The sequence below is a fragment of the Muscardinus avellanarius genome, assembly GCF_963383645.1.
Source record: "Muscardinus avellanarius genome assembly, chromosome: X".
Taxonomy (NCBI): domain Eukaryota; kingdom Metazoa; phylum Chordata; class Mammalia; order Rodentia; family Gliridae; genus Muscardinus; species Muscardinus avellanarius.
The window spans coordinates 106,190,446-106,334,624 of NC_137792.1; positions in this window are offsets into that span (position 1 = coordinate 106,190,446).

The window sequence follows — 144,179 nt, forward strand, 5'->3', positions numbered from 1 at the left end:
GAGTATTTTCTCTAGTGCTGGTTTTGAAGACATGCATTCCTTCAGTTTCTGTTTGTCATGGAAGCTTCTTATTTCTCCATCTAATTTGATAGAAAGTTTTGCTGGGTAGGAAATTTTTGGCTGGAAGTTGTTTTCTTTCAGAGTTTGGAATATGTTACTCCAAGCCCTTCTGGCTCTCATAACTTGTTTTAGGAAGTCTGGAGTGATTCTAATTGGTTTGCTTCTGATTGTCACTTGGCCCTTTGCTTTTGTTGCCTTTAAGAATCAGGATAGATTTTTTCTGAAAAATAAATAAATAAATGTATGATAGTTTCACCTAAAAAAAAAAAAAAAAAAGAAAAAATATTCTCTGGTAAGAAAGAAAGCAAAAAGAAATATTGAAATGTTATCTTTAAGTCATCAAAAGTTTGGTACCAGACAAATGAAACTGTTATGTGAGATTATCAATGTTAATATTGTATAAATTGTTATAATACTAGATGTCAACCAGTAAGCCAAGCGTGGGAAGGAGGGATGGGGAGGGAATGGGGTGGGGATCGTGGTAGGGGCTAACTGGGCGAGATGTGCATGTATGTCTACAAAAGTATTTTCTTTATACCACTATGATGTATGAATACATTGCACCAATAAAAAATAAATTAAAAAAAAAATAAAAAAAAAAAAAAGAAAAGCAAAAAAAAAAAAAAAGATTATATGATTATAGTGAACCAATAAAAATAAATTGTAAGGTAAAAAAAAAAAAAAAAAAAAAAAAAAAAAAAGATTCTCTGCTTGGCTTCCACATTGGTCATTTTGACAATTATGTGGCGTGGGGATCCTCTTCTCCGATCCTGTCTAAAGGGAGTTCTATAAGTTTCCTGGACCTGTGTATCGACCTCTTGCTCTATGTCTGGAAAATTTTCTGCTATTACTTCCTTGAAGAGATTGTTGATCCCTTTGGTTTCACTTTCTTTTCCCTCCTCTATTCCAATTATTCTTAGGTTAGCTCTCTTAAAATGGGCCCATATTTCTTCAATATCAGATTCCTGCTGTCGGATATTTTTTTCTAGATTAGAAACTATGCGTTCATTTTTGGATTGCTCATCTTCTAAGAGCGAGATTCTGTTCTCCATGTGTTCTAATCGGTTGTTTGTGCTTTGAATTGAGGCCTTTACTTCATTAATTGCATCCTTTATCTCTTTTTGGCTCTCTCTGAGTTCTTTTTGAAGCACCTCTATTATTTCTACAGTTATTTTCCTGATTTGATCTTCTAGAAATCTCTGATTTTCAGTTTTATCGGGTTCTGATGTTGTGGGGTTGTGGGCATTCATTGCTCCAGTATTATTCCTCTTTCCCATGATTTTGGAAGTTTGTGCCTTCTCTGGGTTCTTCCCTTGGGTCATTATGACTTCACTTAAGGTGTTCTGGATCTCGAGTCAGTAGTATCTCAGACCCCACTACTCCTTTACTGGGTTTTATCACAGAGTCTCTGACCCAGAGAGTCCATAGAGGCTACTTTAGACTGTGGGGGGTGCCAAGTTGCACGTTCTCCTATGGTGTGATATCTCTGCCACCGCCCCTCCCCCACTGGCTCAAGTCCCAGGGAATACAGTACTGGGATTTCTCCTCTGTGGCCCGCAATTTGACTCACTGTTCTTGAGTACGCAGATGTAGCTGTACTGGCCTCGCTGAATTCAGTGCTGCTGACGCCGGTGGCAATATGGCGCCGCTGCTATGCCCTTGGCTGTGGGGCTGGTGTTTTTCTTCTTGGTTTTGATTTCCACTCTGAATCCCTGCAGCGTGTGCTGAGCTCGGCCACTGGGAGCTTTAGATGCTCTCTGCGCAGAGAAATCCCGCCTGGCTGTTCCGCAGTGGCTCACCTCGGCTTGCTGTAGCCGTCCCGTGAATTCGCGGGTGCCGCCGGCAATATGGCGCAGCTGCCGCGTCTGCCGCATCCTCGGGTGTGAGGCCGGTTATCTCTTCTGTGGCTCTGTTCTCAGTCCGCTTTCTCTCTGGAGCCTGGTGATTTTTTGTTTCACTGGTGATGGTGTTTTCTGGCTATGAAAGGCGCTGATTTTGTGGTAATGGAGATTTGTTGTTAGCGGGGCTCCTATGCCCCGCTTTTCACACCATTTCTTAAAGGATATTTAAACACCAAAATTTAAGTATGATTAATCTCAGTACAGCCAAATTTGTAACTCAACAAATTAGCTTTATGAAAACTTACTGAATAGTACTATTTTCTTATTTCACTATGGATCAATACAAATATAACCACATATACTTTGGGATCCAGTGTTTGGAAATATCAATCTATATTATGTTATCAATAATCTTACTAATCAAGACTCAAATAATTAGCCAAGCAGGTCATTTTTCTATTTCATGCATTTCTCTTCTACTATAGCCTCTGACTTGTTTTTCACTCTTCTATCCTCAATGAAGACAAAACACTTGGCTAGCAGCATTCTTAGAGTAAATAATCAGATTCAATGGATCTTCATTTTCAGAGTATCAAGGCACTCTTATCATTTAGGATCCTGGCAGGAGACAGCAGACTCAAACTGAGAATTTGAGGTGAATTTAATAGAAAAATAGTATTTAAAGAAGATAGAAATATGGCAGTGTACCTTGGGACTATAGTAATAGGATATATATATATATGTATATATATATATATATATATATATATATATATATATATATATATATATATATACAACCTCAGCCTTGAAGAAGTAAAAGAGGGACATAATGAAGATGGCAAAATCTTTTGGCAACAAAATCTTTTCCCCCAAAAGAGTAAACAGGGAGACAAATATCCTAACTTTAGTATGCCATTACTAACTTACTTGCTTACCTATTTATTTATTTTCTGGACAGCCCATTGACCAAACCCAAATAGGAAATTCAGTCTAATAAATATGCTCAATGCCTAGATAAGAGTGGGGCATAGATATGAAAGGGGAAACTGAAGATATCCATTCTACACCCACACTAGATTTTGTTTTAATTTCTAGAAAAATCAAAGTTAGAGAAGACTTTAGTCCAGGGTTTTATCTATGGAAAAACTAATATCTATAAAAGGAAAGTCACCTTCCCAGTGTTATAAACAAACCAAGGGTAAATCCAGGGAACTCTTTTGTCTCATTTTATATATTCTATTTCACCACTTGGATCACTTTATTATTGACACACTTCTTAGCAACTACATGTCCTTTTCAAAGAAATGCACCAAAATAATACAGACACAAAAACAGATGTTAAAGGTATACTTCACTTTATGATATGGATGCTTTCCTGAAAGAGAAAATATGCACAAATCAAATATTTCTCTACTATTGAATTCTACTGAATAATTGCAGATATTACAGATATGTTTATATTAGCAATTAGCTCTTAGATACCAACTTGATAACAAAATAACAAGTGAGCATGTAATTAGTAATGTGCCAGTGTGCCATTTTAAAAGACTTCCTAATAAAAAAATAACACAATTAAAATACAAAATTCATTAATAGAAGGTTTAGACAATAATGACCTTAAACATGTTTAAAAGAGTTTAATAATTTGATAGTTTTCAATACAGAACAATTTCTAAATCACATATTTAGGATCTAAATATATGATTTCTAACATATATGAAGACCCTGGCTTCTAAGCACAACACAGACACACACACACACACACACACACACACACACACTTTCTCTCTCAGATTACATTTAAAGAATAATTAAATTCCACTTACATATTAATATTCAAAATACTACAAAAAACAATTGTCCAAGTGAAACCTAAAATGTGCTGTTAACTAAAATTTTATAAAAATGGAGCCATGTATTAGAAGATGTTTTGTATGTGCCAACCAAATCTTAAAGGTTGTCAATGACTCCCTTTCTATCCCTAGGTAAATATACCCTCTTAAAACCTTAGACATTTGCTTGTCCTTTTTAAAGGGGTTATATTCTAGGAAATATATTAATCCCTGCTATTTATCTTTTAGATAAGAATGGTTAATTATTCTTCATGTGTTTAGACAGTATTCATTGCAAAACTCCATGGTGATGCTGTCTTAGCTCACTGTATTTATGATTAAATGGATAATTCCCAGGTTAATTTGTTTTTCTCTAGGTCACACTGTACTAGAATTTTAAATAATAAGTGATTTCTCTAGTCTTCCTTCTTGCCTACTATATAAGGACATCAAGCTCCTTTATGTTTTTTTTATTATTTAATTTTTAATTATTTTATACAGCATAGTGTTGACAGATGGAGCCTGTGCCATTGATAGGGAAATGAGTTAAATCCTGGTTTAATACTTGATAGCATTTGATCTTGACATACTACTTTTAACATTTTTCTGGGCCTCAGTTTCCTAATAGCTAACAAAGGAACTAACTTATAGCATTGTTCAGTGGATTAAATGAATTAATACACATATAAGCTTTGAATACATTGCTTAGCACATAATAAATGTGTTTAGTAAACAATTGTGTGTGTGTGTGTGTGTGTGTGTGTGTGTGTGTTTGTGTGTTGTGAAACTGGGGTACTGTACCACTGAGCCAAATCTCCAGCTCCTTCCTTTCTTTTCTTTTTTTGTTTTGAGACAGTCTCACAAAAGCCACTGCTGGATAAAGAAATTTCTAATGAAGATTGCTTCATCTCATTTTATAGATTGTATTTTAAATCTTGGATCAATTTAGTTTTGATATACGACAGTAATCAAGAGATATACAGAAGCCAAGCCATATATAAGCAGACAAGATAAGAATATATCTTCACCCTTTCATGTTGTATCTTATCATTCTTAGTATCTTAATTTCTTCTGAGGTAATTATGTTTTGAATTTAAATTTTCCCCCAAAGGCTTATGTGTTCAGGGTTTGATCTCTGATGGAGCAATATTCAGTGATAGAACTTTAAGAAAATGATTGTAGCATGTGAGCTTTGACCTCATCAGTGGATTAATTCATTGATATATAAATGGTCTACTGGAGGTGGTGGAAACTGTAGGAAGTTAGGGCACAGTTGGAGGAAGTTAATCACTGGAGTTTTGCCCTTTGTGACTATATCTTGTCCCTAAACACTCACAATCCCTATTCTCTCTCTGTTTCTCTGTTTCTCTCTCTCTCTGTGTTTCTCTCTCTCTCTCTCTCTCTCTCTCTCTCTCTCTCTCTCTCTCTCTCTCTCTCCTTTCTGGCTGCCATGAGATGAACATTGCTCCTCTGCCTCATTCTCTTGCTATGCAATTCTGCCTCATCCCATCGCTTGAAGTAATGGAAGAGCCAAGTACTCATAGACTGAAACATAATAAATGATGATGAGCCAAAATAAATTATTCCTCCTTTAAGTTGTTTTTCTCAGATATTTTGGTAACAGCAACAAAATCTAACACTAGAGATTTCTGTGAAAACATGTATTTCACTGTTTTTTACAATTTAATTTTGCAAGGACTAAGAAATGACTCTATAATGACCTCGAGCACGGGACAAATACAAGTGATATTTGTCATGCTTTTTAAAATTTTTATTTATATAAAATTTTTATTGGTTCATTGTAGTCATACATTTTAATGGGATAAAAGATGGTGGAGACATACATGCACACATTACTCAATTAGCCCTTACTCAATCCCCACCCCATTTCCTCCCACTCCCTCCTTCCCATGCTTGGCTTAGTGATTGACTTTGATATGTTTGTTTAAGTACATCATATGCTTTAGAGGGTTTCCCTCTTCCCCTCCCATGACCTCAGTTAGGTCACCTTATTTGCTCATCTATATCACTTTTCTCCAGTTTGAAACATTGTTATTGTTAATCTCTTCTTGCCCACTCTTTCTTCTCTAAGTGTGAGCTATTTCTTAGAAGACTACTTTGTCCTTTACAGGCAAAACAAAATGTCTCTGGTGGGCTTATCATATCTTCCTTCAGTAATGGCTGAACCTCAGTGATGAACCAAAGTTCAAGTGAAATAGGGATCTGTGCTGTTAGAAAACTAATTACCCCTCAGTATTCATTCTCTACTTCCTCCTCTTCCTCTGCCTCCTCCTTTTCCTTTCCTGTTTTTGTACTAGGGATTGTTTTGTACCAGATAAATTCAGGCTCACAGGACATTTTTATCCTGGTCTGCTGGCCACTTAAGCAAATTTCTCCCTAGTAAACCTTTGGATATACTCTACTTCACAAGCCTGGACTACTCACCTCTGCTCAAGTTACAGAAGATAAAAATTTCTAATTTAGTTAAACCCATACTCTTTGTGGTTTAATTTTTATAATAGAAAGTTATCTACCTGACCCTAACTAATCAAATTGTTTTTATATACATGTAAATATGCTACAATAAAGCCCACCATTCAGTTTAACTGAGATGCACCAATAAAAACATTTATAGTTTTTTTCAAGCATAGAATGTCACACAGTGGTTCTTCAAAAAAAATTTTATATACATATAAATATGCTGCAATAAAACCCACCATTCAGTTTAACTGAGATGCACCAATAAAAACTTTTATAGTTTTTTTCAAGCATAGAATGTCACACAGTTGTTCTTCCTTAGTTGAAGGCATATTTCTGTTTTTCTGCTCTTCGTGCTTGTATAAATCCTATATTTCCAGGACAAAGGCAACAGTTAGTGAGGGCCAGTGACAAGGGAGGAGGGATCCTTCTTTTAAGTTCAAAATAGTGCATGTACTAATCTTACCCTGCACCATTTTTTGGAAATGGGTCAAGTGGGGATTGCACTTAAGATATTTTCTTTGCATTATAGACCTTTAAAAGATAGTCAGAGTTACATGAAAAAATGTTCAAACAAAGAAATGAGACAGGATAAAGGACATTTTACTGATGAAAAGAAGGTATCATTCCATGAGGAGAGGAATTCTTTCCTACCAGTCTTGATTTGTTTTGGTCAATTTTGGTCAATTTAGTAAGAAAAATTCAATATCATGATGATGTCCTTAAGGCCAGTTTTATAAGCAATGCAAAATTATTTAGATCTATTTCCTCAGGAAATCTTGGATTAAAAATGATCAGTGGCATAGTTACATTACAGTTCAAGAAGATTCTATGGGAGTACAAATCATACAGATTTCTAGATATTTTATTTCATATAAAAAGAAGTTGCTGTGTATTGAGTAACTACAATTTGCCAATCAGAGGTCTAGAAATCACTATTTCAATATACTGTTTTAAATAAGTATTAACCACTTGCTCAAGTGTACCCCGTTTACTTACTTGTTCATTAAAAGTATTTATTAAGTAGTCATTATATACCAAACACGTTTTAAAATGCAGCAATGAAAAAATTATAATCCCTGGTCTCATGTAACTCACATACTAAAACTGGCAGTCCAGAGTAGCAGGAAATGAGCTTATAAAGGTAGAATGGGGTCACAGATAAACAATTATTGTTACTATGTCAAAGAGACTGAATTTAATAGGTTTCACCTCATAAATAGTAACTCTTCCTCTTGACATTTTAACTAAGAAAATAGCATATTTTCTTATTCATATTTTCTCTGGAGAAAAAAGAAGTTCCCTAAACAACTGTGTACAAATAATTATTATCATATGTTTTATTTTCTAAATGACATATTTTGAACAATATTTAAAGAAACAAGGGCATTTAGCTACAGGTCAAACACTTCCTGTGTTAAGAACTGAAGCTTAATTCTCTTTAAAATGATATTTTTTATTATTATAAAGACAATATTTCTTCATTGCAGAAAAAAACATATATGTATAAAATACAAAGTAAAAATCTTTTAGAAATCTCATATTCACCCCGAAAATAATAGTATAGACTGTTATGTATAATGAAAAAAACTGTTTACTGAAATAAAATGGACATACAAAAATAAATGGACTCAAGCAGGCTATAGAGGAGCACACTTGTAATCCTAGCATTCAGGAGTCTGAGACAGGAGGATCATGGTTAGTGGACAGCCTCAGCTACTTAGTGAGGCCCTCCACAACTTAGTGAGACCCTGTTTCAAAATAATTTTAAAAATAGGGCTGAGCGGAAGGCCGGTCTCGATTAATAAGGGTCTACACTTGAACATGTGTAAAATTATGAATAAGACATGGTTAACCTGGACAACCATTGGTGTGTGTGTGTGGGGAAATGTGGGCGGGGGGGAGGGCACCAAATATAGTGTAAATGTATACTATTTATGTTCAATAAAAAAAGTGTTATATAAAAAAAAAATAGGGCTGAGCGGGATCGGAGCCGGCCATGAGGTAAGGCCGGTACTGGGGCCTCTGAGGCCAGGAGAGGAGCCTGCCAAGGGGTTAAGCTGGTGCCAGGGTTAGTGAGGCCGGGATCAGAGCCTGCCATGAGGCAAGGCTGGTGCTGGAGCCTCCAAGGCCAGGATCAGAGCCTGCAGAGGGGTTAGGCCGGTGCCGGGGCCAGAGAGGCCAGGATTTGAGCCTGGTGTGAGGCAAGGCTGGTCCTGGGGCCTCCCAGACCAGGATCCGAGCCTGCCAAGGGGTTAGGCTGGTGCCAGGGCCAGCAAGGCCAGGATTGGTGCTTGCCATGAGGTAAGGCTGGTGCTGGGGCCTCCAAGGCCGGGAACGGAGCCTGCTGTGAGGCAAGGCCAGTGCTGGGACCTCTGAGGATGGGATCAGAGCCTGCCGAAGGGTTAGGCTTGTGCCCGGGCCAGCAAGGCTGGGATCGGAGCCTGCCATGAGGCAAGGCCGGTGCTGGGGCCTCAGAGGCCAGGATTGGAGCCAGCTGAGGGGTTAGGCCAGTGTGGGGGCCAGTGAGGCCAGGATCGGGGCCTTTCATGAGGCAAGGCTGGTGCTGGAGCCAGCAAGGTTGGGATCAGAGTCCTCCGGGTGGCCAGGCCACTACTAGGGCTGTCAAGAGTGGGATCAGAACTTGAAATGCGGCATGCGAGAAATATCACAGAAAATAAAAACCAGATGCTTGCCCTAATTAGCAAAAACTAGGAGGAAAGGGGTAACAGGAGGAGGTCAAGTTGTAGAAAGGGCCCTATAGAGAAGCAATTAAGGTGACCAATCAGAGGGGATGGGATGGAGGAGGATGGAACCTCTTTAAAACTCATGAGGTACGTAAACAAAGGTATCAAAGATAATCACCAATAAAGCATGGCATTGAGGGATGGGGAGGAAATGGGATGGGGATTGGATGAGGGCTAATTGGATGATATGTCCTTGTATATCCTCTCAAGTCTTGTATTCCAATGTGATGTATGATTATAATGCACCAATAAAAGTATATTAAAAAAATAGGGTTGAGGATGTAGCTCAGAGGTTGAATGCCCCTGGGTTCCATCCCCAGACCTGCAATAAATTAATAAAAAAAGACTAATTTTTCAAAAAAAAGTCTATTCATTTTACATAGTCTCTATTTCTATATATACATATATGAAATATACATATTTTAAATCATTGATATATATATATATATGGAAAATTTTACTGAATCATTTAAAATAAACTGTAGACATCAGAACTTGTTATCCCTAAATAACTCAACATATATCTGTTAAAAAATAAGATCACTCCTTGAATAACAACAGGATAACTATCACAACTATGTACATTATTAATTTATTAAGCCAATAGGTTTTAACTATGTTTTTCATCTACTTTTAGGGAGGGTAATGAAAATGGATGTTAATGAGATGAGGGTGAAATAAAATATGTAAGCGACATGACTTAGAGTCAAATGTTCAAATGTTCTACTATGAATTAAATAAATTATCCAAAGCCAAATTGCAACCTCCACATGTATTGTGCATTTCTTTGCCTCCGTGCAGTGAACTGGGAAGAGGATGCATAGCAATATTACATGAGAAAGAAAAGACCAGGTTCTAGAATTAAGATTAACTCAAAACACCACATTCCACATCTATACTTTTCCACATTAAACCTTCATTCTACAGAAAACCAGATGAAATAAAGAATATCCAATTCTTAAAATGCTGAGAAAAAATATACCCAGATAAATTGGGACAGAAATTAAGGATTTAATCACACTGTATTTTAGCAAATATATTTTGACTGGGCTTCCCACTTTGAATATATGAACAAGTTAAATAAATATTTCAGTAGGTGTGCAAACATTCTACAGCATATTATTAATTATATTTCTATATTAATTATATATTAATTAATAGTGTATATTTAATTATGTATTACTATTATCCTACAGATAATAGTTATTGAATAATGGAAGACATCAAACACTAGGTGTTAAAAATTTACATGCAATGAGAATTAAGATTTCAGACCTAATTAAAGGACCAAAGCAACATTATAGCAAAAGAAAAACTAGGACTAGCCCCCTTCTCCCAAAGACTTCAGAAAACAGTAGTTTTAAATAATTAGAGTAATTATAAAATAAAAGGCACAATAATTAACAAAATTAGAGAAAGGATAATAATGCAAAAGGCTTAAAAATAAACCACTGTACAGAAAATCGCTGTTCTTATGTAAAACACACAACAAATGGAAATGAGAAAAAAACCAAAGACATAAGAAGGGTGGAAATGAGAAAAAAGCAAAGACATAATAGAAGGGTTTCCTAAAGTGAAGAAATTATCACATAGCCCCCAAATGATGCTATATTCCAGAAAAAGTGAGATAGTCTTAAATTCAATTCATACTCTGATAATTTTTTCCAATTTCAGGACAAAATATAGTTTCTGAAGAAAATCATCACGTATATTAATATTTTGAAGTAGTCCTGCTTTTTTCTTCTAATAGTTTCATAATTGCAAGTCTCAATATAGATCATTGATTCATTTTGAGGTAACTGGTGAGATGTAGAGGTATAGTTTATTTCATCCTCATGAAGATATATGGTTTTCAATAAACTTTTGTTAAAGAGATTGTCTTTTTTTCAGTTCACGGTTTTAGCACTTTGGTTGAGGACCATTTGGATATAATTTCATAGATTTTTTTCTGGATTCTGGATTCTGTTCCCTTGCTCTCGTTGTCTGTCTGTGGTGTGTGTGTATGTGTGTGTGTGAGTGGTACTGGGGATTGAATTCAAGGACCTTCTACCTCTGAGCTACATCTCCAGGTCTATTTTTACCTCTTTATTTTGAAACAGGTTCTCATTTTTTTAATGCTAGAACCATATTGTTTCTGTTCTTATAGCTTCATAGTTTATTTGAAGTAAGGAATTGTGATACCTACACTTTGTCCTTTCTTTTTTCTGTTTTACATTAAGCCTTTGTTTTTAAAATAGTACACTTTCTTCCATCTCCCACATAGTAATCAAATCCATACTCAAGTTATCTTTTTGTGGCTTTATGAAATGTAATCATGAATGGAAGTGGAACAAGTTCATAATGAGATTACAAATCATCACATTTTATCTGAATCATATTATTGTAATCCTTTTACCTATACACTTTTATGGTTTCATTTGACAGATATTCTCACAATAAAGTAGCCATTGAAGCTGAAAAAATAACATAATGAAAAAATCTACTGTGGTAAAAGCATAATCCGGTGACATAGTTTTTTATCATCATTTTTAAGTATCATGTTTTGTACCAAATTTTACTTTTATAATTTAATATGATAGTCAGTACAATAGGCTGTCTTCACCAGTATCACCAAAAACATGAGTAGTTAATTGTACTATGATGCTATGACTTTATATTGCACTATGATTTTATGATAGCTGCAACATCACACAGTGATCAGAATTTTAAAACTTAATAAATATTTTAGTTTGTTGTGAACTGAATGTATCCTCATCAAATTTTTATTTTTAAGTCCTATTGATGATATGATGGTATTTGAAAGTAGGGCCATGAAAAATCATGCAGGTGATGCTCTCAGGAATGGGATTAATGCTATTTTTTTAATAATTTCATTAGTGTAGTGAAACTATGCATTATAGTCAGGTTGAACATGATTCAAAAGTACTTGCACATAGTTCTTGGTTTGTTTTGCTCTATATTCAACCCCACTGCCCCTTCCTCCATCCTGTACATATTAGCAAAATTGATAGCAATAACTTCACATATTGCTAAGTAATTATTTGAACTATTTCTTTCCTCAACCCTACTATTTGCCATCCCATCTCCCTCTCTCAACACCCTTCCACTATTCTACTGGTCTATCTTCACATATATTTAATCTCTTATATTTTCTATTTTCTTTCTTATAAAAAGGGGCATGAGATAAATGATATATTTTTTCATCATAGAAAGTTGCAGCAAGAAGACACCTTCAACTTGGACTTCCCATTCTCTGGGACTATAAGAAATATTGTCATGTGCCACATTACCAAAAGGCTTATAGAACTGATCTACAAATTCGACAAAGTGTCTGGATACAAAATCAATCTTAAAACATCAGAAGCTTTCCTGTATGCTAATCATAAATGCATTAAAAAGAAATCCAGAAAACACTTTTCCACTCAGGATATCTCATACAAATATAAAATACTTAGGAATAAATCTAACCAAAGAGTTAAAAGACATCTACAAGGAAAATTATAAAACACTGAATAAAGAAATTGAAGAAGACCTTAGAAGATGGAAAAATGTTCCATGCTTTTGGATATGCAGAATAAATTTCAAAATGGCCATTCTTCCAAAAATTATCTAAAGATATAATGCAATATCCATTAAATCACTAAGGTTATTCTCACAGACATAGAGAAATTAGTATGAAAATTAAATATTCAATAAAACCAGAATAGACAAAGTAGTTCTCAGCAACAAGAACCATGCAGGAGACAATACAATACCTAACTTCAAACTATACTTCAAATCCAAGTAATAAAAAACATGGTATTGGCACAAAAACAGACATATAGAACAATGAAGCAGGATAGAAGAGTCAGAAACAAATCCACACACTTCCAACTAATTGATTTTTGACAAAGGGACTAAAAACATACACTGTAAAAAAGAAAAAATATAGCCTTTTCAACAAATATTGTTGGCAAAACTGGTAAGCCATATGCAGAAATTGAAAATAAACTCCACTTTCACACCCTGCACAAGAGTCAATTCAATGGATCAAAGACTTGGAAATCAGACCAAAGACCTTGCAGCTTCTTTAAGAGAGCATTGGTCCAACACATTTACACATAGGCACAGGTAAAAACTTTTCCAACAAGACTGAAGTCAAATAATTAAAAGAAGGATCAATTTGTGGGACTGCATTAAAATGAAGAGCTTCTGTGCAGCAAAGAAGCAATCACGAGCTTCAACAGAAAGCTGACAGAATGGGATAAAATTTTTGCCAACTACTCCAGTAGAGAGAGGACCATATAGGATATACAGAGGATTGAAGAAACTCACTGCTAAGACAATACTCCAATCAAAAAATGGACAAATGAACTAAAAGGCACTTCACAAAAGAAAAAAAAATATAATTGCTGATAAATGTATGAAAATGTTCATCACCATTAGCAATTAGAGAGTACAAATCAAAACTATCCTGAGATTTCACCTAACTCTAATTAGAATGACAATCATTAAAAATGCAAACAACAACAAATGCTGGCAAGGGTGTGAAGAAGTGGGAACTCTAATGTTGCTGGTGAAATTACAAATTAGTGCAACCACATTGGAAAACACTATAGAAGGTTCTGTGAAGAATGGGAATGAATGTACCATATAATCCAGAAATACCACTTCTGGGTATCTACTCAAAAGAATGGAAACCACACTATGAAACTAATGCATCATATCTATGTTCATAACCAAACAATTTACAATTTCCAAACTATGGAACCAGCCAAGATGTTCATCAAGCATTGGATAGATTACAAAATGATGGAAAATGTACATAATGGAATTTTACTCAGCAATAAAGAATAACAAAATTATGTCATGTGCAGGGAAATGGATGGAACTGAAGAACATTATGCTAAATGAGATTGGTCAGTCACAAAAAGTAAAAACAATCTAGGGAGAAAAAAAGCAAGATAGAAAATACATCACAGGAGGAACTCTAGACACAGAAGGAGAAACATTGTATGAGCAAATAAGGTAATGTGAGACTTATGAAAGGGAGGAAGAGGGAAATTACCTAATGAAAATGATACACATTCACAAACATATGAAAGTCAATTACTAAGCCAAACATGAGAAGGGGGGGATTGAGGTGAGAAATGTGTATGGTCTAAATGAGTGATGTGTGCATATGCCTCTACCTTCTTGTAACCCATTAAGATGTATGATTACAATGCACCAATGAAAAAAATAAAAAAAATGCCAATTTCAATGTTGTGAGGTTTTATGACCCAGATTTTCTTCTAAAAGTTTATAGTCTTAAGATTTATATTTAGGTCTTTTATCTATTTTGAGTTAATATTTGTATATGGGATTAGGTAAGGGTCCAATTTTATTCTTTTTCATGTAAATATTATTTTTCAACAATATTTAGTTAAAAGATTATTATTTCCTCCACCAAATGTTCGTGGAAACCTTGTCAATAATAACTTGACAATATATGGAAGAATTTAGCTCTAGGCTTTTATTTAACTCCAATGGTTTATATATCTGCCTTTAGAACAGTACTACACTGTTTCAATTATTGTAGCTTTATATGGTTTGAAATCAGAAAATATATATCTTCTTGCTTTGTTCTTTTACGAGATTATTTTGGGTATCTAGAGTCCATATTCCATATTAGGAGAGATTTTTTTCTGAAAAATAAATATATAAATATATGATAGTTTCACCTAAAAAAAAGAAAAAAATATTCTCTGGTAAGAAAGAAAGCAAAAAGAAATATTGAAATGTTATCTTTAAGTTATCAAAAGCTTGGTATCAGACAAATGAAACTGTTATGTGAGATTATCATTTTTAATTTTGGATAAATTGCTATAATACTAGATGTCAACCACTAAGCCAAGCATGGGAAGGAGGGATGGGGAGGAAATGGGGTGGGGATCGGGTGGGGGCTAACTGGGCAATGTGTGCATGTATGTCTACAAAGTGTTTTTTTTTTTTGTATCCCACTATGATGTATGAATACAGTGCACCAATAAAATAAAAAAAATTGAAAAATTTTAAAAAAAGAAAAAAGAAAAATTATCTTTTGCCAAGTGTGGTGACTCACTTCTGTAATTCCAGTAACTAGGAGGTTGATACAGAAGAATCACAGGTTTGAAGACAGCCCCAGCAGACTCTCAACAACTTAAGGAGGCTGTTTTACAGAACACACAAAAAAAATAAATAAAACATGGTCTGGGGTTTCAGTGAAGGGTAGAATGTCCCTGGGTCCAATGCCCAGTACCACAAAACAAAAAAATTAAAAATATGTGAATTACTTTAATAACAATAATGAAATAACTTTTTCCTAGAAAAATATAAATTAAAATAATTATCTCCAGACAATGTGGTATATTTATGTACAACAAATATGGAAACAATGAGAATGTTAAAAGTTGCTTTCTTCTCAAAAAGCATTAATTCCAGATGTTTATGTAGAATACTTACAAATGATGAAAATACTTAACTAAAATTTTAGCTAATAAAAAGCAGTAGCATTAGTGATAATGCCAAAAAAGTTTCTATAGAGGTATACCTATTAAAATAATAACTTATCAGAGAGAAAATATGCCCATTTTAATTAATACAATAAAAGCATTTTATAAAATCTAACACTCATTACTGAATTGTGGTTATTTGTCTTTTTCTTATCAAATACTGAGACACATGGGTATTTTTCTAAGATGATAAAGGTCTTCTTCAACCAAAGGCAGGATTCTACCTAAGGCTGACAGATATGATTATTTTTAATTAAAGTCAATAAAACTAATAAGAACCCATAGTAATATATTTCTTATTATTTTGTAAATTTTGGCCAATTATATTTGATAAAGGGAAAAATTAGGGGTAATTATAAAAGAGGATGAATCAAAATTATACTTAATTGTAAATTACATGGCTAAATATTTACAGAATCTATTAAGCTACTGAAGAAAGAATGCAAAAGAGAAATGTTATTCAGTTACAAAGATAATATATAAACTTACTTTTTAAACTTTTATTTCTAATCAAAACATAGTAATTACACATAATTATGATATATAATGTGATATTTCAATTTATATGTATATTACATAATGATCAAATCAGAGTTAATAGACTATCCATCATTTTAAACACATAAATATTTCTTGTGAGAATATTCAGAATCCTTTTTCATTCATATTGAAATATATGATGAATTATTTTTAACTATATTTAACCTACTATGCAATAAAACACCAAAACCAGAAGCACTTGCTTTGTGGCCAAAATATGGTCTTTTTTAAAATCTTGCCTGGTACATTTAATAATATTCTTTTTTTAAAAAGTTTTTATTGGTTCATTGTAGTCATACATCTTAATGGGATAAAAGACTTGTGGAGACATACATACACATATCATTCAATTAGCCCTTACCCGATCCTCACCCCATTCCCTCCCCATTCCTTCTTCCCATGCTTGGCTTAGTGATTGACTTTGATATGTTTGTTTAAGTACATCACGTACTTTAGAGAGTTTTCCTTTTCCCCCTACCATCCCCTCAAATAGGTCACCTTGCTTGCTCCTCTAAAGGATCTTCTTCTTCATCTAGAGTTCATCCTGTTACCCATTTCTCCCTAGCTTTTGCATATTAGATAAAGCATTCAATTTCTTCTTTTTTGTGACTGACTAATCTCACGTAGCATAATGTCCTCCAGTTCCAACCATTTCCCTGTAAACCACATGTGTTTTTCATTATGGCTGAGTAAAATTTCATTGTGTATGTATCCCATAGTTTTGTAATCCATTCATCTGTTGATGGACATCTTGGCTAGTTCCATATTTTGGCTATGGTGAATTGTACAGCTATGAACAAAGATATGCATTCATTAGTTTGGTTTCCTTTCTTTTGGGTAGATACCCAGAAGTGGTGTTGGTGGATCAAATGATAGATTTGTTCCCATTCTTCTGAGGATCCTCCATACTGTTTTCCAAAGTGGTTGCACTAATTTGCAATCCCACCAACAGTGTTGTAGAGTTTTTACTTCTCCACATTCTCTCCAGCATTTACTGTTGTTTGTGTTTTGAATAAAACATTCTAGTTGGAGTTAGGTGAAATCTCAGGATAGTTTTGATTTTCATCTCTCAGATTGTCAGTGATGTTGAGCATTTTTTATGCATTTATTGGACATCTGGAATTTTTCCTTCATGAAGTGTCTGTTTAATTCACTTGCCCATTTTTTGATTGGGTTATTTGTTTTCTTAGTGATGAGTTTCTTGAGTTCTCTATATATTCTATATTTTAGTCCTCTACTGGAGTAGTTGGCAAAAATCGTCCATTCTGCTGGATCTCAGTTGAGGTTCTTGACAGTTTCCTTTGCTGTACAAAAGTTCTTCAGTTTCATGCAATCCCTTGAATTGATTTGCCTTTTAGTTTGTTGTGCCTTTGGGGTCTTGTTGAGAAAGTTTTTATCTGTGCCTATGTGTTGCAGTGTTGTACCTACTCCCTCTTCAATGAGCCTCAAGGTCTCTGGTATAATTTCCAAGTTTTTGATCCAACTTGAATTAACTCTTGTGCAAGGTGAGAAAGTGGGATTTGTCTTCATTTTTCTGCCTCTGGTTAACCAGTTTTGCCAACGCCATTTGTTGAACAGGCTATCTTTTTTTCCAGTGTATATTTTTGGCCTCTTGGTAAAAAATCAATTGACTGTAAGTGTGTGGATTTATTTCTGGGTCTTCTATTCTGCTTCATTGGTCTATGTATCTGTTTTTGTACCGGTACCATGCTGTTTTTATTACTATGGCTTTGTAGTATTGTTTAAAGTCAGGAATTGTGATTCCTCCTCCATTGTTTTTGTTGCTGAGAACTACATTGGCTATTCTGGTTTTTGCTTTGTTCCAAATGAACCTAACGACTAATTTTCTATGTCTGTGAGGAAGGATCTTGGTAATTTAATGGGCACTGCATTGAATTTGTAGATCACTTTTGGAAGTATGGCCTTTTTGATATTTATTCAGCCTATCCATGAACACAGAAGATCTTTCCATCTTCTAAGATATTCTGCGATTTATTTTTTCAATGTTTTATAATTTTGTTTGCAGAGGTCTTTTACCTCCTTGGTTGAATTTATTCCTAAGTATTTTTGTGAGAAATATTGAGTGGAAGTGTTTTCTGAATTTCTTTTTCAATGGATTACAGTTGGTGTACAGAAAAGCTTCTGATTTTTTTAAGGTTGAGGTCTATTTTGAAAATACTTCCTTGAGCAGATGAGAAGAAAGTGTATTCACCTGTTGGGCAGACTATTCTGAATATGTCTATTAGGTTCATTTTGTTTATAGTGTTCTTTAGATTTGAAACATTGTTACTGATCTTTTGTCTGGAAGATCAATGCAGTATTGTGAGAAGAGTGTATAAATATTCCAATATTACTGTGTTGGGGTCTATATGTGTCTGAATATCCTGAAGAGTTTGTTTTGTAAAAGGGGATGCACTCATGCTCGTGGAATATATGTTTAGTATCATTATAGATTATTGTTAGATTGTTCCTTTTATCAGTAATAAATGACTTTCTTTGTCTCCTCTCGTATATTGGTTCTCTATATTGTTGAATATATCTATTATTTTCTGGTCAGTTTTGGATGAACTGTCTTCTAATAATGAGACTACATTTTCCATGTATTCTAGTCGGCCAGTGATAATTTCTGTTGAGATCTTTAATTCAATTACTAGTACCTTCATTTTGCTCAGGGCATCTTCTTATATTTTAGTGCCTCAATTCTTCAGTTCTTTTTTATTCTGTATACTCCCTCTAAAGTCTTTTTATCCTGTACAATCTTTCTAAAGATCATATTGAAAATCAAAATTCTAAATTATTCTTGCATTTTCTACAAATCTGTATTAGTGGAGTTAGTGAAGTTTATTGTTTCCTAATTGATATTTATTATCATATTTTCAGGATTGTTTGCTTTGTATCTCTATTTTGTTGGCATTCTTTTTCTCTTTTGTTAAGGATGTCAAACTCTATTAATTATCCTATTAAGATAAGTCATGTACTTGGGGTATATATTTGTCTCAACAAATCTGTTTCATAATCAGAGTTTTAAGTTTATTCTCTACAACCTTATTTATAGGATATAATACTTAGGCAGTGCAGGCAAGCAGCAGCTTCTGATTATCTTATGGCCTCTATGCTCTCTGAGTGGTTCCTACCTCATCAGTGCCAGAGAAGAAACCATTTCAAACTTGCAACCTAGTTTGATGAGCTTTAATACTCCAGAGACACCAATGCTGGTCTACTAGTTGTGCTCACTTGAATCTCTATGGACTACTATCTTCTGGAAAATCTCAGTTTTAAGAGTGAAAGAAAGTGCAATGTTCAGGATACACTAAACAGAAAAAATATAGTATCTATATAAAATCTGCTGTTTCAGTCAATGTTTATGTCACTATGACTAAAACACTTCACAAGCAAAACTTAGAGAAAAAAAACATTTTATTAGATCATGGTTTTAAAGGTTTCAAGTGTTTCAGTCCATGTCTGGCTGTTTCTAAGGACAAAACTGCTGAGTGTCAGAGGTTGAGGGCATGGGGAAGGAAAAGTCACTCTCACTCAGAGTCCATCTAATGAATTGTACTGGTGTAAATGACTAGCAATTTAAAAGAAAGTAACCAGGAATTTTTTTCATTCTTGTATCTCCCTCAAAAAATTCACTGATAAATCACAAATAAAATATCATAAAATTTTGAAGAATAAACATGCAATAATGTATAAGAATATATTTAAAAACTGAATGACTCATTGCTAAATAATCAATGACCTAAAGCAAAAATTATTAGGAAAAACAGAAAGTAGTTTAAGATGAATACAAACAAAGTGAAGGTCACCAAAATTCAAGGGATGCAAATAGAAGAGTGCTTACAAAGAAATTTACAGTTGTTAATACTTATGCCAAAAAGCAGAATGGAATCAAAACAATAACTAAAACATTCAAATAAATAAATTGGTAAAAGTTGAGTTAAGTATACCTAAAGCAAAAATAGATGGAGTTATAAAGATAGGGATGGAAATAAATGAAAAAGAGAGCAAAAAAAAAAAAACTTAGAGAAAATTAATAAAACCAAACACTACTTCTTTGACAATATCAATAAAATTGGCATTCAGCTTAAATAAACAAAAAAAGGTAAGAAAAGTCAAAGGCTGAAATATACAATGAAAAAAGTTAAATCACTACTGACCTTACAGAAATGAAAGGCTTATGGGAAACCACAATGAATGACTATATACCAGCAAATCATATAATTTTAATAAAATGGATAGATTTCTAAAAATATATAATCAAAATTTATAAAAATAGAATATTTGAATATAATTTATAATAAGAAAATGAATGGGAAAATTTTCATTTCCTACAAAGAAAACTCAGACCCAATATCTTGATCATTGAATTCTAAGAAACATTTAAATTTTAAAAATCTAATATCCCAAAATTCTTTTCCAAAACAGGATGAGGAATCAATACCACATTGATTCTATGAGCCTACAAAATAATATGAGAAGGAAAGAATGCTATAGATCAATATCACTTATGAACATGGCTGCAAAATGCTGAACTAAATATTAAAAACTGAAATCAAGCAATATTTGAAAATTAATAAAAAGGCTATGATCAAGTGAAATTTATCTCAGGAACTCAAGGTTAGTTTAACAGATGAAAATCAATTAATTTAATGCATCATATTAACAGAATAATGTAAAGAACTATGTGATTTCAACAGTTATAAAAAGCAGTTGTTAAAATCTTACACATTTTTCTGAAAATAATACGACAAACCAGGAATTAAAAAAATTGCCATCCCGATAAAGTACATTTATGAAACAACCACAACTAACAATATAGTTAACAGTGAAAAGCTGAATATAATCTCCTCAAGATCAAAAACAAGAAAAGGATGTATACTCTCATCATTATTACTCAACATTGTACTGAATGTTTTACCCAACACTATAAATGTCTTTGGCTCAGGAAGCTTCATTTTGTTAAAACATCAATATTTCTAAAGTTGATCTATTGATCCAACACAATTTCAATTAAAACATTACAATGGAGAGAGGCTTCTCATTTTCTTCAGCAAGAAATATGGTATAGAAAAGATAAGCCTCCACAGAAGACATGAATTGATTGACCAAAATGTGGTTTATAGGGAAAACTAGAGAGAGATGCTGACTGTGAATCTTTAGGAATAATATTCTAATTGAATCCTCAAGAATTTGAGAAAGGCAAAAGAAATCCAGGGCTCAAATTGCTCTGAGAAACTATGAAAAGAAGCAGTAAATATGATGGTAGAGAATGTAAGAAGTCATTTCTTTATCAGAGGTAGCCTGAACCCAATATTGCACCTTGTTCCTCACCCTTATTCATATCTTAGGGTCTCAAAGATAAAGGAATTGGGGCTTATTAATGGAATCCTCTTTGGGTTCTATATCACCAATATTCAAGTTTCTCCAGAAATCAGTACTTTCAGACATGATATCAGAAATAATTCAGATTTATTTCAATGAACACTTCAACAAACACTAACAAAACATAAACACTTGAATGCCTACTAAGTTTCAGAGTATGTGCCTTTCCAAGAAATCCACAGCCTAATGATAGGAAGAATAATCACCAAATTTCACCACATAGCAGTAAATTGAATGATCATGTTGGAACAGCATGTCACAGAAGCATAAAGGAGAAGCAAACATTCAACTGTAAGAAACAGAGTTTCATAGGATATCAAGTTGGACAGAAAGAGAAAACATGAAGTCCATTTCTTTTTCTGTATAGATCTGAAAAGGGATGCTGAGAATAGTGAAAGGACTTCTAGAAGGTCATAGATGAAGCAAATGGCAGAACTGGACTTCTGGTTGGTTAATTAGCCCTCTGCCATTCTGTACAGATAATGATTTTTGCTTACTTCAAGATGATTTCTTCTGCTTATAAATTATCTCAGGGCTCAGTCCTAAAAAAAATCCTGTAGGAGAAGTTGGTGATGAATTTGTGCAGGGTAGAAGGCCTGTCTGTTAATCCAGATAAATGGAATAGATCTTCATGTGTGCACTCTCTTATGATACATTTGACATGAACGGGTCCCACACAGAAATATTCCATTAATATTTGCAGCAGCAGTACCAGGTGTTCCAGTTTTATAATCCCAGTTGGTAGAATTCTGTTTCATCCTAAGAGGTTCTCCTTTCTCTCTTCAACTTCAACAGTTTTAATTTGTAATACTCTCAAGGCAGATCAAGAGCTGGCAAATTTCTCTAATCTATTTCCACTTAAATGTTTCATATTCCTGTTAGGTGGCCATTCAACTCCTTCTTGCCACCTCCAGTAACAGGAAACCCACTCTCTTCAGAATAAATCTGTTAGAAAACATTATCTTGTGCCAAGTAAACAGATGTGTGCTTCCCTAAAGTTTCTGCCCTTGGACATTCTAATTTGTTTCTTTTCCTTTTGAGAGATTAGAAAAAGTTATGTCATCTTGAGTTTTCACTTCTCCAGGTTAAACAGGTTCACAATTCAATTGCTTAATTGTACTACTTGGAACCTAGATTCTAGCCATCTCCTTGGTTATGATAATCTGGATTCATTTTGCTTGGGTTAAAGAATAGATTTTGGGAAAATATACTCAGTTATATATTGCTAGTGAGAATGTTAATTGGCAGATATTTCAGATAGGGTAATTTGGGAATATCCACAAATATTTTAAGTATGTTTATAGTATGACTCAGAAATTCAACTTTTCAAATTTTATTCTATAAAACTCTAGCATTCATGAATAGAAATGTAGATAGGTTGATGAAGATGTTTTTGCTTATCAGAGGAAATAAGTATGAAAGTTTAAGTGCCTACAAAAAGAGCATTGATCTAAAAATTTGCCATAATCATACTATGAAATAAAATATTATCACTGATATGATGGAAGTAGATCTATGTAATAATATGGAAGGATGCCCAACATACATTAAGTGAAAATCATGTGTATGGTATGATTTCACTTTGTAAAAAAATGTGGGTATATTTATGTGAAAACAAGTTTTATAGACACAAGGAACATCTGGAATAATATAAACTAAATTACCTCTAAGAAGTGAACGTGGAGGTAATTTCATTTTTTAATTTTTTCCAAATTTCCACATTGGTTGGAGGAGGGCCAAGATGGTGGCGGCAGCAACAGCCAGCATCGGGGAGTGGCAGGTAAATTCATATTAATCTGCCCTGAACTTTTGAGGAAATCTCCCTGAAATTAGACTGTACCTGCCCCACATACTCAGGCACTCTGGACAACATACTATGTGGTGTATATACACACAATGGAATTTTACTCAGTCATAAAAATATTTGCAGGAAAATGGATGGAAGTAAAATATAATATTCTAAGTGAGATACGCCAGTCTCAAGAACTGAATAGTTGTATGTTTTCTCTTGTATATGGAAACTACATAGAACTTGGGAAACAGGTAACAATGAATAGAAGATCAGCGACTCCAGTGAAGTGATGGAGAAGATTTAGGAGAGGGAGGTGAAAGGATAGAAACATAAAGAATGTAACAGTTGAAATAATGCTCCATATGTATATAAAATTACCAGTTTCAATCTCAAATATATCTATGGGGAGGGAGAAAGAAGAGTGAGACCCAGAAGGAAGTACTCCAAGAGTTCTATGCTTGCATATGTTCCTATCACTTACAGTATGATGTATAATGACAGTGCACTAAGTAAAAGTAAAAAAGTAATAAAAATTAAAAGGATTCTGAAGAAACCAAGTTGACTCATCCTCTCTACTTTGGAAAAATGCATAAGAATCACCACTGGAGCCTCTATACAGAGACAAGAGAGAGTTTTCCCAGAGCCAGACTACCTGGGTTTAAATTCAAGCTTTGAAATTTAGGATCAGCGTTTAAATGCAAGATTATATATATGCATTGTAGTCATACATCACAATGGAATACAAAACTTGTAAGGATATACAAGCACACATCATCCAATTAGCCTTTATCCAATCTCCATCCCATTCCCTCCTCCTCCCTCGATCCCATGCTTGATTGGTGATTAACTTTGATACATTTGTTTACATACATCATGAGTTTTACAGAGAATCCATCCTCTCCCATCCCATCCCCTCTGATTGGTTACCTTAATTGCTCCTTTATAGGGAACTTTCTTCAACTAGATCTCCTCCTATTACCTATTTCTTCCTAGTTTTTGCATATTAGAAAAAGCATCTGGTTTTTTATTTTCTGTGACATTTCTCTGTGTATGCTGCATAGCAAGTTCCGTTCCCACTCTTGATGGCCCCAGCACTGCCCTGGACATCCGGCAGACCCTGAAGCCGGCCTTGCTGGCTCCAGCACTGGCCTTGCAACATGGCAGGCCCCGATCCCAGCCTTGCTGACCCCAGCAACAGCCTCACCCCTCAGCAGGCTCCGATTTGGGCCTCAGAGGACCCAGCACCGGCCTTGCCTCAGGGCAGGCTCCGATCCCAGCCTTGCTGGCCTCGGCACAGGCCTAACCCCTCAGCAGGCTCGGATTCTGGCCTCGGAAGCCCAAGCATTGGCCTTGCCTCATGGATGGCTCCGATCCCGGCCTAGCTGGCCCCAGCACCAGCCTAACCCCTCTTCAGGATCTGATCCCAGCCTCACTGGCCCTGGCACCAGCCTCACCCCTTGGCAGATTGTGATCCCAGCTTTGAAGGCCCCAGCACCAGCTTTGCCTCATGGCAGGCTCTGATCCCATCCTAGCTGGCCCCGGCACAAACCTACCCCCTCGGCAGGCTCCAATCCAGGCCTCGGAGGCACCAGCATCGGCCTAGCTTCACAGCAGGTTCCAATCCTTGCCTCACTGTTCCCGACCCAGGCCTAACCCCTCGGCAGGCTCTGATCCAGGCCTCAGAGGCCCCAGCACCGGCCTTGCCTCACACCAGGCTCTGATCCCAGCCTCACCCCTCAGCAGTTTGTGATCCTGCCCTCGGAGGCCCCAGCACTGGCCTAGCCTCATGGTAGGCTCCAATCCTGGCCTAGCTGGCCCCAGCACTGGCCTGACCCCTTGCCAGTCTCCAATCCCGGCCTCGGCAGCCCCAGCACCTGCCTTGCCTCATGGCAGGCTCTGATACTGGCCTATGTGGCCCTGGTATTAGCCTTACCCCTCATTAGTCCCGACCTCGGAGGCCCCAGAAACAGACTTGCCTCATGGCACAGCATGTTGTCCCAAGTTGCCAAGCATGCATGGTGGTAGCATTCTGTCTCTGGGGTTATTTCTTCAAAAGATCCAGGTGTGTTGCATCAGATCTCTGCCTCTCCTACATACTGGCTGCTGCCATTGCTGCTGCCTCCACCGTCTCAATTATTTCCCAAATTCTTTTCCCACACTGCATGTTGTGCAGTATTCCTGAACATGGGCTACAGTAGCATTCCACCTTTGGGTCATTTCTTCAGAAGATCAGGGTGGGTTGGATCAGGTCTCTGCCTCTCCCAAATACAAGCCTTTACTGCCACCACAGCCGTAGCTGCCAACACCAACTTTCTCCTAGGTCTCCACTGAAGCTCCCTCCTTACAGATGATGTCCAGGATTCTTAAACATGTAAGGAAAAAGCAGTCCCCTTTTGCGGGGAATTTTTCCATAAGTTGCAAGTTAGTTGGATATGTTTTGTCTGCTTCTGCAGAATCCTGGCTGCCGCCACAGCCATCTTAACCCCTCTCCAATGATTTTTTTTCTTTTTGTTTTTTGAATAAGAGAAGGCAGTACATTGGTTTGAAGAGGTTGTGGAATCAGGCACTCAGTAGCAATGAATTTTTCTCCCTTACAAGAGCGGAGTCCCACAGCCTCACCACGCAGAGCAGGATCTGCTGTTCTGAGTACATCATGGCCTGGCGCAGCACAGCAGCACTAAGTTCCTCTATACCTGTGGTTGGGCCTCCTGCCCAGCTCCAGGCATCCCAGGGAGCGGGCCGGGCCACCCGTCCCCAGCCCAGGACCAGGCCTTCCTAGGAGCAGCCCGGGCCACCTGCCTAAATGCAAGGTTTGAAATTTAGTATCACATGACCTTGCTGAAGATACTTAATGTCTTTATACCTTAGTTTCTTCCTTTGTGAAATGAGGATAAATAGAGTCTTTGCCTCACAGAGTTGTTCTAAAAATTGAATAGCTTAATACATAAAGCACTTAAATGGTGACTGGCACATAATAAAAAATAATAAATATTATTATAATCATAACTATTATTGTCTTATAATAAGTTATGTCTTCTCAATTGCCAAAAATTTGCAATACCCATCACCTTTAACTTCTTTTCCCTCACTCTTCACGATAGCTCTAAATTGTGATTAAATCAAGCTTTATGTTATTTTCATTTCTATATACAGAAAGGGTTGGATAATATTTCATTTGGTTCAACTTAATACATTAACAATATTTTACAAATCTCTTCATTGTCTTCCTATATTAAATGATTAAATTTGGGCTTTTATAGCACTTAATCTGTCACCCTAACCCCAGATTCTCTTCTTACACTAATCTGTCTTATAGACTTAATTTTGCTGCAGTCATCACTCTAAACCTACTAATCATTCATCTTGTTCACAGACAATCGATGGCCTCCTGTTGATCATAAGAGCAGTCGTCATCTTAGATGTAAAATGATACACATAATGGCTAATGATCACATGTATAGTACCCCTCAGGGATATATTCAGATTTTGGAATACCTCATTTTACATTCTACAGGAAAATGAAGCACATCCACTACAAAGTTTTTGATGTATTATTCATAGAAGCATTTTAGAAGGCTGTGACTGATGAAATAAAACATTTAAATTAACTTGACTATTTTACCTGATGCCAAAAGATTTTACCTGATAAAATTAAATCTTTTAAAATAATTTCTAGAAATCATATTATTTTTAATAAGAAATAAAATTTATGGAAATAATCTGCCATCTCTGAATAACTTTTTTAGGATTGGAACTGAAATGTCCCTTTAACTGGTTTGAAACCATTGATCAAGTCAACCATGACTGGACACTAGCCCCAACAAGGTATTGTGGTTTTGAATTATTTTTCTCCAGTTAAACTGACCCTGAAATTTATAAAATCACTTTTGTGTTAATAATAAGGTGCAATACATATATTCATTGAGCACTTGCTATGTAATAGGAACTATGCTCTTTTTTTAATATTGTTCTTTTTGTTTTTTGATACTGGGGATTGGATTCATGTTTACTTTATAGTTGAGATACACCCATAAGCCCTATTTTATTTTTTATTTATTTATTTTTTTTGCAGGTCTGGGGATGGATTCCAGGGGCATTCAACCTCCAAGCTACACCACCTGCCCTTTTTATTCTTTATTTTGAAACAGGGTCTCACTAAGTTGTAGAGGGCCTCACTAAGTAGTGTCTGAGTCTGTCCGCAAACCACAATCTCTGGTCTTAGCCTCCCAAATGCTGGGATTACAAACACGCACCACCATGCCCAGCTCTTTTTTATTTTGAAAAACATTTTTATAAGTTACTAAAGACCTTACTAAATTGTTGAGGCTGGATTTGAACCTGTGAGCTTCCGGTCTCACCCTTCCAAGTACTGGGATAACATATATGCACCAATATACCCATTTTATCCTCACCTACTTTTTAATATGAAATGTACACAGTATAAGATGATGAAGAATACATGTATAAATAACTTCAAAGTTACAGTTTATTAAACCCATGACTTCCAAGTTCTTAGAATCATGGTCACCCATTCTAGAATGAATCAGATATGAGACTAAGAAATTTTTTAAAGTGAGGATTTTATATAACTCTCACTAAAGTACCTTTCAATTCCATATAACCTCTCCTACTCAAGAATGCACATAAATATCAAGATAGTAAATATGGTATTATTATAAGATTACCATGAGTGCACTTGATTTTCTTTTTAGGTAAATCATTTGCAAACATTGGTACTTTAATTCTTATGGGTAACAGATTACTTTTGACACATTCATGGGTTGTAACATTGGATCTGGTCTTCTGAATAAAGCCCAGTGTTTTTGGCTGGCTTTCAGGAAAGGCTGTGATCTGGCGCTGATCTTTTATAATTACCTTCCCATATGCAATGTTTGAAGCAAGTGGATCTCTTCAGTTCCTCTTAGTTATACCACACTGCAGTACCTTCTCTTCATATCTAGGACTAGTATCACAGCCAGAATTCAATATTAGAGAAGCAGTCTAGCTCCATAGTCCAAGCATTTAACCACTTCACTCTACTGCTTTTCTTATACAGTTCCTTCATTAGAACCCTTGCCGTCTGTGTGGGAATTAGGCAGAAGGACTCTTTTCTGTGCATTTGTTTTCTTTATAGAAACTTGCATGTAGTAGGTCTATCCCATTAATGTATTAATTCTAACCCTAGGTTGTTGGTATGGTAAAAGGTAAGCGGCATTTTAAAATAAGTATATTAAAAGTTTATAGAAGCTACATTAAAATTGTACCAATGTGTTTTTATATCAGACTGTGTGGCAAACAAAACACCTACTGGAGATAAGAATGCAAAATATATTCTGTGATTCTTGTAATCTAAATCACTATCAGCTATGCAAAATCAATTCAGTTTATTGCTTTACAAAGATTACAGATGTCTTCTAGTAATGCTAAAGGTAAAAGCTCTAAAAGTGCAAGACAAATTACAAAGACACTACAGTAGAATTTTACATTTTCACATATAGTATGTTTTATCTCTTCAATTTACTAGTTATTTGACTTTGAGTGAGTAGAGTGTATAAGTGTGCTCTCCTCATTGGTAACATAGGGATATACTTTCCAAATGGTGGTTTAAAAAACAAAGTTTCACAAGATATATAATGTATTTAAGATAGTGCTTGTGATCTCTTAAGTTCCACAAACAAATTTGTTCTCACCCATTTCTATTTTTTTCACTAAAATAATAAATTCCTTGGATAAATTAGAGAGCATTATAGTACATACTGTGATTTTAAGGTTCTGGCCAGTGGCTTTGGAAATCAACATATATAGAATATATGTTGATGATGACAAAATCAACATACATAGAATATTAAGCAGGAATATAGTGCATTAATTTTTCCTGAAATCTAGAAGTTATCACTGTCTATATCCTGTCAGTAACTTCTCACACCAAAAAGAGCACTAAGTCATGTCTATCTTATAAGTATCTCAAATACACTCCCTCATTTGTAACCCTCACCCTTTGTTTTTAACTACATTTCAAGCTACTCTCTTCACCATTGCCAGAGTGAGCCTTCTAAAGTGCAGATTTCAACATGGCATGTTCTGGTTTAAAGCCTTCAGTGTTCCAGTGTTCCTCATCATGTATATGGCACAGTAAAGTAAAAAATAATTAACATGATTTTCTGGTCAGTTACTGTTAACTATGTGATACCTACCTTCCTATCAGGCAATATGTTCATAGTCTTATCTCTTGCTATTAGCCACATACAAACTCTATGCTTCAGTAAAATTGAACTACTTGAAATTCTAATCCCAATCTTCTCTCTTCTCTTCTCTTCTCTTCTCTTCTCTTCTCTTCTCTTCTCTTCTCTTCTCTTCCTTCTCTCTCTCTCTCTCTCTCTCTCTCTCTCTCTCTCTCTCTCTCTTTCTCCATGCTCCAAATTCACTATAGTGGCCATAAAGACTCTACATTTTACTTCTCCAAACACTAGTTTCCTTGCTATTTCTTTGACATGCCAAATACACTCTGACTTCAATGTCTTTTTCCTTGCTGTCATGTCCGCCTGAATTGATTTTCCTCCACATATGTACAAAAATTCTTCTATTTCCTTCGCAACTCTGTTGAAATGTCACCATAATTTTATCTGTAATAAACCCCACTGAATCACTCTTTGTTCTTTACTCTTTATCATCTTGCTCACTTACTTTTTTTATACTACCTGAGATACATTTGTATATATGTTTATGTATGCTTTGCCTAGAATATTTGTTTTATGAGAAAAGATATTTCATCTGTTTTGATTTTTATGACAAAATTAATGCCAACATGGTGCTTGTCATAGTGTATATAACTCAATAAATATGGGTTAAATTAATAAATTAATACTCTTCCTTCTGTTCAAAAAGTTTTCTCTCTTAAAATGGACCTCATAAAAATGAGAATATAAACCAGTAGAGAGTAGTGGAAGGGAATTGCACTATGGAGGAGGACATACATATACAGTAAAGGAAAAAAAACAAATAATATTATGTGAATATATACATGTACCATTATAAATCTCACTATCATGGGAAATTTCAATGAACTAATAAAATTGTTAAAAAGGCAAAGATGGCGATGGAGAAAAGTGGGGCTTATGAGCCCCGCTAACAACCAATCTCTTTTACCACAAAATCAGCAGCACCTTTCATAGCCAGAAAACACCATCAGCAGAGAAACAAAAAATGTAATTAAAAGGTACAGAGAAAAAGAGGGCTGGAAAAATGAGACACCAGAAAGAAAGCATACCACAGTCCTGCGGCCAGAGCCGTGGCGCGGGCGCCATCTTCCCTTGCAGCACCAGGCCCCAGAGAGGAGGGGGACTCAGAACGGAGCTCAGAGCCACAGAGGAGATATGCCAGCCTCACAGCCGAGGATGCGGCAGCAGCGAGCTCGCCAGATGGCACCAGGCGAAAGGCACTCAACAGTCCACCAGGCTCCAGAGAGGAGTGGCAGACAGCGAGGGGAGGCGAGGCGCTGCAGAACAGCCGGGAGGAATTCGGCAGATTTTTCGGCGCAGGGAGCATCTAAAACACACCCTGCAGGGACTCAGCGCGGAAATCAAAACCAGAGAAGAAATACGCCAGCCACACAGCCGAGGGCATGGCAGCGGTGCCATATTGCCACCGGTGGCAGCAGCAGCGAATTCACCGAGTCCACTATAGCTCCATCTGCACACTCAACAACAGTGAGTCAAATTGTGGCCCCTAGAGGAGAAATCCCAGTACTGACTCCCAGGGTCTTGACCTAGTGGGGGAGTGGCGGTGGCAGAGATATCACACCATAGGAGAATGTCCAACTTGGCACCCCCCATGGTCTAAAGCAGCCTTGTTTGACTCCCTGGGTCTGACACTCTGCGATACAACCCGGTAAAGGAGTAGTGGTGAGTGAGATACCACAGACTCGAGATCCAGAGCACCTTAAGTGAAGTCGTAGTGAAGAACCCAGTCGTAGTGGGAAGAACCCAGAGAAGGCAAAAACTTCCAAAATCATGGGAAAGAGAAATAACAATGGAGCAGTTAATGCCCACAACCCCACAACATCAGAACCTGATAAAAGAGAAATTTAGAGATTTCTAGAAAATCAAATCTGGAAAATAACTGCAGAAATAATAGAGGTGTTTCGAATAGAATTCAGAGAGGGCCAAAAAGAGATAAAGGATGCAATTAATGAAGTAAAGGCCTCAATTCAAAGTATAAACAACTGATTAGACCACATGGAGAATAGAATCCTGCTCATAGAAGATGATCACTCCAAAAATGAACACATAGTTTCTAATTTAGAAAAAAAAATCCGACAGCAGGAATCTACATTGAAGAAATATGGGCCCATTTTAAGAGAGCTAACCTAAGAATAATTGGAATAGAGGAGGGAAAAGAAGGTGAAACCAAAGGGATCAACAATCTCTTTAAGGAAGCAATAGCAGAAAAGTTTCCAAACATAGAGCAAGAGGTCGATACACAGGTCCAGGAAACTTATAAAACTCCCTTTAGACAGGATTAAAGAAGAGAATCCCCACGCCACATAATTGTCAAAATGACCAATGTGGAAGCCAAGCAGAGAATCTTAAAGGCAACAAAAACAAAGGGCCAAGTGACATTCACAAGCAAACCAATTAGAATCATTCCAGACTTCCCAAACCAAGTCATGAGAGCCAGAAGGGCTTGGAGTAACATATTCCAAACTCTGAAAGAAAACAACTTCCAGCCAAAAATTTCCTACCCAACAAAACTTTCTATCAAATTAGTGGGGAAATAAGGGGAATATATCTAAACATGTCTTTCAATTGTAAAAATATCAAAACCATAATCTGTATTTTTATTGGTGTATTTTTGTCATGCATCTTTTTTTTTTTTTTTTTTTTTTGGTGATACTGGGGATGGAACCCTTCTGCCTCCAGGCTACACTCCCAGACCTATTTTTATATATTTATTTGGAAACAGGGTCTCTTAAGTCAGCGAGGCTGGCTTTGAACCAATGCGATCCTCCTGTCTCCACCTCCCAAGCTAGGGGATTACAAGCATATACCACCACGCCCGGTATTGTCATACATCTTAATGGAGTACAAGATGGTTGAAGCATACATGCATATGTCACTCAATATGTCTTCCCCAATTCCCTCAGGTAAAGCTGAGAGGCACATAGCCCATAAACATAAGAGCACTGGAAAAAAAAAAAGACCTAAATATAGGATAATGAAACACCTCTCTCTTTCTCCTTTACAAATAAAAAATAACACAATAATCTTAACACAGAATGAACTGAAAATGAAATAAACTTGATTTGTTTATACATAAAGCTTTAGAAATAGCTTCTATTTGGGAACTAGTGGGTGGGTTTGGGGTACTAGTTTTTGTTGAGGAGTGAATGGGTCAGAGAGAAATACCATCCGATAACCTGAAGATGGCCTAAGAAAATGGAGCATGGTAGATGAACTCTAGGAACAGTATCCTCTAGGGTACAATTTAAACATCTTCCTTCTCCATACTATAATTCCCTTCCAGAATGTTTGTAAATCAGTACAGTCTGGTGCTGCCTGCACATTGTGGGAAAATGGAGGAGCCTGTATCTACTCTGAGGGAAAGGGATGCAGAAAGAACAATAGTCAACCAGTTAAGTGGAGATGAGAAGAAACCTTGAAAAGAAAGGCGGAGAGAAAGCTAGGGTTATAGGTGAAAACAAACATTGAGGAAAGATATATGGCAAAAGCAAGCACTGATTATGGAATCTCAAAAGTGACAGGAAGAATAGTCAGTAACCATGGGGTTTCTTCTACCATACTAAAGTCACCTATTGTTTGAGCAACCAGGGCCATTCTGTGATCAAGCCATTCTTGGCTATAGTCTGGATTCCACCTCTTTCCTGATGCCATCTCTTCATTGGGCCTGCCAATTTCCTTTTTTTGTTTCATCTAGCCTTGCTGGTGGCAGAGACGGGGAGTTTCTGGAGTTATCAGCCCTCATCGTCATTCCTGTCTTCCCTTCCTCCAAGGAAGCTGAGGTAGGGAAGGAGGGGAGTTGCAGGTTGGAACAGCACGCTACCCGTAGGCCATGGTGAGGGACAGGGGGCCTTTGATCAGCTCCCCGTTACTGAGCTGTTTTTCCTCTTGTTTCTTTTCACTTTAGTTTTCTTTTTTTGGTATTTAAAATTTATTTATTTATTTACCCACTTGGTCTCCACTGAGCAGACATGGTTAGCTATCTAAAGGTCACTAGGATGGAACCATTTGGCCAGAGCCCAAAGTTTCAGCTTTGCCAGGGACATGCTGTTCTACTGTACCTCAGCACTGTCAAAAACACCCAATCCAAGTACATTTTACTTCACTTTCCTTCTCCCATTTTTTTCTTCTTTCCCAAATCTTTTTATCTACTCTAATTGTATGTTTCCTCACTTTCCTTCTTCGGTTCTGTGCAGCCTCAGGATTCTTTCCTGTGCTTTTCCCCCCATGCTTCACCATCTGTTTAAGCGACCTGCAATACTCCCCATGGTCAGTGGTACAACTCAGTGCCAAGTGGTCTGGACACACAACAGGTACAAAAGAGAGTGAAGGGTTATTTTCATCTCCAAATTGGAAGTAAGTTTAGACTACTGGTGAGATCACAGTAAAATGCTGAGCTGTGAGAGGATCTGGAAGGAAGGTATTGGGGGGACACTTTTCAGAAGGTGTCTTACTGGGAAAAGACTGTAGAATGTAGAATGTCAAAATGTCACATGTAGAATGTCAAAGAGCAAAATAAAAACCTGTATTTCTTGTGGCAAGAAAGACTGAGCTTGGAATTCAGAGAGGCTTGGGCACAGCCTGATTTAACATAATTTTCAACAGGACCCTGTTAACCTTCCTATCCTCAATCCCTTTTCTTAGTTTGGTCCAATATCTACCATCGCTTTGACCATCTCTACTACTGCCACCAAGTTAATGGTTTTATTTCCTCTTTACTTTCTCATAACTCTCCCATCAGGCCTCTTATTGAACCACTCCCAGCTCCCTTGGGGCTACCTCTGAATCATTCTCTTGGCATTCTAGTTTATTGCTATTCTTCTTTAGGAAATTTATTAGGTGGCATAAAACTGAAGGTAAGATAGGCCATGCTAAATTCAAACACATAAGTCCACATTCCAACTTCCAGAAGTAGAAAATCTTCTGTCCATATCCTCCCATTGGCATCAAAGCTTATTTCTAGGATCTTGTCTCTATCTTAATCCAGAATGTCTCCATTCTGTGGTGCTGACTATATCCTAAACCAAGGCTCCACTGAGAAACAAGGAAGGCTAATCAGACAGATTAAGAACTGTTTCTGACAGATGCAATGGCAAACACCTGTAATCTTAGTACTTGGGAGGCTAAGACAGAAATATTACAGGTTTGAGACCAACCTCAGAAATTTAGTGAGGCCCTCAACAATTTATTTAGACTCTGTTTCAAAATTTAAAAAATGAAATAAGGCTGGAAATGTAGCTCAAAGGTAGAACGCCCCTCGGTTCAATACTCAGCTCATAAAAATAAAACTGTTTCTTTTGAACCATCAAGGTGTTGTACTCCCCAAATCCCAGCTACTCAGGAGGCTGAGTCAAGAGTACTCCAAGTTTGAGGCCAGACTGGGAAACTTAGCATGACCCCACTGAAAATTAAAAATAAAAACCCTACATGTGTAGATTAGTAGTAGAGGACCTCTATGTTCAATCACCATTACCAAAAGTAAAAACAAAACAAAACAAACAAACAAAGAAAGAGAATTGTGTCTTCTAGAGACAATTAAACTGTAGGTGATAGAAGAAGAAAAATCTCTGAAGAAAAAAGATAAGGATTTTATGTTCATTTTAATGAAAATATGGAGGTATCAAAAAGGCAAGATGATGGCTATAAACCAGATAACACCAAAAGCTTTCTAATAAGATGAACTTTTAAATAGCAACACGGGTAACTGAAAATGTATGGTATTCTTTTCAAGCAACTAATAAAAACAGGATATTCTGTCTATTATCAATAAATAAATAATACTGTATTTTGTGGAGTTCTACAATTATTTCCGCTCTCTAAATTTAGAAGACTTTGGTATATAGTCCAGAGTAATTTGCACCACAACTTAAGCCATGGTTTATGGAGAAGAGCTGAATAAACAAAAAAGGTTTACTATGGAAAAGATAAGACTTATATATGTCTGCCTTTTAATATATGATAAAATGACTGAATATTCTTTATGGCCATTAAGTACATATCTGGGAGCAGTAAGGTGGACTCTGAGAGAGAGAGAGAGAGAGAGAGAGAGAGAGAGAGAGAGAGAGAGAGAGAGAGAGAAAGGATAGTGAGTGAAGGTATTTTTGCGACTGGGCAAAATCTTTATGTGTCCCCACCTTCCTTAAACATTTTTGGAAGATGAAGGAATATATAACATGGAGACTGAGATGCTGTGTAGTGTGAAGGGTTTAGAAGACTAAAGAAAGGATTTCTATAGTGACAACATAGGAGATTTGAGATCAGGATCAAGTGTATCACTGCCCATGTCAAACATAACATAGTCTTTGAAATCACACCCACTGGATCCTCCCTACTCCAGAATCTTGTTGACCTTTTCACCTCCTCCCTAAGCCCTTCATAATCATTGGAATGGCATCAAATTAATTCCACCAACTAATGCATGTTCAGTTTTCTGAAGTCCTATATTCCACTTTAGATAGTATAAGAGGGACCTTAAATGAAACTTCCAACCCTGAAATTCTGAAAAATCTCCTTAATGTTTACATTCACATATTGAAGCACTCCTACTAGCTCTCCTCTCTTCTTTACATCTTAGTTGTCTATGCCAAACCCTGCCCCTCCCCTGGGAGGCAGTGTTGTGTAATCAAATAGTAGAAGCTTTGGATCTGATCAAAAAGAGATTGAAATTACAACTCAACTCCTCACTGCTCATGAAAACTTAATAAACGATTTCACTTCTGGGAATCTTAGTTTTTGGATTTGTAAAATGGAATAATACCATTCATGATAGGTCTGTTGTGAAGTCTAAATGACAGTGCTTGAGAACTAAGTATTACCCAGTAATTATTTTACAAGTTTAATTGCCTCCAATTCTTCCTCTAGGATTCTGCTCTAGTCCCTTACCTCAAGTTGGGAATTTCCTTAGTATTTGTGTCTATATAAACATATCACAATTTGGATCTCTGTATGATTGTGTGATTATCTATTCTGAAGAAACTTCATGTCATTCTAGATACAACATGACTTTGTATTTTTTTTTTTTTTTGCACGACTGGGGATAGAACCCAGGGGCATTCTACCTTTGAGCTACACCCCCAGCCCTGTTTTGTATTCTTTATTTTGAAACAGGGTCTCACTGAATGGCAAAAGGCCTCACTAAGTAGCTGAGGCTGTCTACGAACTGTGATCCTCCTGTTTCAGCTTCCCAAATGCTGGGATTACAAGCATGCACCACCACGCCTCACTCATGACTTCATATTTGACAGTATCAAGGACAATTGTAAGCATGAATGCAGGTGAGGTGTACAGGAGGAACTATTTAAAGATTTGCTGGTGATCAACATTAAATAAATAGGGCCCTGCAACAAACAACAGCATACTGATCTCAACAGCTAGAAATCTTAGGAGGAAGCAGGTAGAAGAGGCAAGAAAAAAGAGTCTCTTTAGGAATGAGACATCTAACAGAACTTGGAGACAGACACCATTCAGAATTATTCTGATCCTGAGCCTGCCAAGGAGGGAGGCTGGTGCCGGGGTTAGCAAGGCAGGGATCAGAGCCTGCTGTGAGGCAAGGCTGGTGCTTTGGCCTCCGAGGCCGGGATCGGAGCCTGCCAAGCGGTGAGGCCAGTGTTGGGGTCAGCGAGGCTGGGATCAGAGCCGCTGTGAGGCAGGACTGTTGCTGTGGCCTTGGAGGCAGAGATTGGAGCCTGCAGAGGGGTGAGGCAAGTGTTGGGGCCAGCAAGGCCAGGATCAGAGCCTGTCATGAGGCAGGACTGTTGCCGGGGCCTTGGAGGCAGAGATCGAGCCTACCGAGGGGTGTGGTTGGTGCTGGGGCCAGGAAGGCTGGGATCGGAGTCTGCTATGAGGCAAGGCCACTGCCAGGGCCTCGGAGTCTGGGGTCAGAGCCTGCCGTGGGGGAGGCAGGTGCTGAGGCCTTGTGGGCTGAGATTGGAGTCTGCCATGTGGCGAGGCTGGTACTGGGGTCAGCAAGGCTTGGATTGGTGCCTGCCATTTGGTAGGCCATAGCTGGAGCCACCGAGGCTAAAAAAGGAGCCAGACAAGGCCAGTCCTGGGGCCCCCATTTCTGGGATTGGAGCCTGCCACGAGACAAGGCTGGTACTGGAGCCAGCAAGGCCAGGAGCAGAGTCTACCGGGTGACCAGGCTGGTGTAGGGGCCTTCAAGAGTGGGATTGGAACTTGCATAGCGGCATACACAAAGAAATATCATAGAAAATGAAAAAAATTGGATGCTCTCCTTAATATGCAAAACTAGGAAGAAATGGGTAATAGGAGGAAATATAATGGGAGAAGGGGCCCTATGGAAGAGCAATTAAGGTGACCAATCAGAGGGGATGGAATGGGGGAAGATGGAATCTCTTTAAAGCACAAGATGTACGTAAATAATATATCAATATTAAACACTAAATCAAGCATGGTATTGAGGGAGGGGGAGGGAGTGGATAAAGGTGGATTGGATGATGTGTATTTGGATATCCTAACAAGTCTTGTATTCCTTTGTGACATTTGACTACAATGTACTAATAAAATATATTTTAAAAAAAGAATTATTCTGATCCATATATGGTCTTAAGACCATACAGAGAAAATTAATCAGATGAAAGGCAGGACCTTCACCTCAAAATACATAACAAATTCAAATGATAGAACAACACTCACAACAGAGATTGACAGAGAAAAACTGCAATAACTCCTACACTTGGGTACAGAATAAAACAACTACTAAATTATAGGACAGACATGAATGACCAATAATTAAACATATAAATATCAGCAAAACATAGCAGTTTTCATTCAGGATGAAAGAACAGGAATGATCTAGCTGCCCATAAAGATAGTTTTGTCACTCAGGAATGCATTTATATAAGCATAATGCTCAAAGTAAGGAAGGTAATAATTTTACATTGAAAGAAATTCTAAATATCACAATTTAAGATGATCAATGATAATTTGAAGGGTGTTGAAAGGGAACAAATAGAGCGATAAAGGTACTAGAAATCATAACGTTCTAGAAATCAAAATATGAGGAATATATTTAAGAAGGAGAATTACTTAGGCTGGAAAAGAAGAGTTACTAGCAAAAACACACTCTTAAAATATATTGAAGACAGTCACATGAAAGAGGTATTATCCTGCCACAGGCAGGTTCAGAGGATAAAATAGATCATAATGGACAAGAAGGACACTCAATGTCAATCTAAATAACAAATTGTCCCAGAAGATGATATGTTCTGCTACCAAATTTAAAAAAGATGTTAAAGATCTCTCATCATTAAGAAAATGCTATGGAGCTTCTCCCTTAGACAGGAGGATGGGTATGGTCAACTTCATTTAAAACTTCTGAGATCAGACAATAATCAATCCATTGTGACTTCTAGATCTCCTAAACAAAGTAGAATTTCTCCATGAGGATGAATGAACAGTATTAGCACCTTGTATAATTAACTGAATATAGACAATATTTGGATATAGGGCCATCTTGAAACCTGAATGAAATAAATATAGAAAAATCTACTCAATTATAATGTACAAAGTTTGCCTTCATATAATGTATACTCATAATGCAGATTGGCAATGTGAAAATAAAGGTAATGTAAATCATATGTACAATTTTTAGTATTCTAGTATCAACAGTTTAAGTAATAAAAAGAAATAAAATAAACTTATTTAATAATGTATTTTAACTTAATACATCAAAATATTCTATTTTAGTATGTAATCAATATTTTAGAAGAATAAGTTATTTTATGATTTTTATCATACTCTGTTCTCAAACACATTTTATTTCAAAACAATCATATTTTATGTTATCAGTAGCAATATATGGCTAGTGGCTACTTTATTAAATACCAGAGAACTTCAAAACGTCTCAGAGCAACAATAAAAATTATATGAATTCATCTAGAAAGAAGTGTTAGAGTCTCAAAGGAAATTTACAAACATTATATTCTTATGTGTAAAACAAAATTTCTTGCTTGACAATCTTGTTCATCTGGTTTCTCCTGGTGACCTTTTATTAAATCAATGCTTTCCAATCTTTGCAGAATATATATATATATATATATATATATATATATATATATATATATATATATTATCCTCCAATGTTTAATGTTTTCTTTTCTACCTTTTCTTTTTACCTTAATCAACTTCTTTATAAATTTTTCATCATGATCCAATTAATTGTTTTCATGAATCACTAATGCCTTCAATAGCAACTGGTAATACATTAAACGTTGAGAAAAAAAGCAGATATTTACAGGCCACAACATTAAAAGATTAATCAGGAATATTTCTGTCTCAAGGTTCGAGATGTGCTTAGAAATTTGGTTCACAGCAGCTATTCAATAAATGATAGCTTTATTGACTCCTCACTAAGCTAGAAGCTCCTTTGTAAGTGTCTATAAGCTTGGCTGAATCCTTTGAGTCAAACAGCTATGTCCTGGGACAGAAATGGGGACTTAATGTCCCTGGATTCTTTATGGCATAGCCGGTGGCTACATAGGTAGAGTAGGCTATTAATGTGGGAATCATCTCAGCATCCTCATTGCCCTAAATTCCTTAGCTTTCTTTCTGTTACTAATAGCACAATATCACAGACTGAGTAAGTTATAAATAAAAGAGGTTTATTTTGGCTCACTATTGTGTTCCATGATCAAAAGGTCGCATCTAGTGATGTTTTTCTCACTGGCAGAATCCTGAGATAACACCAGGAGAGACAGGGAGCTCATGTGTGCTTGTCCTTCATTCTCTCTCTCTCTCTCTCTCTCTCTCTCTCTCTCTCTCTCTCTCTCTCTCCCACTCTTTATCTCTCTCTTATAAAACTACCCTATTCAATCATGGGGGCTCCACCCTAAAGACCTTATTTAATCCTCATCACCATCCAAGGTCCACATATAAATAGCATAGTTGGATTTAATTTTTACATTCTTTATACTTCACAATGGGGATTAATTTAGGGCATGAGTTAAAGAGGGAACAAATCAAATTCAAAGCATAGCAGAGGTGAGTTAATATTTACATAATAATCATATCCTCATTTCAAGGATTCTACAATAACAGAGGTAAACAGGCTCAGCTACTTGTCCCTCCACAACTTGGTGAGACCCGGTTTCAAAATAAGGAATAAAAAATAGGAAAGTGGGTGTAGCTCAGATGTAGAATGACCCTGGGTTCCATCTCCAGACCCACAGAAAGAAAGAAAGAAAGGAAGAAAGAGAGAAAGAAAGAAAGAAAGAAAAGAAAAGAAAAGAGAGAAAGTTAAATCTGAAAACAAAGTAAGCAAGTGGTATGGCTTGAAGTATTACACTGGAAACATCAGCCTCTAAAAATCTTCCTCAACATGTGCTGCTGGGCTAAAAATTTCAGTATTAGAGATTCAATCAATTGGATTTTAGTCTTCCATTATTACCTACTAAAAGTCATACCGTTTCAACTGAGACAAAATGATGGATCAGAGGAACACACAGCACTTTAGTAGCTCTCCAAGTGAACTAAAGAAGTATTCTACATCTGCATACTGAGGGAGGAAGACACTGGGAAAAGCTGGTGGCAAACTTGAAACCAGCAACCATTTGGAAACAAAAATTATGATTTCTAGAAAGAAAGGGTCTTAATAAAACAAAAAGCTGGCAGCATAATTAGTTAGCTGGCAGCATCAGGCTCCAGGCATCTGTCTCCCTGTGACACTGTGGGGAAGGGGAAGCATGCCCCCCAAAAGCAAAAAAAAAAAAAACAATTACTTGGACTTTAAGGAAATTAGAGAACTAACCTGCCTGTGGTCTAAGCACAGAATAGGCTACAGTGGACTGAACTGGGCTGGGCTGTTTCCAAAATATCTACAGGGTAAAGGAAGTGTAGCTTTCCACCGGCAGAGGTATTTGGAACACAGAACAAGCTAGATCTTGGAGAGACTCTATATAAAATTTGAAATCAGCAGCAAATGTGGGACCCCTATAAAGTTCACTTTTCTCTTTTCCCTCTCCTTGGAACAAACTGAGCATATATTCAAAACTGAGAGCATAATGCCTAGAACTAAAACTTTGAATGATGGAGAAGGAAATCTGAAAAATGAAATTTAACTGTCATTAATCATAGGAAATGAGAGGAATAGAGGATAATTTGAAGAATCCCACACATTTCTTAGCACACTGTTGGGGACAGCTGGGATGAGGAACACAACTTTTCTCAGAATAATCTGAATTCTGAACAGGCTGGAAGCCTCATCAGCACTCTCAGCAACAATATTTTCAACTTAAGGATAAAAATTTTTCTTAAATAGATTACAACACTTGCCCATTTCCCAAAACCAATGAAAATGGCCAGGTAAAGAATGTTTTGACTTGTTAAACAATGACTTATGCATCATAGTGACTCCCCACAGTAGAGGGTGTCTCAGTATCTCCAGAAAGAATAATATTGTACAGTTGTTTTATAAGAATTGTGTGAACTGTTTTAATATTATTGAATTTGTGCTGCTTTCTCACCCCATCCGCAACAAGCTATGTTGGACTACATTTATTTCAAATACTTAGTATTGTCTCAATTAATTAGATACTCCCAACTCCACTTCTTTCTTACTCATTTCAATCCCCAGGCTTTCTAAATTACTTCCCACATTTTAACATCTGTCTCTTGTCTATCCTTCATTGCTTTTATTCATTATTTCCAATAAGAACCTGGAGAAATCAAAATAATTAATTTAAAATTATACTATAAGCCAGGTGCAGTGGTGTATGCTTGGAATCCCAGCATTTGGGAGGCTGAGACAGGAGGATTGCAGTTCGAAGACAGCCTCAGCTCCTATTTAGTAAGGACCTTTGCAACTCAGTGAAACCCTGTTTCAAAAAGCAAAGAATAAAAAATAGGGCTGGGGGCATAGCTCAGAAGTAGAATGCCCCTGGGTTCTATCCCCAGTACCACAAAAAAATACTGTAGATCTGTAGTAACAAACTATATGGCACTGGCATAAAAAGACATTTAGATCAGTAGAATAGAAGAGAGAATACAGAGATAAATCTTTATGCCTATTCCAAGCTGATTTTTGACAAAGTTGCCAAATATACTTTGGAGAACATACAAATTTTTCAACAAATTGTGTTGGGAAAACTTGTTATTCATATGTAGAAGCATGAAAATAGACTTCTATCTCTCATCCTAATGAAAATTCAACTCAGGGACCTAGAAATTAGACTAAAAACTTTGCAATTACTATCAGGAAACATAGGACCAACTCTTCAACATATGGGCACTGGCATAGACATCTCCAATATGCCACCTAATGCTCAGGACATAAAAGTGAGAATCAATAAATGGGATGGCATCATATTAAACAGCTCATGCACAACAAAGGAAACCATCAAAAGTCTAAAGAGAGAGCCTGAAGAATGGGAGCAATCTTTGCCAGCTATTCTTCTGATAGCGGATTAATATGTAGAATATATATAAAGCTCAAAAAATTAATAATAAGGAGCCCCCACAAACAAAATAAAAAATGGGCAATGGAATTGAATAGACACTTCTGAAAGGGAGAAATAAAAAGCTGAAAAGTATATGAAAAATGTTCCATATTATTAGCAATAATATAAATGCAAAATGTAGCTACAATGATATTCTATCTACTCTAATTAGAATGTCAAATACCAAGAATACAAACAACAGTAAATACTGGCAAGGATGTGGGGAAATAGGAACTCTTTTTTTATACTGTTAGTGGTATTGTCAATTAGTAAAACTACTAAATATATCAGTATAAAGTTTCCTAAAAAAGGAATCAAATCACCGTATAACACATATATACTTTTCTTCAGCATTTGTTCAAAAGTTTTAACGTTATACTACTATAGTGACACATGCTTAACCATGTTTATAGCAGCATGATTTACAATAGACAAGTTATAAAATCAACCTAGGTTTCTGTCAACAGATAAATGGACAAAGAAAATTGGACATATACATAAAACTGAGTTATACTCAACTATGAAGTATAATAAAATTATATAATTTTCAGGAAAATGAATAGAACTAGGGAACCTTATGACATATAAAATTAGCCAGTCTGATGAAGTCAAGAGTCATAGATTTTCTCTCATATATTTTTTACATTTTTAAAATTTTTATTGGTGCATTGTAGTTATACATCTTAATGAGATACAAGATGGTGGAGGCATACATGCACATATTACCCAATTAGCCTTTACCCAATTCCACCCTATTCCCTCCCCCTCCCTCTTTCTCATGCTTGGCTTAATGATTGACTTTGATGTGTTTGTTAAAGTACATCATGTGCATTAGAGAATTTTACTCTTCCTCCCTCCCATCCCCTCAGGTCACTTTATTTGCTCATCTATAGATAACTCTCCTCCTTCATATAGAGTTCCTGAGGAACTCTCATATGTTGAAGCTAGAGAGGCCATAGAAAAGAAAAGAGACTTCAGAGAATTCAGGAGAGAAGCCAGTAGAATAGTGAAAGGGGATTAGGGGAGGGCAGAGAGGAGTGAGAAAAGGAGGGATGAGGAAAGAAACATAAAGAAACATTATATTCATATATGAAGTTATCACTACCAATCTCATTAATTTCTTCAGGCTGAGAGGAAGAGGGAGTGGGTTGGGATGTGGATGGGTACATAGCAAGTAATGTGTATATCTATATGAATGTGTATCACTTTGAATTTCAATACAATATATAGTTACAATTAACCTGTAAAATATTTTTAAAAAGATAAAATTTGAAAGGCAGAAATAAATTTCATATATGAAGAATGTAAAAATATTTTCCACTGATAAACCCCTGGTTTATAGCATATGAAACAAATATCAAGGTGGGCCACCAGTAAGAGGAATAGAATAAGACCTTGGATTTGAAACCTGATATATATGGGGCTACTTTCAACAAGTCTCATGTTACTCTCATCTTTGTCCTTCTTAAATATATTCATATTAAATCTGAATAGTGTATTGTTCTTACACTGCAGCACACGTAAGCTTGCATACAACTTCATATGCATGGATACATGTATGCTCCCAATCATGGGCACATACTCACTTATCCTACTGTTCTTATCTTGCTACTTAAGCTTATTTAGATAACTTGTTTGGTATCTCCCTTTAATCTTTTCTTTTCTACTTCTGAAATTCTAACCATTCTTAAAAACAAAACATTCCATCAATTACATTTCTGAATGTAAACTGCCCACCTCATTGACCTTCCCCTCTTGCAACATTTTTATGCTCTTAGAATTTGTGTCACACAATCTCAAACTCAGTGCTGGCCTGCTTGCTTCACTAGCAGCAGTGTCTTTGTGTCCAACTTAGCTGAATGTTGTCTTATCTCCACTAGCAGACAAGCAGCAAGTTTAAGGCAAAAGTGATAACTGATTCTCTGTGCCTCACATAGCCAGAGGCAATCTAATTCCTACAAATGAAACTTCAAAATATTGATGCTGATCTTCACTTCTCCACAGTAGTATATTCTATTTTAGTCCTCAGGATAATATACTATAAGGCCAAATATTCAAGGGCCAAAAACTTCTTCCTTCGTGGCATAAAGACCCAGGTTTCTCTTCTATTAAGAGTACATGAAAGAGAAAAAGGCCTGGTTAAGAAATGCCTCTTTTATACTCCTTAGTGTGGGCAGATATTTATAGCATGGTGTTTAAAAACATAGGCCATAGAGCCATATCATTTGGATTAGAAGACTGGGTCAACCATCTTCCTGTTCAGAGATATTACCTAAGTAACTCATTCTAACAAAATTCCAGATTTCTCACCTAAAATAAGAGAATAATTGCTGCACTTAAATTGAGTACTTCCTGATATGATCCTAGACTCTACATGCACAGTAATTGTAGTCATCAACACTGCACTATTTTCTTTTTTAATTTATTGGTGCATTGTAATCATACATCTTGTTGAACTTCAGGGCGATAGAAGTATACATGCACACATTGAGCCTTCCCCCAGTTCCTACCCCATTCTATTCCCCTGCCCTCCTTCCTGTGCTCAGCATAGTGATTGGCTTTGATGTTTGTGTATGTACATCATATCCATTGAGATGTTTCCCTCTTCATGTCTTCTTCCCCCTTTCATCTCCCTCAGTTAGGTCTGCTCTTTTAATCCACTAAGGTTTCTTGTTTTTTGTCTGGAGTCCCTTCAGTGTCTCAATTTCTCCCTAAGTTCCAAATATGAGGGAGAATATCTGATCCTTAACTTTTTGTGACTGACTGACAAATCTCACTTAGCATAAAATTCTCCAGTTCTTTTCATTTCCCTGAAAGTGACATAATTTTGTTCTTTATGGCTGTGCAGAATTTCACGGTGCATATATCCCATAGTCTTGTGATCAATTCATCTTTTGACAGACATTTTGGCTGGTTCAACCTTTCGGCAATTCTGAGTTGTGAAGCTATAAACATATATATGCATGAATTACTATGGTAGTATGGTTTTATTTCTTTTAGGTAGATACCCAGGAAGATATAGCTGGGAAATAGGGTAAGTTCATTTCCTTTCTTCTGATAACCTTCATACTGTTTTCCAAAGTGGTTGCACAAATATGGAATTCTACCAATAGTGTACTAGAGTTCCTACTTTTCCACAACCTCATCAGCAATTATTATTGTTTGTGTTTTTAATGATTGCCATTATAATTGGTACTAAGTGAAATCTTAGGGTACTTTTGATTTGCATCTCTGTGATTGCTAATGATGTTGAACATTTTTTCATAAATTTATTGGCCATGTGTATTTCCTTTATGAAGTGACTAGTTCATTTGCTAATTTTCAATGGCATTTGAAGATTCAAATGCCTGAGCCTTCAGAGCTCACATCAGCATTCCTGACCTGAGTACCCTTTAAAAAATCTTTTCTTTTCTATACCTTAACCTTACTGTAAACTAAGATCCCTCCTGCATTGCTGATCTTCCTTTGGTCTAGAAACATGTCCCTTTTTAATGAACCTCATTTTATTCCAAACCTATGCAGACTTCTTTTTTAAAAATTTATTGGTGCATTGTAATCAGGCATGTTGATGAGGTACAGGATGGTAGAAGCATAGATGCATATATCAATCATTTAGCCCTTCTCCAATTCCCACCCCATTTCCTTCCCCTCCCTTCTTCTCATGTTTAGCTTAATGACAAATTTTGATAAGTTTGTGAATGTGCATCATGTGCATTCGGGTATTTCCCTCTTTCCTCCTCACATTTTCCTCAGGTCACCTCCTTTACTCATCTATAGTTTCTCCTTTTTTTTTGTTGAGTTCTTCCTGCATTCCATTTTCTCCCCAGCATCCACATATTAGGGAGAATACCCTACTTTTTAGTTTTGTGACTGACTAATCTCATTTAGCATAATGTTCTCCAGTTCCATCCTTTTCCCAGAAAATGACATAATCTTGTTTTTTATGGCTGAGTAAAATTTCATTGTGTACATATTCCATAGTTTTGTGATCTATTCATTTGTTGATGGAAATCTTCGCTGGTTCTGTAGTTTGCAGACTTCTAAGGAGTATATATAAGCAGTCTTCTTCATTTGTTTCCCCAAATCACTAACACACATCATTAGCCCACAACACAGAGAGGGTGTAATCTGCATCAGTTCAAATGGGATCCATCCTAGTTAACAAGAAGCAAGGAGCTTCTAAATCAATGAAGATCTATGACTTATATTTCCAAAAGATAGGACCAGAGTAGATGGATCTTCAGAAAGAATTTGGAAGAAACATTAGAAAAAGGTTCTTTATTCAGGGTTACTGTGCTTCTAGCTCATTCTGCTAAATTGAATTTCCAAGAGGCAATATGGTTTGTGCTCAGGATAAATGACATTCTTTTCTAAGGAAGGAAATAAGAGTCCTTTATTTGAAGTTTGGATTCTAGGATCCTAGTCGCCTCTGAAGAAGATGGTCAGCTCTGTTTATATTTGCAGGAATACATTTTCTCAGAACAAAATTAATAATTATTATTTAAAACTTTGCTTTCATTATAAAATAAGAGGGCTAAGACTTTCCATATAGCTCCAGAGATTTTTCAATGATTTATGTGACTTTTTAATTCATTTTCTTTATAAAAAGCTTACTTTTCAGAGCTCCCAAATGTAGATTAAGCATATTAGTTCCGAATTAATTACAGCTGTGTCATAAATGGCTTTAATATCAAACTTATATTGTTCAGAAAACAATTTATCTGAGTCTGAGAAGACTGTGTGACCTAAGGAGAGAAGAATCGGTGGAGTCAATATAGTGGAATGAGTGCTATGAGGTAATTGAGTTTTGTGAAAACTCACTTTGGCATATTACATGTAATTTGGAGATAGGGTTGCCTTATCCTTACATGGAAGGGTAATTGTCCATGGTACTAAGTTACTGGGTAAAGATTTGAAGCAAAGGTGACATTCTGTACATTTTTAGTGAGGAAATGAGGACGATTAGACATTTCTTTTTTCTTAGTCTGTGGCCCAGAGATTGGAGCTGGGAAGTTCCCCACAGTAAGTCAGAAAGCAAGACAAAACTGCCAACATTAATAATATAGATTTGTCCCCAAAAGGCAGGTCAACATATGAGGAATTCAGGAAAATATCCTCAGCTGGTTAGTGCTCTGGAAGAAATCATAGAACATTATAGAATGAAGGATTATGAAACAAAGTTTCTCATGGTAATTTAAACTAAAAGTTGTTTGCATTCACAACTGCTTAAATCCAATTTTCATAAGAAAAATTAAATGTTTCTTATTGTTCTGTCTAGGGTCTTGAGTCCTATATTGAAAGAGAAGTGATGATAATGGGCATCCTTGTCTTGTTCCTTTTTTTAGGGGGAATTATTGAAGATTTTCCCCATTTAATATGATGTTGGCTGTGGGTTTATTGTAGATTGCCTTTATTATGTTGAGGTATGTTCCTTCTATTCCAATTCCCTGCAGTGCTTTTTATTATGAATTGATGTTGGATTTTATCAAAGGCCTTTTCAGGATCTATTAAAATGATCATGTGATTTTTATCTTTTTTCTGTTTATATGATGAATTACATGGATTGATTTTCATATGTTGAGCCAGCCTTGCATCCCTGGGATGAACCCTACCCGGTCATGGTGTATGATTTTCTTGATGTGGTTTCTTGATGTGGTTTTGAATGCATGGTGCTAGTGTTTTGTTTAGCAGTTTTGTATCCAAGTTCATCAGAGATATAGGCCTATAGTTTTCTTTCCTTGAACTTTCTTTATTTGGTTTTGGTATTAGTGAGATTTTGGCTTTGTAGAATGTATTTGGGAGTGATCTGTTTCCCTCTATTTCATGAAATAGATTGAGGAGTATAGGGATTAGCTCTTCTATAAACGTTTTATAAAACTCACTTGGGAAGCCATGCAGTCCTGGGCTTTTCTTTGATGGTAAGTTCCTTATTGCTGTTTCAATTTCTTTGATTGCTATTGGTTGGTTTTTAATGTCTTCTTGACTTAGTTTAGGAAGGTTGTATTTATCTAAGAAGTTGTCAATTTCCTCCAGATTTTCCATTTTATTGGAGTATAGGTTTTCAAAGTTATTTCTGACAATCCTCTGGATTTCTGCACTGTCCATTGTAATATCTCCCTTTTCATCCCTTATCTTCAAAATTTGAGTTGATTCTCTCTCTTTTTTAGTTAGATTGGCTAGTGTTTTATCTATCTTATTAATTTTTTTAAGGAACCAGATTTTGGTTTTGTTGCTTTTCTGTATTTTTTATTCTCTATTTCATTTATTTCTGCTCTGATTTTAACAATTTCCTGTCTTCTACTGGCTTTGGGGTTAGATTGTTCCTGTTTTTCAAGGGCTTTGAGGTGTGTCATTAAGTTTTTTGTTTGGTGATTTTCTGTCTTTCTTATGTGAGCACTCAGTGCTATAAATTTCCCTCTTAATACTGCCTTCAGTGTGTCCCAGAGGTTTTGATATGTTGTATCTCTATTTTTGTTCATTTAGAATTTTCTTAATTTCACCCTTTACTTCTTCTGTGACCCATTCTTCATTAAATAGTGTAGTGTTCAGTCTCCACATGTTTATGTGGTTTCTCTGAGTTTTCTTATAGTTGATTTCTATTTTCATTTTATTGTGGTCTGAAAAGACACAGGGAAGTATGTCACATTTTTGAACTTGCTGTTGCTTACTTTGTGGCCCAGGATGTGATCTATTTTGGAGAAGGTTCCTTGAGCTGCTGAGAAAAATATGAATTCTGCTGTAGTTGGGTGAAATATTCTTTATGTGTCCAATAGGTCCATTTAATTAATGGTGTTCTTTAGGTCTGAGGCATCTTTATTGACCTTTTGTCTAGAAGACCGATCTAATGGTGTGAGAGGTGTGTTGAAATCTCCCAATATTATTGTATTAGGTTTTATATGTGGCTTGATGTCACAAAGAGTTTGTTTTATGAAAGTAGCTGCACCTATATTTGGGGCATAAATGTTGATTATCATTATTTCCTCATGCTGTAATGATCCTTTTACCAGTAAAAAGTGACCATCTTTGTCTCTTCTGATGAGCTTGGGTTTGAAGTCTATCTTATCTGATATCATAGTTACAACTCCTGCTTGTCTTCAAGTTTCATTAGCATGAATTACCCTGCTCCAGCCCTTTACCTTGAATTTGTTGCTGTCTTTACTTGTAAGCTGTTTCTTGCAAGCAGTATATAGAATGATTCTGGTTTTTAATCCATTTTGCAACTCTATATCTTTTTATTGGGGAGTTGAGGCCATTTACATTCAGTGTGATTATTGAGAGATGATTTTTAATTCCTGACATGTTGAGATTTTATTTCTGTTTTAAATACTGTTTTTTTCTTCTCTTCTTACTTGTCTGTTGGATAGAAATTCTTGTTTCTCTGGTTTTGTCATGTATTTCTTGTTTCTTCTCTGTAGTTAATCTCTATGAGTATTTTCTCTGATGCTGATTTTAAAGACAAATTCCTTGAGCTTCTGTTTGTTATGAAAAAAATTACTTCCCCATCTAGTTTGAGAGATAGTTTTGCTGAGTAAGAAATTTTTGGCTGCAAGTTGTTTTCTTGCAGTTTGGAATATGCTACTCCAGGCCCCTCTGGCTTTCATGACTTGGTTTGGGAAATCTGGGGTGATTCTGATTGGCTTCCCTCTGAATGCCACTCTGTCTTTTGCTTTTGTTGCCTTTAAGATTCTCTCTTTGGCTCCTACATTAGTCATTTTGACTATTATATGGCATGGAGAATCTTTTTTTCTGATCCTGTTTAAAGGGGGTTCTATAAGTTTCCTGTACCTATGTATCAATCTCTTGCTCAATGTTCGGAAAATTTACTGCTATTTCTTCTTTGAAGAGATTATTGAGCCCCTTGGTTTTACCTTCCTTTCCCTCCTCTATGCCAATAATTCTTAAGTTGGATCTTTTTAAATGGGCCCATATTTCTTTAATGTCTAATTCCTGCTGTCAAATTGTTTTTCCTATGTTATGAACTATTTGTTCATTTTTGGAGTGATCATCTTCTAGTAGTGAGATTCTACTCTCCATGTACTCTAAGTGCTTGTTTATTGTTTGAATAGATAACTTACTTCAATGATTGCATCTTTTATTTCTTTCAGACTCTCTCTAAATTCTTTTTGGAATTCCTGTATGAATTCTACAGTTACATTTGTGATTTGACCTTCTGGAGATCTCTGCAGTTCTGTGTTTTCAGGTTCTGTAAATGTGGAGCTGTGGGAGCTCATTGATCATTTGTTGTTCCTCCTTTTCATGATTTCAGATGTTTGACTTTGTTGCTTTGGATAGACTTCTCTCAGTTTCTAGATGTCTGCTGGTATATCTGAGGGGAACTTGTATTGTATCCAATAGTGAAGATTGAGGAAGGAGGGAAGTGCAGGAGTGAAAGTAAGAATAGGGTAAAATCTCAGATACAGTCGAATAGATTGAAATTATGTGTTTCATAGAGCAGAATATACTAGTTGACTAGAGGTAGTAAAGGATGAAGTAGTATTTTTGTAATCAATGTAGAATTTGTGGTATAATGATATAAAGTGGGTTTTATACAAGACGGGAGGGATAGAAAGCAGGAGGAAGATAGGAAATGGGCAGTGAGAGAAGGGTTGGTATAAAAAAAGGAAGAAGACTGTAGGAGCTGCTGGGTTGGGACTCTGGGGGTGCATGGAAGGCTGGGCTATAGCGCTTGGTTAATAACGTTGATGATGTCACGTCTGCGCCACCAGAATGACGGGTGCTGAACTCTTCACATGTTCCCTCTGTGGTGTGTTTAGCTCCTTGGAAGTTGTAGGTGGTCTACGTGCAAGCTGGCTAGCAACCGGTGAGTCCGCCATCTCTCTATTTAAATCCTTGTCTCTGGCATGCGGCACTGTGCCAGAAAGCTGAGTCCCGGGGCACCCGCTGCCTTTGTGGTGGGCGGGGCTGTTTTTCGCTGTTCTTTGATTTTTTCAGTCTGTGTGTTTATTATTATTTTTCCTCTGCTGAACATATTATCTGATTTTGTAGCACCGTGTTTTGGGGACAATGGTGACCAAATGTTAGCAACATTTGTAAATGCTGATGCTCTCGGTCGCCATCTTCTCCGCCTCCTACATCAATTTTTTTAAATGAAAATTTATCCATATGCCTTATGTCATTCAATTTAGTGGGTAAAGTGAGAAAACATCAAAATGCTTATCACAGTGTCTGAGACATGGAATGAATATCTTTGATATTTTGTTCTGCTTATTTCTTTTTCAGTTCTTTACAATAAGAAGCAATTAGGGGCTATCTTCATATTTACCTTTATTAACTATGATCAACTCTGTTGCCTGAGACAGTTTTTGGGATTGTTAGAAACTTTCTGGCTGAACTCTACTCTCAGTCTTGCCACTTAGTCCTTATTAGCTTTCTGCCCTTATTCTCCTGCACTTGGTCTCTTTACCTCTCAACAATCTGGCCTAAAAAAAGACCGCCCATGTCAATTTCCACAATGAATTATCTTCTAGACCTCTATCCCTAACTAGACTGTACATGCCCAGTAATTGCAGCTATCATTACTACTATTTTGTTTTATTTATTGATGCACTGAAATCATACATCTTGTTGAAGTTCAGAGTAAGAAAGGCTTATGTTTGTTTCGATCCATTGCTGTACTCAGAGGTTGCTAAAATTAAACATTTTTCTAACCATACCTTCTTCCTTTACCAAAGCCTTTACTATATTTTTCTTATTATTAAAAAATTCACAAATTTCTGCTATTTTTCCAGAACTCAATGCATCTTCTGGAGCTCTGCTGTTTATCAACTGCCTTGTAATTCATTGAAAAACAAATTGTTAACAATTTTTCTTCAACAACTTGTTCTGGGAAAAAATGGACACCCACATGCCAGGAATGAAACTTGACCCTTATTGCTCACCAATTACAAATGTGATCTTAAAAATAATGGAAAAATTAAATCTCATCTGTAATCTATGAATCTATTAGAAGAAAGCACAGGGGAAACAAGTATACCTGGGGAAAATATTTGAATATGATTCCAAAAGCAAAAGTAACACTTGCAAAAACTGACAAATGGCATTATATCAAACTGGAAAGCTTGTGAAAAGCAAAGGAAGTAATCAATAGAGCTAAGAGACAACCTGAAAAGTAGTAGAAAATACTTACAAATTATATATTCAACAAAAGGGTTTATATCCAAAATATATAAGGAACTCAACAATTTGATAATAAAAAAGATAATCAACCTTTAAAATAGTCTAGAGACCTAAATAGATCTTTCTCAAAAAAGACATACTTTGAACACTTATGCATAATTATTATGCACCAACAAAAATATAAAATAATAAATAAATAAATAAAAAGACATAATCATGAACAATAACTATATAAAAATGCTTAGCATCATCAATCAAGGAAATGCAAATCAAAAAGCATAGTGAGATACACTAATTCAAATGATGATTAAAATTGAATTAAAATGATGATTAAAAAAGATAAAAAATAAATGATGGCAAGGAGGTGAAGAAAAGAAGAACTCTTATTCAGTGTTGTTGAGGAGGTAAATTAGTGTAGCCATTATTGAAAATAGTATGGGGATTTTTAAAAAAAAAACTAAAACATACCTTCCATGACTAAGCAATCCTAAAGGAAATGAAATGAGCATGTTGAAGAGACACCTGTACACCCCTGTTTGTTGTATATTAATTATTCCTAATTGCATATGGAATTAGCCTAGCTGTGCATCAATGGACAAATGGAAAAATGTGGCATATGTATATAATGAAATATTATTCAGCCATAAAAGTATTAAATTCTTTCACCTGGGAAAACAGATATATTTAGATGACACTATGTTAAATGAAATGAGTAATGCATATAAAAACCCCGACATGCTCTCACTTTACTTTGGAATCTAAAAAAATGTTGATATCATTAAAGATGAATAATGGTTACCAGAAATTAGGGTGTGTAGATGAAAAGGAGGAGGGGGATAGGTTAGCAAATTAACACAGTATTACAGTTAGACAGGGGGATTAAATTCTGATATTTTATGCCACAGTAAGGACATTACAGTTGACAATGATGCATTATATATCTCAAAACAGAAGGGAAGATTTTGAATTTTTCCCCATAAGGAAATGAACATTTAAGGTGATGGATATCCAAATTACCATGAATTGATTTATTATTGAATGTATGAATAAATCAAAATGTCACAATATGCCTCCTAAATATGTATAAATATAATGTGTCAATCAAAATAGTTCTAATTTTTGAAAAAAAGTGTAATGAGTAGAACTTGGTTTCAGTCTTGGCTCTGAAGATTTGTTTATTTATTTATTTATTTTGATTGCTACATTGTAGTCATACATCTTAATGAAGTACAAGATGGTAGAAGCATACATGCACACATCACTCATTTAGCCCTTCCTCAATTTGCACCCCATTTCCTCCTCCCTCCCTCCTTCTCATGTTTGGCTTAGTGATTGATATGTTTGTGAATATACATCATGTACATTAGGGCTTTGAAGATTTAAAATGGACTTAAAATTTCCTAATCTCTGTCTTTCTTCACTAAAGTAGTACTAAAAAAAAATAATGCCTAATGTGCTTCACCTGCAAGAATACGATGATGAATAAATAGAAAGTGCTTAGCAAAATATAAAATAGTCTAGAAGGGTAAGATTATTTTTATAGATAATTTTAGCTTGTTCTATTCTAAAAAGTGTTAGAAATGAGTTATTAGTAATATATTGACCCTTACTCTAATAGTATACATTCCTCACTTTTCCCCAGACAGAAATGGTTATCCATACTGGGCAAGTGGTTATTTGCAAGGCTGACTCATGTCAAACAGGGCAGAAACTCTGCCTTCTTATGGACAATTTGACACAATTATTGGTGTGTCTATGACTCAGAAAGAGTAAGAATAAACAATAAAGTGAAAGTGTGAGTGCTTGAAACAGTTTAATGGACACCTTTAACTCAGTTTACCCAACACCCATCTGATAGTCCTCCAAAATTGACTTCTACTCATGAGTTACCAATATCAAGAAAGAGCACAATCACACTCAGTAATGCACTCTAGAAACCTGTAAGCTATATTTTTTATTTCTTTTTCAGATTTCCCCATCAAATTAACTTTCAAATCTCACCATTTCTGTCTCAAATTCCCATCACTTTTTATTGGTGCATTGTAGTCATACATCTTAATGGGGTACAAGATGGTAGAGTCATACATGTACTCATGACTCATTTAGCCATTCCCCAGGTCCCACACCATTCCCTCCCCACTCCATTCTTCTCATATTTGCCTTAGTGTTTGTTTTTTTATGTTTTCTGAATGTACATCATGTAAATTAGGGAATTTCCCTGTTCCCCTCTCCCATACCATTCAGTTAAGTCATCTTATGAAATTCACATTATTTTCACCTGGACTATTTTTATCATGTTTTAACTCCTCTCCTGTTCTACACTTCAATCTGGAGTTATTACCACTTTCATAATTATCTTGAGAAACTCAGCTTTGACCATGTTTCTATATGCCTCTTTTCTATTCAGAAACCTTCAATCTCCTTGGTATACCCTTCACAATTTGGACCTTGAAACTTTCTTGTTTAATCTCCATCACTTGTCCTTTAAAAATCCTCATCAGATATCAAGACATAAGTAAGGTTCAATCCTTTTTATAATGCTTCCTTTAAGCCCATTACATCTATATGGGTATTAGTAACTTATATGGAAAAATAACCTATTAGTTAAAATCATGTATGATCAAAGTTACTTCCTACAATAGAGAATAAACTGAGAGGCTCTCTGGTAAAAAAAAATGTCTTTTCTAGTTACTATGTTTTAATCACAAAACTATGTGAATATGTTGTGTTATATGGCACAAAGAGCTTTTAAGGTGTGATGATGTTAAGGATCTTGAGTAAGGAGTTCATTCTATATCATTTAGATGGCTCAATGTATTCACTTTAAAAGCAGAGAACATTTCCCGGACACAAAGAACCAATGAGATGGTAGTGTAACACTATTACTTCCTTTTAAGATAGAGAGAATGGACCATTAATCAAGGTATGAGGTAGCTTCTAGAAGATGAGAAAGGCATGATAATGGATTCCTCCCAAGAGATCTTGAAAAGAGAAAATTCCTACCAACACTTTGACTTTAAGCTTTGACCTATAGAACTGTAGGAAAGTATATTAGCACCTAGACTAGTGTGCCGGCCTTAAAAATTCAGTCCTTGATGAATTAACTGAGAAGAATATGATTCAAAACATTTTACCACATACAATAGTAACATGAGGTTCTCTATACTTCTCAAGCATTGTTGATTTTCTCTACTCACCATGCAATAATATTCAGCATTATTTCACAGCAAAAGTCCTGAGTAACAAGAAAGTACTGTAGTTGTGTCTGATGATTTTAGCTTCTGATTTGCAAAGTTTCATTAGGATAACTAAGCGAGTTTGCAGGGATGCAGAAGTCCATGACAAACAAAATAAACCAAACTTTGTGATTAAAAATGTTTAAAATTCATTAAATTTCCCATACTTTAGAATTAATACCTCCCAGCAATATAAAAAATTATCAAGTAAGACAAAAACAATTCCAAACTTAGACATGACACAGTCAGAAATGCTTAGGCAAACTCCTTCAACTTCTCTGTGCACATTTCCTCATCTAAAACAAGAGTAAGTAATTATACTTACGCTCTCCATCCCCATGGTTTTGTAAGTGAGATTTATAAAGATTAAATAGTGAGTATGCATGAAGTAGGCCCTAAAAGCCAAGATAACACACATGTCAGATGCAGGGGTTCTTAACTCAGTGTCTTGGGTAGGTTAGAAGAGATTTGTGAATTTAATCAAGAATACACTTTATGTGCGTGAAACTCTAGCTAAAATTTACATTTTATTTATATTATGAATGTAGTTAACAAATTGGAATAGTACTAGTAATACAAATTTAAGACATCCAAGATGGCAGAATAGAGGAAGGCAGAGTGTTTCAATTTCTCAAAGACTCAGAACTCAACCAGCAGAAAGACTGCATTTTGTCAAAAGAAGAAAAGCCATTAGAACTCAGCACAAGGAAGACAATACAAACTTGCTTGAATTGGAGGCAGCAGAGAGAGCAAAGTCCTAAAAAGAGCTCCGAAGGTCTAATCTGGTGAGCAGAATGCTAAGGCAAAAGCCATCTTGGTGAGTCCCCCTGGGAGATTGTGGCATCTGGAATCTGGTGGCTCTCAGTAAAGAAGCTAAATCCTGTTGGGCCAGTGATTGCAGAGAACCAGCACAAAAAAGCTAGTATTCTTTTGTCCATGCTCCAATAACTCAAGACTGTAAACCTGCAGACCTCCTAATCAAAGCTTTCAGCAAACTCCTGTGGCTGCAGCTACACTAGTCTATACCAAGAAACTACAAATGCTTCCTGCCAAGACTCTAATGGCTAAAATACCTTGTTAAGACCATGAGTTTACAAAGCATCCCAGTAGGATCTGATGTGGCTTCTAAGACTTCTATGACAGTGACCAAACTCATGGGGAGTGTGAGTTTTCAAACAATTCCTGCAGAGATGGGAGCAGGGTCTAAAATCGTACAAAGCAGAGATATAAATTATCAGACAGTCCCTAAAGACGCTTAGGTGGAACCTAGAATCAGAAGTGCATCTCATGCAGAGTCTCCAGTGATCACCACAGGATTGTCAGCAATAGTGTCTGTGGAGTAAAATAATGCCAGAGGCTTGAAAGATTATAAGCTCCTGGAGGAGTTTGGGTGCCCCAAGTACCATGGCCAGCTAGTTTCATTTGATTCCAGCTGTCAAGTGCGGCAGCATTGTCCCTGGGGTTAAATAACTCATCCATTCACACCTCAGGCTGAGAACAGTACAATATCTCCTCTGGTTAAGTTTGGGCCCTGCCAACAGGGAGGCCAGGAGCCAGAAGAACTCCATTGATTGCAGATGGCAGAACAGTAATGGTGTTCCTGGGGCAATTTAACTCAGAAATACACCCTTCAAGCTGGGAATGCTACAATCTCTTGATCAGCAGATTTTTTGCCTTGTGATCACAGAGACCAGTGGCTGACAGTATTTCACATGATTATAACCATCTAAAAAGTGCTGGATACCCGGGGGCATCAAAACCCAGTCAGCCAGGCCATAGGATCAGAACATCTTAGTGTATGGAGCTGCTGATCTTGGGCCCAGAGAGCCTGGAGGCCTCCAACCAATCAGATATTGCTTCTTGCCTTCACTAAATGAGTACTGTGCTCTATTAAAGTGATTCTGGGGGCCTAAGTTAAAATTATGACTATATGAGACAAATTTATTGAGACAAATTATATATATATATATATATATATATATATATATATATATATATTATCAGCATAGAACTTATATTAAGGGACAACAAACAACAAATAGGCATAGGATTTCTGTACAAAGAGGAATAGGATGCCACAAAACCAGTGACACAAACCTATAATCCTGAATACATGAGAATGAAGGAGAAAGAGTAAAAGAATATGCTTTTACAGCTCTACAACAAGGAAGATCCCCAATATAGAGGTACTGAATATGCGTGGAGAATTCAGAATCTTGATTTTTTACATGTTCAAAGTTGTTAGAAATGAAATCTGAGAAATTGTGCAGGGTATTAAGGAATATATTAATAAATAAATTGAGGCCCCAAATAAAAACAAAAGAAGCATTTGAGCAAAATAAGGGAGACAATAAGTAAAATGAAGACCTCAATAGAAACCACTTTTGGATGACTAGATGAGAGAAAATAGAGTCTTGTTCTTAGAAGATAGCTCAGTCAAAACTCACCACATAATCAACAATATAGGGAAGACCATAAGACGACACACCCAGAGTATTCAAAATTATGGTATAATATAAAATGAACAAACTTATGGATAATAGGCATTAAAGAAGAAATAGAAACAAAAACAAATGTTTTTGAAAACTTTTTAGAAAATTATGTCAGAAAACTACATAAATATTAAAAATGTGATGGACACCCATATACAGGAGACATACAAAACCTCAAATAAGACAAGAACTAAGAAATTCTCCATGCCACAACATCATCAAAATGACAAAATAGAAGTCAATGATAGCATTATAAATGCATTGTGAGAGCAAAAAGGACAGATGTCACTCTGGAAAAACAATAAAACTTACTCTGAATTTCTCAACAAACATCATGAAAGCCAAGCAGTCCTGGTTATGATGTACTTCAAATTTTGAAAGAAAACAATTTTCATCCAAGGCTGCTATATCAAGCAAAGTATCCTTAAAAACTGACAGAGAAATAACAAACCTTCCAAAATGAGCAGAAACTAAGCTGGGCGTGGTGGTGCATGCTTATAATCACAGGATTTGGGAGGTTGAGACTGGAGGATCAGGATCACAGTTTGTGGACAGCATCAGCTACTTAGTGAGGCCCTCTACAACTCAGTGAGACCAGGTTTCAAAATAAAGAATAATTAAAAAAAAAAAAAAAACAGGGCAGGGGGTGTAGCTTCGAGGTCAAATGAACCTAGGTTCCATTCCCAGACCCACAAGAATAAATGAGCAGAAACTAAAAGATACATGACTATCAAACCAGGAGTAGAGAAAATACTTAATATAATAAACCACAAAAATGAAAAAAATAAAGAAATACCAAAATAAAAAACAGTATAAAATCTACCAAAAGATCAATACAGCAAAGAGATATAGCATTATATGAAACAGAAAATTAAACTCAAAATGACAAAAGACAAAAATCTTCTTAATAATAGCATTAAATATCAAATGTCTAAATTCCCAAATTAAAAGGTAAAGACTGGCAATGTGGATCAAATGCCATAATCTTACTACATGCTGCTTTTTGTGGGGGGGTTCTGGGGGAAGAAACCAGGGGCATTCTACCTCCAAGCTACAAATCAGCCCTATTTTTTATTTATTTTAAAACAGCATCTCACTGAGTTGCAAAGGATCTCAATAAGTAGCTAAGGCTGTCTGTGAACCGCAATCCTCCTATCTCAACCTGGAAATGATGGGACTACAAGCATGTGTCACCACACCTGACTTATGTGCTGATTAAAATAAACTCATCTTACAGGCAAAGATACTCATGGGCTACAGGTTAAAAGATAAAAAGAGATAGTCCATGTAAATGGAGGATGAAAACAGCAGGAGTATTAACTCTGATATGTAAAAAAGCAGACTTTAACCCAAAACTTATTAGAAAATACAGAGTAGGTCATCTCTTAGTGACATAAGAAACAATCCAGAAAGATGATATAATTATAGTAAACATTTATTCCCCAAATGTGGGTGTAATCACTTTTATAATACAAACTCCTTAGAACATTAAGACTTAGATAAACTCCAACAGAGTAATATGAGGAGACTTCAGTATGCCTCTCATAATACTATATTGATCTTCCAGATAAATATTATTAAAAATTTTTCAGACCTAAAGAAAACTACAAATCAAGTAGATCTAATAGACACATCAACAGCTGAATACATATTCTTCTCATCTGCTCATGAAAACTTTTTCAAAATACACCATATTTTTGGCCACAGAGCAAATACCATCATATTTCAAAGATGTAATATATTTCTGTGCATCTTTTCCTATCATAATTGAATGAAAGTAGAAATAAACAACAGGAAGACCCAAATAATTTACTTAAAACATAGATATTAAATAACATACTTTTGAATAAGGACTGGATCGTACTAGAAATAACAAAATAAGTAAAAATATTTCTAGAGCTTAATGAAAATAGAGACATAAAATACCAAAACCTATGGAACACTTTGAAGGTATTTAAGAGGAAAATGTTCAGCACCTCGTGCCCACACACACACACGCACACACACACACAAAAAACCCAGAAAGTCAACAAATAAACAATATCACACCTTTAGGCCCTTGAAAAATAGGAACAGATTAATTCCACAGGCAATAGAATACAGGAAATATTTGAAATCAGAGCATAAATAAATGAAATAGAGAACAAAAATATATAGAAAAGAACAGTAAAACATAAAGTTGGTTCTTTGAAAAGAAAAACAAGATTGATAAATCTATAGTCAACCTAACCAAAAGAAAGAAAGAATAAACCCAAATTACCTAATAAATGAAAAAAGAAACATCACCAAGGTTAGTGGGTAAATCTAGAGAATTATCAGAAACTATTTTAAAAATTTATACTGCAATAAACAAGAAAACATAAGTCAACAGATTTCTATACACACAACCTACTTAACTTAAACCAAGAGAATGTAGAGAGACTAAGCTGACCAATAGAAAACAAAGAGATGGAAATATCAATTAAAAGCCTTCCAGTAAAGAAAATCCTAGGTCTAGATGGATTCTAGACAGAAATCTCCAAGATATTTTACAGAAAAAAACTAAACCTAATCCTTCATAAATTATTCCCCTAAATAGAAAGAGATGGAGTTCTTTCAAACTTCTTTTATGAGGCAAGTATCACCTTAAAAACAAAATTGAATAAAGATACCTCAAGGAAAGAAAATTATAGACCAATACCCTTGAATATCATAGATTCAAAAAGTCTTTTGTTATTTTTTGGTAATGCTGGGATTGAACCCAGAGGCATTCTCCTTATAGTTACACCATCCGGCCCTAATTATCTGTTTAATTCATTTATTTAATTTTGTATACATTTATTTATTTTCAAAACAGTGACTTGCTAAGTTTCAGAAGGCCTTACTAAGTTGTTGAGGCTGGCTGTGAACCAGTGATTCTTCTGTCTCAGGGACCCAAGTACTGAGATTATAGGAGTGTATCACCACATCCAGTTTAGATGCAAAACTTCTAAACAAAATACAAGTGGTAGACATTCAAAACCATATCAGAAAAAATATACACCATGATCAAGTTAGTTTCATTCCAGGGATGCAAGGCTGGTTCAATAAATACAAATCAATACATGCTATTTATCACATAAATAGAACTAAGGACAAAAATTGCATGATCATCTCAAAAGATGTTGAAAAGCATATAAGCAAATCCAATACACATTCTCAAAAGATTTTGAAAAAGCATATGACCAAATCCAATACACATTCATATTAAAAACACTAAAAATTGGAATAAAAGCAACTTACCTCCACATCATACAATAAGCCCAAAGCCAAAGTCATATTGGAGGGTAAAAACTATAAGAATCCCTTAAATGTCAGGAACAGCACAAGGATACCCACTGTCACCACTCCTTTTCAATATAATACACAAGTTTCTAGCTAGAGTGATAAGGCAAGAGAAGGAATTAAAAAAATACACATAGGAAAAGAACTAAAAGTATCTCTATTTGTAGATGACATAATGCTGTGTTTAGAAGATCCAAAATTACAACCACAAGTTTTCTAGAACTGATTACAAAATTCATTAACTTAGCAGGACACAAAATCAATCTACAAAAATCAACCCTTTGGTAGATCAATCACGAATCCACTGAAAAACAAATCTGCAAAACATCTCCCTTCACATCAAAAAAATAAAAACATCAAAAACAATAAAATACCTAGAATTAAATTTAATCAAGATGGTGAAGGACCTCTATAATGAGGATTATAAAGCATTAAAGGAATATATCAAAGATCTTAAAAGACAGAAAGGTCTCCCATGTTTATGTATAGGCAGAATAAATATATTCAAAATGACCATTCTACCAAAAGTGATCTATATATTCAATGCAACAAAAGACTCAGAATAGCAAAAACAATTTTCAGCAATAAGAACCATGTAGAAGGTATCACAATTTCTGACTTTAAATTATACTTCAGAGCTACAGTAATAAAATAGCATGTACTGGCAAAAGCCAGATATATAAATAAAATGAAATAATTGAAGATACAGAAGCAAATCCACATACTCATAGCCAATTGGTTTTGAAAAATGGTGCTGAAAGCATGTGCTGGAGAAAAGACAGCCCTTCAAGAAATTGTGTTGGGAAAACTGGTTATCCATTTTTAGAAAACTGGAATTAAATACCAACCTTTCACCCTGCACAAAAGTCAACTCAAGATGAATTAACACTTAGAAATTAGATTAGAAACTGAAATTACTAGAGGAAGTCATAGGTCCAAAAGTGAAATATATAGACATAGACATTTCCTCAATAAGACCCCCAAGGCACAAGAAACTAAAATAAAAATGAATACGTGTAATTGCATTAAATTAGATATCTGTACAGCAAAGGGAACAATCAAGAACTTTAATAACCAACAGAATGGGAGATCTTTGCCAGATACTCTTCTGATAGAGAACTAATATGTAGAATAGACAAAGAATTTAAAAAACTCCCCACTGAAGAAACAAACAACCCAAGTAATTGGTCTAAGTAATGGAAAATGGAAATAAATTAACACGTCATAAAAATAGATACAAAGGGCATAAATATATGAAAATGTTCAAACAACCAGGGAGATGTAAATAAAAACTACACTGAGATTATATTTAATTGTAATCAAATTGGCAATCATTAAGAAACCAAACAATGATAAATACTGGTGAGGGTGTGAAGAAATAGGAAATCTTCTACACTGGAATGAATCCACCATATGATTCAGCTATACCACTCCTGGATATCTTTCCAAAGCAACTGAAATAACGATATTATAATACATGCATATCCATGTTTATAACAGCACAATTCACAATAACCAAATTATGGAACCAACCTAGGTGTTTATCAACAGATGAATAGCTTACAAAATTATGGAATAGACACACAATGGAACTCTAGTCAACAATAACATATAAAGAACAAAATTATACCATTTGCAGGAAAATCAATGGACCTGAAGAACATTATGATAAGTAAGATTAACCAGTCATAGAAAGTGAAGGTCCAGCCAGGCATGGTGGCACACGCTTGTAATCCCAGCATTCGGGAGGCTAAGACTGGAGGATCACAGTTCGCGGACAGCCTCAGCTACTTAGTGAGGCCTTCCCTGTCTCAAAATAAAGAATAAAAAATAGGGCAGAGGATGTAGCTTGGAGGGAGAATGCCCCTAGGTTCCATTCCCAGACCCACACACAAAAAAGTGAAGGTCCATATATTTTCTCTAATATTCAGAAGCTTGGAAGTAATCAGGATATAAGAGGGACTTTAGATAATGCAGAAAATGTCCTAGAGGAGTAAGGGAGGTGGTTTAGGGGAAGGGAGGAAGAAAGATTAATGATGAAATCACTTCCACTGACATTATTTTTATATGTGAGAATACCAATGTCACTTTATATTATATAAATTTAATACAAATTTTTGGCACATTGTATATGTTCATTTCTAATTTGAATTTGCAATATTTATGAAACCTGACACCACACACAGTTACATTTGTTAACAAGGCAACTCATATTACTATATATGTTAATGTACTTTTATTGCTGCATTGTAATTATATACCATAATGAAGTTCTGATTGATAGAATCACACTTGGTGTGTTTCCCTTAATATCCAGCACCACTCTCTTTCCTGCAGAAAGTGAAAACTGTTTCAGTAAATGGTTTTAGGAAAACAGATTATCCATGTGTAGAAAAATAGAATTAATTCCCAGATGCTGGTCCTGTACAAGAGTCACTTCAAGATGTATCAAAGATATAAAAATTAGACCAGAAACTTTACAATAACTAGGACAATAATAAGGACATAGGAACAAAGCCCCAACATATAGGCAGTGGTAGAAAAGGCCTTAGTACAATTTCCAAAGCTCAGGAAATGAAAACAATAAGTGGGGTATCATTACATTAAAAAGCTTCTATGCACCAAAAGAAACATCAAGAGTCTAAAGAGAGAACATATAGAGTGGGAGAAAAATTTTGTCAGCTGCTTCTGACAGGTATAAAGAAAAACAAAATAATGTCATTCATAAGAAGATGGAAAGACAGCAAGCCGAGGGGAGCCGCTGCGGAACAGCCAGGCGGGATTTCTCGGCGCAGAGGACATCTAAAGCTCCCAGTGTCTGAGCTCAACACACGCTGCAGGGATTCAGAGTTGAAATCAAAACCAAGAAAAAAAAAAATGCCAGCCCAACAGCCAAGGGCGTAGCAACGGCGCCATATTGCCACCGGCGAAAGCAGCACCGAATTCACTACAGCTACATCTGCGTACTCAAGAACAGTGAGTCAAATTGCGGGCCACAGCGGAGAAATCCCAGTACTGTACTCAATGGGACTTGACCCAGTGGGAGAGGGGTGGTGGCAGTGATATCACACCATAGGAGAACGTGCAACCTGGCACCCCCCACGGTCTAAAGCAGCCTCTATCGACTCTCTGGGTCAGAGACTCTGTGATACAACCCAGTAAAGGAGTAGTGGGGTCTGAGATACTACTGACTCGAGATCCAGAGCACCTTAAGTGAAGTCATAGTGACCCAAGGGAAGAACCCAGAGAAGGCACAAACTTCCGAAATCATGGGAAAGAGGAATAATACTGGAGCAATTAATGCCCACAACCCCACAACATCAGAACCCGATAAAACAGAAAATCAGAGATTTCTAGAAGATCAAATCAGGAAAATAACTGTAGAAATAATAGAGGTGCTTCGAAAAGAACTCAGAGAGAGCCAAAAAGAGATAAAGGATGCAATTAATGAAGTAAAGGCCTCAATTCAAAGCACAAACAACCGATTAGAACACATGGAGAACAGAATCTCGCTCTTAGAAGATGATCATTCCAAAAATGAACGCATAGTTTCTAATCTAGGAAAAAATATCCGACAGCAGGAATCTGATATTGAAGAAATATGGGCCCATTTTAAGAGAGCTAACCTAAGAATAATTGGAATAGAGGAGGGAAAAGAAAGTGAAACTAAAGGGATCAACAATCTCTTCAAGGAAGTAATAGCAGAAAATTTTCCAGACATAGAGCAAGAGGTCGATACGCAGGTCCAGGAAACTTATAGAACTCCCTTTAGACAGAATCGGAGAAGAGGATCCCCACGCCACATAATTGTCAAAATGACCAATGTGGAAGCCAAGCAGAGAATCTTAAAGGCAACAAAAGCAAAGGGCCAAGTGACATTCAGAGGCAAACCAATTAGAATCACTCCAGACTTCCCAAACCAAGTTATGAGAGCCAGAAGGGCTTGGAGTAACATATTCCCAATTTTGAAAGAAAACAACTTCCAGCCAAAAATTTCCTACCCAGCAAAACTTTCTATCAAATTAGATGGAGAAATAAGAAGCTTCCATGACAAACAGAAACTGAAGGAATTTATGTCTTCAAAACCAGCACTAGAGAAAATACTCAAAGAGATTAACTACAAAGAAGAAATAGGTAACACACATCAGAACTAGAGAAACAAGATTTTCCATCCAACAGACAACTAAGATTGGTTATCTGTGGAGATTCATTATTTATGTTAGTCTGTTACCTAACTCTAAAGGGTATTGTTTGCCTTTATTGTTGTTAATTTTTAGGATTTCTAGTTGGAATATTAATATACCTTCAGATATAGCATTTGGAAATATTTTATCCCATTCTATTAGTAACTGTTAACTCTGTTTACATTATCTTTGGATATACAATATGTTTTTTATTTTTTAGGGAGTATGTATACTCTTCTGTTGCCTGTGCCATTGAAATCATAACCAAGAAATCACTGCCAATTTCAATGTTGTGAGGTTTTATGACCCAGATTTTCTCCTAAAAGTTTACAGTCTTAAGATTTATATTTAGGTCTTTTATCTATTTTGAGTTAATATTTGTATATGGGATTAGGTAAGGGTCCAACTTTATTCTTTTCCATGTAATTATTATGTTTCAACAATATTTAGTTAAAAGATTATTATTTCTACCACCAAATGTTCGTGGAAACCTTGTCAAAAATAATGACAATATAGGGAAGAATTTAGGTCTAGGCTTTTATTTAACTCCAATGGTTTATATATCTGCCTTTAGAATAGTACTACACTGTTTCAACTATTGTAGCTTTATATGGTTTGAAATCAGAAAATATATATCTTCTAGCTTTGTTCTTTTTCAAGATCGATGTGGGTACCTAGAGTCCATATTCCATATTAGGATAGATTTTTTTTTCTGAAAAATAAATATATAAATATATGATAGTTTCACCTAAAAAATAGAAAAAAATAGATTCTCTGGTAAGAAAGAAAGCAAAAAGAAATATTGAAATGTTATCTTTAAGTCATCAAAAGCTTGGTATCAGACAAATGAAACTGTTATGTGAGATTATCATTTTTAATTTTGGATAAATTGCTATAATACTAGATGTCAACTACTAAGCCAAGCATAGGAGGGGGGGATAGGGAGAGAACGGGGTGGGGATCGGGTGGGGGCTGACTGGGCGATGTGTGCATGTATGTCTACAAAAGTTTGTATCCCACTATGATGTATGAATACAGTGCACCAATTAAAAATAAATATGAAAAAAAAAAAAAGAAGATGGAAAGTCCTGGAGAACATTAAGTGAGATCAGCCAAGCACTGACAGAAAAGAACACATGTCTTCTCTAATATGCCCAAACTAGGGAGTATTGGGGATACCAGAGAGACTCCAGATAATGAAGGGAAAACCTCAGCAAAGCTAGAATGGAAGGATAGGAGAGGAAGAAGGCTGAGGTTGATTAATGAAGGAGCTACATTCAAATATATGTAAAAGTATGAACGTAGCATGGTTAACCTGGACACTCATTGTGGGGGGAGGGGAAGTGGGGACAGAGAGGGCACCAAGCACAGTATAAATCATCTTCAATATGATCCACATAAAAATAAAAAATAAAAAATAAAAAATGTACCCTGAATCTGACCATTTCTCACTACCTCCACTACCCTAGGTCAATCTGCCAATTCTTTTCTTGACACCTGCAATAGATTTATGATCTCTCTGCTTTCCTTGTTTACTTCTTATATTCCATTTTCATTGCAGAAGCCAGAATCCAGAGAGACTTTTTTGTGCAATACAAATCAGATCATATTTATCCCCCATTCAAATATACTAGTGCCACTATACATATAATCGGTGCTCATTTATTACTAGAGCTGGCAATGTCATTCGTGATTTCATCAATGGTTATCCCTTGGGTCCTCTCTTCTATCATACTTTATCACATGGCACTAACACAAGTCTTTATAATAATTCTCTCTCTCTCTCTCTCTCTTTTTTTTTTGGCAGGTTTGGGGATGATGGAACCCAGGGCATTTGATCTCCAAGCTACACCACCTCACTAAGTTTCAGAGGGCCTCACTAAGTAGTTGAGGCTGTCCGCAAACCGTGATTCTTTGGTCTCAGCCTCCTGAATGCTGGGATTACAAGCATGCCCCACCATGCCTGGCTAATAATTCTAGATTCCTCTCTGTTCATTCCTGGATCTGAAGCTTCATTTTTGCTCTTCAGAATATAGACTACCTTGCTGGGTCCCTAATTTAACTCTGTTACCTACTAAAATCTTACATCCTCAAGGAGACCGTCCCCTACCACATTATTAGATATATAAAATGCTTCTTGTCACTCTTTTCTCCTTTACCTTGCTTTATTTTCATTTGCCTTAAATACTGCTACAAATGGTGTTTCTGAATTATTCAAACATTTTCTGTCTCCACAAGCTATATGTAAGCTCTATGAAGACCATATGGTACAGTAAAAATATTCTAGATTCTTGGTTTTACTCTCAGCTTCATCACTGATAAAATTGTGATTTCCAAAAAGTTAATCTCTCTGTTTCTTTGTTTTCTCATCTCTAAAATGGGAATGAGTATTCATAAAATCATGAAAACATATAAATAAGATAGTGCTTTGCAAAAGCACCAAAATAGTACCTGTATAAATTAAGTACCATATCATTTTTAGCAATTACCATTATTCTCCATCTCAACACTTGACAGAACAGGTATTTAATATTTGTATATTTGTAGAATGATAATATGTGTAAGGTATGGACTTGATATTCAGAAGAACTAAGAAAATAAATTGCAATGGTAAGTTTGAATAGAACAGAGAGTTTGGTGCTACTGACTTATCGTTCAGTATGCCAAAGTAATGGCAATTGACAAGAAGAACCAGGAAGTCACTCAAAGAGAAAGGGAAGATGCATAATATATTTCTGAAAATTTGTGTTTGTTGTTAAGCTGAAGGCAGGAGTGATCAACAGAGAAAGGTCGAGGTGCATGTTTGTGTGTGTATGTGTGTGTGTATGTGTGTGTGTGTGTGTGTGTGTGTGTGTGTGTGTGTGTGTAAGAAAGAGTTTAGTAGGAAGAGGTATTGTAGACAAATAATGGTGAGAAACTTTTCAGCTGAGCCTGATTACCTGCTAAATGTCTCTCTCTAAGAATACTATTGAAAATGAAGGGGTCTGCCCAGTTTAGAAATGTCATTAGATGAATCCTAACCCCTTTACATCCCTATGAATCTGATATTTGATTAGTGCTCACCAATAAGCTAATTATCCTGGAATTCAAGGCCATAGCAAAGCCACCTGCCCAAATACCTTAACTATTAAAACTGTGTATATAACACTTAAAAAGGAAAGTATAGCTAGGTGCAGTGGCCATGCCTATAATCCTAGCACTTCAGAGGCAGAGACAGGAGGATTGCAGGTTCAAAGAGAGCCCAAGTAACCTAATGTGACTCAACAAACTAATTAGTCTTTGTCTCAAAACGAGAAAATAAACTAGGTCTGAAGAAATAGCTTGGAGGTAGAATGCTCCTGGGTTCATCCCCCAGTACAACACAAACCCCCCAAAAAGAAATGAAATTGGTAGGGTGAAGCACTCATTTTGATACTGGGCATTGAATTCAAGGGCATTCTATCTCCAAGTTACACCCCATTCCCCCCTTTTTAAATTTTTTTCAATAGGATCTCACTAAATTGCTGAAGGTCTCAACATGTTGCCGATGCTGGTTTTGAACCTGTACTCTTCCTGTCTCAGCCTTCCAAGTACTTGGATTATAGGTTTATGCCACCACACCCAGCTCATGAAGCACTTTTAAATCATGAATGAGTAAAAGACTGGATTTGCTCCTTAGGAAGCCTCTAAAGTTTGAATATAGGCAGTATGCTGGTGTTCATGGTGGATCCTCAGAGTCAAGATGAGAGAAAATGCTGCTGTGAAGATACAATTACAGCTTTCACGTAAATGAAGCTACAACTATTATGATTTAGTGACTCCAAAAGGGAGAGCTTCAGTGAGCATTGATGGGCATTTTTGAGGCTTGAGCCACTGTTGAAGCTACTAAATAATAGGAGAAAATATAATTGAGTATGATGCCAGCATGGAAACATCTAAGGATACATTAAAGGCCAACTGCAATGATGGTGAAGAGTCAAAAACAGATGCTCATGATTTGAGCATCTAACCTGTATGGACTCTAGGAATCTTTCCTTTGGACAAAATGTTTCTCCTACAGTTTTGCCTATCACTACTCCTGCAGCAAATAATTCACTCACATCACAGAATATACCTGGGCCTCTAACTCAAACAGACTTTTTGCTAAACAGTTTTTTTTTTTTTTGGTGGACCAGAATGGAGAAACTATTCCACATGAACTCCACTGGTTGGGGGATTCTAATTCACAAATGATGATCGTTGCTAGCCCATCAGAAAATGGATGGGTGCTTGGTGTAATTCCATCTACTCAGACAGGAATGACCCAAGTGATTATAGCTCAGAGGCAGTTTTTGGAGGTGAATAGTTTTCCTGACGTCTCTGACGATAAACCCAGTGACAGAAACTTACCAACTGTAAGAGTGGATGCTCTAGTAGACAACACCTGTAGTTACATTCTTTATCCACAAAAATCCCTAATATTTCCCCAAAGGCAGTAACCAGAATGCTTGAAGAATCTTTGCTGGCTCCTCTTCAATCACTTTCTTCAAATACACCTATATGGGCCTTTTGCCTTAGGAGCTGTGAGAAAATTGGAGATTCATACTGTGTCTACTGAGTAAGTAAGATTGATTTAAAACTGTATTTTTTGTAAATTCCATATTACCTTCCTTAAGAGTTATTTTGCTCTTTTTGTTTTCTATAAACCTTATGCTTTTAATTTTCTACTAAGGTCAGTATTACAAGAGATTGAACTTATCCATAGTAATTTAGTCTGAACAGGAATAGTTATCTAACTCTTCACTGGAAATACCTAATTTTGGTTCTTATAAGACAAGAAAAGAACAACAGTGTATGAGTATATGTTTGATGGGTGTATGTATGTCATGACTTTTAAAGATGTGAAGACATTTTTAATTGACAGGTAAGAGGATATATGTAGTTTGTCTTATTTGGAAAGGTAAAACAATAGATTTTAAATAATAACACAAAGCTCAAAAATCAAGACAGTGGAAAATGCACACTTACATTTTAGCTTTTTCCCTTTTAATTTTTGTACTTTTAACCACAAATCAATAACATACTAATGGTAATCTAATAGAAATGTAAAAGTTTTGGTAAGTGCTGAGAATTTTAACTTGAATTAATCAAATAAGCAACAGAAATTAGTATATATTAGATGGATTTATAATATATTGGAGGAAGAGTTTTATGAATAGTTAGAAAGATAAAGAAATGGAGAAAATTCAGAAATAGTAATAGAATTCTCAAGTGTTTGGATATAATTTGGACAACTTTATGATGATAGCAGAGATTTTCTTTCTTTCTTTCTTTCTTTTCTTTTTGTTTTCTTTTTTTTGGTCTGAGGTTTCAGTTCTGGTTAGAAAAGAATTAAAGTTTTATTTGTTTTTTTTTAAAGTTTGGTATAAAATATTCCCCAGGATGTAGCTAAGAGGTAGAATGTGCCTGAGTTCAATTGCCAGTGCCACAAAAAATTAAATAAATGAATGAATAAGTAAAATATCCTCCAGGAAGCTCATGTATTAAGCTATGTGGCCAAGTTCAGAGACTGAGAATGGCTGGAAAAGATAAATTATTGGAGGCATGGTTTTGGGTACTTTATATATCCATGACCCCGCCCACATTTTCTGGCCACCATGAGGTGAGAATGGGAATTCCTCCTCCACTATGCTGCCACCATTCTGCCTTTGGAGTGAGCTAATCTCTAACTGATCTCTGACACTGTGAGCTCCAAATAAATCTTTCTTCCTCTAAGTTATGCTTGTAAGGTTATTTATTTGGTCACAGTGACGAAAAAGCTGAGTAAAATAGAAGTAAAAGCATATTTGCCACCACTCCCATCAAAGTTCTCATCAGATGATGAGTAATGGCAGTGATAATTGGAAGGGTCAATTTGCATTTGGTAAAGAATTGTGTAAAACTATAAAATATGTCTGAATTATACAGCCCCTTGCCTTTGTCCAAAGGGGAATGAAGCAAGACAGAGAGATAAACAAAGACTATATTCCTTAATGTTATGACACACCACCTTTTTGTTGACAATTAGGACAATGAAAAGCAGGATAAAAATAAAGTTATTTATATTTTTCTGCTAACCTTCTGCTGAATTCCAAAGTCTTTTTAGCTACTTTTCTTGGTCCCCCACACACAAAATGGGTATTTGTAAGAGTTTTGTCATTCATCTGTGAAATCTCAATAGATTAAAAAAAAACTTTGACAAAATTAAGAATAAACTGACTGTAGACTTATTACCTGTCTAGGTCTATGTGTATGTCTAGAGTTTCATCCAGTCAATTCAGAAAAAATAAAATAAAAATCATCAAACTGTGACTAGTCAATTTGATGTGAAACTTCAGTTACCCCATGTAGACTTAGGCTGAGTTGAAAGCATTAATCCTCCTATCTTCTTCAGTTTCATAAGTCTTTCAGAGATGAAGAGGAATAAAAGTAAATTAATAAATTTAGCTATTAAAAACTGTAAACAATGTTTTAGTAGACCTCAATTAATATAAATTGGACTTTGACATTCCAAGAGTTTGGCAAATCAGTAATATTAATTTTTTATTATACTACTATTGGTGTATTGTAATTTATACAACATATTGAGTTATAAGGCGATATGAATATATATTTCAATGTGCATTTCACCCTCTTCTTCTCTATACATGCCATTAATATTGATATTGATAATTTAATATATATATACATAGCATTATTTAAACCAAGACAATTCATTCCTACAAAGTCAAACTTAAAACTAAAGGCTCTCAGAGAGAGACTTCATTTTTATCCTGCTTTTCATTGTCCCTAATTGTCAACAAAGGTGGTGTGTCATAAGATTAAGAAATATAGTCTTTGGTTATTGGTTATCTGACTCTCTGGCTTGCTTCTTTCCCCTTTTGACAAAGGCAAAGGGTTGTATAATTCGGACATGTCTTATAGTTTTCCTCAATTCTTTACCAATAACCTGAGGCCCAAGAGGATCTCATATAGTAAACTAGTAGCAGAACTCAGTCTAACATTCAAATATCCAAAGAGCTCTGTCAGAGTTTTATCCAAAGTACCTGAGTGTCTGGATTTTTAGGAAGTTTTATCTCCTGCTATTCTTGGAGAAGCTGGTGCTTTTTGCTTTAAATAAGTTGAGAATGGTTGTGGACTATTTTTCACCCTTACCTCCAAAATGCATGAAGCAGTAAAAACACAATTGTGCATATATTGTCAATGTTAACAAACACTTGCTCAGAGATAAAGATTTCTTACTTTTCCAACATGCTGCATCTTACTCTGTTTTACAGTGGAAAATATTGAGACAACCATCACATCTATGAGGCACTATATCCAGTCCAACCCCATCATGTACCCCACCCTCAGACCAGTTAATTTGGACCAGATGTAGCCATGTCTATTTTGAAAAAAAGTTTTTCTAAGTAACTAAAATAGTGCTAAAAGGAATAACAGAAGCACAAATAATGGTAATACTTGTGTGTATTTCTGAACCCAAGTATATAAATCTGAATTTCTTGCCTGATTAAGTTTTCTAGATAGAGCAGACTATATTTTATCTTACCATGGATAAATCCCAAAAGCTATAAAAATATCACTCGCCAAGTTTCCATAACAGATCTGAAAATGTTCTCCATTCTTCTTTTCAAAAAGAAGCTCTTTTTCCCTAGTTCTTTACTGGAATCTAAGACTCTAACCAAGACCCACCTTAGACATGCCCTAGTGCCCTGGTAAGGAAGGTTACTTTGTAGTAAACAGTCAAGAGCCTTTATCTTCTCTTGCTCCTCGATCCTACATAAAGTTTATCTGATTTCTCCTCCTATAAGGATCTATTATTTTACTCCTTGAAACCAAAGAATGACAATATCTTCAGGGTTTCCTTGACTGAAGAAGTTCTTAATGAAGGAAATTTCTTAGAGTCAGAACTCAAGTGTCCTGACTATTATCTTTCCCTGACCTCTACCTCTATGCTCCATTGTTAGTGTTGAAAACCCACGTACCAAGTGCATAATAGCAGCTTCTAGGCTATCTCAGGAAGAAGAGCTCATCTTTGAATGAGGTGGATTAATAGACATTCAGGAGACAGATTTCTGAGCTCTACTTCCATGTTCAACACTCATTAGAATGAATAAGATTGGTGCATACAATGCCCAATATGAACCTAGTAATCCACTAACTCAGGCTTTCTACTTCATGCATTTGGGAAAGATTCTGCATTCTCACACAAGTTGTATGTTTTCCTTTTCTGGGCACTGTGTACCCCAAGTCTGACCTCAAGATCCTATAATGCCTTAATTACACATTTACAGTTGGTTCTGGTTCTTATGGAGACTTTCTGTGAATTAGAAATAGGTACTCCTTGAATTCAGCCCTATACTAGGACACATTGACCCTATTCATCTTCTCAGCCAGAAATCAAAGTATAGTGAATATTTGCACAGTTGTATGAAGCAGCTTTGTAGGTCCACTAATACTAATTGACATACATAATATATGGATGTGCACTTGTGGGAGCATTTGGAAAAAACAATGTTTTTCTAATTGGCAAAGAATTGAGGCATTTTCCCAGAAGTCTTTTACATAGTGTATAATAGGTAAACAAATGTAAGGAGAAAGAAAAAAGAAAAAAGGAAAAAAACAAATATTTAGAAAAATTGGAGGTTTGGCAGAGCCTAAGTCATGGATTAATGTGCACCTGCCACAAAACAAAAGTAAGGAGGGTGAGGAAGAGGGAAAGATGGAAAGGACTAACAATGATTGAGCACCTACTGTGAACCAAGCATTCTGCTAAGTATTTCACAAGTATCAAATCACTGACTCCTCGCAATCCTATATCATTTCATATTTATTCATGTTAAATTGTAAAACATATATAAAGCTTGCAATCTTAACTCTTTTGTGGTAAAGAACATGATAACATAAAATTGACCATTGACCATATTTATAACTCTATATTCCAGTTTCATTGAGTACATTCATATTGTGCAAAGATCACCACCATGTCTCCAGAACTCTTCATTTTATAAAACTTAAACTCTACCTATTAAACAAAAACTCCTTAATTCTGTCTCCATACAGCACCTGGCAATCACCATTTTATTTATTTTCTGTCTTTATGAATTTCATCATTCTAAATAACTATTCTAGATATACCTTATATATGTAAAATCACATTATATTTGTCTTTTTATGACTGGCTTATTTAATTTAGCATGATGTCTTCAAGGTTCTTCCACACTGTGGTATTTGTCAAAACTGTATTTCTTTTAAGGCTGAAAATCACTCCATTGTATGTATGTACTACCTTTTTGTACCCATTCATCCATTGACAGATGCTTATGTTGGCGCTTGAGGGTATTGTAAACAATGCTTCAACAAATATGGGCATGGAAATATCTCAAGACCTTTCTTTCAATTTTGGGGGGTATATAATTGAAAGTAGATTTCATTGGCTAGATTACATGCCAATGATATGCTTAATTTCTCAGCAACTGCCATAGTACTTCCCACGGTAGTTGTGCCATTTCTCATTATCATCAACAGTGCACAGGATTCCAATTTTTTTCCACAGCCTTGATAAAAATTGTAATTTTCCAAGTTTAAAATAAATAATATGTATTTTCTCATTGTGGCATAATATTGTGATTTTGTTTTGCATTTCCTTAATAATTGCTCTTGTTGCTCATGTTTTTATGTTTTATTAATAGCCACTTTTTCTCTTTTATTCAGATCCTTTGATGCATGGCATGGATTTTTAAATTTTTCTATAGTCCAATTTATCTATTTTTTGTGGTCACTTGTGCTTTTAGTGTCATATCCAATAAATTATTGCCAAATAAAATGTCATAAAGCTTTTTACCCATATATTCTTTAATGTTTTAGAGTTTTAGTTCATATTATTAAGTATTTGATCCATAATTTTATGTGCAATATAAAGTAGGCTTTATTCTTTTGAATGTGAATATTCATTTTAATAGGAACATTTTTAGAAATCACAGTTGTTTTCCCCATTGAATGTATTATTGTGCCTTTATTGAAAATAATGTGACCATATATGTGTGGGTTTGTTTCTTGGCTCTGTATTTTGTTTCATTGTTTTTTATATCTGACTTTGTTCTGGCATCACACTGTTTTGATTAGTATAACTTTATAATATAAATTTTTAAATAAGAAGTGTGAGACATACAACTTTGTTTTCCTTTTCAATATAATTTCACTGGGTTACCTGAAATTCCACAAGAATTTCGGGATGAATTTTTCTATTTCTACAAAAAATGTTACTGGAATTTCATAGGAAAATCTCTACATCACATTTGATGGTACTGACATTCTAGTAATATTAAGTCTTTCACTACATGAACAAGTATGTCTTTTACTTTATGTCTTCTTTAATTTCTTTCAGCAATAATTTATCATTTTCACTGTATAAGTTTTGTACCGCCTTGGTAAAATATTATTTCTCAGTATTTTGTTCTTTTCAGTACTTAGCTACATTTTAACAATGAGGAAATAAAACCTTGGAGAAGCTAAGAAATAGTCATATGGTTAGTCAGAAGGATAACTGGGCTCTTAATCTACACGTATTTGACTCTGTATGTTATATGTACTCTCTACCATCTCATGTGACTTTTACTGATACCAAGAATATTTATCATTTATACATTCCATAAACCAGCATTCTGTTAGACCATTGCTAAATGGAAAGAGATCTAATGTAGGAATTAATAATATCAACTAGAGCACCTCCCCAACTCAATAGTGAGTTTATTCAGTAAGTAGAATTTGGTACAGCTAACGATGATGAGAGAAGTTTAACTCCCAAATGGTATTGTAAGTTTTGCATTCTTTAATAGCTACCACCAATGCTTATAAATATAGGTCCAAGGCAAGCCAATGTCATAGGAACAGAAAAGAGGAAGAAACAAACAGACAAATCAGTACTGAGGCTCATGGAACATTTCATAGGAGAATGATAAATTGAAACAGGTCTCAGAGTATAAGTAAAATGTCACTAAACAGGGTAGAGGAGGAAAGACTTGTCATGAAGAAGAAACAGTTCATGCAGTGATAGGGAAGAGTAACATAAATCATGAGATCCAAGAGTAGTTCAATAAGGTTGCAGTTTCCATTTCAGGGAAATAAGAGGAATGATAGCTAAAAGGAAGATGAGTAGGGGCTAGATTCTAAGGCAAGATAAGAAGTTTGAACTTGAGATAGCAACAGAATTGATAAGCATTGGAGTGGTTTGCTTGCATATAAATACTTGCATAGTTATATCTTAGGAGTATTTTCACCTATAACTAATTTTCAAGCCTCTGTAGGGCATTTTTAAAAATCATGCCCAGTGATAGAGAGTAAACACCAAGAGGAAGTGATATAACTACAATATAGAAAGATTGTGGAAAATACATATTTTGAGGAATTTTCTAATTTTCCTTAAAATTATGGCCTCGTTAGATGGAAATGACTAAGAAAACATGCAAGTCCTAGCCAGGCATGGTGGCACATGCTTGTAATCCCAGCATTCTGAAGGCTGTGACCTGGAGGATCACGGTTCGTGGACAGCCTCAGCTACTTAGTGAGGCCCTCTGCAACTCAGTGAGACCCGGTTTCAAAATAAAGATTAAAATATAGGGCAGGGGCTGTAGCTCAGAGGTCAAATGCCCCTGGGTTCCATCTCCAGACTCACAAAACAAACAAACAGAAAAACGAAAACATGCAAGTCCTTTCGTTTGACCTATGGCTTGTTTCCATCTCTGCATGTAACGAAAAGATTTGAGGAGGGGGATACATGAAGTCAGATTGCTCTTTGTTGGAGACAGAAAAATGGGCATTAGGGCTTCAATCACTACAACATTTTATGATGGGAGCCTTATGGAGCTAAAGGAGTTAATTGGAAGGGTACACTTTGTTCTTGGAAAGAACACAATTTACACAAAGCAATGTTTATGGTGTGTGTGTAATAGGTGGTATTGATGGCTCTTATGCAATGCAGGCACAAGATTCAAGATGTAGGCACTGAGTCTGCTTATAGCTTGCAGCTCAGGGCAGCCCTTTTCCATCTAAAAATCTCTCCTAATCTCCCAGGAATTTTCCATTCTTGTCCTTTCCATTCTCTATTGTGGGAGTGGATCTGTAGCCTTACATGTGCCACCACTGCTGGATTGGGATCTCAGAGTGTTGTCATGGTGACACTCCACCTTCTGCAGTGGCCACCCATTGCCTTGAAGGAAAAAGCTGGCCAAAGTCTCTTAAGTATTTGACTTAATATTAGCTTTATTTACAAAAGTCTCCTGCTTGCTGCCTGCTTAGCTAGGGCCAGAGAGCATGAACTAGAAAGAAGAAAGATAATGGAAGAAAAGCTGCCCTTGGTTTTTAGGAGTACTCAACATTGTACCTTCCACCCACTACCAAGATCCACCTCCAAATCTCTTTTCAGAGCCACCAACAGTAGGCAGTTAAAAAATGCAAAAGGCCCCATGTGTTCCTGGGATTTCCTCAAAAATCAGGTACAACCCACCCCTATGATCCCATGCCAGTGACAGCAGGACCATGAAGGCTGCATCACAACCAACTTCTTTCTCTCCTAGGATACAGAACCATTCAACGAGTACCTTTCTCAGTGGTAGTAAACTGAAGTTGCATTGGTAAAACTCTCCCTAAAGAACATAGTATTTTTACATCTGAGACATTTCTCTTTAAAGATAAAACTTGCCAAAATGGATCTTTATGCCATGGAGAATAATTTCAGAAGGAATATGAAGAAATAAAGAATAAAATTCAGCTGTCTCTGTAGGGAATACATTTATAACAAACAAATTGCCTCCTAAAAGAAGAAAAATACAAAAGAGTGAGGTGGAAAGGAGTCACAATATATGCTTGCTTTTCAGGTTACACTCTCCTTACAGATTTTGTCATAGAATCACACATTCATCATAGGCTTGGAGGGAAATTCTAGCCTCCACTCATCCAAATCTTTGTAGACTAGATTGTCCTTTAGATCGTATCTCAGTAATGGCATTCAAGTTTCTGGATATGTATGTTTAGTGACTGCCTCACTATTTATTGAGCCCATTGTATATCTAGACAATTCTTTCTGAAAGTTATTTCTTTTTTGAATTGAAATCCACCTTTTTGTAGCTCCTACTAAGGTAGCATATCTCTGGATACTGAGGTCACAAGAAATACATATACTCGTCTAGTCTCCCTTCCTTATATCAAACCTTACATTTTCCAGTCTCCAAATGTAAAATACAATCTCACTCTTTCAATTTCTTCTCAAGAGAGCTGAGTACCATCCTCTACTCCCTCCATCTTCCTAAGATTATTTTCTAATTTCTCTGTATTCTTTTTAACATATAGCACTCAAAGTTGGAACTGACTTACTGGTCGAGGTCTGACTATCTCAGGTAATACAAACCTCTTTACTTCTCCTGTCTGTACTACAGAAATTCTGACAGATATCAATTATAATCTTGAGTTATCACATCACATCCCTAAGAAAGCTATAAAAATTGCTTAATATCTATACTTATCTATACCCGTGATTTCTGCTACATCTTCCACCTATTCCAGGTTTCCTTTCAATATCTAAAGGAGAACTTCTCTATCTCTTTCTATAAAATTATCTTTACTCAGACCTGGCAATTTTAAAAACTGCTACAATCAGTATTCCCCTTGAGGTAAGATAGAAGAAATAAAATATTAGATACAAAGTACTAGCATATGTGCAGCCATTTTAAGACTCTTCAGCCATGTCAGCTACTCAGAAATCAGGTGACTAATCAGAATATAGCTCTGTAAATGTCAACCCCTACCCCTAAGAGATTTTCCCAACTGTTTGTTTCCCACCCTAAGGCCCTATAAGACCTGTATCACCAAAAGACTGGGCTGCTGTTCTCTTGCTTGCCAGAGGCAGCATGTCAAGTTTCCCCCCTCCATAAACTTCTCTTCCTTTTCAATCTGATCCTGGTGTTTGTGTGATATGTCCTGAGCACCCAACCCTTTCATTGGCACTGCATCTCAGCCAGGCTCTCTCATCCACCTTGTTCTCTCTTTGGGGATCCAAGCTGCTTTGATACACTGGCTCTTGGGCTTAGGATTGTCACTAAAAGCTACTTCTTCCACAGAGTGCTTCTTACAGCCACATACTGGCCCTCCAATTTACAGGAAGTGTGCCATTGGGTTCCTCCCAGGTGAGTCTTTTTCTCTCTCTGGCCTTAGATCTCACCTTCCCAGTCTATGAAGGCCCTGATATCAGGCACCAAGACCTGTATGGACCTTTGCCCGGGATTCTAAAGGTCTTGGTGAGACCCTCCTTCCTATCTCCCTAATCCTATGCTGTGGTTTGATCTGGGTCTGGGGAAGCCCACTCCCAATTACTCTGACCTATGAGTTCACCATGGGGGCAGCCCAGTCACATATCTTTTCTGGCTCCTCCACAGATGCCTCCTTGCCATCCTTGTCTCCCTTCAGCTGGTACTGGACCTCAAATGAAGCAAACTCATTTTCCTGTGTAATCAGGTTTGGCAACTTTACAATTTGGACAATGCCTCAAAATGGCTGCTTAACAGCACCGATTCCTCTATTATTAGGGAACTTTATAACTTTTGCCAGTGCTCTGGAAAATAAAAGCTGGTTCCTTACATCTAGGCCTTCTCCTATATTCACTCTAGGATCTCCCTCTGCACTTCTTGTTTCCCTGCATAACTTATGCTCACTTTCTACAGACCCCAATCCTCTTCCATCTGTTCCACCCACAAATGGTCGTGCAAAACCCTCACTTTCTCTCCCAATCAGGGCTATGATCATCCCCCTTGCCATTCCCAAAACTCATCCCCTCCATTTCATGCCCCTCAAGACCACCCCTTTTTCCCTGAAGTGTCCCTCTCTTACAATTCTCTGGTAACCAGGTTCCATACTAACATCCAATAGTTCTCGGCCCTCCATCCCTTATGCCGGATGGAAACACATCCCCACTTCCTTTGCATGAAGCAGCTGGGGTGGAGGGAATAAGCAGGAAATTAAAGCAAGAATTAATAAGTGGGATCTCTTCACACTAAAAAGTTTCTTCTCATCAAGAACATAAAGAGGAAGCCTACAGAACAGTAGAAGATCTTTACCAGCCATCATTCTGATAGGGGACTAATATCCAGAATATACAAAAAGCTCAAAAGATTATACACTAGCAACACAAACAACCCAATCAAGAAATGGGCAACTGAAATAAATAGACATTTCACAAAATAAGAGATACAAATGGCCAATAGATACATGAAAAGATGTTAAACATCACTAGCCATCAGGAGATGCAAATCAAAACTACGCTAAGATTCCATCTAACCCCAATCAGAGTGGAAAACATAAAGAAATCAAACAACAACAATTGCTCGTGAGCATGTGGGGAAAGAGGAACTCTTTTACACTGTTGGTGGGACTACAAAGTAGTTCAGCCACTATGGAGATCAGTATGGAGATTCCTTAGAAAAATGGTAATAGATCTACCATTTGATCCGGCTATACCACTCCTGGGTATCTTTCCAAAGGGTTTAAAATCAGAGAACCACGGTAACATATGCATACCCATGTTCATAGCAGCACAGTTTGTAATACCCAAAATATGGAACTAACCTAGATCTACATCAATAGATGAGTGGATTGCAAAATTATGGAAAATACACACAATGAAATTCTATTCAGCTATAAAGAAAAATAAAATAATAGCATTTGCAAGAAGATGGAAGGAACTAGAGAATATTAGGTTAAGTGAGATTAGTCAAGCACAGAAAGAGAAGGGACATATGTCTTCTCTAATATGTTCAAGCTAGGGAGTAGTGGTAATACCAGAGGAATTCCAGATGATGGAGGGGAAATCTCAGCAAAGCTTGAACAGAAGGATAGGAGAGGAAGAAACTGAGGTTGTTCAATGGAGGAGCTACATACGAATATGTGTAATAGCATAAACACAACATGGACATTCTCTATTTTTTTTGGTGGTGGTACTGAGGTTCCTGGAAGCCCTTCTACCTCCAGGCTACACTCCTAGACCTATTTTTACATTTTTATTTGGAAACAGGGTCTCCTAAGCCAGCATGTTTGGCTGGCTTCAAACTTGCATGATACTCCTGTCTCTGCCTCCCAAGCTCAGGGATTACAAGCATGTGCCACCATGCCCGGCTTAACCTGGACACTCTCTATTGGGAGGGAGGAAAAGGGATGGGGAAGGGCATGAAGCACAATGTAAATGTACACCATTCTCAATATGTTCCATTTATAAAAAACAAAAATTAAATTAAAAATAAAACGGAAAACACAGTCAACAGCATACATAAATCAGTACAGCAACAAAACCTAAACATCCAGCAACTATTGGACAATATGAGAGTCCTAACTTATGGATAGAAGGCATTGAAGAAGGGATAGAAGTACAGAACAAGGGCATCCATAATCTCTTCAAATAAATAATTTCAGAAAATTTTCCAAAAGTGGAAAGAGATTTGGATCTTCACGTTCAGGAGACATACAAAACACCACTAAGACAAGATCAAAGAAGAACATCCCCACGTCATATAATAATCAAAATGACCAACATAGACATCAAGGAAAGAATCTTAAAAGCAGTGAGAACAAAAGGACAGGTGACATATAGAGGCAAAACAAGAAGAATCACTCCAGACTATATATTCACTGTGATTTTAAATGTTAGGTTAGGAGTATATCCTCACCACTGATATCCCATGGCTTTTTCATTTTAGTCTCACTTCAGAAACTTTAAGTAATTGATGCCAGCTGAGGTTAAGTCTGTACACAGGAAATGCATTTCTACAAACCTGATCTAAACTTCTTTTATTTACATTAGTTCTATTCTATAAAGGATGTCCCGTTTCCTCCTTTCTATAATCTTCCTTCCTTTCTTTGACATTAAATACATATCACTGGACTTCTATTTAGCACTTTATTTCCATGACAGTCCATATACCATTTGATGTATTCAACTCTCTGCTACTGGACAACATTTAGCAGTTCCCATCTGCAAGACTGGAATATCCTTAGCCAAAGACACTAATAGAGCAAGATTTGCATTTGAAATTCTAGGACTCTTCGAAGATCAAATCTAGAAGTATCCTTGATAGGCCACCTCTTTGAACAACCTCATGGTAAAGATGTAGAATTAAAACTTGGAGAGAATTTTGTAATGAAAAGTAGGGGGATAAACTCAGCTAAATTGACACAGAGCTGATTCTGGAACTCAGTCCTTCTAAATCCCAATCAATTACTATCTTCAAAACAAGTTTTACCCCTAATTTTTCTCCTCAGCCCATTACTTCTACTTATACCCTAAGTTTCTCTCCAGAAGTTACATATCAAAAGAATATTTTAGTTGATACAACTTCATCCTCCAATCTGACTCTGAAATATCATAAACTAATACCTATGTTTAATCTTTTCCTCCTCTAAGATCCAGCCTGAATTGGTGAACTGGTTAACTCAGCCATTTTCTTTACAACAAGTAGAACCAAAAAGCAGACCAAAACACTTCTTAGTCACTAGGTTGCATATGCCAGATCTAGACATAAATGCATTCCCAGCAAAAGAGGAGAAAACAAGAAACTCATTTTGAAGAGCTCCAGCTCTAGGTTTAACTTAAATATTTCCATCTACCTTGGCACAGAAAAATCATCTTCCCATTTACCCATTTCAGATTGAGTTTAGAAGTAAGGGAATGAGAACAGTTATAAAGCCCAAACCATCCCTTGATCACCCCTTCAAAAGAAAACAGCAAAAGCACACCAAAATTCATGAAGAAGCATTCTTGTGGAGCATCTCAAAATCCAGGTCAAAGATTTTGTGTGATATAGGGCATGACTTAGCACTTCAAAGCTACTTGCCTGGGCTTTACCAAAAGAATGTCCTTGGCAGGTGTGGTGACCCAAGCTTATAATCCCAGTACTTGGAAGGCTGAGACAGGAAGATCACAGGCTTAAGGCCAGCCTCAGCAACTTAGCCAGATCCTGTTTCAAAATAAAAAATAAAAAGATCTGAGAGTATAGCTCATAGCCAGAATGTCCCTGGGTTCAAATTCCCACCTTCTCTCCTCCCCATTCCCTAAAATAATGTCTTTAATGAAAAGACAGGATAAAAAAGCACTGATTTTGAAGTCAATCAGCCTTGTATGATGGATTCTATGACCCCATATGCTACTGTCTAGAAGCTGCTCAACTGGATTTTTGAAAGGCTTTTGACAGAAGCAATCAGATCAGTTTTGTATGATGTGTGCACTTAAATATTTCCCTTGGCTAGACTTCCAGGAAGTATAAAACCTGGCAATAAATTATAACTTCAGGTTGGTTTCAAAGGCCAGATCTGATCACTATAATCATCTCCACATGGGGATGCACAAGGGTAGGCATTAGTAGGTTAGTACACCTGATTTGGGAAGTGAATTTCACAGTAATAACAAGAGAAGAAAGGTCAGGGGGCACAATAACTATGTGGAAAGGGGAGATAAAGACTGATTTAACTAGAAGGTCATCTACTGAAAGCAGCTCAGAGGTGAAGAAGAGTGTCTATGGGGTCAAGAAGGTGTTGTTCTTACTATCACATCCAAGCAAGCAGAAAAGATCCCTAGGATAATCTCAGAAAACATTGTATATTACTGGCAACATAATGACCTTCCTAAAATCCCTTTTAGTTCAATGTATAAAGTTTGTTTAGTTACTTTACAGTTCATAGCAAGCTAGCTCACAAACAGATTTATCTCATGAGAAAAGATTGAAGACAAGTCTTAGGATTATAGATCTAGCTGTTACACTGAACAACTGTGAGAACATGGGCCACACCCTACTTCTGTGTCTGCCTCACTGTCCTTATCTGTAAAATGGCAGAGAGTTTAATTAGATGACAGACAACCTTCTTCCCTCTGACTTGTCATGCATGATTTTTCTATAATATACCCCAGCATTAAATTTTGTCTTTCAGGATTTGTAACACTGCAGGAATTGAGGTACAATGATGTCCAGTAAGGTTATTTCTGACTGTTTCTGACTTTACCTGAAGCTACTTCTAAATTCTGTTCTCTGAGACTTGATCTACAGAGAGTAGTTGGAAATTTATTAAGCCATGGAATTTCAATGTTTGGGTCAAAGGGGTGCCTTCTACTCTAATATCAGTCTCAATTTATATTCTTTAATAAGATGTAAGGACAGAAGTTAAATAACTTTGTTTTAACCAGATATAAAAATTGGTTGGATTCTTTGTATCTACCTTGCACATTCTCCATCTTATTCATCTGTATTTGCATGTAGTGTACTTCTATAAAAATGGTAAGTTTACATTAGAAAAGTACAAAGTTGTAGCTGCTTGCTAATATAATTTATCTGAAGAAAGAAAAGTGTACTCACTTTTTTTACTCCTTTTTGTCACTCCTTTTTTTCATGAGGGAATAGAAAAAAGAAAAAGAATGCAAAGTGAACCACTGCTTGAAGAAGGAAAGAATGACATTTTTTTTTGGTGGTACTGGGGTTCCTGGAAGCCCTTCTACCTCCGGGCTACACTCCCAGGCCTATTTTTACATTTTTATTTGGAAACAGGGTCTCCTAATACAGTGCGCCCTGCTGGCTTCAAACCTATGCGATCCTCCTGTCTCTGCCTCCCAAGTGCGAGGATTACAATCGTGCGCCACCACACCCAGCAAGAATGACATTTTCTGCAAAAACACAAGGTGAGAAAGAAGAAGTGGTTTGAGATTCAGAAAACTATATTTAATAGAGACTAGATAGTGTAAATAGTGGCCGGTGGCCTCCAGTCATTCCCATATAATCTTCAAATGCATGAATAATTGAGTAAATTGCAAAGCAATGGAGATGGTCATCCTGCACTCCTTTTCCTGGGTTAGACTCCACAAAACAATGTTCAATCAGTTCTGATATTCCAATATTTAGAACTATTTTCATATAGTTTTCAATAAAGAATTTGAAATTTTCATGACAGAGTAAAGTAAAATGATAAAAAATATGGTTCCTGAAAAATCACTGTTAAAGTGCTGACATATTTCCTTTTTTCCATGGATATGTATGTTAGCATATGTGTGTGTGTGTGTGTGTGTGTGTGTGTGTGTTTGTGCACTTTACAAATTTGAGGGCATAAGGCATATTGATTTTTTTAATGGCTTTACTAATCTTTTCATATTATATACATTTAAGAAAGCCCCCATTTTGACAGCTTTCAAAATCATGATGTATTTGTTCATTTATTTTTGAGGTACTGAGTAACAGTGATGCTTTACCACTGAGCTACATATTTGGCCCTTTATTACTTTTATTGGTGCATTATAGTATTACATCATAATGAAGTTCATAGTGATAGTGACATTCTTGCAAATAGCACTTGGGGGGCTTCCCCGCCTCTCCTCCTTTCCCCTTTCCTTATACAGAATATTGAAATTAGCATTGGTATTCTCACATATGTACAGAATGTCAATGAAAATGTCTCCTTTATTGATCCTCCTTCTCCCCCCTTTCTTCTAGGCCCTCTTCCTTGCTCCACTAGGATTTCTTCTCCATTATTTATAGTCCCTCTTATATCCTGATTATTCCCTATCTTCTAGATAAAAGAAAACATATGACCCTTCACTTTCTGTGACTTGGTAATCTCATTTAACATGATGTCCTACAGGTCCATTTTCCTGTAAATGCCATAATTTTGTTCTTTTTTATGGAATTCTAGTTAGCAATAAAGAAGAACAAAATTATGGCATTTTTTAAAAATTTTGAGACAGGGTCTCACTAAGTTGCCGAGGGTGGTCACAAATTTAGAATTCTCTTAATTTGGCCTTTTGAATCTCTGGGATTATAGGTGTATAGCATCATACCTTGCTAAAATTATAACAAATAGTTTCATAGTACTTGTGCATTTAACAATTTCGCTACTATTGTTCATTTAGGTTGTTCACAAATTTTCACAATTGTAAATAACACTGTAATGAGAAGTCTTCTTCATAAATCTATTTGCATCTCAGTTTATATCCTTAGCATACTTTTCTAAAATTAAAAATACTGGGTCCAAAAAAATCAATATTTTTTCTTTTTTATATTGTTTTACTTTATCATACATCTTAATGAGGTACAAGATGGTAGAGGCATACATGTACACATCACTCATTTAGCCCTTCCCCAATCTCCATCCCATTCCCTCCTACCTTGCTCCTTTTCATTTTTGTCTTACTAATTGACTTTGATATGTTTATGAATATACATGATGTACATAAGGGAAGTTCCCTCTTCCCTCCTCAGTTAAGTCGCCTTGTTTGCTCATCTATGGTTTCTCCTTCTTTGTCTAGAGTTCCTCCTATGACTTGTTTTCTCCTTAGCTTCTGCATATTAGGAAGAGCATGTATTTTTTAATTTTTGTGATTGATTAATATCATTTAGCATAATCTTCTCCATTTCCATCCATTTCTCTGAAAATCATATGAAATCTTTGTTTTATTTATTTTATTATTTTATTTTTAAAAATTATTTATTGGTGTAATGTATCATAATGGGATAAAAAAAAACTTGTGTAGACATACATGCACACATTGCCCAGTTAGACCCTACCCCATCCCCATCCCATTCCCTCCCCATTCCTCCTTAACATGCTTGGTTTAGTGGTTGACATCTATATGTTTGTTTAAGTACATCATGTGTTTAGAGAGTTTATTTCCCCCCTCCCATCACCTCAGTTGGGTTGCCTTGTTTACTCCTCTGTAGGATCTCCTTTTTTACCTGAAGATCTTCCTAATACCTATTTCACCTTAGCTTTCACATATTAGGGAAAGCATCCAATTTCTTACATTTTGTGACTAATCTTGCTTAGCATAATGTCCTCCGGTTCCATCCATTTCCCTGAAAATGATTCATATTTTTAATGTACAAAAATTACAGTATCAGTCATAACATCATCTAGGCATTCAGTTTTATGTGTACTCCATTCAGCAAGCTCTATGCTGAGAACATTGTAAACAAAAGTAAATTAAAGTTATCTTTGCCCTAAATGAACTTACATTCTAGGTGTAAAGCATATAAGTAAATAATTTTAATATAGTTTAATCATTTCTTCTCAGGCAAATATGGATAGAGCACAAGGAAAAGTTGAAAGAGGGTAGGGCTCAAAGACAGTAGAATGATGATAACTCCTAAATCAGTTTGGAATGAGAAATACCAACTAAATTGATGCTCCCTAATGATATGTTGACAATATTCTTGGTTAATTAAGTCTTAACCCTGGAAGAAGGGGCAGCAACGAATTCATCCTCATCCAGAGCCCTGCCATAGGCCCATAGGAATATGCAAAAGAAGCTGTAGGTAAAGCTTTGAATGGCTTAAAGCAGAAAGTGCTGTTTAAATGAATGTTTTAGATGAAATAACATCCATTTTATATGTGTTTGAGTTGTAATAATTTGAGGCTAGGTAGGTGGTTTGGGATACTTGTGAGCCTTCAGACATAAAGTGTAAGTAATATATTTTGCAAAAACTCAAGTAGCCAAAATGGGGTCCATTGAGCACTGGTCATTGCAGGATACAGCACATACAACATGAAGAACCACATAACTTTTGACAAGGAGAGGGGAGGGAGCCTGTTTGCGATAAAGGTTTTAGATTCAAGTTGGGTGTCAAAATTTTAACCTTTGTTCCCAGCTTCCCATAAATTCCACCAGCTATTCTACCAAAATTATGTCTGCTACACATGCTTTTTGTTTCCTTTGAAATATTTATGAAATTTTTAATTATTGTTTTCCTCTGTGGATCTATTTGTTATTTGTCTATCTCCTCCATTGTATTGGGAGTTCTCTGAAGATAAGTGATAGTGTTAAACTCTCTACTCATACTATATAGCACAATTCTAGGCACATAATAGATTTTCCCCAAATACTGTTTAATGAATTAATGGTATGTCTATGCACCCATAAGCCCAAAGAAAGTTGCAACCAAATTGTCTTAGAAGAGCTCTAGGTCTGTAAATCAATTTTTGACAGTTACTTGATCAGTTATTTTAATGAACTTTTTTTGTGGGTTTGGGGATGGAACCCAGGGGCATTTGACCTTTGATCTACATCCCCTGGCCTACTTTTTTATTCTTTATTTTGAAACCAGGTCTCACTGAGTTGCAGAGGGCCTCACTAAGTAGCTGAGGCTGTCCGCAGGTCTCAGCTTCCTGAATGCTGGGATTATAAGCATGTGCCACCACGCACAGCTCGATGAATATTTTATATGGATGTTCCTCAAAAACATTAAATATTAACTTTTAACTACAATGTATGTACATCAGATAGCCTCACCCTATCCTTGACTTCCTACTCCTCCTTGAACCAGGTTATATTTATAAATAGGATAAAGGAAGGAGTAAAGATGAGGGTGGAATGAGAAATACAGATGAGCCTGGGATGAAAGATAAGTGAAAGGTGGAAGAGGATGAGGGGAAGGGGAAGAATAAAAATGAAGAATGTCTTTTACATAAACAATTTGGTAAATAGTCAATAGTGGTTTGATATTTTGAAAGTTGCACCTAAATGCTGTGTCTTAGGCTGTTTTGTGTTGCAATAACAAAATGCCCAAGGCTGAGTAAGCCATAAAGAAAGGAAATTTCTTGAGCTCAAATTCCAAGAGGTCTAAAAACATATTTGATCAGCTTTTGATGAGGGTCTTATAGTATTTAAACACATTCCAGAAATGGAAAAAGGGGGAGAAGGCCCCTATAGAGGAGTACATGTGTGATAGAGACCAAGGGATGGTGCCAGGCTTACTTTATAAGAACCTACTCTTAAGATAATGAATCTAATACCGCAATAGCAGTAATTTTTTCCCCTTTGTAGACTTTTCAGTACTGTTACAATGAAGGCTTAGTTTTCACATGAGTTTTTATGGGGGCAAACCACAGTGCTCAGCTTTATTGCCAGGATAGCTTATAGGAGAGAGTTCCTGTTCACCCTCATCTATGCCAGGAGATGTATTATGAAACAAGGGGCAGGACTAAAGTGGTATAATTTGAATATAAAATATTCCTAGCACTTCATCCTCTGGGATTAACCATGCTTGGGGACATGGTCAAATATAACTATGTGAATCATTCTGAAAAAGGCTTTCTCTCTCTCTCTCTCTCTCTCTCTCTCTCTCTCTCTCTCTCTCTCTGTGTGTGTGTGTGTGTGTGTGTGTGTGTTTTCCAGCCTTATCTAACTGAAGCACTTCACCTAATTATAACCCACTCTCTAACATTTGGCTCTCTCTACTTCTGATCACCATGATATGAAGAGTTAGAGTTTCTGCTTTGAAGCACAGACCCTAAAACTTTGAGTCCCAACAATTCTTTCCTCCTCTAAGTTATTCTTGTAGGATATTTGATTACAGAAATGCAAAAGCTGACTAAAGCAGAAATTGATACCTGAAATGTGCAGTCATTGTTATATCTAGCCTAACTATGTGCATTGTGAGACTTTATTTTACCTGTTTTAGGAGAGGAAATTGAAAGGGCCAGAATGTCAAAAAAAGTCAGATGATAAAGACTGTGTTCATACAAATGTAGAGTGCAAAAATGAATACATATAGAAAGAGAGTCCACACATGCTATATTCCATCAAAATTTTATGTACATTTTGCCAATGTCTTTAAACTTTATGTGAGGCCAAATTTAAAACTGATAGATGAAGAAAATCACCTGTCCAGATAAATCTCAAGACAATGAGATGTGTAGAGTGTGGCATGGTTATTAATGTTGGCACTTAAACATTAATATGAAAATAAGGAGAAGAAAGCAAAGCAAATAGACTTTACAGACTTGGAGTTTGGTCAGAAAAGCCTGTGTAAAATTGGGGCCCAGAAAGATGTAACTGTGGAAGAAAGTAAGATGTCTTAAAGGAAAGGGCATTCTGTTCATAGAAACAAAGAAAGAAATGCAGTCAGAGCAATTCAAAATTTTTCAGAATTTCCAACATCACAGGCCCAAAGGTATAAGCATGAAAACATGTTCAAGGGTGGCTATTTTGAAAAGGGCACTCAGATTCTATATTGGTAGCCATGTTTCAAGAAAGCATGAGAGTTGCCATGATTGAAGAAGACCCAACTGCCATAGTTAAAGAGGATATAACAACCACTCATGCTGGTAGCTGATCCTGGCACTCTCATAATGCTAGCTTTGCTGGAGTAACAGATTTATGGTTTCCCAAAAATTTTCAAAGGAAGTCCTGGGAGGTCAGGTAATGTATGTCAAAGTTGGAATCCCTGTAAGCAGGCACAAATGGGAAAATTTTTCAGACTATATGGGTGAAGCCAAAGTTGCAATGGGAACCCCTCAAATTAAGAGATTCCAGAAGTCTTGAGTATTCACTGAGGAAAGCTATCAGCAGCAGACAATGAAGCCAGGCTAGAAGGGCCAGTATGCTGCTGGCCACGAATAACAGGCCATTGTGCTGGTCTGTCTAGGCACTTTGGAAATCGCATCTCACAACCATGTGTCCAAAATGCCAGAAATGGAACTTCAGGACTGAACTTTTCCTCTTCTGGATTTTATTCCTATTTTGATTCTATTCCTTCCAACCAAACAGTTGCATCCATTTTGGAATGCAAAAGTTTATTGTGTGTCATTGTGTGCTGGAGGTATATAACTAAATTGTTTTTGTTTTTACAAGAGCTCACAGCTAGTTTCAGAGGGGACTTGTGAGCAAGTTTAAAACCATTAAAACTGTGTGACTCTTGGAGATGGACTAAATGCATTTTACATTATAAGGTAATCATGAGGTCCTGGAGGGGGGAGTGGAGTATTATAGTTTGAATATAAAATGTCTCTGAGAACTCATGTTCTGGAGTTGAGTTTTTTAGGGTAAGTGACTGAGTACAGTGTGTGTGTGTGTGTGTGTGTGTGTGTGTGTGTGTGTGTGTTCTAGCAATAATCATCTATAGCATCTGGCTTTAACCTAATCTCTCTGAACTTTGGCTCTCTGCTCACCATCATTTTCATCATAAGGATTAAATATGCTTGGCAGCCAATATAAAGTAATATATATATATATATATATATATAATTTCAAATAATTCATAATATGTGTAATGTATAATATAAATAGAAATATCATACAGTAATATATTATATAATATAAGTAATATACAATAATGAAGTATCAAGACCCCTAAAAATAAATATTCCTTCCTCTATGTATTTTTCTGCATCAAATATTTGGTTCACAGAAGTGAGAATGCTGACTGAAACAAGGGAAATACCTTTGAAAGTGATAGGAAAAGTGTAGGCTTTCCTAAGGCGATTCTTCATGGGATAAGACTTTTTACATAGAAGCTGCTTATTTTTGACTCTCATTAAACCTTCACAGTGTCTGGCTGCTGCCTAAAATCAATTATATCTTCATCCCTTTCATTGAAAGCTTATTTCCTGTTACAAACATAAATCCCACAATTTTTTGAGAGCCACTCAACAAAATTTATCAAGATTAAAATATAATATTTTAAGCCCAATTTGATCTTTATCTTTAAGATTAAGTACAGTTTAGTAGGAAAGTGCTATATTACTGTCAGAAGTTTCTTCACCTACCACCAACTCCACTGTTTGCTAGAGATGGCAAGTCAATTTTCCTGTGTTGGCCTTGGCTCTTAATTTGCAAGCTGGAGCTAGAAATAATTCTTCCCAGGTTGTTGTCAGATTAATTTAATTGATAAAATTTCTAAAAAGTCTAGATATTCCTAAAAACATCTACCACCAATAGTAGTATTTGTAAATATTTTTAGCACCCAAAGCCATAAAAATATATTTTGCCTTCCATGTCACAATTTCTGGCACAACCTCACAGAAGTGGTAGAGCTCAATTCTTTGAGAGCAGCAAAGTTAGAATTTTTCTTTTATTGGTAGGACTGGGCTGTGGAAATGAGTTTTCCCAATTTCTCTATGGGAATTATTTTTTCCCATGTGCTACCTAAAAGCCCTAGTAAATAAGATGGGTCTATAAATGATGTGTTCAGCTGAATCATTCTAACACTGAAAAAAACCAACCTGAAGAGTGAAAAACTATGCTTACATACTATGATACAAAAAAGTTGGTTTAAATTTTATTTTTTATCTGATTGATATTTTGATGCTGTTAACGCAAATCATGGCTTTAGTTCAAAATACAAGTGCACTGGCTTGGCACCAAGGTACAGTCTGTAATTATAATATTATGAGTGACCTTGAATTACTTTCCATAAATAGGTCACCTATAAGAAGAAACTATCCAGAGTTGGGCATGGTGGTGCATGCTTGTAATCCCAGCATTTGGGAGGCTGAGACTGTAGGATTGCAGTTTGCGGACAGCCTCAGCTATTTATTTATTTGTTTGTTTGTTTGTTTATTTACTTATTTATTGTTGTTGTTGTTGGTACTGGGGTTCCTGGAAACCCTTCTACCTCTGGGTTACACTCCCAGACCTATTTTTTATATTTTTATTTGGAAACAGGGTCTCTTAAGCCAGCGTGGCTAGCTTGGAACCTGCGCAATCCTCCTGTCTCCTCCTCCCAAGCGCAGGGATTACAAGCATGCGCCACCATGCCTAGCCAGCCTCAGCTATTTAGTGAGGCCTCCCACAACTTGATGAGAGTCTATTTCAAAATAAAGAATAAAAAATAATGCAGGGGGTGTAGCTCAGAGGTCGAATGCCCCTGGGTTCTTTCCCCAGACTCGCAAAATTATATATATATATATATATATATATATATATATATATATATATATATACTATCCAAACTGAAATACACAGGAAAAAAAAGAAAACAATAAACAAAGCATTGAAGAGCCCCGAGACAAACTAAAATGTTTAAAATTGCATATACAGATGTAAAATGCCAACAAACATTTTATTTCTGGAGAACAATGTTGGTGGAAAAAAGGAGTAGAGGAAGGCTGCATTTCCAGCCACCCCACAATTCAGAACTGAAGGAATAGAAATACTACAAGTCATGTGTGCATGCATGCCTCTACCATCTTGTACCCCATTAAGATATATGTCTATAATGCACCAATAAAAAATAAATATTACTTCTTAGCAAGGTAAGTGACAGTGAATTCACTAAAATTTAATACTGGATAGCCATGGATTCAGGGAAAACCAGAAATTATGGCATTTTGAACAGAGGATAAGAAAGAGTGTTGTAGAGCCAAGCCTAATTACTACAGAAGAGAGGGTAGCACAAATGGAAAGAGAAAAAAGTAAAAACATATGGCATAGAGACATCTTCAGGGAAGAAAAGTAGTATGAATTTACCTGAATCATAGGCTGCAAAGAAAAACATTTTATTAAGTTGAAGGAACACAGGAGCTCTTAGAAAATATTTCCATGTTGTCTATCAAGAGGCCTAGGATGCATCTAGTAGAGCATGATTGAAATATTCACAGAGAATATTGTCTCTCTGGTGGTTCAGATCAGAGAAATGGAGAGGAGTGGATTTTTCCCTTAGAGTCTGGTGATTCACACAAAGAGTTGGGAAACTGAATAGGTAAGCATGATTACATTTGGGAAGTGGACCTTGGATGGCCATATTATTCATGGGTGGTAGAGTGTACAGGACCTGTGCTACTCCATCTACCCATGACAGATTGTTGCAGTACCTATGAGTGGAATCCTTGGTAGAACTCAGAGACCAGCATTTAATTAGTTCTTGGGGGTGTTTATTTAATCTCTTTGGAGTAGATATCACCATGTAAGGTTTCAAAGTTTTTTATTTATTAGAGATAGACCCTAGTTGCCAGACAGATTGCATATCTGGAATTCTGCATCAGCCCACCCTGGGACTATATCCATCTTGTCTCTCTGGACAAAATTCCAAGAGATGATACTCCTCATTTCACCCTGCCTCATACTAGTGAGAGGAATGCTGAGAGCCATTTCAACAAATTTTAATTCCAGGTGACTCCAGCTGGAAGCTTGGCAAGCAATAACAAAGAATGAATGCTTTAATAACCCCAGCCTTTGCTCTCTTGAAGTAATATATCCCAAGAAGAAACAGAAACATTCTGGCGTAGGCAGTGAAAACCTACCCTTGTTCACAGTTTCAAATACCTTAGTAGAGATGATTATTTCATTTTAATTGTTTTTCTATTTATTTTTTCTTGTATTTGCTGATTGGTTTGTGTGTAGAAAAATGTTTATGTCTTCTCCCCTTCTTTATCATTTTCTTTTCATTTTCTCTTTTAGTTAATGTTTCCATTACTGTGACCAAAATAACTGAAAGCACAACTACTAATATCTCAGCACAAACACTAACAGCCAAGAGATTTTGGAATGATGAATTTCAAGTTCTAAAAGAAAAAATTCTATTAACTAAGATTGCTATATCCAGAAAATAACCTCTTTTTTAGAATAGAAAGAGAAACTATTCCAAGTTAGAAATAAAACAAAAGAATTAATTAGTACAAAGCCAGTACTACAGAAAATAATCACAGAAAATAAATTTAACACAAACTTTTGATCATAAGAAGGAATGAATCTTGCTAGAAGAGTAGCTCAGTAGAGGAGAATTCAAACTGAATTAAATATTAGAACTAGCCAGGTGTGGTCATGCACGCTTGTAATCCCCATGCTTGGGAGGCAGAGACAGGAGGATCATGCAAGTTCGAAGCCAGCCATACTGGCTTAAGAGACCCTGTTTCCATTAAAAAAAATTATATATATATATATATATATATATATATATATATATATATATATATATTGGGGTCTGGGAGTGTAGCCCAGAGGTTGAAGTGTTTCCAGGAACCCCAGTACCACCAAAAAAAATATTATAACTACATCATAGTAATAGGAAATAATGAATGCATTTCTGTAGCAACTGAGTGTAACTTTTCTTAATCCTCCAATTAGGAGATATAATCTCACCAGGTGTGGCGGCACATGCTTATAATTTCAGTACTTGGGAGGCTGAGACAGGAGGATCCAGGTTTGTGGTCAGTCTCAGCTACTTAGTGAGGCCCTCATCAACTTAGTGAGATGCTGTTTTAAAATAAAGGATAAAATCTGGCTGGGGATGTATCTCAGAGGTAATATGCCCTTGAGTTCAATCTTCAGTACCAATAAAAATAGAAGATATAAACTGACAGAGTTAATTTTTTTTAAAAAGATCAAACTATATTTTATTTGCAATAGAATCATGGGCAAGAACACCCAAAGTCTGATATTTTGTGAAAGGAGAGATAAATTTATTCCATCCAAATAAAGACTGAAAGCTAGACGAATAACTAATCTTATATCTGACAAAGCAGAATTCAAGCCAAAATTAATGAGATGAGACAAAGATTGTTACTTCATTCTGATAAAGGGAACAATACAACAAGAAAATAGAATAATAGTAATTATTTATGGCACAAAAATAGTGCATCTAATTATATAAGACAAACACTACTCAATATTAAAACACATAGAGAATCCCAACACAAAAATACTGGAATATTTTAACACACTTCTTTCTTATATAGATAGGATATCCAGACATACTTCAATAAGGACTCTTCATTTTATATTATTTTATTTTATTTTGTGGTTCTGGAGATGGAACCCAGTGGCATTCAACCTCCAAGCTACAGCCCCTGCCCTATTTTTTATTATTTTTTGAAACAGGGTCTCACTAAGTCTAAGTTACGGAGGGCCTCACTAAGTAGCTGAGGCTGTCCTCGAACCACGATCCTCCAGTCTCAGCCTCATGAATGCTGGGATTACAAGTGTGTGCCACCATGCCCGGCTAAGATTCTTCAAATTAAAAAAAAAACACTATAAATCAAAAGGACCTATGAGAATATTTTGTTTAATAAAATTCAATTTAATTCCTTCTCAGCAGGTCATAAAACATTCTCCCAAATATGTCACATTTTACACCACAAAGCAAGCCTTAGCAGATAAATATATATATATTAGGAACATAAGGAACTTACCTCAACAACATTAAGGTTTTTCTTTAATATAATGCTCAAAATTTTAGCCAGAGCAATCAGGAAGGGGAAAAAAACAAAAAAAATATACAAATATGAAAAGAAGTGAAATTATTTGTTTGAAGATGACATGATTCCATATTTATAAAACCCCAAATCTTCACCAAATTACTTCTAGAGCTGATAAGTTCACTGACATAACAGAATACAAAATCAACATAAAATTAATAGTTTTTATATACACCAATCTTTAATTTACTATCAGAGAAATAAGAAAAAGCAATCTCATTCACAAAAGCCCCAAAAATTAAATATCTAGGAATAACTCTAACCAAGAAGGTAAAAGATCTATACAGTGAAGATTATAGAACACTAAAGAAAGAAACTTAAAAAGAAAATAAAAGAAGAAAATTATCTTCCATTTAGGAAACAATAATATTGTTCAATTGATGATATTAGCAGAAGAAATATACAGATTCAATGCAATCCCTCAGGGTAACAGTAGCATTTTTTACAGAACTAGAAAAAAAGTACTAAAATGCACATAAAAAGACCCAGAATATTCAAAGCAATTCTGAGCAATAAAAGAAATTTTGGAATCATTTTAATTCCTGATTTCAAATTTCACTACAAAGTTATGATTACAAAAACTGCATGATAATGGCATTAAAAACATACAGACTAAATGAATAGGCTGAAGCATACAGAGACAAAATTTCTCAGATAAAATCATCAGTTTATTGACAAAGTTAACAAAACATATGTTGGACAAAAGACAGCCTTTTTAATAAATGGTTCTGGGAAATCTGGAGGTCCATATGTGGATCAAAAACCTAAATATCTCTCATCCTGTACAAAAGTCAAATAAAAGTCAAACAATGATAATATACCAGAAACTTTGCAACTGCCAGAAGAAAAAATACAATCAACATTCTAACATATAGTCAATGACATTGGCTTCCTTAGTGAGACACCTAAATTTCAGGAAATAAAACAAAGAATTGCTCAATGAGATTGCATCAAATAAAAAGTTTCTTTATAGCTAAGGAAATGATTAAGATCATGACGACAGTGCCTATATATTGGATGGAAAACTTTTGCCAGTGTCTTAGCATTCTCACTGCTATAATCTAAAAGTCTTGACCATGCAATTTAGAGAAAGGAAGATTTATTTGTCTAGGGTTTCCATGAAAATTCTGGTTTCAGTCGATGTGAAGCCAGCATCTGGATCTCAGCACGGCGGTGGGAAGCACAAGGAAGGGAAGGTGTAAGATTATGCTCTCACACTGTGGAGGCCAGAAGCAGAGAGAGAGAGAGAATGAACAAGGGGATTTAAATGCACAAGCCCAATCCATAAGGCTCCATTCTCAGGGATCAACCACCTTCTCCAGTCATACCCTTCTATAGGTTACCAAAATGGTTTTTCTACTAGTGAGATTACAACTCTCATGACTTAAGTATATTGACTGAATATTAATAATGAGATATTTGTGGAATATTTTATAATATCCAGCTACCCCACATATAACTCAATAAATGGAAAATTGAAATAAAAAACATTTCTTGAAAAAGAAATACAAACAGCTAGTAAATATATAAAAGAATGTCAAACATCTTATCAATCTTGGTGGTACAAATGAAAACTACATTGAGATTTTATCTTATCCAAGTTAGAAGGCCACTTATATAGAATTCAGTTAATAATAAATGTTGGTGAGGATGTGGGGAAAAGGAACACTTATACACTATTGTTGGAGGTATAAATTAGCCCAACCACAATGAAGATCAGAAAAGAGGTTCTACAAAAGAGTAGAAATTCAACCACCATATGACCCAGCACTCCTTAGTATTTTCCCCAAAGAACCAAAGTCTAAATGCTAAAGATATACATATATATCCATGTTTATAGCAGCACAGTTCACAATATCCAAATTATGAAACCAAAGTAGGTGTCTATAAGCAAATGAATAAATACAGAAAATCTGGTATATATACAACTTGGAATTTTACTCTATCATAAAGAACAAAATTCTTTAACTTGCTGATAAATAAACTAAAGAACACCATGCTGAATAAATAAGCAAGACTGAGAAAATCAAGTTTCATATTTTTCTCCTAGAGATAGTAGAGTTAAAAAAAGGGACATCATGAAAACAGAGAGGGGGCCAATAAATTAGAGGAATTGAATCCAATATATCAAGAAATGGGAGGTATTGGGAAATGAATTTGACCAAATTGTGTTACATATATCCTCATATTTATGTGTAATTATAATTCATCAGTAAAAAAGAATACAAAAATTATCTAAAATATGTATGAATTCATCACAAACAAAAAAATACTCAACATTCAATTTAATTAAAAAGAGGAGAACACAACAGAATGGGAGAAGATTTTTGCCACATACTCCTCTGATAGAGGACTAATATCTAGAATATACTGAAAACTCAAACTCAGCACTAAGAAAACAAATAACCCAATAAAAAATGGACAAGTGAATTATATACTGCATGAATTAAGAAATTCAAATTGCCAATAAATGCATGAAAAAAATGCTCAACATCATTAGCAATCAGAGAGATGCAAATCAAAACTACTCTGAGATTTCACCTAACTCCAACTAAAATGGCATTCATTCAAAACACAAACAACAACAAATGCTGGCAAGGATGTGGAGAAGTGGGAATTCTAAAACATTGTTGGTGGAATTGCAAATTAGTGAAACCACTTTGGAAAACAGTATGGAGGATCCTCAGAAGAGTGGAAATGAACTTACTATTTGACCCAGCAATACCACTTCTAGGTATCTACCCAAAATAAAGGAAACAAAACTACCAAAATAATGCACGCATATGTATGTTCATAACTGCACAATTCACTATTCCCAAACTATGGAACCAGCCAAGATGTCCATCAATAGATGAATGGATTGCAAAACTGTGGGAAATTTACTCAGACATAAAAAAACACAATTACATCATTTACAGGGAAATGGATAGAACTGGAGGACATTATGTCAAGTGAGATTAGTCAGTCACAATAAAGAAGAAATCAGATGCTTTTCCTAATATGCAAAAGCTAGGGAGAAATGGTAATAGGAGGAACCCTAGATGAAGAAGGGATTGAAGATCATAGAATCTTCCATAGAAGGGTTGATGATCATACAGTCTATGCTTAATGAATCCTTGTTGGGTTGGCTGCTAGAAAATGGAATCTTAGTACACAGCACAAAAGCCACTGGTGTTATATCAATGTTTTATATGAAATTTTATGTTATCTTTTATTTTTAGAATAGTATTTTGAGCCAACTAAATCAAATATAAAAAAAAAAATCCTGGAGAGCATTATGTTAAGTGAGATCAGCCAAGCACAGGAGAAGGTACATATGTTTCCTCTAATATGCCTAACCTAGGGAACACAGAGGATACCAGTGGGACTCCAGATAATGGAGGGGAAATACCAGCAAAGCTTGAATGGAAAGATAGGGGAGAAGGAAGGCTGAACTTGATTAATGAGGGCCCACATCCGAATATGTGTAAAATTATAAATATGGCATGATTACCCAGGACAATCATTGCTGGGAGGGGGGAAGGGAAAATGGGGGGGAGAGGGCATCAAGTATAGTTTAAATGTATACCATTGATGTTCAATAAAATGCAAATAATAAATAAATAAATAAAGCTAAAAATAAAAAAATAAAATTAAATATTAAAATTTACATAAAAAGCAAATATTAAAAATTAGATTATATTATAATTCTAATGTTGGCAAAATTGTTTGATATATTTTTATTTGTTACATTACAAAAAATAATCTTAAAGTATTCTCTAAAATTCTTTTTATACTTTTTAAATTTTAAACCTAGAAAAATTGGTATTAAAAGGCTTTGACTAATTTGCTAAATGTTTAAATCTTGACTGTTGAGCTATATGAAAATACTGTTTCTAAATCTTTTACCCATATTACCCATCCTATCCTCTTTATTACATACTGGTATCTATAGATGTATTAAAATTCAAAATCAGTACCCTAATGATATAACATATAAGAATTCATCTAAAATCTTTAGTCAAATTACCTCAAAGCCTATTCCAGGTGTCTACAGTACTAACTTCTGGATTCACATGGGGCAAAATAAACTAAATACATCCCACCTTTTTGTGTTTCAGCTTAATTCAGCAAAACAGGTTTTAATTTATCATTTAAGTGTTATCTTTTGGATTTTGATGGTTAACCTGTATTGTAAGTGTTGTCTCACAGGGTTAAAGCTTTCCAACAGACAGAAGCTGACAGACATCTATCAAGGCCCTTTGGATGGTCATAGACGCACATGGCACAGACCCATCTGATTCCCCCATGCTGTACCAGTATTGGGAATGGCCTAGGAAGATTTGAGAAAGCTATGATTATTAATATATTTCAAAAATTGGGTGAGGGGAAAATCTGTGCAAGGACTTGGTTTCTGCCTAAAAACAGGCAACTATTCCAATGTAAATTAACCTAGCTAAAGGTGATTAACAAATCAATAGGAGAGGAGAACTAGGCCTTTCTCTATCTAGAGACAGATCTTAGGAGAGAAGTAGGCCTTTCTCTATCTAAAGACAGATCTACATGATAAGCCAGCTAAGATGGTAGGAGGGGTCGACATTCATGAAATGAGACATTTTGCCACACCTTGCTGGGGGAGGTACCTTACAGGATAAGGGGAGGTACCTTACAGGGACATTCACTACGTCAGAATTACGTAAAGATGAAGGAGGTCATGGGTATAAAATGTCCGGTCCACATGCTGTATAGGGGGAGTGGTGAGTTGGCATGGGCCACCCTCCCCCTATGCCATTTTGGCATGGGGCTATATTTCTATTTTCTGTATTTCTATCATTTCCTCTTTTTCTGTTTTTCTGTTATTTTGTTTCTGTGGGGACTTTTCAGGAAATTATTCCCAGGGGTCTAACAAAGATCCCTGGGGACAGTTTCCCAAACAGTAACAATGCCACCTACATGCATGAATGTTACCCTAAAGCTGGGGCCCCCAACTTCATCCCTGTTCAGCTCAAAGCAGTTCATGACCAACTCACCATCCTTATTCCTTTGCTAAGGGGTACATTCATGTGATAGAAATGAGGGACAACTGATGGGAAATTAGCTCATGTTAAATGTTTGTATAATTGTAAAAGTCAAAATGTATTTTCTGTATCTACCTTTAGCCTGACAGGTGTCAGGAAATTACTAGACACAGGGGGGAATGTACCAGTATTGGGAATGGCCTAGGAAGATTTGCAAAAGCTCTGATTATTAACAGATATATTTCAAATAATTGTGTCAAAATGGCGGCAGACCTGGGTAAAGAAAGGACTTGGTTTTGAAAGAAAAAGGCAATTCCAATGTAAATTAACCTGGCTGAAGTTAATTATCAAGTCAAGAGGACAGTTGAGCTAGGGCTTACTCTTTCTAAAGACAGATCTACATGATTGTCTAGGGAGCGTGGAGCAGGGGCTTGATCTTTGCCCTTCATGAAAGGACACACCTTGCCACACCTTGCTGGGGGATGTACCTTACAGGGTAAGGGGAGGTACCTTACAGGGATGTTTACTATGTCAGAATTACGTAAACAAGATGGAGGTCATGGGTATAAAAATTCTGGTTCATGTGCTGTATCTTGGGGGTGGTGAATTGGCTCAGACCACCCTCCTCCATACCATTCTGGCATGGGGCTGTAACTATCTTCTGTATTTCTATCTTTTTTGTGTGTGAGTCTGGGGATGAAACCCAGGGGCATTCAAACTTCAAGCTACATCCCCTGCCTTATTTTTTATTCTTTATTTTTGAAACCGGGTTTCACTGAGTTGCAAAGGGCCTCACTAAGTAGCTGAGGCTGTCCGTGAACTGCGATCCTCCAGTCTCAGCCTCCCAAGTGCTGGGATTACAAGCGTGCACCACCATGCCCGGCTGTATTTCTATCTTTTTAATAAACTTCTTTTAATCTCAAAAAAACTTAAACCTAACAACTTATGAAAAAAAGGAAGAAGATTGAATATAGATTAGAATATTCAACATCATTTGGTATCAATTCTCTCCAAATTGATCCATAGATTCATTGTCATCTCAGTGAAAATCCAAGCAAGAAAGTTACATAGGCAAAAAATGAAGAAATAAATAAATAAATAAATAAATAAACAAAACACACACACAGAAACAAAAAATGGCAGAGTAAAGACTTTCAAAACTTTACCCTTCCATAAAAGCAATTAAATACCTGAAAAATGTTCAGAATTAACCTTATGAGAAGTCTGGACTTATTATGATTCAGTGAGTATTTATTCAAGAAAATAATGAAATCCAGGAATAATAGTTATTTCTTTAATGTTTTAACTTATAGTGTTTTTATCTCCCACTTTTTGGCTTAAGGTAACCTTGAAACAAACACCAGGCCACATTACTAGGACAGTAGAAAAGAGAATGAAACTTAACCTCTTTAAAGCATCTGTCTGACAGCATATGACATACTGAATGTTTGTGTCCTCCTTGCCCCATATATGGACAAAGGAAAACCTGAGAGAATCTGAATATCCATCCTATGGGTAAAATATAGGTTCTACAGAGACATGAAATAAAGCTTAATATTGCTGAGTGATGAAAATATATCATCATACAGAGTCTCTGCAAATTGATTTCTGGGCTTTAAAAAATATTTTCCAATCAGTAGACTAATATAACTATGCAGAAATTTCTGTGGCCACACACAAGAAGGAATTCATATTTAAAATATTTAGTTCAGAAAATCCATCAAACAAAAAAATGCAACAAGCAGCAACAACAAGCCCTAAGAAGGAAGAATAATTTCATTTCCATAATTTACACATAATGGTACTTAAAATGTTAAGTTTTTAACCAAAAGGTCAAGACATACAGAAATACACCAAACAAGTATAGCCCATACAAAGGAAAGGAAACAATCAATTGAACTTGTTCCTAAGCTCAGACATTGCACTTACTAAAAATATGACAATATATAACAGTTAATAACAAGTGCATTGAAAATAAGATCAAAAGAAAATCAGAAATTAATTGGAGATTAATGAAAGTGAAACATGACATGAAAATTTATAGGATGCATTGTTAAAACGGTTGTTAGAGAAAAACTTATACCAGTAAGTGATAAATTATTACATTAAAATAAAATAGTACTCAAACAATAGTCTAACCTTCCAAATTTTTTTTTGTGACACTGGGGATGGAACTCAGGGGCATTTTACCTCCGACCTACATCCCCAGCCCTATATTTTATTATTTATATATTTTTCCTTTTTTAAATTTATTTTTTAATTTTTATGTGGAATATATTGAAAAGGCATACATTCAGACTGTGTTTAGTATCATGTCCCTATACTTACCCTTCCCCTCTCTCAACAATTAGTGTCCAAATTAACCATGCTATATTTTTATTTTTATGCAAATTCGATGTAGCTCCTTCATTAATCAACCTCAGCCTTCTTCCTCTCCCATCTTTCCATTCTAGCTTTGGTGAGGTTTCTCCTCCATTGTCTGGAGTCTCTCAACAGGGTCTCACTAAATTGCAAAGGACCACACTAAGTAGCTGAGGTAGTCCAAAAACCGAGATCCTCTTATCTCAGCCTCCCAAATGCTGAGATTACAAGTGTGTGCCAGCATGCCCAGCTCTAACCTTTCATGTTAAGAAAATACAAAAGGTACTAGCAAACTAAACTCAAAGAAAGTAGAATAAAAGAGATAAAAATGACTTTAATAAGTGAAATAGAGAATAGAAAAATAATAGAAAACAATATCAAAACCTGCTTTTTTGAAATGAAAAAATGATTAAGCTTTAATTAGACTGACAAAGAAAGAGAATTATCAAATTACTAACCCCAGAAGGGAAGAATAGTGATTACTGTTTATCTTAAAAGAAATGAGGATCATAAAAATAAATTGGACAATTATATACCAAAAACAAAACAAACAAACCTGGAGAACATGGACAAAATTATTAAATGGCATAAACACTGGCTAAAGAATAGAAATTTAGACATAAATATATATATATATATATATATGTATATATATATATATATATATATATATATATATATATATATATATATGAGAAAAATAAATGAAGATTAACCCAATAGAGAAAAAGTTAAATTAGCAATCAGAAAACTTGCCACAAAATTTTAAGAACAAATAGATTTTACTAATATATCTTACCAAAAATTTATAGAAGAATTTATTCCAGTCTTTCACAAATTCTTCCAAAATTCAAAAGAGTAAAACACATTTCCTCACTTGTTCTGTAAATTCTGCATTATCATGGTATTAAAATTATGTAATGACATCACAAGAACAGAAAACTATAGATGGATATTCAGTATAAATGTCACAAAAGTTCTCCAAATAATATATTCAAATGACCAATAATCTCTTTATATGTCTTCAGGGAATGGGAAATAAAAAATCAAAGTGAAATATGACCTCACAACCATTGAATAGCAATAATTTAAAAAACACCAATAAGAGTCTGTGAAGATGTGGAGAATTGGGGGTGTTCATACATTGTTAGTGAGAACATAAATTGGTACAGGCATTTTGGAAGGCAATTAGTTCTTTTAAAGTTACACACAGGTATTACACTCTTAGGTATATATCAAATAATTAAGAGAAAGAATTCATATCAGCATGTTTTTATGACATCCATGTTGGTATAGAATGTCTTTTTATTATAGTTATTAGTGAAAATAAGTTGTACAAAATAACGGTACCCTTGTAACATTGTCACATGTATAATATAATTTTATTGCACACATAAAATATGTATATTAATATTTCACAGAAAAATGTGTATGAAATACTTTGACTGCATCATTCCTTCAATTTCTTACCTTCTACTTCCTTCCCCTTACCTAGTAGTATATTTTCATGTGATCTTTTGTAGTATACATTCTATGTATGAGAGAATACATGTAATACTTGTCTTTCTGATTCTGCCTTATTTCATTTAATATGATGATTTCCAGTCCCATGCATTTTCTAACAAATGATAATTTTGTTCTTTATGGCCAAATAATGCTCCACTGTGCACATATGACAAATCTTCTTAATCATTCATTATTTATGGGTATCTAGGCAAATCTCATGACTTGGCTATTGTAAATAGTGCCTCAGTGAACATGGGTATATAGGCATTTTTGTTGTATGCAGCATTATTTATAAGACTAATAAGGGAAAAAACAAATATCAATAAAATTATAAATGGACAAGCAAATATGATATAAAAATATTAATTGTTAATAAAACTTTATATAATACTAAACTATTATAAAATATATAAACTCAAAGCATTATACTAAATTTAAAGATACAAGAATTCACATATTTTGTTATCCCTTATGTGAAGTGTTCATAATAGACAAATCCGCATGGATAGAAATTAGATGAATGTGTGCCAGGTGCAGGAGCAGTGAGAATAGGAAGTGACTGTTAATGACTAAAGTTTCTTTTTAGTATGATTAAAATGTTCTGGAATATTGTTATGTTGCACAACACAGTTGTGTTGCATAATGATTATGTTGCAAAACTCTGAAAATGTAGTAAAACTCACTTAAGTTTTACTATAAAATGGTGAATTTTTACCATATGTGTATTTTATATTAATAGAAAATTACAAAGTAAAATTCCACAAGATCTTTTTGTTTAAATTGATAAGATAATTGCATAACTCATATGAAAATACAAACCTCTAGACCAAGGACAACCATTTTGAAAAAGAACAAAGTTTAAAAGCTTACTCTACCTGATTTCAAGACTTAGTATAAAGCTAAACAAGAAAGTGTGCCATTCTCACAAAGATGTCTAGATTAATGCAATATAAGAGAAGGTATACAAATAGATCAATCCATAACGTAAGTTGATTTTTTACAAAGATGCTAGTGTATTTAATGGTCAGAAGATAATCATTTTAACAAATTGTACTAAAAAATTGTGTACACTTGGAAAAAAACCAAATTTCATCTGCATGCAAAACAATTTGAAATAAAGCATAGCCCTAGATATGAAAGATAAAACTATAAACTTCTATAAAAACATGGGAGGAAAATCTTAGAGACTTTGGGGAAATATTCTTAAATCATATATAGAAAGCAAAAACTATAAAAGAAAGATTGATAAATTGGGATTCACAAAACTACAAATGTTGGCTCTTTCCAAGATATATAGGAAGAAAAATGGCAGAAGCAAATGATTATCAAAAGTTAAGTGAAAAATTAATATGATGATTATCTTAATTGTAGTGATCAATTCTTTGGTGCATACATGAAAACCCATCAAATTCTATGATGTATATTTTATCGCACCTCAATCACCCCTCAGAAAGCTGTTATAAATGGGTCAGATACATCTAAATGTAGTTCCTAGTACAGCCTGTGTCGAAATTCTCCTAATATATTAGTAAAACTTCAGAAGTAATCATGAGAAAACAAGTGTCTATTTATTTCAGAATATGGTTGCAAACTTTAATAAGCTTGCTTACTTTAAAAATAACCTGATAATTCATTATCTCATAACACAATTTATCTCATGAACATTGGGGAAGAATGTGCCTCAACTTCTACCTGCTCTATTTTTGTGACTTAGAGATCTAGTTTCTATAACAACTATTAAACTGTACCACATGAAATTATCTATATTGACCATTCCCGACCTTTTAATAAAGTAATTTCAAATGGTTGAACCTAATACCTAATGGAGACTTTAACATTTCCTCTACTTAGATGTTACAGATTATATATATATATATATATATATATATATATATATATATTCATAAATACATATCCTTTAAAATGCCTACCCACAGAGTATTTCAAGAATTAATTACATATTAGAATATGAAAATAATCTTAATACATTTTACAATTTTTATAGGGAAGAATACATTTATAATATGCTAGAAAAAATGATGTAGTGTTGTCTTTTTAGGAGTTACTGGAAGCATATAGGATAGAAATAAACAGTGTGTCTATTTGCTTTTCTGCTATTACCTCAGATGCACTAAAGTGAAGTTAGTCAATAGACATTCCTGTATTTTGTAGCACTGAGAATATAGTCAGATCTATTATTCATTGGAAAATATCATTAAGGAAACAGTACCACCTAACTACAGAGGATAATGAGTCTCCAATTTTCTCTAAGAAAGATAGTTTTACACTGATAAATATAGATGAACAAAAAACATTTTAAGACATTTAAGAGAACCTAACAGCATAAAAGAGTTCAAGACAGTCATATAGAATGACATACTCTGAAAGAAAGATAACCCATAAATTGGGATAAATTTTAAAATGTGATTAGCATTCTCAGAGATGTCAAGAAATTATTGCATCTACAAACTAAAGTATACTTCCCAAAAAATAAACAACTGAAGAAAAATAAAATTACCTTCCAATAAAAAATGAGATCATTTAAGTAAAAACAATCATTAGAAAGGATTAAAAATAAAATGTTTATTTTCTGGATACTGAATTCATGATCTTAATGTTGAGGCTATCAAATATACTACATAAGAAAGATAAATAAGATGCAGAAAGCACAAACTATAAAAGATTGATAAAGTATGAAAAAAATTAATTAGTAATCCAAACACCTGACAAATTTCTAAGATGAATTCTATATAAAGATACAGACCAAAGAAAATAAAACAAATAATGAGAGAAACAGCAAAATGTAATATTTCCCAAACTGTCCCAACATCATGATTTGTGAATGAATGTCACAAAAAGATTCAAACATATTATTATTATTATTATTATTATTATTATCCAAAATCTATATTTAAACACTTCACTAAATTTTGAAACTATAATAGAAAATCTAAAAGTTTCCAGATTAGGGAGAATAAAACCAGATTTTATGCAGGAGCGAATTCATCTGGCATCTAAACGTCTCACTAGGGATACTGGATTCCAGAAGTCAATGCCATCACATCTTTACTTTCTTCAGGAAAATTATTTTGGACTTAGAATTTACACTCACCAAAGATAATATTAATATATGAGGGTAGAATATGAAAGTTTTCAGATATGCATACATCAGAAATGATATGATCCTTGCAGTAAAAAAAACTACTTGAACATAAAAATCCAAGAAATTGAAAAATGCAAGTAGGAGAATAGTAAATACCAAAGTCAATACAAATTAGAGTATGCTTCAATCATGTTAAAAAAGGTCTTAACAATTCCAAACTTAAGTTTCAAATGATTATAATATGAGGGATGAAGCAGAAGTATGAACATACCAAATCATTTTAAATTTTAGACTTTAATAACAATACAAATTTAAATGTGCAATAAATATTTAAGAATGACTATTCTCATGGTTTGTATCTGAGTTGTTCCCTAAATCTGTGATTTAAGACTTGGCCATAAATTCAGCAACATTTATATGATGGGCTTAAAGGAAATGATTAGAGAACTGGACTCTAAATTCATCATTGTATTAATCAATTTGATGGATTAACAGTTTAAATGGACTACTGGGAAGTAGTGGAAACTATAGACTGGTGGGGCACTGTTGAAGAAAGTAAGTCACTGGTACCATGACCTTGAGAACCCTGTCTTGTGTCTTGTCCCTTCTCTCTCTCTCTCTCTCTCTCTCTCTCTCTCTCTCTCTATATATATATATATATATATATATATATATATATACATACACACACACACACACACACACACACACACACACACACACACGCATATCAACCTTTGTTTCCCAGCTGCCATGAGCTGAGTTTTTCTCTGCCACACCCTTCTACAATGATGTTTTTTCTTTGAAGCCAGCTGAGAATGGACTGAAACCTCTGAAACCATGAGCCAAATTAAATTTTTCCTTGTTTAATTTGTACATTTCAGGCATTTTTTTACATAGTCAAAAAGGTAACTAATACAACTACTAATAAAAAAATGTTCATCTATAACTTCCAATCCACTAGAAGGAAAAATAAGAGAAATCTTGATTAATTTAATAAAAGCAAGAAAAGTGAATGTATCTGTTCACACATATTTATATAATTATGCAGATGCTATTACATGATATAAAAATTGCACAACAAAGAGAAAATGATATCAAGATTATGTTTTTGAAGAAGAAAAAAGTTTGAAAATACAAATTATAAAATATGTTTGATAAATGTTATAATGAAAAAAAGGATAAGAGAGAAAAAAACAAGATTTCAAGCACATAAGTATCAGATAATATTAATATTTGCACACAAAAAATCCAAAGTGAGAGGCATTTAAATAAGACAAAGAGGAGAATTTTATATTGTAAAAGGAACAATGCTTCAGGAAGCTATAATAGACATGATTCTCTATTCACCTAATAATAGTTTTGAAATCTACAAGCAATGCTATTAGCAATACAAAGAACAATGAGCTTATCCCAAGACCTGAAGGAAATAATGACTAAAGTTTCTCAGAGACATAAAACACTATAATATGGTGAAATGAGAAAATAATATCAAAGTATCACACACAAAAGCATTCATATATTGGAAAATATTTACTTTGCAATTTTTTCTATACACTGTATTTTACATTTACTTTTTGACAAAAACATGAAACATTAAAAACTGACTAAAAAGCCGGGCATGGAAGTGCACACTTGTAATCCCTGTGCTTGGGAGGTGGAGACAGGAGAATCTAAGCCAGCCACGCTGATTTAAGAAACCCTGTTCCCAAATTTTTTTATAAAAGTATAAAATAGGTCTGGGAGTGTAGCCTGGAGGTAGAAGGGTTTCCAAAAAATTGACTAAAAATAAGTGACCCTAATGATACAAAAATACAAATAAAACCTCCACATATATTATTTTTAAAAGCCTCACCACTTGATATTCCTTTCCTTTGGACTCATAAGATTGTCATTAAATTGTTGGTAAGGAAAAAAGATACAATTTGGGTAGAAAGAACTTGAGAAGTAATTTATTTTGCTCTTTGTGAAAAACAGGTTTTGAAGATAGTCACATTTCATATTATTTAGTTTTTCTTATTTTTTATTTATTTATTTCATTTTTAGATACTCTCGCCAAGGTCTTGAACTTCCTGTTCTCCTATTTTGCTTTCCCAAGTTGTTGGGATGGCAGATGAATACCACCGTGCCCAATACACCTCATATTAAATCCAAGTCCCTACCTCTTACTAAATAGGGGAAGGTCAGAAAATGTATCTAACTTCACTGATTCTTAGTTCACATTTAAAAAATATAGACAAAAACCTTTTAGGATTGTGGAACTGAAAGTGAGGGAGAGAGAAGAGGGGGAAGAGGAGGGAAAAAGATATCATAAAACTGTGCTTTTCTGTGAACAACCTTATGATGTATAATTACAATGTACCAATAAAAGTATATTTAAAAATAAAAATAAAACAGTACTTTCCTAATCACAACATTCTGAGAGCTTTCTTTTCCAGCCACTTATTTCTGTATTAAGGCTATTAAATTCTATCAACATTTCTTGAACATATAATATGTGCCTGACAGGCAATGAACTACATATGGATAGGACCCCAAAGTCATTGCCCATCAGAAACTCAAAACTTAACAGAGAAGTCCAATATGAAGGTGGGAATAGATCCACTTTTGGGAAATGTGAAGATATATGTTACAGGTTGTTGTCTCTGAAAAGCAGAGTTAGAGACCAGCATGTGGAAGTAATATTAGGAATGCTCTTGATATCAACACCTGTGGAAGTAAAGAGATGGAAGTAGGATTGAGCAGAGAGAGAGCTGTGCTATGTATGAAGTTGGAATAATCATTCAGAGTTGTACAGAGTTGGGATAAGGTGGTCAGGCCTTTAGATTCCCTTATGCACCATTAATTGGAGGCACATCTTCTTGCCCTCACTCTCCAGAGGAGTCCTGTCCTTGAGCAGGGCAATCTGAGGACATTGGTATTGGAGTATGATAGCTGAGAACCATATTCTACTGTCACTGACGGCAAGTTTAAAAACGATATTTTTATTTATTCCTGTAGGGATATTTGGAAGCTCATTGAAGATCATCACAAATGTGCCTTGGGTAGTTCGGTTCTCTTTTTGGTATACCCGCATTCATTCTTTTCCAAAATATCAAAAGATCCTCAGGAACTCAACAAACAGGAGGAGATCAAAAAAGCCTGTGTGCAAAGGAAGCCTGAAATCAATTTTGAACTTCTTAAGACAAAAAGGTGCAACTAATGAGGAAGATATTTTTGCCTTACTGTTTTCCTTCTATATTATGATTTCTGCCCATCATTTAAATGTCTTTAATTTATGATATATTTTATTGGATTTCATCCTCCAAGCTTTTAAGGCAGAGGACATGCTTCTAAAAATCAAAGAACTAAATAATAAATAAAGTCATGAGCATTAAAGTGATCTTCAGAAAAAGGAATGGAAATTCAAACTCAAAGCAGAAAATGGGCCAGCTCATCAATGTTGCTAACTGGGAGGAAGGACCTAGTGTGCAGATGGTTCCATCTTGATTACTATGTCGGAAGCCATATTGTGGACTGAAATTCAGGGAACCTTAAGAAGAAGCCAACTTGGCTACACTACAATGATCCAAGTATTTTTATGGTTTGGTTGAGGTTTGTTTTCTACCCACCTAGATCCAAAAAATGACCTCTCGCCTTTCAGTTTCTGAGAGCTGAGGACAATTTACTGGGGAGGAGGGGTCAAGGGAGGGGACTTAGATGAAAGGCACAGAAAATTTGATTCACTTTTAAAAATACTGCCTGAGGTCTTACTCAGGGCCAGGTCTTTTCCTGGGACCTGGAAAGGCTGATAAGTCAAATACATACTCTGTCATTAGCAATTTCTAATTTAGTAGGGAAGACTGTCAGAAAATCAGACAACTATATGGCTAGTTGTGGTAGAAGCTTGGAGAAAACTCAAGCAAGTAAGAGTGAAATATAGAATTCAGCAGGCAAAATTGTCAGGATTTGAGACCAGTCAGGAAGATATTGTCATGGACACGGTGAGGATCAAAAATGTTTAAGTACTGTTGGGACTATAACCACTCTCTGTTCACTTAACTATGATCTTCAGTATATGGCTGACTCTACCTGAGGCAGAAGTATCTTAAATCAAGTTTCCATAAAGATGATAGATAATTATGCCTTGAAAAATATCTCAGGCTCTCTGTCGATTTTTCCAGCTGCTCTGGAAACTTAATAAGTAAGAAATATAGAGGGATAGAGATGAAGTGATGCTGCAAAGACAAATGAGCATAGATTGGATCATGAAGAACTTTACAATATACACAACTATTGGACATTCACAAAAGTGTTACACTTTTATAAATAAATCTCTTAATTTGTATCATAAATTCTCAAGAAATTATGAGAAATAATACAGAAATCCTGTGTGCCATTGATGATGTTTACCCAATGGAAACATCCTAAAAAAATACTACATCACAAACAGGATATTTCCTTTGATGGAGTCAAGATATAGAGCATTTTTTGAAGATTTAAAGAAGTTTATTAGAAAGTTAGAAATACAGAAAATAGAAATACAGCTCAATACCAGACTGGCATGGAGGGGTGACTCGAAATGAATACACCCAAGCTATATAGCATCTTAACAAGAATCCTTCATGTTTTCCCTTTATGTACACACACAATTCATGTGATCCCTATCTCCTCCTTAGTCCTTAGTCTGTTATTTATTTCTATAATTTTTAAATATTACATAATAAAATTACACCATATTTAACTTAGATTGGCCTTTCTTTTCTTTATTTTTAAACAAATATTTTTTATTGAACATAAATGGCATACATTTAAACTATATTTGGTGCCCTCTCCCCCCCATTTTCCCTTCCCCCCTCCCACCAATTGTTATCCAGGTTAACCATGTCATATTCATAATTTTACACATATTCATATATAGATCCTCATTAATCAAGATCAGCCTTCCTCCTCTCCTATCTTTCCATTCAAATTTAGCTGATATTTCCCCTCCATTGTCTGGAGTCCCACTGGTATCCTCTGTGTTTCCTAGTTTGGGCATAGTAGAGGAAACATATGTACCTTCTCCTTCTGTGCTTGGCTGATCTCACTTAACATAATGTTCTCCAGGGCTTTCCATCTTCTTGCAAATGATATAATTTTGTTCTTTTTTATGGCTGAATAGAATTCCATTGTATGTATTCCCCAAAGTTTTGCTATCCATTCATCTGTTGATGGAGATTTGGGTTGGTCCATATTTTGGCTATTATGAATTGTGCTGCTATGAACATAGGTATGCATATGTTGCTGTACTTCTCTGAATTCAACCCCTTTGGACAGATGCCCAGGAGCGGTATAGCTGGATCATATGGTGGATCTATTCCTAGCTTTCTTAGGAATCTTCACACAGATCTCCATAGTGGCTGAACTAGTTTGCATTCCCACCAACAGTGTAAAAGATTTCCTCTTTCCCCACATCCTCATAGCATTTGTTGTTATTTGATTTCTTTATGCTTGCCACTCTGACTAAGGTTAGATGGAATCTCAGTGTAGTTTTGTTTTCCATTTCCCTGATGGCCAGTGATGTAGAACATCTTTTCATGTATCTATTGGCCCTTTGTATCTCTTCTTTTGTGAAGTGTCTATTTAGTTCATTTGCCCATTTTTTGATTGGGTTGTTTGTTTTGTCAGTGTAGAGTCTTTTGAGCTCTTTGTATATTCTAGATATTAGCCCCCTATCAGAATGGTGGCTGGTAAAGATCTTTTCCCACTCTGTTGGCTTCCTCTTTAGGTTATTGATAGTTTCCTTTGATGAGAAGAAACTTTTTAGTTTGATGCTATCCCACTTGTTTATTCTTGCTTTAATTTCCTGAGCTTTGGAGGTTTTGCTGAGAAAGTTACTGCCTGTGCCAATATCTTGTTGTGTTGAACCTATGTTCTCCTCTACTAACTTCTCAGTCTCAGGACTAATTTCTAAGTCTTTGATCCATCTTGAGTTGATTCTGTGCTTGGTGATATATAGGGATTTAGATTCATCTTTTTACAAATGGATAGCCAGTTCTCCCAGCACCATTTGTTGAAAAGGCTGTCTTTCTCCAGCGTATGAGTTTGGCCCCTTTGTCAAAGATTAATTGACTAAAGATGTGTGGATTTGTTTCTGTATCTTCTATTCTAATCCACTGGTCAATATATCTGTTATTGTGCCAGTACCATGCTGTTTTTACTACTATTGCTCTATAGTATAGTTTGAAGTCTGGGATTGTAATGCCTCCTGTATGTTTCTTATTGCTGAGAATTGCTTTGGCCATTCTGGGTCTTTTCTTTCTCCATATAAAGTTCATGATTGATTTTTCTAGGTCTCTGAAGAATGTCACTGGTATTTTAATGGGAATTGCATTGAATCTGTAGATCAGTTTTGTCAGAATGGCCATTTTGATGATATTTATTTTGCCTATCCATGAGCACGGGAGATCTTTCCATCGTCCAAGGTCTTCTTCAATTTCTTTCTTTAATGTTTTATAGTGTTTGTTGTAGAGGTCTTTTACATCTTGTGTTAGGTTTATTCCTAGGTATTTTATTAGTTTTGAGGTTATACTGAATGGGATTTTTTTTTGTTTCTTTCATTGTGGATCCATTGTTGGCATAAAGAAAAGCCACTGATTTCTTTAGGTTGATTTTGTATCCTGCAACTTTGCTGAATTTGTCAATCAGCTCCAGCTGTCTCTTGGTTGAGTTCTTTGGGCCTTCCAGATAAAGGATCATGTCATCTGCGAATAAGGATAGTTTTAATTCCTCTCTTCCTATGTGAATTCCTTTGATTTCCTTCTCTTGTCTGATTGCTGCAGCAAGAGTCTCAAGGACTATATTGGAAAGGAGTGGTGATAGTGGGCATCCTTGACTTGTTCCTGACTTTAGCGGAAATTCTTGCAGTTTTTCCCCATTCAATATAATGTTCGCTTTGGATTTACAGTATATTGCCTAAATGATATTGATTTTATCCCAATTTTTGCAGTGTTTTTAACATAAATGGCTGTTGGTTTTTTGTCAAATGCTTTTTTCAGCATCTACTGCTATGATGATGTGGATTTTGTTCTTGATTCTGTTTATGTGGTGAATAATATGTATTGATTTGCATATGTTGAACCAGCCTTGTTTTTCTGGAATGAAACCAACTTGGTCATGATGTATTATTCTCTTGATATAGTTTAAATGCGTATAGCTAGTATTTTGTTTAGAATTTTTGCATCTATGTTCATTAAGGATATTGGTCTGTAGTTTTCCTTTCTTGAGGTATCTTTATTTGGTTTGTGGATTAATGTGATACTGGCTTCATAGAAGGAATTTGGGAGAGTTCCATCTCTTTCAATTTCCCGGAACAAGTTATGAAGTATTGGTATTCGATGTTCACTGAAGTCTTTGTAGAATTCAGCTGGAAACCCATCTGGGCCTGGGCTATTCTTTGGTGGAAGAATTTTTAAAACCATTTCTATTTCTTTGGTTGCTATTGGTTGGTTTAGGCTTGCTATATCCTCTTGGCTGAGTGTAGGAAGGTTAACTGTGCTTAGCAATCTATCAATTTCTTCCATGTTTTCAAGTCTATTGGAGTATAAATTTTTAAAGTAGTTTCTGATAATCTTTTGAATGTCTTCACTATTTGTGATGATATCTCCTTTTTCATTTCTAATTTTGATAATTTGAGCTGATTCTCTTTTTCTTTTGGTTAGGTTGGCCAGGGGTTTATCAATTCTATTAAACTTTTCAAAGAACCAACTTTTTTTTATTGATTCTTTGAATTGTTTTTTTTTGTTGTTGTTGTTCTCTATTTTATTTATTTCTGCTCTAATTTTAATGATTTCTTGCCTTCTGCTGGCTTTGGGAACAGACTTTTGCAGAGTTTCTAGGTCCTTGAGTTGGGTCATTAGGTTCTTTACTTGGTTGTTCTCTGTCCTTCTTATGTGGGCACTCAATGCAATAAACTTTCCTCTTAATACTGCCTTCATAATGTCCCATAGATTTTGGTAGGTTGTGTCTCTGTTTTCATTTGTTTCCACAAATTTCTTTATTTCTTCCCTAATTTCTGCTCTTACCCATTCATCATTCAATAGTGTATCATTCATTCTCCATGTATTTGAATACTTTCTTTCGAGTTTCCTGTTGTTGATTTCTACTTTTATTCCATTGTGGTGTGAAAAGATGCAAGGAATTATATTACATCTTTTGAATTTGCTGGTATTTTCTTTGTGTCCCAGGATGTGGTCTATTTTGGAGAAGGTTTCATGGTCTGCTGAGAAGAATGTATATTCTGTAGTTCCTGGTTGAAATATTCTGAGAATGTCTATTAGGTCCATTTGGTTTATGGTTTCCTTTAGTTCTAAAGTATCCTTACTCATCTTTTGCCTTGAAGATTGATCCAGTGGTGTGAGAGGCATATTAAAGTCTCCAAGAATATTTTATTTGGGTCTATTTGGGATCTGATGTCCCAAAGAATTTGTTTTACAAATGTGGTTGCACCCACATTTGGGGCATAAATATTTACTATCATTATATCTTCTTGGTGTATTGTTCCTTTTAATAAAAGGAAGTGCTCTGATTTGTCTCTTTTGATGTGTTTTAGTTTAAAGTCTGTTTTGTTGGATATCAGGGTTGCTACCCCTGCTATTTTTTGGTCACCAATGCCATGGTATATATTTTTCCATCCTTTCACTTTCAGTCTGAATTTCTTTGGCTGTAAGGTGAGTTTCTTGCAGACAGCATATATTTGGATTATGTTTCCTAATCCACATTGTGAATCTATGTCTTTTGATTGGTGAGTAAGTCCTTTGATGTTAAGAGATATTATTGAAATTTGATTTTTTTTCTGCCATTTTGTGTTCTGTCTACTCTTGGGTGGTTTGATCTTTCTTCTTTACTTAAATGGCCCACTTATTAACTTCCTCTCTTCTCTGGTTCTGAAGTCTGCTTCTTTTTTCTTCTTTATGGTTTATTTCTTTAAGAATTTTCCCTAGTGTTGGCTTTGAATTCATGAATTTTTTAAGATTTTGTTTATTCTGAAATACTTTGGTTTCTCCATTGATCTTGAATAGTAGTTTTGCTGGATAAATAAGCTTTGGTTGGAAGTTATTTTCTTTCAGGGTCTGAATCACATCATACCAGTCTCTCCTAGCATTCATGACCTGGGTTATATAGTCTGAGGTGATTCTTATTGTTTTTTCTGTTTATGTCACTTGTCCTTTTGTTCTCACTGCTTTTAAGACTCCTTCCTTGGCCTCTATGTTGGTCAGTTTGGTTATTATGTGGCGTGGAGTGGTCCGTCTTTGGTCCTGTCTCAGTGGAGTTCTGTATGCCTCCTGGACATGAAGATCCAAGTCTCTTTCCATGTTTGGGTAATTCTCTGAGATTATTTCTTTGAAGAGATTACAGATGCCCTTGGTCTGTACCTCTATCCCTTCTTCAATGCCTATTATCCATAAGTTAGGACGCTTCATATTATCCCATATTTGCTGGATGTATAGGGTTTATTGCTGTAAAGATTTCTGTATATCGCTGTGTTTTCAGTTTTGGATGTACTGTCTTCTAACATTGATATTCTGTTTTCCATTTCATCTAATCTTCCAGAATTTCTGTCTATTGCTGTCTTCATTTCACTTATTGACTCTTTCATTTCATTCCAGACCTCTTTCTGATTCTTTATTAGTGTTTCTAACTCACCTTTCATCTCCTCTAGACTTGTTTTAAATCCTTTCATCATATTGTAAATCAAGGTTCTGAACTCCCCTTCTTGCATTACTTGTAGGTCAGTATTCGTGATTCCTGTTGTCTCTTCATTATTCCTGGTTCTCATATTTATAGCATTCTCTGTCCTGTTTTTCTGATTTCTACCCATCATTTATGAGTATTATGCTTAGTCCAAACTTAGTATTAGGAGTTTAGAGGTATTGGCAAATCAGCAGAGCTTTTCCAATGATGAGGGTGGGTGATGGGGGAGGAACTGGGGTGATGGGTAAAGGAGTTGGATTAGGCAGAGGATATGTTTAGGTTGAGAAAGACTTGATAAGGTAATATCTTGCTGAGAATGAGAGAGAGTTAACTAATAGGACTCTTGTAGTTAGTAGAGTAAGTATGGAGATAGGAAATACTTTGAGTATTAAACAAGGAGGTATATTATGGGGGAAAGTTTTGGGGGAAAAGAGTATATAAGTTAGTGTGGGGAAGTTTGTAAGAGGGGTGATAGAAGGAGCAGACAAACATAAAAAAAATCCACACAAGATACCAAGATTATTATGTAATCAAAGAAAAAGAAAAGAAAAAACATTCAAAAGAGGAAAATGAAAAAAGGAAGGAAAGAGGAAGAAAGGAAAAAAGGACAAGAATAAAATAAAAGGAACTAGCAGCTGTGCGAAACCAGAAAACAAGGCAAACTATATATATATATATATCAAATTAAAGAAGGATGGGGAAAAATAAAACAGCAATAACCATAACAAAACAAAAGTACTGTAAGAGCAAAACAAAACAAAACATCAATAGTAAAAGTAAAAAAAAACAGTCCTACTTACTTCTGAATATGGGTCAGGTCCATACAATATTTGAATATCTGATTGCTTTGGTAGCTTTCAGAATATAATCCAATGTCTCTTAGTTTTCTTTGTACACTATTTTTATCTTCTTAAGTCACTCTGGGTGTTTGGACACCTTTCTTTCCTTTAACTGCTTTGGGTTTATGTGTCAGGATGTCTGGTGTCACTGTTATTAGATTCTGTACAATTCACAGGTTCTGTGTAATTCCAACCTGTAGTCAGCACCTCTGCACTCATCACCCTAGACTCCGGCCTGTGCTTCCCTACAGCAGGAGTGGAGGATGACCAAAGTAGACTTGGAAACTCCCCCTGAGGTCCTGTGCAGATATTGTGTCTCGATGGATTTTCCTGTGTCTCTGAAAATTCTAACTGGGCTAGCCGGTGTGGTCCCAACATGTATCATGGGCAAAGGGTTGCAGGTTCCTGGATGCACACACTTACTGCCAGAGCTCTGCCAGTTCCGAGAGTGCAGGCTGTGTGCACTGCTATTACTGGACCCAGGTGTGAGTGGGTGCAGGTGCCTAGTGCCTGCTGCTATGCTCCTCCAAGGTGCACTAGGTTGTGCTCTAGACTAGAACTGAGTCCCAGGCTGCTGGGAGGGCGGGAATTCCCAGCGGTGGGCCAGGGGTGTGGGATAGGTGCTCATGGGTCGGGGGACACAGGCGTTGCATGGTGTCCAGCAATGATATCTGCCTCCTGCGGTGTGTAGAACCTGGGGGCCCGAGGAGATCTCACCAGCGCACAGAGATTTCACCACCTGGAAAGCAGGCCACCAGCAAGGTAGGTGCCTAGGCTCCATTGGGGAGCAGAGAATAGGTGCACAAGGTAAGCTCTGAGTTTAGGGGTGGGGATGGCTCAGGCACTGGCTACTAGCGGGGGTCCAGGGTGCAGACAGGGTGCACGAGGACAGTGCTGGGTTCTGAGGTGTGGGAGAGGTGCCCCAGGCCAGTACTGGGCCTGGGGCGCATGCTAGGACCTGCACTTTCCCTGGATGCACTCAGGTACCTGGATTCCTTGGTGCAGGCGTCCATGGGAGTCCTTGTGCTGCTGTGATCCCGTCTGTGCTGCACACACAGGGTTCTGATGTGGGTGCTGCTCGCTGCTTAAGATGAGGCTCTATGACTGTTTTCAGTCTTGGATTATCTTGCCACAGTGGTATCAGTCAGGGCTCAGGAGTTCAGTTTGGGCATGCAGGCAGCCCTCGCAGCCCGCCAGTGGCGGGCGGCCCGATTGTATCTGCAGCTGGTCTGGTGCCCGATCTTTGTTCTTCTTCTTTGAGTTCAGGGTTTCCGCCGAGGTACCTGGGTCTGTTTTGGTTCCTGGGATGTATTTATTTTGTTGATTAAGACACTGCTTTCTAAGTAGTTGAACTTTATTTGTTTCAGCTACTGAGAAGTGCTGTGTCCCTCAGTCACCATTTTGAATCCTTATATATATAATCTTTTGTACCTGAATAATAACATAGATTGTGAAGAAGCATGTATATTACTCAAAATAAACTTGAAGTATGTCTACTTCAGTGTTACTTACTATAATTTTTGTTTTCTTTTTCAATTTTTTATTGGTGCATTTTAGTCATACATCTTAATGGAGTACAAGATGATAGAGGCATATGTGTACATATCACTCATTTAGCCCTTACCTAATTCCCACAGTTTTTGTTTCTTATCTACAGGTTATAGTTCTTATTATCATCAGAAATCTGTCTTGCAAAGTGATCATTGTTTTGTTGTTCACTGTTTTTTTAATCATGCAATTGTCATTGCAGCTGCTAGTTTATATATGCTTCCTTGATTTACACTGTACACAAAATGGGAAGCCAAGCTTTTTAAGTTAAATTTGTACCCTTTCCCCATAATGGGCATTATTAGTTCAAGTAAAGGTGAGATTTTCTGCATTGGGTTGTTCCAAGTGTTGACTATTGGAAAGCTGGTCAGGTCATCTCCCAATTATATCCCAACTGAACTGGTATACAACTTTAAAAAGGCACCTGAAAATTTTCAAATCAAGACACCTAATAATTCCTCTCTTTGCCTGACACAGACTAGCATTTAATGTGTATTCCATACCATTTGAATAATTAGCAGTAGTTTCTTGATATCTGAACAGTAATTTTCTCCATTCTCTCCAAGAGTATTTTGTATAGGGAAAGAAAAAATTGAAACATTGAGCAATTATGCTTACTGGAATTTAAATGACTGCCCTTCCTTGCATGATGCAGGACCTCAGCCAGAGTTCAGTCCAATCTTATTTTACTATGCTGCCATACTCATTATTTAAAATGATTTGAACTTATGATAAAAGATGTATAGATTAGACATAAAATCAAGGACAAAAAGTTTTCTCTCATATGTGGATGTTAGAGAGGAAAAAAGAAAAGAAAAGATGCCTCATATAAATTTTTAAAAAGACCAGAAAATTAGTGGAAGTAGATTGGTAGGGGAAGCAAGAGGTGGTTCAGAGAAGGAAACATCAAATAATATTATGTGCATATATGAATGTGTCATTATGAATCTCAGAATTATGTAAAATTGCCAGGCACGGTGGCACATGCCTTTAATCCCAATACTTGAGAGGCTGAGGCAGGAGGGTCACAGGTCTGCGGCCAGCTTCAGCAAGTAGTAAGACTTATCAACCAAGCAATACTCCATTTCAAAATAAAAATAAAATAGGGCTCCTGGTATAGTTTGGAGGTAGAATGTCTCTATGTTCAATACTCAGTACCACAAAAATATAATGAAAACTACTAATATTTTAAAAGTAAAATATGGAGTATATATGCTTTTACCCATTCATCCCACTATGCAAAACTAAACACCTATGACATTATACATAAAGTGTACATAGAATTTTAAAGGTATGAAGGAGTAATCAAATTATTTAGGAAGTCAAAACTTAAGGAACAACATCATTGTGAGTTGCTTTTTAATCGAACATATCCATATTTGATACTAAATTAGCCCATAACCCTGAAATGCCAGTAAGTTCAGACAAAAGAAGTCTAGAAAAAGCATGTCCTTTTTAGCTAATGCACGATGAAAGGGGCCTCCAACAAGTCATAAATTCCTAGACAATAACCACTCACCCCATGGCAGACATCACTGTGCTAGTAAACGATGAGTGGAGAGACAAGATTTTCACTCTCATCAGGCTAAACAAAGCACTCAAAAACCCTGTGTCAAGGAAGTATCAAAAGAAAGCTAAGCAAAGAAAGAGTACTTTCCCTGCCACTGTGCAGTACTGAACACTCTATCCATATTGTAGGGAACCTTAACTCCACTCTCAAACAACAACAGTGTGCCCCTTCCTCTCCTTGTTAAGATGATATCAAAAGAGACTTAGTGGAGCATCATAATATTCACCAGTGCCCAGCATCATTGAAGCCAGCTCCCCTGTGGTGTCAGTGAAGGCCATGGTAATAGCAATAACAAGGTACTCCTAACCCTTCCAAACAGAATGTCATCAGTGGAGGCCTAGTGGGGGGTCAGAACTCCCTCTGCCAAGAAGTAACAAAATGTTCTCCAACTCCTGTTGGGTATCAGTAGATATGTGTTGGGTATCTACTCCCACCTAGCAGTAATGGAGTGATACAGTCCTTCTCTCCTTTTGGACCAATGTGAGAGGAAGTCAGCATTAAAAGAGTTTAGATGAGATTAAGAGCCTAATAACATAATTTTTAAAATGTTCAGGTTTCAATAAAATGTATTCATTACACAAAAGAACAGAAAGATCTCAAGCTGAATAAAAAAAATCAATACATTCCAACACTAAGATAATAGATATGTTAGAATTATCTGACAAAGTATGTAAAGTAGTTATCACAAAAATGCTTCAGTGGACAATTACAAAAACATTTGAAAATGAAAAAAGGAAAGAAACAGCACGTAGAAAGTTTAAGCACTGGACATAAGCTATAAAAATAAAATAGAAATATTAGCAATGAATAATACAATAAAATAAGTAACAAATGGATTGGCTCAACAACATAATAGAGGGGGAAGATGAAAGAATAAATGATGTGGAAGACAGAACATTACAAATTAGTCATACTGAAGAAAAATGAAAGAATTATGCTGATTAAATAAAAAGAGCATCAGAAGTCTGTAGGACTGTAACAATAGCTGTAACATCCATGCAATCAAAGTTCCAAAGTAGGGATAAAGTAAAGTGAAGCAGAAGAATAATTGAAAAAATAATGGCTGAAAATCTTCAAATGTGATAACGGACATATAGATTAAAGAAGTTGAGAAAAGGCCAAAAAATAAATTCAAAGAAAACTACACCAAAACTCATGGGCCCATTTTTTAAATTAGAGACAAAAAACATTGAGACAGTGACAAAGAAATTATAACTTAAATGCAGGTGAAAAATTAAAATGAGACTGGATTTCTCATTTAAAATATAAATGTTGAAAGGAAGTGGGACAACATTTTTCAAGAGATAAAAAATGTAATCTGTCAACTCAGAATTCTGTAGTGTCTGAAAGTACTTCAATTATGAAGGGAAAATAGAGACATTCCTAGATGAAGAATAACTAAGATTAAGACTTTTTTTTTACAAGTCCAACTTTAAAGAGTGGCTACAAGGATTTTCCTAAACAGAAACTTGATTAAAGATTGAATTTCAGGACATTGAAAAGAATAATTTAGCAATAAAATTATGGGTAAATACAACAGATTATCCTCTTTGGGCTAAATTTGTATTTGATGATTTAAACCAAAATTGTTACACTGCCTGATGTGTGTCTCAATGTGTATAGAGAGCATACTAAATACAATTACATTAGAAATGGGGTAACAGGTGAAATTACAATAACAGGAGACTGCAACACATTTTTGTACATGTATACATATAAGGTTAAACCTAGACTAACCACCAAAAGCAATATAAACATACAAATTTAAATACTCTATGTATAAATCTATATAGAATTATAAAATATATTCATTTAAAAAAAGGCAGAGAAGTGAAATCAGAGAAACAAAAACAGAAACAGAAATGACAAGTTGAAAATCAAAAGTGAAGTAGCGTTTTAAGCTCTAATATTCTAATAATAATATTAAATATAAATGGTCAAAATACATCAATCAAACTTAAAAGACATGTTGAAAGTGTATACTAAAACACAAAATACCTATTTTCTGTCTCCAAAAACTTATGAACATATGACTGAGAAGAAATAATGACTATATTAATATCTGATCAATTATACAAAGAAAAAGAAAACAAATAGGCATGAAATTGTATGTACTGATGAAAATTCAACCTATAAAAAAGTACAAGAATTTTAAGTAAATATGACACCAACAATTGAACTGAAAAATATGTCAATTAAAAGTGATAGAACTTAAAGGAGAAATATAAAATTTAAATTATAGTTGAATAATTAAATGTTATTCTCTTATCAATTGACAGGATATTTAGGTAAAATATCTACAAAGAAATAGAAAAAAATCAACAACACCATCAAATAAGTTGATTTATTCATAATTTATAGAAGCTATCCAACAGCAATAAAATATACATACTTTCTTTGTGTATGATACTGGAAGTGGAACCCAGGGTCATTCTACCTCTGACCTATACTCCCAGTCCTATTTGTATTCTTTATTTTGAAGCAGGGTTGTACTGAGTTGCAAAGGGCCTCACTAAGTAGTAGCTGAGGCTGATTACAAGGATGTGCCACAATGCCCGACTCATACTTTATATACAATCAGCAAATATATACCACGATAGATCATATTCTGGGGCCAAAGAATACTTTAACAAATATAAAGGAATTTATATAATACCCTGTCCAGAGAATGTATATTTTGACCTCAGGGAAATTAATCTAGAAATCAATAATAGGAACAGAATAGAAAAATCTCTAAACATTTGGACACTAAGCAACACACTTCTAAATGTTAAGTCAAAGAAGAAGTCTCAAGAGAAATAAAATAATACATTGTACTTAATGAAAATTTAAATGTAACAGATCAAAGCTTGTAGAGCACAAAACCTGTTAGAACTAATAAGTGAATACTTTAAGGTTACAGGATACAAAATCAACATAAGCATACATTATGTTCCTATATATTAGCAATGAGTACATAGACACTGAAATTAAAAGGGCACTACCATTCATTCACAGTTGCTCAAAAACTGAAATATACAACATTGATTTCAAATTTACTCTCTCCTCTTATTTTTCTCTGTTTTTATAATCACTATTCTAATTCACTGAGCAATTCATATAAATCTCAGAATTATTCTGATATCTGCAAAAATGTCTTGATAGGAATTGTAAAAAAAATACAGATCAATTGCGTTAAAATTCACATCTTTGCTAGCTTGAATCTCCCAGTTTCTTCATTTGATGCATTGTAAATTTTATTCATATTGGGGTAGAGAGTGTGAGATGCATGAACATAGTTATTGGTGCCCTCCCCCTTCTTACCCCTACTCTGGTATCTCTTTACTATATGACTTGGTAATTTTTTATATATCAATGACATTATTTCTACTATTACACACTTTATGACTTCATTTCCAATCTTTGATTCCCCTCAGCCACTACCCTGGAGTTTCTGCTCTTCTATCTGATGTCACTCTTGTTCCTGACTTTCTTTCTAGCTTTGACATATAACATAAATCTACTTGTTTTTTGGAGAATGGCTGTACTCACTATATTTTCAAGTTCTAGCTATTCACCTACAAAAAGCTAGATTTATTCTTCTTGATGGCTGAGTAAAATAGTAACAGCAAAGTAGCTTGAAACAAAAATATCTCTGAAAATAATTAGCATTATTTTATACCAAACATGAAACTACTCAAAATAAAATACAGAACCCAACTTCATTCACAATGACCTCAAAAAAGGTAAAATACATAGGAATAATTCTAACCAAGGCTTTAAAAAACCTCTACAATCAAAGAAGTTTTTTTTTAAAAAACCGCTAATCAAAGAAGTTGAAGAAGACTTTGGAAGGTGAAAAGACCTCCCATGCACTTGGATAGGCAGAACAAACATAATAAAAATGGCCATTCTACCAAAAGCAACAAAATCACTATAAAAATATCATCGTTTTTCAGACATAGATAAATCAGTATTAAAATTCATTAAAAAAACAACAAGAATAGCCAAAGCAATTATCAGCAATAAGAGCCATACAGGAAGCATCACAATGCCAGAGTCTTTCATTTTATGAACATGGTACATTTTACATTTATCATTTTTTTTATTTTTCCCTTACAGTTTGTAGTTTTCAACATTGCTAATAATTAGGAAATGCAAGTTATGAACACCAAGGAATATCAGTACATATGTACCAGAATATAAACTAAAAAACAGACAAACAAAAATCACAGTCAGGTCTGATGGTACACACCTGTTTCTAAGTGCTAGGGAGGCTAAGATGGAAGAGTCACAGGTTCAAGGACAGCCACAGCAAATAGTGAGATTCTCATAAATTAAGCAAAACCTTGTTTCAAAATAAAAAAGAAATAAAAATAGGGCTAGTGTTTAGCTCAGAGTTGGAATATTTGAATTTAATCCCCAGTAACACACACACACACACACACACACACACACACAATGACAATATGAAATGGCAGTGAATATGTAGAAAAGAATGGGTCACCCACATTGCTGTAACATTTAAAATTATACAGGTATTCTGGAAAACATTTGCTAGCTTGCCAAAATAATAAGCCTGCAGCTACATTTTGAACCAGCAATTGCATTATTTGTCATCAATAAATCCAGATGGAATCAAACTAACTGCTGTGTGTATGTGTGTTTGTATCACATTGAAACTTACTCTGATGTAAAACAAAAATGCAAAACCTTGATTCACAGTAGTATAAAAATTAAAATACCTAGCAATAATTCTAAGCAAAGAGATAAAGACCTTTACAATGAAAATTGTAAAAAAAAAAGCTAGAAAAAATAAGAGCTTTTAGAATATATAATATATTTGCAGAATAAATACAATAAAAATTAAAAATAAATATTATCAAATGATCATCCTACCAAAAATGATCTATGGATTCAATGTAATACATATTAAATTACCAATGTCATTTTTCACAGAACTAGAAAAATCAGTCCTAAAATTCATATGGAAAAATAAATGATCCCGAATGGCCAACGTAATTTTCATGTGTAAGAACCATGCAGGAGGCATCATAATACCTAATTTAAAATTGTACTACAGATCTATGGTAATAAATACAGCATGATAAGGTGGGAATAGATCCACCATATGATCCAGCAATACCACTCCTGGGTATCTTTCCAAAGGGGCTGAATTCAGAGAACCACAGCAACATATGCATACCTATGTTCATAGCAGCACAATTTGTAATAGCCAAAATATGGAACCAACCCAGATCTCCATCAACAGATGATTGGATAGCAAAACTATGGGAAATAAACACAATGGAATTCTATTCAGCCATAAAGAAGAACAAAATTATATCATTTGCAAGAAGATGGAAAGCCCTGGAGAACATTATGTTAAGTGAGATCAGCCAAGCACAGAAGGAGAAGGTACATATGTTTCCTCTAATATACCCAAACTAGGGAACGTAGAGGATACCAGTGGGACTCCAGACAATGGAGGGGAAATATCAGCTAAATTTGAATGGAAAGATAGGAGAGGAGGAAGGCTGATCTTGATTAATGAGGGTCTACATCTGAACATGTGTAAAATTATGAATATGACATAGTTAACCTGGACAACCATTGGTGGGAAGAGGAAGGGAAAATGGGGGCGGGGGAAGAGGGCACCAAATATAGTTTAAATGTATACCATTTATGTGCAATAAAATATTTGTTTAAAAAACCCAAAATATCATATATATATATATATATATATATATATATATATATATATATGTGTGTGTGTGTGTGTGTGTGTGTGTGTGTGTGTGTGTGAGTGTGTTTGAAATTATTTGGTTTTGAGGTTCAGTGGGGATTCAGAATTAAGTAGCATTGAGGATCCAAAGGAAGATTTAAGGAGATATTATGTCTTTAACTTAGAGAAAAGATAGAGTATGGAGCTAAATGGCCAGAGCCATTATAAATTTAAGATGGTTTTAATTATTGTATTTCCCCCTAGGCCAAATATTTGTTTTTGAACAGAATATAAAATTTATTCAGCAACCACAATATATATTTTCACTTAGAACTCCCAAGCCTGCAAAATCTTTGATCTAAGAAACTTAAGTCTTACTCTGGCTATTCAAATGATCATGAGTGAATAATTTCCCACTCTTTGGCCATTAGCTTCTGCATCAGAATAAGGTATTAGACTAGAATAATCAAAAAGGTTTACTCCAGCTTTTGTACCTCTGTATTTATGCTGTAGATAATAATTTAGCTTTAAAATTACTATGGCAGGGGCCGGAAAGCGTGTAGGACGCCAGACTCCTGGAGAAACTGGGCCCAGTACCCTGGGTCCCGGGTGGGGATTCCGCGGGGCACGCCAGCTGGGGCCCAGGTCGTGGGAATCTGGCCCCAGGCAAAACTGCCTGTAGCATGCAAGACCCCTGGAGAAACCGGGCCCAGTACCCTGGGTCCCGGGCAGAGGGTCGCGTGGGGCATGCATGCCGGGCCCAGGACCCAGGCCAAATTGCACATAGCAAGCCAGACCCCTGGAGAAACTGGGCCCAGTACCCTGGGTCCCGGGCGGGGGTCACACAGGGCACACCAGCTGGGGCCGGGTTGCGGGACTCTGGGCCCCGGGCCAAACCGCGTAGCACGCCAGATCCCTGGAGAAACTGGGCCCAGTACCCTGGGTCCTGGGTGGGTGTCACGCATTGCACATCAACCGGGGCCCAGATCGCTGGACTCTGGGCCCCAGGCCGGAACGCGCATAGCACCCCAGACCCCTGGAGAAGCCAGGCACAGTAAGACGCTGGGTCCCGGGTGGGGGTCACGCGGGGCACACCAGCTGGGGCCCGGGTCGGGGGACTCTGGGCCAAACCACGCATAGCACGTCAGACCCCTGGAGAAACCGGGCCCAGTACCCTGGTTCCCGGGCAGGGGGTGCTTGGGGCACGCAGGCCCGGACCCGGGCAGAATTGCGCTTACCACGGCAGACCCCTGGAGAAACGGGGCCCAGTATCATGGGTTCTGGGCAGGGGTCATGCGGGGCACGCCAGCTAGGGCCCAGGTCATGGGACCCTGGGCCCCAGGCAGAGTAATGCGTTGTACTCTGGACCCATGTGGAAACCGACCACGTCACAGTGCTACTGAATGCCTGATCCCACTACCTCCTCAAACCACATGTACTGTCTTTTCTTATTAAAAAAAAAGGAAAAGAAAAAGGAAAATATCAGAGAGGAGTTAAGAAACCCATTGCAGATGCCAGGACACTGGAGGTGCAGACAAAACTTATCTAAACGCAATGGAACTTATGGAAAAATTCCCTGTGAAGGAGGACTGCTGTTTCTCTATATTGTTAAGAACCTTGGACATCACCTGTAAGGAGAGAGTTTAGCGGAGACCAAGGAGAAAGGCGGTGTTGAAAGCGGTCACCGCAATGGTGGTGGAGACTTGTATTCAGGAGAAGCAGAAACCAGATCCTACCAACCTTATTTTTTTGGAGCAATTACACCAAATGTTGAATACTACCGTCACGCATGCTTAGGAACACTGGGCAACATTCAGAGTGGAAAAAGAGCCTGGGAAGGATTTGAAATGGTGGAAGCAGTGGTAATGGCAGTGGCCAGTACTCAGGGGAGGCAGAGATCTGATACATTACACCTGGAACCTTTGATATAATAACCTCAGAGACAGTGATCGGAGCCTGCTGAGGGGTTAGGCCGGTTCCAGGGCCAGCAAGGCCGGGATTGGAGCCTGCTGTGAGGCAAGGTCACTACTGGGGCCTCCAAGGCCAAGATTGGAGCCTGCCGAGGGGTTAGGCCAATGCTGGGGCCAGTGAGGCTAGGATCGGAGCCTGCCATGAGGCAAGGCCAGTGCTGGCACCTTCAAGGCCAGGATAGGAGCCTGCTGAGGGGTTAGGCCAGTGCCAGGGCCAGTAAGGCCAGGATCGGAGCTCACCATGAGGAAAGGCCGGTGCTGGGGCCTCCAAGGCGTGGATTGGAGCCTGCTGAGGGGTTAGGTCATTAGCGGGGCCAGCGTCCGGCATCAGAGCCTTCTGTGAGGCAAGGCTGCTACTGAGGCCTCCGAGGCCAGGATCGGAGCCTGCCGAGGGGTTAGGCCAGTGCTGGGGCCAGCAAGGCCGGGATCGGAGCTCATCGTGAGGCATGGCCAGTGCTGGGGCCTCCGAGGCTGGGATCGGAGCTTGCCGAGGGGTTAGGCCGATGCTGGGGCAAATGGCCGGCATCGGAGCCTGCCATGAGGCAAGGCCAGTGCTGGGGCCTCCGAGGCCAGGATCAGAGCCTGCCGAGGGTTTAGGCCGGTGCTGGGGCCAGAGAGGACGGGATTGGAGTCTGCTGTTAGGCTAGGCTGGTCCTGGGGCCTCCGAGGCCAGGATCAGAGCCTGCCGAGGGTTTAGGCCGGTGCTGGGGCCAGAGAGGACGGGATTGGAGTCTGCTGTTAGGCTAGGCTGGTCCTGGGGCCTCCGAGGCCGGGATCGGAGCCTGCCGAGGGGTTAGGCCAGTCCTGGGGCCAATGGCAGGCATTGGAGCCTTCCGTGAGGCAAGGCCACTACTGCAGCTTTTTGAAGGCCTCATATCACCATATTCGGAGTTTTTTACTTTTATTTTTAAATACCAATAAATGCCCACCATGTCAAAGCAGAAAAATCCCCTGGAATCAAATTCACTAATTTGAAGATAAAGCAGAAATTGGATTAGTTGGTATCAAATTAGATGACAAAGTATTGTGTTTATTATTCAGTGATTTTATAGCTGTGCTAAAATAATAAAATATACATTGACCATATGACATGAAGGAAGCACTTATGTCTCCAACCCCAAGGAGATAGCAGTCATAAATATTCAAAACTTTAAAATGGAATGTCTCACCATTACAGAATGAAAATGATGATGCTACCAAAGCAAAACTTAACAATGGCTTATTGGTTATTGAAAATTTGAAATTGGTATTTGTCATTGCCTGTCTGTATTAAAAAGATATTTTCAAACAAAAAAATATTACTATGGCAGTATCTTGTCAAAGATAACAACCCCCAACCCTTAAAGTAATTATTCTCAAAATGACTCATAAAATTGGTTCCCCGAACTCTTATTTTTCATATGTGATCTAGTGATTTTGATACTGTTGATCCAAGGATCATATTTTAGGAAATATGGCTTCAAAATCTAGAGGCAGAAGTTGTTTGATTTTACATGTTTTAAGGGGACTATCTAGCTGGTCATGGTGGCGCACGCTTGTAATCCCCATACTTGACAGGTAGAGACAGGAGCAGATTCAAAGCCAGCCTCGCTGTCTTAAGAGACCCTGTTTCCAAATAAAAGTATAAAATATGTCTGAGAGTGTAACCTGAGGTAGAAGGATTTCCAGGAACCCCAGTCCCACCAAAAAAAAAAAAAAAAAAAAAAAGGAAGGGGACTATCTTAGCTTGTAATACAGTTACTAACACACACACACACACACACACACCCACACACACACACACACATTTCCTATGTATCTTTTATGTAAACAAATTCTTATTTTTTTCCTTTCAGGCTTAAAATTTTTTAAATTAAACTTATGTTTAACATTTAACACCCATCTTCACCTGTCAAGAATATTCCTCCTGTTTTCTTCATCTTAATAGCATTATCAATACATAATCACTCCTAGCTAGAAATTCTCCATTTATCCTTGACTATATTTCCCTGAAGAATTCAATACTCATTATAAGAGCACTTTACCCATATTATCTGCTTACCAATGTCCATTTTTATTTCAATCCTTCAAAATTTAATCTAGAGCCAGGCGTGTCTGTGCACAATCGTAATCCCAGAATCAGGAAGGCTGAGATAGGAGGATTGGAGTTCACAGACAACTTCAGCTACTTAGTGAGGTCCTTTGCAACTCAGTGAGATCCTGTCAAAAAATAAAAAGACCAAAAAATAGAGCTGAGGGTGTGGCTCAGAGGTACAGTGACCCTGGGTTTCCTCCCCAGTACCACAAAAATATAATAATAATAATAATTTAAAAATAAAAAGACTAAAAAATAAGACTGGGGGTGTAGCTCAGAGGTAGAATGCCCTTGGGTTCCATCCCAAGTACTGCAAAATAAATAAATAAATAAATAAACAAATAAATAAATAAACATTATTTAATTTATATTTCACCTCCTCTGAAAAACATTTCCTGACAAAACCCCATCTACACATCATGCATATATTTGTTCATTGAGCAGAAATATTTGTGAATCTCATACTTTTCCCTATCTTTTTTATTGTCCTTTTGTGCTATACTTATTTTAATTAATGTTTTTCTTTTCTATTAGACTTGGAATATTTTAGGAGTAGTGGATTATTTATCACTAGATCTCCAGGTCGAATGACAGTAAGTATTTATTGAATAGAATATTTATATACTTTTCCAGAAGAGGAGGTTATTTCCAAGAGCTCAGGCCTTGTATATCCTGCTCCAAGACTTAGCAGAAGACAGACTTACAATTTTGTTTTTTTTTTTTTTTTTTTTGGTAGCACTTAGTATTTTTTTTTAATTAGTTTATTTTTTAAATTGGTGCATTGTAGTCATATATCAATCACATTGGAGTACAAGACTTGAGAGGATATACAAGCACACATCATCCAATTAGCCCTCCTCCAGCCCCCGTCCCATTCCCTCCCCCTCCCTCCATCCCACACTTCTTTGGTGATTTACTTTGATACATTTGTTTATGTACCTCCTGCATTTTAAAGAGGCTCCGTCCTCCAGTATTACATACCCTCTGATTGGTCACATTAGTTGCTTCACTATAGGGCCCTTTCTATAGCTCAACCTCTTCCTGTTGCCCTTTTCCTCCTAGTTATTGCTGATTAAGAGAAGCGTCTGATTTATATTTTCTGCGATATTTCTCTGTGCATGCTGCGTTGCAAGTACCAATCCCACTCTTGATGGTCCCAGTAGTGGCCTGGCTACTCAGTGGATTGAACCAGACCTCGCTGGCTCACGCAGCGGCCTTGCCTCATGGGAGGACCCAGTTCTGGTCTCGCTGGCCCCTGAACCGGTCAAACCCCTAAGCTGGCTTTGGTCCCGACCTTGGAGGCCGCAGGAGTGAACTTGCCTCACGCCAGGCTCCGATGCTGGCCATTGGCCCCTGCACCGGTCTAACCCCTTGGCAGGATTCCAATCCCGGCCTCGGAGGCCCCAACACTGGTAATGCCTCACGGCAGGCTCCGATGCCGGCCTCACTGGCCCCAGCAGCGGCCTAACCCCTCGGCAGGCTCCGATCCCGGCCTCAGAGGCCCCAGTACCGGCCTTGCCTCAAGGCAGGCTCCGATGCCGGCCTCGTTGGCCCCAGCACCGGCCTAACCCCTCGGCAGGCTCTTGTCCTGGCCTCGGAGGCCCCAGTACCGGCCTTGCCTCACGGCAGGCTCCAATGCCGGCCTCGCTGGCCCCAGCAGCGGCCTAACCCCTCGGCAGGCTCCGATCCCGGCCTCGGAGGCCCCAGCACTGGTCATGCCTCACGGCAGGCTCCGCTGCCGGCCTCGTTGGCCCCAGCACCGGCCTAAACCCTCGGCAAGCTCTTATCCTGGCCTCGGAGGCCCCAGTACCGGCCTTGCCTCACGGCAGGCTCCGATGCCGGCATCGCTGGCCCCAGCAGCGGCCTAACCCCTCGGCAGGCTCCGATCCCGGCCTCGGAGGCCCCAGCACTGGTCATGCCTCAAGGCAGGCTCCGATGCCGGCCTCGCTGGCCCCAGCACCTGCCTAACCCCTCAGCAGGCTCTTATCCTGGCCTCAGAGGCCCCAGTACCGGCCTTGCCTCGCGGTAGGCTCAGATGCCGGCCTCGCTGGCCCCAGCACCGGCCTAACCCCTCGGCAGGCTCTTATCCTGGCCTCGAAGGCCCCAGTACCGGCCTTGCCTCACGGCAGGCTCCGATGCTGGCCTCGCTGGCCCCAGCACCGGCCTAACCCCTCGGCATGCTCCGATCCCGGCCTCGGAGGCCCCAGTACCGGCCTTGCCTCAAGGCAGGCTCCGATGCCGGCCTCGCTGGCCCCAGCACCGGCCTAACCCCTCAGCAGGCTCTTATCCTGGCCTCAGAGGCCCCAGTACCGGCCTTGCCTCACGGCAGGCTCCGATGCCGGCCTCACTGGCCCCAGCAGCGGCCTAACCCCTCGGCAAGCTCTTATCCTGGCCTCGGAGGCCCCAGTACCGGCCTTGCCTCACGGTAGGCTCCGATGCCGGCCTCGCTGGCCCCAGCACCGGCCTAACCCCTCGGCAGGCTCTTATCCTGGCCTCGAGGCCCCAGTACCGGCCTTGCCTCAAGGCAGGCTCCGATGCCGGCCTCGCTGGCCCCAGCACCGGCCTAACCCCTCAGCAGGCTCTTATCCTGGCCTCAGAGGCCCCAGTACCGACCTTGCCTCAAGGCAGGCTCCGATGCCGGCCTCACTGGCCCCAGCACTGGCCTAACCCCTCGGCAGGCTCTTATCCTGGCCTCGGAGGCCCCAGTACCGGCCTTGCCTCACGGCAGGCTCCGATGCCGGCCTCGCTGGCCCCAGCAGCGGCATAACCCCTCGGCAGGCTCCGATCCCGGCCTCGGAGGCCCCAGCACTGGTCATGCCTCAAGGCAGGCTCCGATGCCGGCCTCGCTGGCCCCAGCACCGGCCTAACCTCTTGGCAGGCTCTTATCCTGGCCTCGGAGGCCCCAGTACCGGCCTTGCCTCATGGCAGGCTCCGATGCCGGCCTCGCTGGCCCCAGCACCGGCCTAACCCCTCGGCAGGCTCTTATCCTGGCCTCGAAGGACCCAGTACCGGCCTTGCCTCACGGCAGGCTCCGATGCTGGCCTCGCTGGCCCCAGCACCGGCCTAACCCCTCGGCAGGCTCTTAACCTGGCCTCGAGGCCCCAGTACCGGCCTTGCCTCAAGGCAGGCTCCGATGCCGGCCTCGCTGGCCCCAGCACCGGCCTAACCCCTCGGCAGGCTCTTATCCTGGCCTAGAGGCCCCAGTACCGACCTTGCCTCAAGGCAGGCTCCAATGCCGGCCTCACTGGCCCCAGCACTGGCCTAACCCCTCGGCAGGCTCTTATCCTGGCCTCGGAGGCCCCAGTACCGTCCTTGCCTCAAGGCAGGCTCCGATGCCGGCCTCGCTGGCCCCAGTACCGGCCTTGCCTCACGGCAGGCTCCGATGCCGGCCTCGCTGGCCCCAGCACCGGCCTAACCCCTCGGCATGCTCCGATCCCGGCCTCAGAGGCCCCAGCACTGGTCATGCCTCACGGCAGGCTCCGCTGCCGGCCTCGTTGGCCCCAGCACCGGCCTAAACCCTCGGCAAGCTCTTATCCTGGCCTCGGAGGCCCCAGTACCGGCCTTGCCTCACGGCAGGCTCCGATGCCGGCCTCGCTGGCCCCAGCACCGGCCTTACCCCTCGGCATGCTCCGATCCCGGCCTCGGAGGCCCCAGCACTGGTCATGCCTCACGGCAGGCTCCGCTGCCGGCCTCGTTGGCCCCAGCACCGGCCTAACCTCTCGGCAAGCTCTTATCCTGGCCTCAGAGGCCCCAGTACCGGCCTTGCCTCACGGTAGGCTCCGATGCCGGCCTCGCTGGCCCCAGCACCGGCCTAACCCCTCGGCAGGCTCTTAACCTGGCCTCGAGGCCCCAGTACCGGCCTTGCCTCAAGGCAGGCTCCGATGCCGGCCTCGCTGGCCCCAGCACCGGCCTAACCCCTCAGCAGGCTCTTATCCTGGCCTCAGAGGCCCCAGTACCGGCCTTGCCTCACGGCAGGCTCCGATGCCGGCCTCACTGGCCCCAGCAGCGGCCTAACCCCTCGGCAGGCTCCGATCCCGGCCTCAGAGGCCCCAGTACCGGCCTTGCCTCAAGGCAGGCTCCGATGCCGGCCTCGTTGGCCCCAGCACCGGCCTAACCCCTCGGCAGGCTCTTGTCCTGGCCTCGGAGGCCCCAGTACCGGCCTTGCCTCACGGCAGGCTCCGATGCCGACCTCGCTGGCCCCAGCAGCGGCCGAACCCCTCGGCAGGCTCCGATCCCGGCCTCGGAGGCCCCAGCACTGGTCATGCCTCAAGGCAGGCTCCGATGCCGGCCTCGCTGGCCCCAGCACCGGCCTAACCCCTTGGCAGGCTCTTATCCTGGCCTCGGAGGCCCCAGTACTGGCCTTGCCTCACGGTAGGCTCCGATACCGGCCTCGCTGGCCCCAGCACCGGCCTAACCCCTCGGCAGGCTCTCAACCTGGCCTCGAGGCCCCAGTACCGGCCTTGCCTCAAGGCAGGCTCCGATGCCGGCCTCGCTGGCCCCAGCACCGGCCTAACCCCTCAGCAGGCTCTTATCCTGGCCTCAGAGGCCCCAGTACCGGCCTTGCCTCACGGCAGGCTCCGATGCCGGCCTCACTGGCCCCAGCAGCGGCCTAACCCCTCGGCAGGCTCCGATCCCGGCCTCAGAGGCCCCAGTACCGGCCTTGCCTCAAGGCAGGCTCCGATGCCGGCCTCGTTGGCCCCAGCACTGGCCTAACCCCTCGGCAGGCTCTTGTCCTGGCCTCGGAGGCCCCAGTACCGGCCTTGCCTCACGGCAGGCTCCAATGCCGGCCTCGCTGGCCCCAGCAGCGGCCTAACCCCTCGGCAGGCTCCGATCCCGGCCTCGGAGGCCCCAGCACTGGTCATGCCTCACGGCAGGCTCCGCTGCCGGCCTCGTTGGCCCCAGCACCGGCCTAAACCCTCGGCAAGCTCTTATCCTGGCCTCGGAGGCCCCAGTACCGGCCTTGCCTCACGGCAGGCTCCGATGCCGGCATCGCTGGCCCCAGCAGCGGCCTAACCCCTCGGCAGGCTCCGATCCCGGCCTCGGAGGCCCCAGCACTGGTCATGCCTCAAGGCAGGCTCCGATGCCGGCCTCGCTGGCCCCAGCACCGGCCTAACCCCTCGGCAGGCTCTTGTCCTGGTCTCGGAGGCCCCAGTACCGGCCTTGCCTCAAGGCAGGCTCCGATGCCGGCCTCGCTGGCCCCAGCACTGGCCTAACCCCTCGGCAGGCTCCGATCCTGGCCTCGGAGGCCCCAGCACTGGTCATGCCTCAAGGCAGGCTCCGATGCCAGCCTCGCTGTCCCCAGCACTGGCCTAACCCCTCAGCAGGCTCTTATCCTGGCCTCAGAGGCCCCAGCACCGGCCTAACCCCTCGGCAGGCTCTTATCCTGGCCTCGGAGGCCCAAGTACCGGTCTTGCCTCAAGGCAGGCTCCGATGCCGGCCTCTCTGGCCCCAGCACCAGCCTAACCCCTCGGCATGCTCCGATCCCGGCCTCGGAGGCCCCAGCACTGGTCATGCCTCACGGCAGGCTCTGCTGCCAGCCTCGTTGGCCCCAACACCGGCCTAACCCCTCGGCAAGCTCTTATCCTGGCCTCGGAGGCCCCAGTACCGGCCTTGCCTCACGGCAGGCTCCGATGCTGGCCTCGCTGACCCCAGCACCGGCCTAACCCCTCAGCAAGTTCCGGACCCGACCTCGGAGGCCCTAGCACAAGCCTTGCATCATGGCAGGCTCCAATGCCGGCCTCGCTGGCCCCAGCATCGGTTTAACCCCTCTGCAGGTTCCAATCCCGGCCACGGAGGCCTCAGTAGTGGCCTTGCCTCACAGCAAGCTCCGATGTCGGCCACTGGCCCCGGCGCCCGCCTAACCCCTCAGCAGGTTCCGATCACTGTCTCTGTGGTTAGTATTTCAAAGGTTCCAGTTGTAATGTATCAGATCTCTGCCTCCCCCGAATATTGGCCACTGGCATTGCCACTGCCTCCACCGTTTCAAATCCTTCCCAGGCTCTTTTTCCACTCTGAATGTTGTCCAGTGTTCCTAAGCATGCGTGATGGTAGCATTCGACATTTGGTGTAATTTCTCCAAAAAAATAAAGTTGGTAAGATCCGGTTTCTGCTTCTCCTGAATACAAGTCTCTACCACCATCGCGAAGAACTCTTTCAACACCGCATTTCTCCTTGGTCTCCGCTAAACTCTCTCCTTATATGTGATATCTGAGATTCTTAACAATATAGAGAAATAGCAGTCCTCTTTCACGGCGAATTTTTCCATAAGTTCCAGTGCATTTAGGTAAGTTTTGTCTGCATCTCCAGTGTCCTGGCATCCATAATGGCTTTCTTACCACCTCTCCGATATTTTTCTTTATCTTTTTCTGTTCTGGGCCCGGTTTCTCCAGGGGTCTGGCGTGCTACTCGCAGTTCGGCCGGGACCCAGAGTCCCGCGACCCAGGCCCCGGCTTTTGTGCGCCGCGGGCGACCCCTGCCCAGAACCCAGCGTCTTACTGGGCCTGGATTCTCCAAGGATCTGGCGTGCTACTCGCAGTTCTGTCTGGGGCCCAGAGTCCCGCGACCCGGGCCCCATCTGGCGTGCCCAGCCCGCGACCCCAGCCCAGAACCCAGCGTCTTACTTGGCCTGGTTTCTCCAGGGGTCTGGCGTGCTATGCGCAGTTCGGTCTGGGGCCCAGAGTCCCGCGACCCGGGCCCCATCTGGCGTGCCCAGCCCGCGACCCCCGCCCAGAACCCAGCGTCTTACTGGGTCTGGTTTCTCCAGGGGTCTGGCGTGCTACGCGCAGTTTGGCCGGGGCCCAGAGTCCCGCGACCCGGGCCCCATTAGGCGTGCCCCACCCGCGACCCCCGCCCAGAACCCAGCGTCTTACTGGGCCTGGTTTCTCCAGGGGTCTGGCGTGCTACGCGCAGTTCGGCCGGGGGCCCAGGGTCCCGCGACCCAGGCCCCGGCTTTTGTGCGCCGCGCGCGACCCCTGCCCAGAACCCAGCGTCTTACTGGGCCTGGTTTCTCCAGGGGTCTGGCGTGCTACGCGCAGTTCGGCCGGGGCCCAGAGTCCCGCGACCCGGGCCCCGTTAGGCGTCCAGACTTACAATTTTGAATACATTACTGGGATAAAGATAACATGGCTGTCTCTTAATGTTTAAATGGCTTCAGTATAGAGGATAAAGAAGATCCAAGTGTCTAAGAGTAAAAGTCAGATATATGGTTAAAAACTATAGGGATATAGATCCCATCTTAAGAGAAAGAAGAACTATTTGGATTGTCAAAGGGGAAATAAGGTTCTCTGAGAAATAGTGAATTTCATATTACTGGAAGTATGTGAGTAGTAGCTTGCACCAAAAAAATGCATTGTAGAGATTTAAGCTGTTATGTGGCAAGGTAGAATGAATAATTGTTCGAGTCACTTTAGAATGTGTCCATTAAAAGAAGATGGAATGGAACAGAACTGGGTCTTATTTATCCACAATGTATGTTCCTTCTTTAGTTGTATTAATCTTTGTTAATTGCATTAACAGCCTCCTATCCAAAGCACCAAATCACACGTTCTTTCATTCTCTCATCCCAGTTCAATTAGGTATCATGTTCTACAGATTCTACTTTCACATCATTGTATTGTTTCTTCAGTTCCTTCATTGCATCCAGATTGCAATTATTCTCATGTAGACTGTATTTTACCTCTTCTCTGGATGATTACAACAGCCTCCTAATGCCTAGCCAAAACTATCAGAATAATAATCCTGAAATCCCATTCTGTTTCATTACTCCCCATCTCAAAATTCTTGAATCACAGTACATTTAGGAAAAAACTTCGAGATGTTCAAAGTCCTTCAAAATCTGATCATGATCTATATATCCAGCTGTATCTTCTATTTCTCTGAAGAATAAAACTATTATAGCCAGGCCATAATACACACTGCTCCAAGAGCCACCACATGACTCAATATTATTCTTTCTTCTACATTTGACAATCTAAATCTTAAGTCTATCCTTCAAGGATCAGCTAAAATGGCATCTTCCATTAGGTCCATCAGTTCCTCCCCTCACCATAACATGTTTGGTAAGTATTTTTCCCTCTGAAGCCATAGTAATATTTTTGACTTGTGTTTGCAAGGTGCATCTTGTTAATTCTTTTCACTTCAACACATCTATATTTATATTTAAAGGTTTCTTATAGATTCCAAATGCTTGTGTTTTCTTTGTTTAATACAGCCTGACAGTCTGCCCAGCCATCATGGTTTATATGAAAGTTTCCTGAATCTGACATTCTAGCTCATATAGTAACAACAAACATAGGAAACTTTCATTTAGAACTTATCACATATCAGGTAAGAATCTATTTTACATAATTTTTTTTCTTTTCTTATAACTACCTCACGAGCGAAATATCATTAATGTTCATATTCTATAGATTATAAAACTTGAGGAATAAACATGTTAAATATTTTTCAATTATACAAAGAAAATTTAAGCAATTTTCAAAATAAATGATACATATGGAGCAAAAGGTGTGCATAAGTCAAAGTACAGTCATGTTTTCTTGTCCCTTGGCCTGTGTCTAAACTGTGTATACTAGGTATGAACCAATCTTTACTCTCTGCCAACCCTATCTATATAATTTCCATATCATTATTTAATGCTAGGAGCCTTCCTTGTCAGTGATGAAAAGGAAAAGTTGGAAACATTAGAAGAGGAAATTTTGGGGGGAGAAAACTGTCACTGCAGCCTGACAGTGGTATCAAAATCTGACTTTTTAATTCAAGGATTGTGTGACCTTGGACACCTGCTGAGCCTCAGTAATTAGGCTAGCATATTGAAGTTGAAAATTCAAAAATCCATGGGCCTGTTTGAAAAGACCTATTATTGTGTCTCTAGGTGTATGGCTACAATATGCCAATAACAAATAAATTTTAAAAAAAAGAATCCACATCACCCTTGAGTTGTTATTCAACCTTCTTAACCCCTTTTATTTTTGAGTATCATTGTCTATATCAGCAATATGAAGAATTTAAACTACATATTCATTACAAGGTCCTTCCAATTTGATGCTTTGTCAAAAAAAAATAGCATAGAATACAACAGGCAGACATCTCCATGAATATACCAAATATCAGTTTTAGTGACTTACACCATGGTTGTTTCCTTCATTGGCTTAGGAAGTAGTCAATAGTTCTATTAATCATTGTTGTTATCATGAACTACAGTGTGTGAATTATGGTAAAGAATATGCTTGGGTTATAGTATGCTTTTAATAACTACTTCATAATTGTTTGCATGTATACAATGCATAAAAATTATAAAATACCCAGTGTTAAACAGCTAGTAAGTTAAGTAGTCAATATCAGCACCCAGATATGCCTGCATCAAAATGTTTTTATGAGCCGGGTGTGGTGGCGCACACTTGTAATCCCTGTGCTTGGGAGGCTGAGACAGGAGGATCATGCAGGTTCGAAGCCAGCCTCAGCTGCATAGTGAGGCTCTCAGCAACTTAGTGAGACTCTGTTTCCAAAAAAAATATAAAATGGGTCTGGGAGTATAGCCCTGAGGTAGAAAGCCTCTGGGTTCCACCCCCAGTACCACCAAAAAAATGATAACTGCAGTTGAATTTTAAGATAATTGACATAAAATAATTGTTTATGTGACACTTAAAGAGCTTTTACATTCATTAACTGGATTCATTTAGTAGAGAACATCACTACACTTCAGAAACTTACAGTCAAGCTGAGGAAGCCATATATAAACATACTGATAAAAGTACCAGAGGATAGTATGGAGCATGCGTGTTGAGGAAAGAGAAAGATCTTTGGATATACACAAGAGAAATATTCGTTTGAAGAGATGGAACTTTCTCTGGGCCTTGAGGAGGATGTGGATGTGCTGAGATTAAAGGAACATTTTTTCAGAACAGGGAAGAATAATGTGAAGTATGGAAAAAGATGAAGCCAGGGTACATTTAAGACATGAGTAAGTACCAAATAATCTGTTGGAAAAATACTAATTATTTCTGAGAATCTAAGTGGTAGAATGTTTAGATGACAGGGTGCATGCATTCAAAGAGACTGTAGCATCCAATTGCCATGTGAGGAAAGTCTGTGTGGATCATAGGAAAACCAAGTGAATTGCCAAAGGCCATGCATTTTTTAATAGGTCCATGGCAGAACCAAATTCTATCATGACATCGAGTCTTCTCAGCCAGCAATTTTTCCAATAAAATGTGGGCTTCACAGTCTTTTATACTTCATGAACAGTATAAAAAACACAAGGTTGTATAGGAAGGTTTATTTTACTACCAAGATTCTTGTTATTAGTCAGATACTAAGTGATCCCTGAAAAGCTCAAGGTTGATATAGTTAAGTCATTAGGGTTATAATCTCATCAGTAGATAAATAAAATGAATTTATCTTCCTGGCAACCTAGGTTAATGTGGTGTGTTTAGAGACAATGGGTCTCTGGGGGTGTGGCCCGTGGCCTTAGGGATTTTGCTTTTGTCATGGAATTCCCTTGCTCTCTCTGGGTCTGGCCTCCATGATATGAGACTGAAACCTTGTATTCTACTTCTCTCCCTTGTATTCTACTTCTCTCCCTTTCTAGCTACTATGTTCTGAGATCCATGGTCCCCAGCCTTGCATGAACTAAACCTTAAAATGTCCAAGGAAACTGTGATTGAATAAATCTTTCTTCCTCTAATGTACATGATCATGTCTTTGGATTATAGTAGTAAGAATGCTGACAAGACAGCTCTTCAAAGAACCGCATCAGTAATCTTAACTTTCCCTTTTTGGAGGTATTGGGAGGCATGAGAAGCCTGTATATGATTCAGAGAAATATACAATAAAAATCACTAGGTCTCTTACTGCCTTAATCCATTATTAACACTCACCAGATTCAGTAGGAAATAGGGAGTATCCCTAACAAATGAGATATAAACTTAGAGAAATGGGCAGAGTTGGTGTCATATGTAATGAGACATCAAATTAGAACACTTTCTCCTTTTTAGGGCCACATTTTACCTTGACAGCTTTTAAAATAAATGTCAACTTGAAAAATGAGGGAAGTATCTTTGGCTGTGGCTGAATCATTCTTGAAGTTACAGGAATCATGATCATTGCTCATTACCTTTAATTTCTGTTTCAACTCTCTGTATACTCTCCTTTTCTCTTTCCTTTTCCTCTCCTAATATACCAGTTCCCAGAAACTCATTCACTGATACCACCATTGCTATAAACTATAGTAACTGGTCAATCACTATAATTTAGAGTCCAAGATTATCAGGAATTTTATCATAACTATAGAGTATGTATGTGTGTGAAAGTGTGTGCATGCATGCATGTGTATCTGCTGCTCATTCACTGAAAACTATCTCTCCTAAACTACTGATTGAAGTTTCAGAATGAGAAAATTAAAATGGCTTCACAGAATCTGCCCTCAACTTGGAGAGGAACCAAGGAACCAAGCTGTTCTTGTGACACGGATGAAAAGACCCATCTCAAAAATATCTGAACCCACTCAAAATTTCAAAATAACCTGAGCTCAAGCCTTGAGAGATATCTTCTGCAGAGGCAGCTATTGAGCTACAGGGG